This window comes from Chionomys nivalis, chromosome 2, assembly GCF_950005125.1.
Source record: "Chionomys nivalis chromosome 2, mChiNiv1.1, whole genome shotgun sequence".
NCBI lineage: Eukaryota > Metazoa > Chordata > Mammalia > Rodentia > Cricetidae > Chionomys > Chionomys nivalis.
This window is the reverse complement of record NC_080087.1, coordinates 78,882,270-79,020,100: the sequence shown is the minus strand read 5'-3', so window position 1 is coordinate 79,020,100 and position 137,831 is coordinate 78,882,270. Positions and strand designations below refer to the sequence as shown.

At 50.6% G+C, this 137,831-nt stretch overlaps 9 protein-coding genes and 1 pseudogene across 13 annotated transcripts; 4 read left to right on the top strand and 6 right to left on the bottom strand.

Annotated features, from left to right (window-relative positions):
- The first annotated feature begins 2,639 nt into the window (after positions 1-2,639).
- On the top strand, positions 2,640-5,506 carry Tex101 (testis expressed 101). The gene is made up of 5 exons (XM_057763249.1): positions 2,640-2,703; positions 2,859-3,008; positions 3,433-3,618; positions 5,032-5,163; positions 5,271-5,506. Exons 1-5 carry the CDS (start codon positions 2,640-2,642, stop codon positions 5,504-5,506), a joined length of 768 nt encoding a protein of 255 aa, XP_057619232.1.
- Positions 5,507-26,326: 20,820 nt separating this feature from the next.
- Lypd3 (LY6/PLAUR domain containing 3) lies at positions 26,327-30,055 on the bottom strand. The gene is made up of 5 exons (XM_057763340.1): positions 29,971-30,055; positions 29,386-29,517; positions 28,183-28,353; positions 27,672-27,833; positions 26,327-26,820 (listed from the first exon to the last, which is right to left on the bottom strand). Exons 1-5 carry the CDS (start codon positions 30,053-30,055, stop codon positions 26,327-26,329), a joined length of 1,044 nt encoding a protein of 347 aa, XP_057619323.1.
- A 7,222-nt stretch (positions 30,056-37,277) lies between these two features.
- On the bottom strand, positions 37,278-55,398 carry Phldb3 (pleckstrin homology like domain family B member 3). The gene is made up of 16 exons (XM_057762149.1): positions 55,375-55,398; positions 54,674-55,123; positions 53,768-53,950; positions 53,449-53,586; positions 49,386-49,514; positions 48,982-49,140; positions 46,997-47,107; positions 46,765-46,848; positions 45,684-45,803; positions 43,190-43,289; positions 42,943-43,033; positions 42,771-42,858; positions 41,985-42,041; positions 40,265-40,490; positions 39,599-39,684; positions 37,278-37,681 (listed from the first exon to the last, which is right to left on the bottom strand). Exons 2-16 carry the CDS (start codon positions 54,905-54,907, stop codon positions 37,547-37,549), a joined length of 1,941 nt encoding a protein of 646 aa, XP_057618132.1. The 5' UTR covers positions 54,908-55,123; positions 55,375-55,398; the 3' UTR covers positions 37,278-37,546.
- A 2,084-nt stretch (positions 55,399-57,482) lies between these two features.
- On the bottom strand, positions 57,483-72,380 carry Ethe1 (ETHE1 persulfide dioxygenase). Of its 2 annotated transcripts, none has more exons than XM_057762237.1 (7): positions 72,242-72,380; positions 71,687-71,831; positions 71,120-71,268; positions 59,996-60,125; positions 58,568-58,657; positions 58,063-58,179; positions 57,483-57,673 (listed from the first exon to the last, which is right to left on the bottom strand). In XM_057762237.1, exons 1-7 carry the CDS (start codon positions 72,320-72,322, stop codon positions 57,621-57,623), a joined length of 765 nt encoding a protein of 254 aa, XP_057618220.1. In that variant the 5' UTR covers positions 72,323-72,380; the 3' UTR covers positions 57,483-57,620. The 2 variants fall into 2 exon arrangements, with proteins under 2 accessions (XP_057618220.1, XP_057618221.1); XM_057762238.1 differs by having other exon boundaries at positions 71,687-71,880; positions 72,242-72,353.
- Positions 72,381-78,902: 6,522 nt separating this feature from the next.
- Positions 78,903-81,169, top strand: Znf575 (zinc finger protein 575). 3 transcript variants are annotated; one of them, XM_057762362.1, is made up of 4 exons: positions 78,903-79,032; positions 79,282-79,384; positions 79,736-79,881; positions 80,487-81,169. In XM_057762362.1, the coding sequence occupies exons 3-4, from the start codon at positions 79,824-79,826 to the stop codon at positions 81,122-81,124; spliced, it is 696 nt and encodes a 231-aa protein (XP_057618345.1). In that variant the 5' UTR covers positions 78,903-79,032; positions 79,282-79,384; positions 79,736-79,823; the 3' UTR covers positions 81,125-81,169. The 3 variants fall into 3 exon arrangements, with proteins under 3 accessions (XP_057618345.1, XP_057618346.1, XP_057618344.1); XM_057762363.1 differs by having other exon boundaries at positions 78,916-79,102; positions 79,282-79,379; XM_057762361.1 differs by having other exon boundaries at positions 78,916-79,102.
- Positions 81,170-87,255: 6,086 nt separating this feature from the next.
- On the bottom strand, positions 87,256-110,784 carry Xrcc1 (X-ray repair cross complementing 1). 2 transcript variants are annotated; one of them, XM_057761463.1, is made up of 17 exons: positions 110,630-110,784; positions 109,966-110,058; positions 100,367-100,483; positions 95,364-95,522; positions 94,710-94,784; positions 94,503-94,614; positions 94,032-94,141; positions 93,854-93,953; positions 93,433-93,691; positions 93,045-93,161; positions 90,381-90,474; positions 90,119-90,248; positions 89,785-89,839; positions 89,572-89,696; positions 88,141-88,231; positions 87,540-87,615; positions 87,256-87,435 (listed from the first exon to the last, which is right to left on the bottom strand). In XM_057761463.1, exons 1-17 carry the CDS (start codon positions 110,678-110,680, stop codon positions 87,322-87,324), a joined length of 1,878 nt encoding a protein of 625 aa, XP_057617446.1. In that variant the 5' UTR covers positions 110,681-110,784; the 3' UTR covers positions 87,256-87,321. The 2 variants fall into 2 exon arrangements, with proteins under 2 accessions (XP_057617446.1, XP_057617447.1); XM_057761464.1 differs by having other exon boundaries at positions 89,785-89,836.
- Positions 110,785-112,224: 1,440 nt separating this feature from the next.
- On the top strand, positions 112,225-117,869 carry Pinlyp (phospholipase A2 inhibitor and LY6/PLAUR domain containing). The gene is made up of 5 exons (XM_057762858.1): positions 112,225-112,294; positions 113,160-113,276; positions 117,056-117,208; positions 117,381-117,524; positions 117,715-117,869. Exons 1-5 carry the CDS (start codon positions 112,225-112,227, stop codon positions 117,867-117,869), a joined length of 639 nt encoding a protein of 212 aa, XP_057618841.1.
- LOC130870241 (proteasome subunit alpha type-3-like) lies at positions 115,404-116,203 on the bottom strand (annotated as a pseudogene).
- Positions 117,870-120,980: 3,111 nt separating the features above from the next.
- Irgq (immunity related GTPase Q) lies at positions 120,981-128,622 on the bottom strand. The gene is made up of 3 exons (XM_057762204.1): positions 128,363-128,622; positions 127,393-127,924; positions 120,981-126,206 (listed from the first exon to the last, which is right to left on the bottom strand). Exons 2-3 carry the CDS (start codon positions 127,920-127,922, stop codon positions 124,973-124,975), a joined length of 1,764 nt encoding a protein of 587 aa, XP_057618187.1. The 5' UTR covers positions 127,923-127,924; positions 128,363-128,622; the 3' UTR covers positions 120,981-124,972.
- Positions 128,623-131,295: 2,673 nt separating this feature from the next.
- Znf576 (zinc finger protein 576) lies at positions 131,296-131,720 on the top strand. The gene is given in 3 exon segments (XM_057760898.1): positions 131,296-131,475; positions 131,477-131,568; positions 131,570-131,720. Coding segments are annotated over 3 exon segments (423 nt in total).
- Positions 131,721-137,831: the final 6,111 nt, after the last annotated feature.

The following is a 137,831-nucleotide window of genomic DNA, read 5'->3' as shown; positions in this document are numbered from 1 at the left end:
TCCAGCCTCAACAGGGTTCGCACATTACAAGGTAGGGGGGATGTGGATTAGAAAAACTAAGTAGGAGGACCAAAGATATGAAAGAAATACCCCGATGTAGGATAGAACCCGGAGAGCAATCCAGTGAATACTGAATATGCCCACATTTATTTTCCATATGCTTATATACCCCTATCCAAAAAGGGGAGAAGGCAAAAAGACTGTTTTAACATGACACAGAGGACAACCAGAACAATTACTTGTTTCAATACTTGAGACATGAGTTCAGCATTCTGTTGTTTGTACAGGACATGTAGAGCTACACCTTAGACCAAGTATCCTAGGCAATCACTCCATGGGTCAAACCTCCTGTCAAATCCTTGAAGGAGCAGGAATAAACTTGGATTCTCTGACCTTTAGTCAGGGTGGAATGGATCCACCATCAATACCCAAAACAAATAACCATGCCTAGGACAAGATATCTTGTTTGCGGCCACACCTTAAGTCAAACCTCTTGTCAATAACTTTGAAAGAGCAGGAGCAGGCTTAAGTTCTCTGACCTTCAGTCAGGGTGGAGCGGACCCACTTCTGTGGGCCCCCACACATCCTGGGCTAGAAGACTCTGCCAAAAAAAAAAATTGAACAATGTAAATCATGTGCACTTATTAAAAAGTTGCAACAAAAGCCATTGTTTTGTTTTACTTACTTGATAAAAGAAAAGAAAAAGAGGAAGGGAAAGAAGAAGACTTGGGGGTAAAGCCATCATCACATCTAACAGCCCTGAGTTTGATCCCCAGGACCACATGCTGGCAGCTGATAACCTCTGAGCACCAGACGTGTGCCCTGGCACAGACGTGAAAATCCATACACAGAAGATAAATGAAAATATATTTAAAGAACCTAAATCTGTGCATAACTAGTCTGAAGATTCGTCTGTTTCACAGTCCTGATGAGGACAAGTGGATTCGTTCAGTGTTGAGGCAACCCGTGCTGTCACGTGGTTGCCACTCAGGCACACAATCTTTGGAGGCATCTTAAGCGACAGGGAAGAGGGCCATCCTCTACTCAGCCCTCCAGGACTGGATTAGACAATGAAGCCTCCATTGCTGGGTGGAGAGGGAGGAAGGGACACATGGGGGCTAAGGCTCTGGGTGGGTGCCAGGGCAGGGGCAGGGCAAAGAATATGGGAGACCCTTCTGGTAGGTGTTTAGTTCCGTGGGCAAAGGCCAAGTCCTAGCGCAAGTGGAGGAGGGAAACCTGGCCTGGAGCGAACCCCTTCCACATACACTTCAGGCGGCAACAGCCAGGGGGCGCGTGCGTTCCTTCAGAAGCGGCCAAGTAATTGGCTCCTCTGAGGACCAATGAGATGCAGCGATTCACCAGGCTCGTCCAATAAGATCATGCGATGATTCCTCCTCAACCAATGGGGCTTCGAGTATCCTGGCGGGGCTGGCCCCGCCTTTCGTGCCTTCTGGAGCCACACACCAGGAACGCAGCATACTGTACCGGTCGCCATCAAAGCTGGGCGCGTGGAGGACACGCTGAGGTCAGAAAGAATTGTATTGCCTTAGAAAGAAAAGAGAGAGGGAACCCATATTCCGCAAGCCTGAGGAAAAAATCTCCATGAAATGAGGAAGGAAGGGGCCATGGGCCGGTGGGAGCTCTTGCCTGAGGGAGGAGACTGGCGCCCGGAATCCTGGGTCTGATCGAGGAGACTGCTAGGATCTGGTCTGGCTACTGGGTCTGAGGGAGGAGAGCTGGGGGCCTGAACTTCTGGGTCTGAGGGAGGAGGCTAGGGTCTGGTTACAGGGCCTGGGGGAGGAGGGCTCAGGGTCTGGAATTCTGGGTCTGAGGGAGGAACGTTGGGGTCTGGAACGCAGTCAAAAGGGGGAAAGCTGACCCTCAGAATCCTGGGTCTGAGGCTCCTGGGTCTGAGGCTCCTGGGTCTGAGGGAGGACTACAGTCTAGCTACTGATCCTGAGGGAGAAGAGCTGGGTGGAGCCCTGGGTCTGAGGGCAGAGGGCTGAGTTGGAGGGAGGAGGACCAGCCCTCAGCATCTATTCCGAAGGAGGGGAGGCTGGAGTGGGTCCCCTGTATCTGAGGAAGGAGAACTGGGCTCTCTTTTGCTGGGTCTTTTAGGAGTGCCAGGTTCTGGGCTTTGGGTCTGGAGGAGGAGCTGAAGTCTATACTTCTATATCGAGGAGTGGAATTCAGCTAGACTCTTAGTCTGAGGAATAGGCTGGCTGCCCAGAATCATGTGTCTGGTGGAGTTCTGGTGGAGCTGGGTCCTAAGGACTGAGATGCTGAGGCCTTGAGAGATTTCTACTGTGGCTCTGAACCTCAGAGGCTTAAAGGCAGAGGGCTCCCGGGCCCATTCTCCTGTATGTAGACACTGAAGAAAGAAAGTTGCCAAAACCTTATCAACTATCGATGGCTGAGTCTTAGAACTATAGAAAGTAGGCACAATAAACCTGTGACCTTGCTGTTAACTCCCAAGACACTTCAGGGTGGACTTCATGAGCTTGCATACCATAAATCTATCATAAAGTAGACACTTAACAGGAAACTGAGATTTAATCTCTCTCTGGCTGACTGAATTGTCTCTTGTTTCTCCTTCAGTTCCCAGGTCCTGATCAGCTCTTCCCAACCTCAGAGAAGCCATGGCAGCCTGCCGCATCCAGTACTTACTGCTCTTCTTCCTGCTGGGAGCCTCCCACTGGACTTGTATGTGTGTGGGACCTCGGGGAAACAACTGATTCCACAGAGAGTGGATTTATTGTGTGAAGAGATCACCCCACAGAGAGGGCAGTTGGTCATCTTTTTTTTAATTTTTTTTTTTTTTTGCAAAATTAAAGATCATCTTTATCTCATCTTCCTAGTGGTCCAGAACCTTCGCTGCATGGTGAGTAGAATCCAGCATTTAGAGGATGATCCAGGCCGAACCTTTAACTGGACTTCAAAGACTGAGAAGGTTGAGAGTTGCAATTCTGGAGAACTTTGCCAGGAAACTGTGCTGTTGATTAAAGCGGGTAACTAGGGACCGAGCGGTGGGTCTCAATCACTGACTCCTCAGTGCCGGGTAACAGCTGTCCAGTGTAGGTCCCCAGGCTGAAAGCCATCTGACCTTGCCCATCTTTTCAGCTTCCTCCCTTTCTTTCCCCTTCATGCTCTGGGTTCTGTGTCTGACTAATAGCACAACCCTGTGACAGTCTAGATAGAGGCTGGGAGGTTAGCTCAGTAACGTGCCTGTCTTGAATACATAAGGGTCTCAGTTGAATCCCCAGGGCCCACATAAAAATGTCAGGCATGATGGCATGAATTTGCAGTCCCATCACTGGGGAGGCAGACACAGGGGCATCCCTTGGGCTTGAGGGAGAAGGTAGCCGTGTCATTTGCTCTCTCCCTGCTAAGCACTGGGCCCACCATCCACCTTCTCTACTCCCTGTCTCACAGAAGGAACCAAGACTGTTGTTTTGGCCAGTAAGGGCTGCGCCGCTCAAGGAGTAGAGACAGTGACTCTGATCCAGTACACCCCACCCCCTGGCCTGACCGCCCTCTCCTTCAGTAACTACTGCAACAGCACCCTCTGCAACAACAGAAGCAACATATCTCTATTCTGGAAACCACCAGACACCACAGGTACCTGTGCATGTCACTCTTCTCTGTGTTTCTGCTTAGCGTGGGCCTCCGTGGCCCACATGCAGAAGAATCCCTCAGTCTGCACGGTCCTTTTCTGAGTTGAAGTCCTTTGCGGTGCAAGCCTCCTCGGGGCAGAGGGACATCGGTGAAGGCTGCAGTAATGACTGGGAATGTGTTCATTTAGCAGGAAGAGGGCTCCGTTAGTTTCTGAGCAGGCAGTGGCATTCATTTTGGCATTTGTGAGTTCTTCACTGCCGGGTGGCAACAGTGCAGCCCCCAGTTTGCCCTCCAGGCCGACAGTCATCTGCCCATCTTTTCTCCTTCAGGTGCCTCTTTCCCCTTTGTGTGCCTTATGCTGTGTCTTAGACTCTTGGTCACACTTCTAACACTGTAGATGGATCAGCAGGTAAAGCGCTTGCCCTGTAAGCCTGAGGACCTGCATTCAATTTCCTAGAACACACAGAAAACTGCCAGGCATGGCGTCATGAGCTTGTAATCCCGGCTCTCGGAGGTGGAGGAGATGGGGAGGTTCCTTTGGATTTACTGGCCAACCAGGCTGGCCTAATTGGTGGGCACCAGGGCAGTGAGAGACCCTGACCCTGCGGATGACACCTGAAGTTGTCCTCTGACCTCCACACACATGCACCCATGTGTGTACCCACATGCAAATGCTTATGCACGCATACACACACTTAAAAAGTGACTTTTTTCTTAATGTACATGGTACAGGTCATTTAAAAATGCCAGTGGCACACGTCCTCCCTGCCTATGCCTACCATCTGAACAGCAGCCCTGTCCCATATCTGTCTCAAGCCCATGTTCACACACAGCCTTCTTCACAGCTCAGATCTCCGCCCCTTGAAGATGTTTGCTGAAGCATCTTGGGTAGCTGGTGTCCTCGGTTTCCTTGACTATACTTGAGTGCAGCACGAGTTGTAATACCACTGACTACCCACAGACCTTTCTGCTCCACCTGTCCTTTCAGCTCCTTCAGTGTGTAGGCAGGATGTGGAAGTGATGTGGTCTCTGGGGTTTCTTTTAGTGTGTGACTGTGCACGTGTGAGTGTGCATGTGTGAGTGTGTGTGTGTGTGTGTGTGTGACTGTGCGTGTGTAGAAGTCGGAACACAACTTGGAGAGTTGGTTTTCTCCTTCCACCTCTGTGTGGGTGCCGAGGATTGAACCCAGGTCTCCAGGCTTGCACAGTAAGTGCCTATACCTGCTGCACCATCTCGGCAGCCAGTGGCTGAGTTTCTGATGAAAAAAAGTCAACTGGGGGAGACTAGGTGGGGCTCAGTGGTGGATTGGTTAGTGTGGCCTCTACAGGACACAGGGCGGGGCAAAAAAGCAGCTGGGACAAGCTCCTCTGGGTGCTGGACACAGCCTTAACTTACCCTCTCTTTATCCCCATCCAGTAACTCCCAGTATGCCAGGAAACCTCCGCTGCCCAACATGTGTGGCTCTGGGGTCCTGTCCCAGTGCCCCCTCTCTGCCCTGTGCCAACAGTACAACTCAGTGCTATCAAGGAAAACTTGAGCTCTCCGGAGGTAAATGCCCCTCAAGGTTCTGGCACTCAGGGTTCCAAAGGTAAGGGAAGACTGGGCTCCCCATTCCTAAACTGTGTCTCTGTTGCCCCATCCCCTCTGGCTCACAGGAGGAATGGACTCCATCGTGCATGTTAAAGGCTGCACCACTGCAATTGGCTGCAGGCTGATGGCTTCAATGACCTCAGTGGGACCCATGACAGTGAAGGAGACCTGCAGTTACTACTCTTTCCTCCAGCCCAGAAAGGCAGAAGGAAGTAGTAGGGCCTCCTGGATGCTTACCTCACTGTGGGTGCTGGAGCTGCTGTTGCCAACACTGCTGGTGGCCCTGATCCACTTCCCCTAGAGGGCGCTGTCCAGGCGGGGGGCTAGGGTTTGGCTAGGAGGGAGCCTTCTGTCTGCTGACCACCAATTTGAAGAATGGGAGGAGGGAGGTTTGAAGAGCAGAGAAATAGGATGAGTGTGTATTTGACACAAATAATAAACTTTGTGCTTTGCTATTAGGTCGTGTGTGTGGTGAGGGTGATTGGGGAACCAGAGCCCAAGAGCAGCTTTCAGAAGGGAGTTTTCTCCTTCCACCGTGGGAGTCCTGGGATCCATGACCCTGGGCCTTTTCACCTACCCAGATTTGTGATTTACATATGCTTCAAGCCATGCAGTGGGGTTTTGGTGCTGCAGAGGGACCACTAATGTGCTGTCTCTAACACACATTTTCCAGATAAGGAAACAGTTTGGATAAATTTGAATTTCTCACATTCACATAACTGTAGGCAAAAGCCAGGCAATGTGGTACATGGCTGTAGTCCCAGTGCTCAGGGATCAGGCCAACCTGCTCAACAAAACAAGACCCTGTCTCAGAACACAGCTGTTAGATAGATAGATGATAGATATATGGATAGATAGATAGATAGATAGATAGATAGATAGATAGATAGATAGATAGATAGATGATAGATAATTAGACAGACAGACAGATAGATGTCAAGAAATGACTTTGGGCAGAGCCAGGACATAAACACAGGTATTTGATTTTTTTCTTTTACTCTAATATGTTCGTTTTTCTGCAGGATTCCCAGCCCAATCTTTGTTGTTGTTGTTGTTTTTCAAGACGGGGTTTCTCTGTGTAGCCCTGGATGTCCTAAACTTACTCTATAGACCATGCTGGCCTGGAACTCACAGAGATCCTCCTGCCTCTGCTGTAATTAAAGGAATGCTCTGCCACCTCAAGGCCCCGACCCAATCTTAAGGACAGAGCCAGCTGCTGCTTTGGGGTGGCCTGTCTGCTATGGCCATGGGGCATGAGGGAAAAAATGAGACTCTCCAGTCCTCTGGCTCTAAGAAGCCCATCTCCTGATGTCCTGAGTGTCCCCTCCAATCCCCCTGCTCCACCCCCACTCTCTATCTTCCCTTCACCCTGACTCGCAGTGTTCTGTGGACCACAAGAATGGATGAGTGTGGTCCTACAACATAGATGGTATATAGAGGAAAGTAGAGGGAGACATAATATTGGTTTATAATTTTTATCTTACTTTATTATTCAATTTTGGTTTTGTTTTTGAGACCATCTCACTGTGTATCCCTGGGTGGCCTGGAACTCACTGTGTAAACCAACCTGAATTCTATGAGTTAGATTTTAATAGGATATCTTTATAATTCCTTGAGCATTCATTCATGTGTACATTCTCTCCCTATTTCCGTCCAGATCTGTTCCCACCTCCCTGCCCCTTCCCAACTTCATGTCCTGGCTTCTTGTTTAGATAGTGACAGGCTTCCATTTTTGCTGCCTCTATACGCATGTGTAGGGCCAACCCCTGGACCTACCAGGAGCCACGCCCTTAAATAAAATTGGTTCCCTGCCTCCCCTGAAAGCCATCTACTGTCCCTCCTTGGCTAAAGGTTGGCTAAAGCCCTTCCCTGCTCCTTGCTGCAGTGTCGACCAGCTTGGCCCTATGCAGGCAGCCACAGCTGCTGGCCTGTACCCTGACTGCAATGGTCCTTTCGTGTCCAGAAGACAGTTTCTCTCTTGTCCTCCCTGGCCTTTGGGCCTTAGAATCTTTCCACCCTTCTCCCCAACTGTGATCCCTGAGCCTTGAGGGTAGGAATGTGATACAGATGGCCCTTTTGTGACGGAACATGCCACAGACTCTTAGTCTCTGCACTTTGAGCCCCTGTGAGTGTTCTGTATTAATGTTCTGGCTAGTTTTTTGTTTTTTTTAATCAACTTGACACAAGCTAAAGTTGTCTGAGAGGAGGGAACTTCGATTAAGAAAAAATGCCTTCACTAGCTGAGCGGTGGCGGTGTATGCTTTAATCCCAGCACTCGAAAGGCAGAAGCAGGAAGATCTCTGTGAGTTCAAGGCCAGCCTGGTCTACAAGAGCTAGTTTCAGGACAGGCACCAAAGCTATAGAGAAACCCTAATCTCCCAAAAAAAAAAAAAAAAGAAAAAGAAAAAGAAAAAAGAAGAAAAGAAAATGAAAATATCTTCATATGATTGAACTACAGGCAAGCCTGTGGGACATTTACTTAATAATTGACAAGGGAGGGCCCAGGTAGGGTCTTCTCTGAGCTGCTGGTCCTGGGTTCTATAAGAAAGCAAGCTGAGCAAGCCAGTGAGCAGCATCCTCCATGACCTCTACATCAGCCCCTGCCTCCAGGTTCCTGCCCTGCTTGAGTTCCTGTCCTGACTTCCTTCAGTGATGGACAGTGATGTGGAGTGGAAGCCAAATAAACCCTTCTTTCCCCAACCTGCTTTTGATCAAGGGTTTCATCACAGCAGCAGAAACCCTAATGAAGGGCTAACCACAGTCCACTGCACAGAGGAACTGTGCTGGGGGAAAGGCAGCAGTGAGACTGCTCTCTCTTCCAGAAAACCTGAGTTCAGTTTCTAGCACAAACATAGGACAGCTCACAATCCCCTGGAGCTTGTGACCCCAGCTCCAGGGGACCCAACGACTTGTGGCCTTCGAGGACCCTGAGCTCACGCACACTTGCAATGAGAATGAAAGGAGAACGTCTCAAGTGAGACCTAAGAGCTGCGCTCCTTCATGGGTGCAGAGACACCTTCCCACTGCTGGGACCACGGCATGTGTGTGCACCTGAGCCTGGCTGGAGAGATGGCTCCGCCATTAAAAGTGCTGCCTCCTCTTGCAGAGGACCTGAGTTGGTCCCCAGCACCCATATCCAGCAGGTGGCCACCCTTTGTAACTCCGGCTCCAGGAGATCCCTAATGCCCACAGATGCATACACATGAGTAATAAAATAGTGATGTTCAAGTTAAATTTTGAACGTTGGGAATAAAATGTATGTCTAATTTATCCTTACTCCTCCCTGCCTACTTTGTTTGTTTGTTTGTTTGTTTGTTTGTTTGTTTGTTTGTTTGTTTGTTTGTTTGAATCAGGGTGCCATGTAACCTAGGCTGGCCTGGAATTCTGTGAAGCTAAGAGTGACTTTGAACTCCTCATTCTGCGTCCAATTTCCAAGTGCTGGAATAGCAAACAAGCATCGTAAACCCTAGTAACTGGGGCACGGGTCGTTTGTGCATGCTGAGCAAGTAAGTGCCTGCCAACTCAAGCCTCTACTTCCTAGGCAGGCTGAGTTGGCCAGGGAAACTGAGAGTTGGCGCTGAGATCCCATCTTCCACCACAGGGTGGCGCTCCTCTCCTCCCTCAGGTCTGTACAGTTAAAGTCAGCGTGGGAAACCAGCCGTGTGCTATGCATAAGGTGACGCTCAGAAGTGGAGGAGAGTTGTGTGCTTGAGTGAGATGCTGCACGAAGACGCAAGCCTCACTTCTGGATGGCGTGGCTAGAATCTCAGCTCTGCCGCTTCCCAGCCATGTGATCCTTGACCTCGATCGACTTCGTCTGTGTGTTGGAAAATCTGACAGCACATCCCTTGCCTGTATGATGGTGGTTGTCATAGCGTTCAGTTCATCCTAATAATTAGGATATCACCTGAGTGTTAGCTTTCCGTTGCTGTGAGAAAACACCTGGGATGATCAGCTTGTAAAGAAAGGGTTGTGTGACTCCTGGATTCCCAGGTTCATGGTTGGTTTTCCCTGCTGCCCTGGATCTGGGCAACACGAGTGCCCCAGGGTGTGAGCACATGGGAGGTCTGATCTCATGGCATCCAGAAAGTGAAACAGAGAGGAAGAGATGAGAGAGTTCCCTAACCTCCTTAAGGGCGCAGCATCAATGGGGCTTCCTTTCTCTGGGTCCCATCAACCTCCCAAGGGCACCACAGCCTGGGAGCTGAGCTGTTAACACACATCCTTCAGGAGAGACTTTCAAACCAGAGAAACTTGACACGGTAAAAGCTTGAAGTCTTTTCCGAATATATATGAAGACAGGAAATTTCATCTGGTCCACCTACTTGTGAGACCCAAGGGAGAAAGATCACATGACATGTTCAAGAGCAGCCTCAGTAGCTTCATGAGACTCTCAGAAAGAAAGGGGGGGTAGCTCAGAAGCAGAATCCATAGAAAGAATGGGTAGTGAGCCTGAATTCTAGAGTCCCTGCCTAGAATCAGTGAGGGGCTGGGGTCGTGGCCTTCACAGGTCGTATGATCCTGGAAAAACTGCTTAATGTCCCTGTGCCTCAGTAATCAGACACGAGTTCCCTGAGCCTGCTCCTCTCGCCTGCCTCTTCTCCCACGCCATGGGATTCTGTGAGGATTGAATGAGGGTCCAGCACCTAAGAAGGCTTGGGTTTTATGTGCTGGATTCTCTCTCTCTCTCTCTCTCTCTCTCTCTCTCTCTCTCTCTCTCTGTGTGTGTGTGTGTGTGTGTGTGTATGCGCTTATGCATATTAGAAGAGATGGGTGTATGTAGCGTGTACACACAGGTGACTGGTGCATTCATCTGTGAGAACACACAGAAGCCAAAGGAGGATGACAGATGTTTTCTATGGTTCTGCCCCTTATTCCCGAGACAAGGTCTGGTCTCTCTCTGCACCCGGAGCGAGGCTGGTGGCCAGCAAGTCCCAGCCCTCCTCCTGTCTCCACCCCATCATAGCACTGGAGTTACAGGTATGTGGGACTCTGGCCAGCTTTTTTCCTGAGTTCTGGGGATGTAACTCCAGTTCCAGAGAATCCGATCCCCTCTTCTGGCTTCCACAGGCACCAGGCATGTGTGCGTGCGCACACACATACATACAGGCAAAACACACGCACATAAATTTAAAAGCAAATAAATGTTTTTAAAATGAAAATGTAAATGGTGTATAATTGATATAAAGTCAGGCATGCCGGCATTCCCCTGCCAGCCAAGCACCTAGGAGGCTGAGGCAGGTGGATGGCCAGTCTGTATCAAACAAACCAATAATTATGATTTGAAGGTGAAAGCCTTCAGATTTGTGTATTTAACACTTGGCCCCGAGGTGGTGATGCTGTTAGAGCAGACTCTGGGACCTTCAGAACAAGAGGTCTGATTGACAGGTAGGTCACTTGGGAGTGGGCTTCTGTCTTGTGTGTGTATGTGTATATGTGTGACGGTTTGTGCACATTGATGCAGGTACCCTCAGAGACCATTAGAGGGCATCAGATCCCCTGGAGCTGGAGTTACAGATGGTTGTGAGCAGCCCCATATGGGTGCTGGGAACTGAGGTCACAGATTCACAGATAAGAGATCTCTCTAGACCCAAAGGAAGCAAGTTCTTAAAAGTTACAGACTAACCCCACATCCTGTCTGAGCTCTCTGAGTCCTGAATGGCACCATGAGAGACACACCACCCCCTACAAGCTCACAATGTCACCCCATCTATTACATCTTTCTCACCATCGTGAACAATTTCCTCTGAGCGGGGAGCTAAAAACAAATAAATAGATAAATAAAATCTCTGCTTTCCTTAGGTTGCTTCTGTCATGCATTTGTTACAAGGATAGCAAAAGTGGTTTTCAAAAGGGCGAATAGATAAAAAAAAATATAGTTGACTACGTAGAAGACGCTAGATAGGTACAGTGTGAGGGGGGAGATGGTTCTGTTAGTGTTTGCCATACAAACAGAGGATCTGTGTTCAATCCCAGCACCCTCATTAAAGTACACACACAAACATCTCAGCTGTGGTGGCCCATCACACCTCTGTCCTGCTTCTCCTACAGCAGCAAAACCTCTGGACAAATAGGAATCCATCTTCAGGGTCACACAGAACTCGAGTAAACAATAGAAATGAGCCATACTGATGACACAGTTTCTCTCAGGCTACGGAGGTCACGCTGACTGGGCAGTAAGCACATAGCTCTGAGTGGTCAGGGCTCCCAGGCAGAAAGTGACATTGAAATTTTGGACTTAAACAATAAACTGTTAGCTGGCTGGGCCTTGAGATTGGGAGTACGTGCAGAAGTCCATTGCTGAGAAAGTTATGTCTACTAAAGTTGCTTTGTGCTCTGACCTGGAATCAGCAATAAACGCCTGGGAGACTGACCTCGTGCATTCATCTCCAGGGGCAGCCAGTTTGCTCTGAAGTTGTTCTGAAGTCTAACATTAGCTGAGTGTGTAAAAGACTATCTTTGTCCTAGATAAACAGATTAAGGGGAAACCGTCTTCCTGACCATCCACAGCTATATGTGTGCCCAGTAAATGAAATGTTTTCATGCAAGCAGGGGGGAAAATACCCATAGCTGTTTTTAGTGGCACATGAGAAAAAAATTACAGGCAGAGGCAAACAGTCATTTACAGTCGGTGACCTCACAGTCCTTCCAAGTGGGACCCTCCCCATCAGAGAGTTATTCATCTATTAGGTGGGCATGTTAAATACTGGTTGTCACCTACTGTAGACTTCCATGACCTCTGGCAAGCCATGATACCAGAGGTTGACCCATATTCTACACATGTACATGCTCACTAGTGCACATGTGCCTGCATGCAGATTCACACATGATAGATACATACATACACGCAAACATACATGAAAGGTAGATAATAGATAGATAGATAGATAGATAGATAGATAGATAGATAGATAGATAGATAGATAATTACTGATATATAGATAGCTCAATAATAAGTAGATGATAGATACATAGATACACAGATGATAGGACAGATGCTTAGATTGATAGATGATAGGTAGATGACAGATTTTTTTTTTAATCCCTTACATGCACTTCAGTAAGGCCAAACAACATCACAACATATCTGGCCTGCCCACCAGCAAGTATGAACTCCTGAGCTTGCTCCTAGGATAGCCATACCCCACAGGGAAAGACAAGCTCAGGTTCTCTGCTAAACCACCCTCACTTATCTGGTTCCTCCCATACACACCCTGGAGCTGGGGATGTCCTCTAAAGAAGTCCTACATGAGAGCCCTCAGGGGTCCTCTGCTAGTACAGCCCCTGACTCTCCCATCAGTAGTAGAATCTAAGAGTCTGAGTGGGACCATGGGAGATCATCCTGTAGGCTCAGCTCTCCACTTCCCTGTTTCCGAGACCATGTCATTAGCACCCTTCCTTTCTTCCTTCCTTCCTTCCTTCCTTCCTTCCTTCCTTCCTTCCTTTCTTCCTTCCTTCCTTTCTCTCTCCTTTCTTTCTTCTTTCTCTTTTCTTTCTTCTTCCTTCCGTCCTTCCTTCCTTTCTTTCTTTGTTTCTTTCAGAGTGTTTTAGCTGCACCTGTGTCTGTGAATCTCATGTATACCCAGTGCCCTTGGCGGCCAGAAGAGGGCATCAGATACCCTGGAACTAGAGTTACAGACAGTTGTGAGCCACCGTGTGGATGTTGGGAATCAAACCTGAGTTCTCTACAAGAGCAGCCAGCGCTCTCAACCCCTGGAGAGTCATCTCTGGCTTTTGACATGTAACCTCCTTCCACAAAAAGGCTGAGGTAGAAGGGCCGGTGTCAAGACTTGGCCTCAATGGCAAATTGTAAACACTATCATGTGAGGACAAGCCCACACAAGCTCCACTGAAGGATGAGAGAGCTGTGAGGAGCTCAGCCAAGCCTGTCCAGTAACAGAAGCCAAGACCAACCTAAACCAGCTGACAGACAACTCCCAACTTCTGAGCAAGCTCAGCTGGATCCAGAAGTGTGGTCATCTGACTAAAGCCAGCTCAGACAATCCAGTCACTAGTGATTCTGAGTGCTGAAGCAATTGGTTACAAAGCATTACTGTACCTGACACAGAAAGCCTGGGTGACTCTCCAGTCACAAATGCTCCTGAAGCTGTGTTTATATTTGTTTGTGTTTAGATATACAATTTATTTATTTTTGAGACAGGATCTCATGTGACAAGGCTGACCCTGAACTCATTACTTAAGTCCAGGATAACTTTGAACTGTCTTCCAAATGCTAGGATTTCAGGTATGTGTCAACATGCCTAGCTCCTTTTATGTCTTTCCCTATAGGAACAAGGATCAAATGCAAGCCTTTGTGTTAGGAAAGCTAAGCAAGCACTCTACCCCTTAGTTATATCCCCAGCATTTAAAAAAAAAATTATTTTGAACCGGGTGATGGTGGCGCTTGCCTTTAGTCCCAGCATTTGGGAAGCAGAGGCAGGTCACTCTTGATGTTTGAGGTCAGCCTGGTCTACAGAGTGAGTTCCAGAACAGCCACAGAGAAACTTATGCTAAGACAGGATTTCACTGCATTGCCCAGCCTTCCCCACCAGGGAGCAGTGCCTGCCTTGAGCCCAGGTTGCCCGTGTTCACAGTGAACTTCAGACTGGCACCCGTAGACATCATGCCTTCTTTTCCGTATCTTACTATGTTTTGTGGTGCTGGGAACCTTGTGCACACTTGCAAATGCTCTATTGCTGAACCACACCCCCATGTAACCTGGATGCCACCTCAGCTGTTCTTGGATATCTCTCCCACTTACTCCTTTATTTTATTTTAGACAGAGTCTCACTATGTAGTCCTGGATGACCTGGAACTCACAGAAATCCTCCTGCCTCTGTCTGGGATTAAAGATGTGCCCTACTGGGTCCAATTTAATTTATTAGGTTTCTTTTGGGGTGAGGGAGTGTTGGGACAGGGTCTCACTATGGAGCCCTGGCTGTCCTGGATCTCACTCTGTAGACCAGGCTTGCCTCAGATTCACAGAGATCCACCTGCATCTGCCTTCCAAGTGCTGGGGTTAAAGACATCAGCTCCCAGCAGTTGCTTTTGTTCTCTTTTAGATAGATTAGTTTAGAGCTCACTATGTAGCTGAGGATGACTTTGAGCTCCTGACCCATCTGTCTCTATTTCCCATGCTTGGCTGGATATAGTTTCTTGAAAGAAAAAAGTCTTTCTTTCCTCTCTCTCCCGTCCTCCACCCACCTCTCATTACTTAAAGCTGACAAGATTGTTCCATCACTATATTTGGGGTTCCTAACACTTTATATAATGAAGAAACAAGGAAAATGCTAAAACCCCAGGTTGACAGAAAGCAAAGCGACCCCGAGCATAGTGAGCGCTGGGCAGGAGAGGGGCTGAAGCAGAGCAAGGACTGGAGATGTCATGGCTTCCACTCAGAAGGGAAGCCGTTCACAGGGAGGAAGCTGTGCGGGCTGGAAAAGCTGTTCCCACAGAGACTGGCTGTCCCATCTCTACACAAGAAACAGAGGCTGCCGCTGGGCAGGTCGGACAAAGCTGGATGGGAACTGTTGGTTGCAATACTCCTTATGGCCACGAGATAGCGCAGTGAGCCGCTATTGGACCACCCTTCTTAAAGACCCCACAGTAAACCCTGATTGCTCAACAATTATCGACAGTTAAAACTCCCACGGGATTCACATCCTAGGTGGGCCATTTTTTCATTCTGATACTTAGAGCTGGTTTCACAACCTCCCCAGGCCTCTGCCCCTACACGGGCTGTCAGACTGATGAATGGCTGCTTCATACAGAACATGTGGGGTAGGCACAAGGAGGGTTTGTGTCAGGACTAGCTACCTGCTTAGGAAGCTCAGCAGGAAACAAACGCCGAATTCAAACTGAGTCATAAGGACGAGTTGTAAGAGACAGCAGGCAAGAGCAAACGCAATGGGTCAAGAAGCCACAAAGCCTGGTGAGGCACCTAGAACCGGAAAGATGAGAGCATTTTTCCCACCCAGACCTGAAATGCAGCCATTAAAGGACCCGGAAGGTTTACAGAGAGGATTTCAACAAAGGAGAAAGAGTTTAGTAAGGAGCTGGGAAAGTAATGCTGTACTTAGCAGGAAAGGCCATGCCTAGAATCCCCCAGTGAGGAGTTGGGGCTGTGGCTCAGTGGTAGAGCCCCTGCCTAGAATCCCCCAGTGAGGGGCTGGGGTGTGGCTCAGTGGTAGAGCCCCTGCCTAGAATCCCCCAGTGAGAGGCTGGTCCTTCTGTCTATGTGTTGCTTTTATTGGTTAATGAATAAAGAAACTGGCTTGGCCTATAGCAAGGTAGAACTCAGTTAGGCCGGGGAAACTAAACTGAATGCTGGAAGAAAAGAGGTGAAGTCAGAGAGAAGCCATGGAGCCTCCACCAGAGACAGACGCACTGAAACTTTGTTGGTAGGCCACGACCTCATGATGATGCACAGATTAATAGAGATGGGTTAAATTAAGATGTAAGAGTTAGCCAATAAGAAGCTAGAGCTAATGGGCCAAGCAGTGGTTTAGTTAATACAGTTTCTGTGTGATTATTTCGGGTCTGAACTGCCGGGCATCTGGGAAACAAACAAGCCACCTCTTACAACACCTGTACATATATGTGTATATAGTTGGTTTTCCAGACAGGGTTTCTCTGTGTAGCCCTGTCTGTCCTGGAACTCACTCTGTAGGCTAGGCTGGCCTCGAATTCACAGAGATCCACCTGCCTCTGTCTCCCGAGTGCTGGGATTAAAGGCGTGCGCCACCATTGCTGGGCTGCATATTGTTTTTAATTTTTAAATAAATGTTGTGAGTTTAATCAGCCAAGGGATTTGGGCTGAGTTAGCTGGATAACAGTGTGGGGGATTTCTTTGGGACATTTCCACAGAAGTCACAGCTACTTGCCTGTGGCATTGACTAGCTTCCAGAGCAAGATAAGCTAGCTATCAAGGCCCTGTTCAGAAGAAAGTCACCCAGAACAAAAGCACCAAAGAAAGGAAAGGATGCCTTCACTCCTCAGGAATGGCTTGATGAACAGAGCGGGCAGCTAGGCATCTGGATTCGTTGATTGCTTGCTTGGCAGACACTTCCCGAAATGCTCTGTGCCCACCCGACCCTGAGCAGTCCAGCCCCGCCCTCAGAGGACACAAGTTCTGTAGCAGAGATGGGTTCATGCCCCTAGACAGTAACAATTACAGGGGAGTTCCACTGGAGTCACCTGACCCAGGAATACACGTCACAGAAGGTTGTCTGATGACAGAGATATTTGAACTGAGTCTTGAGAGAGAAAAAAAGGAGTGTCAGCAAGCAGAGGGGACTACATGAGCAAAGATCTGGAAACCAGCAGAAGATGGTCAGGATAATGTAAGCACAGGATGAAGGAGGCTAATGACAAATGTGACATGGTGGGCAAGGTAAGGAGGGGCGGGTTCCAGGCAGCCTCCAGGAGCCTTAGCAGGCACTGGGGCTTTAACTCCGACAGCAGTGGGAAGCCCCAAAAGGGTTACAGGCAATGGAAGCCCTGATCAGATTCACAAAGGAGTCCGACTGTATGACAAGCGAAGGGGACGGAGGATATAGTAGGCAAGATAGACTGTGCTGCACTTCTAAGACAAACGGCTCCAGAGTCAGAATCTGGTGCCTTAAAAACACTAATATTTGGACTGGAGAGATGGCCTAGCAGTTAGCCCTGGCTGCTCTTCCAGAGGACCCAAGTTCCATTTTCAGCACCCATATTGGGGGGCTCTCAAACTGCCTGTAACTCCAGCTCCAGGGGATACAACACCCTTTTCTAACTATTGTGGGTCTTACACGCACACACTGACTCACTCACTCACACACCACAATTTAAAAAAATTTTAAAAATCCAACCCAGGAAACTACAAAGAAGAATGCAAAAATTATACAAAGTTTGTCGTTAGGAAAGAACGGCTATTACTGTCTCTTCAGGCAGGCAGATATATAACTAGAATGTAAAGTATTAGGATTGCATGAATGGATACAGGTTTTAAAATAAAAGTGTTAATAAAAATAAAAAAATGTAAAATCTTACGTTTATGATATTTTTGTGGTTGGTTGGTCGGTTGTTTGGTTGTTTGGTTGGTTGGTTGGTTTTTTGAGACAGGGTTTCTCTGTGTAGCTCTAGCTGTCCTCAAACTCACAGAGATCCGCCTGTCTCTGCCTCCCAAGTGCTGGGATGAAAGGCTTGTGCCACCACCGCCCATGAACCCACAGGACTGTTTCTTCTTATGCTAAGGCTGGAGCCCAGGGCCTCAAACCTCACACACACTAGGTAAATAGACTAACCACTCACATGCCTCCCCCCAAGCTCAAGGTCTTTTTTCTACAGTGTCCTCAATCTTGATCCTCACCTTTGGAAGGTTGCTGTTCCAGTCAGCAGGCTTCTGGAGTGGGAAACATTTCACACCGTTCTCTTCTGTAAAGTAAAGGGTAATCAACCTACAATCCAGACCCTCTATCTGCATGTACGCCTACACACCAGAAGAGAGCACTAGATCACATTACAGATGGTAGTGAGTCACCATGTGGTTGCTGGTAATTGAACTCAGGACTTCTGGACGTGCAGCCAGTACTCTTAGCCTCTGAGCCATCTCTCCAACCCTGGCCATCTTCTATAACCAGGCAAGGCTCCTAGTAGTGGGACAGGGACACCAACCCAGCCACAAAACCTTCGACCTACAGTTTGTTTGTCTGCAAGATGTGCGGGGTAACAGCGGTGCAACCGTAGACTGGTCGAACTTGAGGCCCAGCCACGAGAGGGAGCCCATGCCTGACACTGCCTGGAAGGCCAGGACCAGAGAGAGGCTGCACAGCCAGAGCACAGGATAGACGCAAACATGACCGACAAAAAGAAAAACGTTAATGAACTGATTCCCAATGACAGTCTGCTATTCTCATGGATTGGTACCTAGCTAATTGTCATCAGAGGCTTCACCCAGCAACTGAGGGGAGCAGATGCAGAGACCCACAGCCAAACATTAGGCAGAGCCAGGGGAACCCCAAAGAAGAGGGGATGGAAGGATTGTAGAGGGCAGAAGGGTTGAGGACCCCAGGAGAAATCACCTACAGAATAAACAAAGCAGGGCTCATAGGGGCTCACAGAACCTGAAGCGACAATCATGGATCCTGCGTGACTCTGAGCTGGCTCCTCTGCATATGTTACAGTTGTGTAGCCTGGTGCTCTTGAGAGACTCCCAACAGAGGGAATGGGCCGTCTCTGACTCCCTTGACTGTACAGGGGACCTTTTCTACCTACTGGCTCGCCACATCCAGCCATGATATGAGGGCTTGTGCCCAGTCTTACTGCATCTTGTTAGGCCATGTTTGGTAGATATCCTTGGGAGGCCTTTTTTTTAAATTTTTATTTTATTTTAAGGGAAACAGAGAATGAATGGATCTGGGGGAAAGGAGAGGTCAGGAGGGGGACTAGGAGGAAGGAGTGCAGGAGGTAGGGTGTAACGTATAAGAGAAGAATAAAAGCTTAAGAAAAAGTCATTTTTAAATCTTCAAGATTCTTCCAGATAACTGTATGTAAATGTTGATTTTGTTGCTGATATTTTTGCTTGCTTTAATTTTAGTTTTTGTTTATTTTTGGGGGCACTATTGGGACTTTAGCCTAGGGCCTCAGGCATGCTTTCAGGGTGTTCCATTGCTTAGGGCTAGGGTTTGATTCCCAGCAGCCACATGGTAGCTCACAACTATGCATAACTCCAGTTATAGGAAATGTGATGCCTTCCTCTGACTTCCAAGGACACCAGACAAATCTAAAAAATATTTTAAACCTTTAAAAAAAAAACGAAATTTGTAACCACATCTCAGCTTCCCTGCACCATGCAAGTGATTGACAGCCCAGCCCTGAAAGGGCTCCACTCGCATGTGTGTGTGTGTGCATGTGTGTGTACTTATGTGCGCTCACGTGTGCGCGTGTGCTGTGTATGTACACACACATGTACAGGAGTGCAGGAGTGCAAGCGCTGTGGGTGTTGAAGGTTCTGCAGCAAACAGAGAGTCATGATTGGTCACATAACTAAAATAAAATAAACCCTTCATCAAAAGCACACACTGGGAGAGAACCAGCAAGGCCAGTTTAAGCAGAGCCACCTGTTCCTTGTCACACCTACTTTGTCCCCAGTAAGCCCTGCCTGCTGTTAAAATCTGTTCCTCATGCATGGATCTCAAAGCTGAAAGCTTGGGGGAAACACAGGGAAGAGTTATTGTCAGCCTTTCTCCGTGACTAAAGACAACTCTCCCTCCTTCTGCTTCTATCTCTCAAAAAAAAATTATTTTGAGACAAGATTTCACTACATTAGCCGGGCGGTGGTGGCGCTCGCCTTTAATCCCAGCACTCGGGAGGCAGAGGCAGGTGGATCTCTGTGAGTTCGAGGCCAGCCTGGTCTACAAGAGTTAGTTCCAGGACAGGCTCCAAAAGCTACGGAGAAACCCTGTCTCGAAAATCCAAAAAAAAAAAAAAAAAAAAAAAAGATTTCACTACATTGCCTAGACAGGGCTTTGAACTCTTGGCATAATTCAGGCCTCGATCTCAAAACGTCTGGGACTGCATGCATAAGCACTTATGCCTTGTTTACTCAGTAAGTTTCTTTTCTGTTGTGGTGCTGGGAATAAAACCCAAAGTTGTGCTAAGCAGGGGCTCTACCCCTGAGCCACACCCCAGCCCTCACTGGGGGATTCTAGGCAGGTGCTCTACCACTGAGCCACACCCCAGCCCTCACTGGGGGATTCTAGGCAGAGGCTCTATCATTAAACCACACCTTCAGTCTATACTGTAAGCAAGTTTTCTGCCCACTGAGCTACATTCTACCCTGGGAATTTCTGACTCACTAGCTTGACACTCAGATTCTCCTGTGTGCTTCACAGACAAGCAATGTGTGCGTTGCCTGGGAGAGGTGAACAAAGAAAACAGAAGGTAGAAGCTAGAACCCACAGTTGTCACCCATCATTGCACGCTCTGCCCACGCTCCTCCGCCACAGGACTGGCACTGGTGCTCATGCTAGCCCCGGGAAGCGCATGTGATTACACAGAGGCGGCAGTGGGCACACAGAAATGAAGTCACCGCCCAGTCCACCTAGGCAGCAAAAACAGGATGTAAACCACTTGCCCATCTTCCTCCTGATCTAATGCAAGCCTAAAACAGACATGGATTCCAGCATTTATGCAACTCCCACCCCGCCCACAGGGTAGTTTATCCTGTCATTCGGCAAGGCAATTAGGATTACAGTTCACTGACAACTGAATCTATCCTAATGATAGGGCCTACGTGGGTAGGACCTAACAAAAAGTAACCTGCCTATGAGGGCTGAGGAAATGCCCAAAATTGACAAAGGGAATGGTTGAATAGGTGGATCGGTGGTTAAGAGCACATATTACTCTTGCAGAAGATCTGAGTTCAAAACCAGCACCCACATCAGGTGGCTTACAACCACCTATACCTCCAGCTCTAGGGAGCTCTAAGGCACATACACACACAAATAAAAATGGATCTTTTTTTTTTTTTTAACTAACAGCAATGCTAGCCATGATGGCACACACCTTTATTCCCAGCACTCAGGAGGCAGAGGCAGGCAGATCTCAATGAGTTCATGGCCAGCCTGGTCTACATAGCAAGTTCCAGGACAGCCACCAAAGCTACAAGGATTGATGTGTGGATCCCATGCCAGACTCTGTGGAAGTTATAAGACTAACATTTATTGAATACTGGTGCACTTTGAATTGGGTTAGATGATTTCTGAGATCTTATCTTCATACCCATATTATGAGGTATGCACTGGTCTGCAGACAAGGCAACACCGGAAACCAAAAATACCACTTAGCATGCTCCAACTCATTTACCAAGGAAGTGGTGGGGGAGATTGAAACGGGATATTTGAGAGAAAGAAACGAGGCACAGTGAGGGACGCCAGTGTTCCCAGTACTTGGAGGTGGGAGACAGAGGATTGGGAGTTCAAAGTCACGCTGTGGGTTCAAGGCCAACCTGGGCTAAGCAAGACTCTGTCTTTCAAAAAAGTGCGAAGAATGCATATATGTCTCTCAAAACATAGAAATCTGAGCCAGAAGGATCTTAAGTTCAAGATCAACCTGGTATACTTAGCAAGACTTTCTAAAACTAAGTTATTATTAGATATCATTTGTCAGTTCCCTAGTATTATATTTTTTATTCTGAGTAGTCTGAAAATGATTGACACACAGCTCCTTTAGCCCTAAATATACTTCAGTGTTTGTCTCTTAAATGTACATTATGCCTTCATGGAAATGAATACCTGACCATAAATGAATTCAAGTGTGGATTCTTAATGGTTTTTAAAGATTTATTTGTTTACTTAATTTGTATGAATGCTTTGCATGCCTAGTGCATTGGATCAAAAGAGTGCATTGGATCCCCTGCAACTGGAGTTATGGATGGTTGTAAGCCACTGTGTGTGTGCTGGGATCAAACCCTGATCCTCTGCAAGAACAGCCAGCACTCTTAACCACTGAGCCATCTCTCCAGCCCCTCTGTGTTATGGAATAAGTTTTTGTACACTGTGAAGATGCGCCTTTTCCAAGGTGCCTTCTGATTCATTTAATAAAAGAGCTGACTGACCAATAGCTAGGCAGGAAGAGGTTAGGTGAGAGAGCCAAACTAAGAGGGTGCTGAGAAGGGCGGAGTCACAGGAGTGGCCAGGAGACTCGGAGAGAAGTATGACAGACATAAAAGAAAAGGTACCACCACGAGGCAGAGTGTAGATAAGAAGTATGTGCTAATTGAAGACGTAAAAGGTAGTCAGTAATAAGCCTAAGCTATCAGCAGAGCATTTATAATAAGTCTCTGTGTGGTGATTTAGGAACCAGCTGAGGGAACAGAGCTGACCAGCAGTTCCAAAGAGAAACTCTGCCTACAAATGGCACCTCCACTCCTACACCTCTGCTGAGAATTTTTTAACTGAAATTTTTTATGGTATTATCGTGTGTGTGAAGCACTGAGTGCAAGCCCCAGCCATGCCCCTCCCAGCCCCTACCCAGAAACATTTTTCAAGTGTTTCAATCAGACACCCATCCCAGCTTGTCTGCTATTTCCATGTGGTTACAGTCAGGTTCTGCGTGTCTTCTCTACCCAGTTCAACCCACATGCTATCTGCTTGTCCCATGGCTCGCATGTTCTTCACTATTTGGTTCAGGTGGAGTTGGCCATGTTCTCCCTCTTACGTCACTGTTTCCATCTGCAGCGTTTACAAGCACCTGGCGCTGGTCTAAATGGAGACTGTGGGCGTGTCCTGTCCTCTGCTGTGGGCGTATCCTGTGCCTCTGCTGTGGGCGTGTTCTGTCCTCCGCTGTGGGCATCTGTTAGCGGCTTCTGATAGAATCAGTGATTGCGCTGATGAGGGTTGTTCTGTGGTGTTTTGACTGTACTGTATTTCTTTCAGATTTCCTTCTTTGTTAACTTAGTGTCCGTTTGTTTGTTAATTGTGTTGTTCCATTGTTGTTGTTTTGAGTCAGGGTCTCTCTGTGTAGCCCTGACTGTCCTGGAACTCACTCTGCCAACCAGGCTGGCCTTGAACTCACAGAGATCCTCCTGCCTCTGACTCCCAACTGCTGGGATTAAAGGTGTGCACCACTACCACCCAGTTTATTTTCGTTGTAGTTGTTGATCCTCCTGCCTCCACCTCACTGGTTCGTACCACTCCTAGTGCCTTGCTCTCTGTGGCTGGCAGAGACCATGGAGGAGTTTTACTCTCCGTGGCTTGCTCAGCTCTCTTTCTTATACAGTTCATGTCTACCTGCTTAGGGGTGATCCTGCCCACAGTGGGCTGGCTCTTCCTATATCAATCAGCAATCAAGAAATTATCCCATAGACATTCTTACAGACAATCCAACGGAGGCCACACCTCAACTGAAATAGCATCTTCTCAGATCTACCTAGGTTAACACAAACTACGACAACCAACTTATTTATTATTTATTTATTTACATCAGTGTTGACTCGTATTTCCCAATATGGACTCTTATTTCTTTCAATACAAGTCCATGCTTTTTCCATGTGGTTTTGCTTGTGTGTTTGTTTGTTGTTTATTTGGTGGACTACAGTCCTTTACTCTGGGTATTTAATTTGATCTTCCACTTGTCCTAGATTTGGTCACAGGGAGCCTGTCTAAGACATTTCCCTTTGTCCTTCAGCACCCACTGCTCCTCATCTTTCTTTGTGTGTTCTCTAATCTTCTCCGTGTGTGTGTGTGTGTGTGTGTGTGTGTGTGTGCGTGTGCACACCTTCTCTCTCACCTGCCCCCTCAGGCACTGTCCACTTTTGTTATTTAAGACATTCTTGGTAACCATGAGGCCCAACTTCGAACCAGTATATGAGTGTTTGGCCAACGGATCTCCAGATAACCAGTGGACTTTGGGGCAGCACAGACTACTCCAGGGGCCGCACGGCCTGCATGCTCTCCTCTCTCCTCTCTCGTAATAGTGATGATTCTCTTGGCGATTTTACTGTCGTTTTGTCAATCATGCATAGGACAGATGTCATCATTTCTGGAAGCCCCTTTCTTTCTCAACTATCTTCCCCTAAAATTCTTTGGGAGCTGATGCTTCTCAGATTTCTTGTCTGGAGATGCCAGCTGTCACTGCAGACCCTGGGAGCTGTCCTGACCCAGTGCTGACACGATCGCAGGCAGATCACCTCTATTTCTGTAAATACGTTTGGAACAGGGCTGTTAATCTTGGATATGTATTTCTATGCCAAGCACCCTTTAGACAGGATGGACCTGGCTTGATATTTGGCCAAATTAGCACAATGATAAGTGTTGTTTTTGGTTTAAAGATGTTTGGATGTAAACGTTAGGAAAAACATATTTGACATATTTGATTTTGCCAGAGGTTACTGTTGGAAGATGGTTACTGTTGTTTATTAGTATGGAAAAACATGCTTGTGTTTTGATGTATAAATAAAGATGATTGGAGCTATTCAAGGCCAACCATTTGTGTGAAACTCATCTGGTAGTCAGACAGTTCATGTCTTCACCCTGACGCCCCCACTCTGTCTCAAGACCTGAACCCAGGCTGTGCCCAGACCTCAGCAAGATTTATTTATTTTTATGTGCATGAGTGTTTGACCTGCATGTATCTGTGCAGCACATGTGTGCAGTGCCGATGAAGACCAGAAGAGGGCATCAGATCCCCAAGAGCTGGTGTTATTGAAGTCTGTGAGCAGCCATGTGGGCATTGAGAACCCAACTGGGTCCTCTGCAAGAGCAACAGCAAAGGTTGTTTGCCTCTGAGTCATCTCTCCAGACCCCACCTTGCTTTTTGAGACAGGATCAATAATTAGCTTGGACTCTCAGATGGCTGGCTCCTCGTCCCAGGAATTCAGGCCATTCCATCTCTACTCCTTATAGCTGGGATGACAATCATGGGCCAGCAGGCCCAGCTTTTTCTCGTGGGTTCTGAGACCAAATCCTCATGCACGCACACCCAACCTCCCTGACTGGGCCATCTCTGCAAACCCCTACTACCTTACTTTCTAGATCAACTCTTTTTGAAACAAAGACACTAAAGAAGGGTGCAGACCTGAAATCCCAGCATTTTGGAGACCCAGTCCAAGGCTAGTGGAAGATATATGGTAAATCTTTGCCTCAAGTGTTCAAGGCTAGCCTAGCCTGTGAAGTAAGTTCAGGCCAGCCAGGGCTACATAGCAGACCCTATTTCAACAAAATAAAATATGTTGAGCAAATGAATATGTGAATATCTATAAAATCTCTTGGGTCTTACCTTCTCTCCTGGCCATGTTTAACTTTCTTATAATGCATACTTTCTAATTTTGTTTGTAGGAAGGGGAACACACATGGCATGGCACCCAAGTGGGGGCCAAAGAGCAAGCAGTTCTTTTTTTCTACGATGTGGGCTCCAGGAATTGAACTGAAGTCCTCAAGTATGGTGACAGGCACCTGTTACACAAGGATCCATCTCAATAGCTTCTTTTTCCACTTGATTTTTAAGACAGAATTTTATGTAGACCATGCTGGCCCTGATCCTCCTGCCTCTGCCTTCCCAGTGCTGACACTAAAGGCATGTGCTGCCATATCCCAGCTTTCCAACGTTAAGCTCTGTTGAATATATAATGATTTTTTTTGAGACAAGGTGTCGCCGTGTAACCTTGGCTATCCTGAAACTCATTGTGTAAGAATAGGCTGTCTGATGTGGGATTCCCCCTCTGTATGCTGTGATTACCACCGATTAATAAAGAAAGTACTTTGGGCCTATAGCAGGGCAGAACAGAGCTAGGTGGGGAAAACTAAACTGAATGCTGGGAGAAAGAAGGCAGAGTCAGAGAGAAGCCATGGAGCCACCACTGGGGACAGACAGACATGCCGGAACCTTGCTGGTAACCAGAAGCCTCATGGTAAAATATAAAATAATAGAAATGGGTAAATTCAAGATGTAAGAGCTAGTCAATAAGAATCTAGAGCTAATAGGCCAAGCAGTGATTTAATTAATACAGTTTCTGTGTGATTATTTCTGGAGTCTGGGGGTTGGGGGGGGCAGGAAACGAACAAGCAGCCTGTCCCAACAGGCTGTCCTTGGTTCCATTTTGAGAAAAACGGCAACAAAAACCTTGTTCTGAAAGATGAACAAGGTGGAAGGGACTCAGCGCACTGTACAAAGTAACTAAATCTTTATTGGTGCCTTCCTGAGCCAGCCAGAACACATAGAAAGGCAAGAGGCAGGCCCCTGCCCTGGAGTAGTTCACAGTCTCCGAAGGAAGACAGGAAAGAGCCTCAAAGATGCCAGGCAAGCCCAACATTCAGGGAATGAATCCACTGTCCACCGGCCTGGCAATGAAAACTGGGAGAGGAAGCTAGCCAGGGACTCTCCAGGACTCGCTCAGCCAGTAGATTTCTCTGTCCTTTTTCCTGGTCACCATCAGGGTAAACTCAGTCGCTGCATCAAAAAGCTGGGCCATCCCAGCAGTGCATTGATAACTGCAGGCTGCTTCTGGGAGCTGCAAACCAGTGCAGTGAAACTGGAGATGCCGGAGGAAGGGGAGTTGAGCCAGTCCAGTCCAGTGAGAAACGGAGAGTTGGTACCCACGGCCAGGGAAGCAAGGTGAGGTGGACATTTCAAGATGAGATGCTCATAGCAGCGCACCGGCAACCACAGTCAAGAGAAGAGCTGGCAACCCAGACCCCAGAAACACAGGGCCTTCATTAGCCCCACCTTTTGGGGCATTCTTCTCCATATTGCTGCGGTCTTGGTGGCCCGCAGCACCTCCAGTCAAACGGGACTCCTCTTCTCGTGCAGTATCATGTTCTACTTCATGGGGTGGAGTGTGGTTAGCTGGGGCTGAGGTGGGCTTGGTAGTAGAGGTGGTCGTGGTTGGGGCGCCTGTAGAGGTAGTGCTGGAGGAGGTCTGGACTGAAGTGGACGGGGATAAGGTGGTTGGAGGGGGCAGTAGGACTAGGGGTGGGATTCGAGGGGAGAAATAAGTCTTGTTGCGGAGGTCAGAGTTACAGCGGGGCCCTTGGCAACAGGAGCCGCTAAGTGTGAATCCTGGACCCGTCACCCCATCCCGGGTGCAGGACTCATCCTGGACGCAGCCTCGGACAGGTAAGGACACAGTCACATTGGCTGTAAAAGAGAGACACAGAAAGGTCTGTCATTGGACAGATAGGGGTTGGTACTACTTGAGTAAATCTTAGGGGCTTCTGGAACAAGCCAAGAGCAGCGAACCCCAAAATGAGACTTGCGCTCATTAGTTCAAACATCCTAACCCTGGTCCACTTTCTGCAGAGCACTGTGCTCCTGTCGTCTGCTCACGACCGTGTTTCCACTAAACGCCTTGAGAGGAAGAGGGTGAAACCCAAGCTCCAGATTTGTCTTGGAACAAAGATTTCAGCCAAAACACTTCTGTTCTGTGATCAAAATTCAAACATAACCTCACCTTTTCCTCTCTCAGCTCCCTGCTAAATTTTAGTCTTAGAGTCTGAAATACAGCTCCTGAGAAACACCTGGCACCCGAAGGAATTGCAGAACTTCTCCTCCCATAGTGTCAGTACCAGCCCCTCACTGAGGGATTCTAGGCACACCCCCAGCACTGAACTACACCCCTTAATGTTGTGGAACAAGTAGGACCCCTAAGTTTTCAGGGCTCAAACCAGATTTCCCAAGGCACACAGGCAAAAGCTTATAAGCTTAAACACAAGTCTCATTTCATGGTCTCCCATTCGGTATCTGGTATTCTTCTATAGGAATGTATACACGCGCGCGTGTACACATACACACATACAATCATGGGATCTATAGGGTAGTGGACTACATTTCCCATGATGCTGTAGGACAAGGTAAGCACCAAAGTCAAGAGCAGCAGTTCCCAGCGTTTGTTGAGGTGGAGGGTTGGACCCTTTAGGTGAAGCGTCCCCCACTGCAGATGGCTATCACAACTCCTACAAGTCTCAAGCTCCTTCAGAGGGCAGGCTCACCTGCCGTCAAGGTGACGTTGCCATCGAAGCAGCCCTTGTAAACGCGGCCGCTGGCGTTGTAGCAGTTCACAACTGGAGGCATGGTGCCCTGGCACTCCTCGCGACTCTTCCCCAGGCAGCTGTAGCACTCTGCGCCATTGGGCTCATAGGCACTCTCGTTGCCTGCGGCGGTTAGGGTCCAGCGGGGAGGGAGTGAGAACAGAAAAGGAAGGGTCAAGAAGCTGTGATGGCTCAGGCCTGTGCTCCCACCTACTCAGGAAGCTAGGCAGGAAGATAGCAAGTTCTAAGTCAGTTTGGCCAGAAGAGAATCACAGCTCAACTGGCCTGCTCCCCAGGCGTGGCCTGATGTACCTGTGACTCCGCCCCCTTTCTCCTATCCTCAGCCCCAGTATCCACCTAGGGTGCATACATTGTTGATGTCTGAAGTCTTCAACCCGCCACCCCCGCAACCCTGCCTCAGCTTGCAGTAGCCTCAGCTCCCAGCCTTTGTATGACTCTGCCAGCCACCGACCTGCAGGGTTGAGGCCTCGCGAGGTGAGGTTGAGTTTGTCGTTGCATCGGTCCTCGGTGCACTGCTGTAGCTGGATGAAGGCCAGGAGTCCGTGAAGGTCCAATCCACGGTCATTCTTACCCTGGAGTCCGGAACCACAGCCCCGCACCGCCACAGAGAATTGCCCGTGGACTACATAGAAAAAAAGGGGGCGGGGTCAGAGCACACCGGCCTCTGCGGGCAGGGCTTTGAATGAACAATAATCCTGGGTCTGCAGTGGGGGGGGGTGGACCTTAAAGAGAACAGGTCCCTGGGGACAGAGTTACAGGTGGAGTGTGCGTGTGGGAGCAGGTGGGTCAAGAAGAGCTTCGAAGAATACAATCCAAAGAAAACAAGCTCATTGACAAATAGGACATCCTCGAGGGGGAGAGACTAAAACTGGAGTTTCGATGGGTACATCAAAAAGGGGAGAAGCCTCCGAAAGGAGCTTCAGAGGGATCCAATTAAGAGACTGGAAGAAAAAAGAAAAAAAAAAGTCTAGGAGACAAAATGATGGTGCGAGCCTGTGTCCCAGCTACTGGGGAGATTAAGGAATCCCCGTCCAGCTTGTGGTGCATAACAAGACCCTGTCACGAGCAAACAAAACGGAACCTCGTGGTACAAGCCTGTAACCCCAGTGACTCAGGAGGCTGAGGAAGGAGATTCACCTGCCTAAACTTTATTACAGTGTTCAAGGGCCAAACTGAGCTACTTAGGCTCAGTGTAGAGTGCTTATCTAGTATATGTGCTGGGACCCGGTGGATGACCTGGGGGAAAGTGGGATTACTGAGGATTCTGGAAACTTAAGAGTGGAGTTTGACTCGGAACCTCGATAATCTTTGTGTTGGTTGGTGGGTAAGCATTCCTGTAGGGAGTGAGCGGAAAGATGTCTCCGTGAAGGTGTTTGGGATGAGCCCTCGTAGCCTACGGCTCTCCAGTCAGTCCTGAACAGTTTGCAACTATTACCCCCCTACACGCACACACCACCGGCAAGCCCCAACCCCATTCCAGCCCCCTGCCTGTAGACAAGCTTAAGCTCAAAGAAAGAAGGGCGAATCTGTGCTGCGAGGTCTGAGTGAGGGCTGAAATGAAAAGGCGTGGCCGAAATTGGGAAGGTCTGTAAGGAGGCGGAGCCTCACAGGAGGAGTCCGAAGGGATAAGTCAGAGACCACCGGTGGCACTTACTGGTCTCCACCGCCCCCACCGCCTCGGTGCAGACGTCAGCTCCTGGACCACACTTGACGGTCTTCATCTTGTGCGGAGAGCATCCGTCATCCGCCTTCTGCACGCAGCTGTAGCACTCCAGGGCCTTCGCTCCTGAGGGTGTGGACCGAGGGCTCTTTGTTAAAGATTTCTCCCCCACACAGAGAAAGTCTTCCCTGGTGGCCTCTGTCCCGGGGTGAGATGATCCTACCATGCAGCCAGAACAGCAGGAGGAGAAGTCTTCCCACAAGTCTCAGAGAGTGGGACACCGGGGACCCTCTTCCTTCCCACTTCCTGGGTCTGCACTGAGAACTTTCCTCTCCCTCCTGCTTATTCCCAAGGGAGGAGATCCCTGCCGTGGAGTCCCTGTCTCGGGATCAGAAGGGTCCCTCTCTCACAGTTGCTCGGTGTAGAACCTTCCGCACTGCCCTCTGCCCAGGCAGGGTAGGAGAACTCACAGCCTGCCTTTGCTTGGGATCAACTTTTCTTATAGGACTTTCTGGGAAGGGCTGGGGGATTGTTCTTCCTTAGGAACCCCCCACTCTACCCTCCCAGAGGCACACTTACCTTCACACAGCAGTAGCGGCAGCAGCAGCAGCCATCCGGTGGTCCAGACCACTCTCTGTGCATCTCCTCTCCTGGCAGCATCCATGGCTGCGTCCTGCTCTCTCCGCGTCCCCCCTGGGTGTGCCGCCTTCCAACCCGGGCCCTCTTACCTGAGCCTCAGATGAGTAACCTACCCTGGGGCAACCCTGGCCTTGCCCAACCAGGCCAACTCAGCGTCCGCTGTGGGGCGGGCCCGCCTCTAGGTGCGTCACCCACAAGAGAGCGGCCCCTGCCCTGTGCCCTTGCCAGGGACTGGAAAGGGCGGGAGGGAGTAGAGGTTCCCTGACTGTCCCCTGGATAAAGCATGTGTGTGTTTGAAGGCAGAGGGAGTACCAGGGCTCAAAGAGAGATAGGAGCATTCAGGGTGTGCTTGGGTCCTGAGGGCCTTAGCCTGGGGATTGGGGACACTGAGGCAGAACTCCTGTGTATCATCACAGAGCTCCTAGTCGTATGGTAAAGGTATAAATTAATTAAATAATTGGGGAAACTGTTATTTTCAAGTCATTTATGTGCATATGCTTGTCATCACAGCCCTTAGGGAGCCGAGGCAGGAGGATTTCAAGGAGTTTGAGGCATGATGAGTTTCAGGCCTGGTTGGACTACAGAGTGAGATCCTATCTCAAAAAGTCAAAACAAACATCTTGGTTATTATTTACAAGAGATTAAGACTTTGGAGGAATAAAAATAGAGAGCTACAAGCAGGGTTGGATTTAGAAGTATAACTTTCAATATGTTTATGCTGGGAAATAATATAAAGTATCTATCAAGAAATGACTAAGAGGGTATATATAATCGAAATGCATTGTATACATAGATGAAAGTCTCAAAGAATGAATAAAAACAGAAAAAGAATTCTTGAGCACCTATCATGTGTTCTGGGCACTGCAATAAATCCTTTAAATTAAAAAAAAAAAGGAGGGGGTGAGTGGAAAGCTAGGATAGTAGTCTAGGGGTCAGCAGTACAGCACCTGCCTAGAATCCCCCAGTGAGGGGCTGGGACCTGGCTCAGTGGTGCTCAATGGTAGAGCCCCTGCCTAGAATCCCCCAGTGAGGGGCTGGGGGTGTGGCTCTGTGGTAGAGCCCCTGCCTAGAGTCCCCCAGTGAGGGGCTGGGGGTGTGGCTCAGTGGTAGAGCCCCTGCCTAGAATCCCCCAGAGAGGGGATAAGATAGAGCTTTATCCTAGAGCACTCACCCTGTATGTATGAAGCCCTGGGTTGCATCCCCAATATCATCGCTCCCTCTCGAAAAAGATAAAACAAATGGAAAAACCAAGGGTGGTTCCTTCATTCAATGAGAATATTGCCGAGCAATGGAAAGTTTCAACAGGCGGTACATGAAGCTACACATATGGATCTTTAAAACAGTGGTACTAGAAGTCCTAAGCAAGACAACACAGGGCAACTTTGTGCATATGGAGTTCTGAAACGGACTAAACTAACCCACAGTGAGAGGAAAATGGACAGGGGTTCCCTCTGAGAGAGTCTTGTCCTGGAAGAGCCTCTTCCATCTTCATCCAGGGAGAGTGACCTTGGGCGTGGCTGGTGTGTACAGAACTGCTGAGTTGTATATTCAGGCCTTCACGGGAAGTACATTATTCTTCAGTAGAAACATGAGGAAGCTGGGCCTGGTAGCCCAGTCCTACAATCTTGGTCTTTAGGAGTCTAAACAGAATGTGTTAGACCCAAGTCAGCTACACCATCTGCACCCCAACATAGGAACTGAACAATAAATAAATAAATGTAATCAGAATCACAAGGCCCTACACAGGGAGAGCCTTTAGAAAGGTCAATCATAAGAATAAGAACAAGAATGAGCGAGTGAATGAGTGAGAGAAAGGAGAGAGAGAGAGAGAGAGAGAGAGAGAGAGAGAGAGAGAGAGAGAAGAGCAGGTGTAATGGATCATGCCCAGACTCAGGAAGCTGAGACAATAGGATTGTACTGAGTGTGAAGCCAACCTGGGCTCCATAGTGCAACCCTCTCCAGACTCGCCAAAGGGTGCAGGAGACTAAATCAGCTGGGCAGTTTCCAGATGGAAAAAAAGAGAAAGTTTGGATGCTTGCCTGGCATGCACGAAGCCCTGACTTCTATCCCAAGAGTGGCAAAAACGGAGTGTGATAGAGATGGTGGCAGGAGGTTCCGAAGTTGAAGTTCATCCTCAGTTACATAGGGCATTTAAGACCAGCCTGGAGAATATGAGACCATATTGAGGGAAGGAGGAGGAGGAAGAGGAGGAAAAAAGATCCAGCCAGTAACTCCAGTAACTGTCAGGAGTTGTCTGGTTAATGCAGGGGCCAAATTGTTGTACTGGACATAACTAATCTTACAGAACAATCATGTAGGACAAGATCACCTGTGGCTGTGAAAGACCCATGCAGAAGACCACGCCACAAATGCACCCAAACACAGAAACAAACAAAATCATTACACAGACCAGGATGCATCTCAGCCACCCCACATCCTGGTGAACGTGAGCAGTCACTCAAGTTGGTACATTCATGGAAATTACGATTTTAACCCAGATTTGCTCTTCCTGCCTCCTAAAGCAGGTTTATAAAGACCCTAATGATGCCCTTGCTCTGTGACAAGATTCAGGGCAGAACAACACGCCACACCCTGGAACTGTCCCCCAAACCACCACACAGGAGTCCACATCTTTTCAAAGATCTCTCCAGTCAGGAGTGGTGATCAATCCTGGGGTCCCAGAGAGTCAAGGTCTTCGTTGGCTAGATAGCATGTTCTAGGGCAGCCTGAGCCACAGACGCTGAAAAAAAAAAATCCAAAACATTTTTAAAGGAAGAATTAGTAGGGATTACTGATGAATCAAATGGGAGGGAAGCCTAAGGTGTGGTTCAGCTTCATGTGGCTCAGCAGTATAGTGCTTGCCTAGAATCAGTGAGAGGCTAGGGCCTGGCTCAGTGGTAGAGCCCCTGCCTAGAATCCCCCAGTGAGAGGCTGGGGCCTGGCTCAGTGGTAGAGCCCCTGCCTAGAATCCCCCAGTGAGGGGCTGGGGGTGTGGCTCAGTGGTAGAGCCCCTATCTAGAATCCCCCAGTGAGAGGCTGGGGCCTGGCTCAGTGGTAGAGCCCCTGCCTAGAATCCCCCAGTGAGGACCTGGGGTGTGACTCAGTGGTAGAGCCCCTGCCTAGAATCCCCCAGTGAAGGGCTGGGGGTGTGGCTCAGTGGTAGAGCTCTTGTTTCATGAGTCCCTGTGTTCAATCTCCAGCATATAAAAGAAAAGGAGGCAGTGAGGGAGTAGGTTTTTTAGTCCATTTTCTGATCTTTACTGCTCTAAATTCAATTCTCTAACACTAGTACAGTCACAACAGCAATAACAATACTACTACCCCAGAATCGAGCATTTTGTTTAGCGCCAGAATTTATTCCAAACAGCAGCCTGTCCGCTCTTATCAGTCCTCTCCAATAAAGTAAGAAGAGCTCCTGTCCTAGGGCCCATGAACTCTGTGCTTTGCAGTCCTGAAGAACCACCGCAGACCAGGACAAGTCCACAAAGGGAAGATTGAGCTTGCTTCACAGAAGAGGAAACCGGGACAGGGAGAGGCTTGGGAAATGTGAACTCAGAACTCTCTCCAAGGGCCTTCAAAGTCACGTGTCGCCACCAGAGTCCCTTCCGGGATTCTCTTTTAGGTTTATTTGGTTTTATTTGTTTGTTTGCTTTGCAGTGTAGGGGTTGTTTGGTTTTGTTTATTGACAATGCTGGGTATGAAGCTTCACACACACTTGGCAAATGTTCTACCATGAAGTTGCCTCCCTAGCCCTCTTTTCACCTGTTGTGTGTACACATGTGCACACATGATGCTCCCATAGGAAGGGTGCATGCACACACCTGTCTGCAGGTAAACACATCCATACTTGTGGACATCAGAGGAGATGTCCAGGGTCCTGTTCTATCACTCTCCCCCTTATTACTCTGAGATGGGGTCTCTCCCTGAATCTAGAGTGAAGCTGGCAGCCAGCAAGCCCCAGCAATCCTCCTGTCTCTACCACTGAGGTTACAGGTGTGTGTGGGAATTGCCTGGCCTCTGTACCTCAGTATCCCCCAACTGGTTTGTTTGATTGTTATGGTTTTTCAGGACAGTGTTTCTCTGTGTAACTCTGTCCTGGAACTCACTCTGTAGACCAGGCTGCCTCAAACTCAGAGATCCACCTGCCTCTGCCTCCCGAGGGCTGGGATTAAAGGTGTGCGCCACCATTGGCTGGCTGTCCTCCATCTGTTTAATGGTGGTCTTAATGTAGACTTACCTCAGAGGCTGCTGTGGGAGCAACATCAGATGTTTGTGAAAAGTTTCAAGCCATTCTCAACGCTAAGAAAGCCTTAGCTTTTGGTAACTTCAACAGATTGTGATTGGTTATTCACAGTTCCCAAGTCTTTGGCTCCAGCTGTGTGCTGGGACGGTGTAGCACGTGACATGGTGCAGGCCCATAAATCCCAGCACTCAGGAGGCTGAAGCAAGAGGACTGCACATTCAAGGCCAGTCTTGAACAAAATGATGGGCCATCAAGATAGAGAGTACGGGCGCTTGCCACCAAGCCTGACCACCTGGGTTTGGTCCCCACACCATAGGAAAGAACCTTTGACCTCCAAATGTGCACCACGTCACACGTGCCCAGATAAATGCACAAGAACAATAAACAGAATATGCTTTGTAAATAGAGAGAAAATACACCGATCCTTTTATGAGCAGCCTGTTTGGAGGGGTGGAGCATGGTGTTCGTTCCTCAGAGGAGGAAACTGAGACCAGAGCGGAAGTTGCTCATTCAGCTCTGCTGGCCGATGTAGTGGCGAAGTCAGCCCCAGCTGGCGGGGATTGCTGACTGATGGTAGGAAAACAGCGGCTGTGTTCAGAAAGATATCTGCTCCCCAGACCCTGCCCAGCACCCCTGTTCCCAGCAATGACAAGCACCCCAGTCACCTAGGTGGGGTTACCTGTCATCCAGAGAAGACTCTAGAGAGAAAGTGAGTTGACTCTTGTGATGTCATTCAAAACTGGCTCCATCCCAGTCCCACATCTTCGCTGTGCACCCCAAATTAATGCTTTTCCCTCTCTGAGGCTCCAAGGTATCTTTTTAGATTTTTCTTTTTTTAAAATAGGGTCTTACCATATAGCCCTGCTGGCCTATAACTTGCTCCGTAGACCAGGCTGGCCTCAAACTCAGAGACCCACCTGCCTCTGCCTCCCAAGTGCTGGGATTAAAGTTCTGTGTCACCCAGCCCTCTAGCCCAAAGTGTCTCTCTTATCATAAAGAAAATGATGATGCCGTGCAGAAAGAATTGAGTCTGGAACCGGATAGCCTGAAATTTTAATCTTGCTGTGTGGCTCCAGGTAACTCTAGCTCCCTCTCTGGATTTCACCCATTTCCTTTTAGAATAAGTTTGAACACCTCAGGAGAGCTAGAAGCCCCAGCGGGTGACAGACAGTGATACCGCTGTGCTTTAAGCTCAGGAGGCCCCACAGGCCCCAGGAGCGTGGGAGAGTTTCAGGGGAGGAACCCCAACTGGTCAGACCAGAAGAGCTAGCATCTTGGGAAGGAGTGGGACCCAGGGTGGGGAGTCTGCTCTTGCTCAGGCCTGCCTGGATTTGGGCTGCTGACCTGAGCCTGGCCTGGGCCCAGGGAGCAGAAGTTTGTTTGTGTGCTTGCTTGGCTAATTTGCGTGTTTACTGACTGATTTGCGTGACACTTACGCATTTGTTTTCTTGCAATCTTTGTATTTTTGCTGTGCGCTGGAGATGATACCCAGAGCCTCCTGCCTGCTAGGCCCGGTTCCAGTGTGGAGCCTCTCCAGCCCAGCTTCTCACACACTGGTGGACAGTGGGATTTGCCTCACTTGCCTGGGATCTATAGAGGGGTCCCATGGAGACAAAGGTCCCATCAGAACAGTCATGATGCAAGCCTCAGACATGCCTATGGCCTTGTCCAGGATGGGTTTTCTAGTCCTCCAAAACCAGGAAGGCTCCGAAACTCAGAACTTCCCTTGGGATACACTCAGAGGCGTCTGGGAAGGGGTGACCCACATGTAATCTTGTCCATTACACGCCAGTGTTCCCTACACTTGACTTACAAAGCACAGATCTAAAATGTAATTAAGAACTGAGCCTAGCAGGCTGTAGAGATGGCTTAGAGGTTAAGAGCACTGTTTGCTTTTCCAGAGGACCTGGGTTCAGTTCCCAGTACCCACATGGCAGCCCACAACTGTAACTCCAGTTCCAGGGCTTCTGACACCCTTGCCTGGACACACGTGTACGTAAAATAAAAACAAATTCTATATATGTATAAACTGAGCCTAAGGTAGCCAGGCACTCTTCTGAACAGAGACCCAAGGGCTACACTGGTCACAGACTCAGCCTGGGTACCAGCGAGAGTTTCTTCCCAGGGGACACCCTCGATGAGACCCAAAGGATGAAGAGAGACAACCCCCCAAGAGTTCTGATGGTCTTCTTCACAGCTCTCGGTCATCTTCAGCATCACTTTCTCACGAATTGATTCACGTGCTCAGTGCCCAAGACCTTTACTGCACGCCAAGGGCACAGTAGCGATGAGACACCCTAGGAGACAGCTTTGCTGCCAGGAATGACTTGGGGCAGTCAAGGCCAGGATGGGTGAAACTCAGGGTAGTCAGATTGCAATGGGATGGGCAGGTAGGACTATGTGACTCAGCCAAGGCAACCAGGGAGGGCTTCCTGGAGAAGGGAACTGGCCACAAGGTCCAAGATGTGTGTTAGGAATGTGAAATAGGCTAGCTACCCAAACAAATTGAATGAGCAAAGACCCGGAAGTGACAGGGGCCCTCTCTCCACTCTGTCTCATTTTTACAAAATGATATTGATGTCACCAGAACAGTCCTGGCCTGGTCCTCTGGGGACTGCAAAGGGGTTGGCTCAAAAGGAGGTGCCTGAGCAAGCTGGGGAGTTGAGGGTGGGGAGCTTCTAGATGGAGCCATTGAACTAAACTTTACAAAAGGAAGAGGTCAGAGCAGAGACACCCAGAGGAAAATCCAGGAATGAGGACATTCAGAAGTTCCTATGTTTGAATACGTGGAGGCAGATAAACTAGACTACAGTCCCAAATCAACCCCTAAGGCCACATGTCTGCCCACCTCTTCTCCCTGACCTTAAGGGTTGAAAGTCTCCATTGCTAGATAAACCCCTTGGCTCAGGGATACCGTCTAGGGGCAGAGGGGCCCCAGGGCCCCTGTGCTGGAATCCACACCAGCAATCCTGTTTTTCCACCATGTTTAATTCGGTATCAGAGGAGCACCAATAAATAGTTCCTTCCGCCCCCTGTAATCTTCCTCCTGCCCCAAGCAGGGCCTCCAGGGCCTGGCGATGCCACCGCTGGAAGCCACCTGCAGCCTAGATCTCTGCGACTCAGGCCAGCTGAGTTGGGACGGCTGCAAACTTCCCAGGAGAATTTCAAAGGGGCGGAGCCGAAAGCTTCCTGAAGTAGGCGGGCCCAGGAGGCCGGAACGTGCGCGTAGGGGCGGGGCTCGCCGGGACGTCCTTTCTCAGAGGGCGGGGCCGCTCAAGGGGCGTGGTTTTCGTCCGCTGCTGTGACAATGACATCCATCCAAATACGCATGGCTTCCGGGCTGGGGGCCACCATATAGAAAAGGCGTTCGTAGGTCTTGACGCAGAAGGTCAGGCGGGGACTGGGGCTCTGGAATATGCAAGGAGAGAGGGTGATTGGATCAATTTCCACAACTGTCTTCCTAAATGGGGTCTAGAATGTCTCCCCCACCTTTTTGTGAGACAAGGTTTCACTGACTGGCCCGGAACTCTTCCAGTCTGGCCTGGAACTCAGCTATCTGCCTGTCTCTGTCTCCCCAATGCTGGGATTAATGGTGTGTGCCACGATGCCTGACGTTTTTCATTTTGTTTTTGTTCTTACCCCGCCCCTTTCTTTGAAAGTGGGTTTGACTTCCTAGTTCAGGATAGCCTCAAATTTGCAAACCTCCTGAGGGCTGAGATTACACCATACCCAGCTGGAGCCCATTTACTGAGCACCAAATGGGCAATTCTTGAGTAAACCCCATGTCCATTATGATTTTAACCCCAAGGGAAGGGGTTGAAATGTGCCCATTTTTTGAACGAGAAAACTAAGACTTGAGATTTTAAAAAAGAAGAAAGAAAGAAAGAAAGAAAGAAAGAAAGAAAGAAAGAAAGAAAGAAAGAAAGAAAGAAAGAAAGAAAATCAGCTGGGATTCCAATTTAGCCTTTAAAAGCCCATAGTTGGGGGGCTGCAGATCAGCAACTCCAGTTGAGATCGGCAGTTGAGAGCACTGGCTGCTCTTGCAGAGGACTCAAGTTTGATTCCCAGCACCCACATGGTGCACACAGTCATCTGTAACTCCAGTCCCAGAGGATCCGATGACTTCCTCTGGCCTCTATGGGAATGCCCATAAATACATCCAGGCAAAACACTCATACACATAAAATAAAAATAAATCTATAATATATTTTAAAACAAACAGCCGGATGATGGTGGTGCACGCCTTTAATCCCAGCACTCAGGAGCCAGAGGCAGGTGAATCTCTGTGAGTTCAAGGCCAGCCTGGTCTACAGAGTAAATTCCAGGACAGCCAGAGCTGCGTGGAGAAAACCTGTCTCGAAATAGCAAACAAGCAAAAATGGTTGACTTCTTTCCAAAGAGGATTCTAAGCAGAGTTCCAGCTGCCAACATTTCATTTTCTGCCCTGTATTTTGTCTTCCTTATAACCTAGATCTCCAACTTAAGATTCTCCTGCTTCCACTTCCTGCATGCTAGAATTACATACATGTGCTAAACCAGAATTTGATCAATCTCTCCCTCCCTCTCTCTCTTTCTCAATTTCTCTCTCTCCTCAGGGTCTCTGTAACCCTGGCTAGTGGCCTGGAACTCACTATAAATTCCAGGCTAACTTCAAACTCACAGAGATCACCTGCCTCTGTCCTCCTGGTGCTGGGATTATAGCTGTGTACCAACCACCATGCCCAGTGTATATGATGCTAGAACTCAAACTCAGCACTCTGTGCACACGAGGCAAGCGCTGGGGCTGGAACTCGGGGCTCCGTGCATGCTAGGCAAGCGCTGGGGCTGGAACTCGGGGCTCTGTACACACTAGGCAAGCACTGGGGCTGGAACTCGGGGCTCCGTGCACACTAGGCAAGTGCTGGGGCTGGAACTCAGGGCTCCATGCACACTAGGCAAGCACTGGGGCTGGAACTCGGGGCTCCGTGCACACTAGGCAAGCACTGGGGCTGGAACTCGGGGCTCCATGCACGCTAAGCAAGCGCTCTACCATCTGAGCCTAAGAGCAGCCCCAGGCTCAGAACATTTATTTACTCCCCGGTTCTTGACAGTGAGTACAGCAAGATGGCTTTCCCCAGGTGACCTAGAGATAGGTGTTGTAGGAGGAGCGGGCTGTGTCCCCAAAATAACCACACAGAAATTGTATCAATTAAATTACTGCTTGGCCCATAAACTCTAGTCTCTTATTGGCTAACTCTCACATCTTGATTTAACCCATTTTTAATAATCTATATGTCACCATGAGGTCTCTGCAGGAGAGCAGTGTGGCAATGAGCGGAATGTCACCTTGAAGGCACAGCGCAAGTGGTCATAATAGACTTCTTCGATGGCCTGGAAGTAGATGACACCTTTGAGCTTGGTCTCCTCCTTGTCTGGTGGGAAGAGAGGGAAACAGACCAGTTAGAGGCGTGTGTGTGTGTGTGTGTGTGTGTGTGTGTACTGGTGTCATTGGGCCCTAGCCCTGAGACTAGGTAAGGGACATTACAGCAGTGTGACGATCCCACAGCTGGAGGGAGGTGAATGTCCATGCTAGACAGGAGATAGGTCTAGCGACTACATGAGCCTGGACTGAAGTCCTGGGTCCCTGAGAAGAGAAGGCGTGCAAGGAGAGCTTGACCCCCAGGGCTCCTGGTTCTGGGGTCTGGCTGTTCCAGCAGGCGGGGCACTGTCAGCCTGGGCCTGGTCTCCCTGGTGTCTTAGGAAAACTGGAGCCAAAACCGAACTAAAGTTATCTGTGCTATTGAGTAGAAGCGGGGGAGGGAGGGGTCTGGGTCAGGGGTTCTGGTGGCTTAGGGAAGAAGCAGTTAGGACAGAGTGGTTTTAGCCTAAACTCCAGAGTGTATGGAAGGGGCTGGGAGCCTAACCCCTGGGTCCATATGCAGCTGGGAAGTGGGAAGTGGGGACCTGGACTGTACAACCCTCAGCTTGAAGCTGCCTGGCCTTCCAGCTTACCAGCATAGTAAGCCAGCCGGCGAGCCTGCCGATCAAAGCAGAACCAGCGTTTCCTCCAGGTTTTGATGCGGCCACCCATCTTCACCAGGGGCCCGCGACAACAGCCTCCGGACACCCGCAAGTGGGGACAGCTTTCCGGGTTGTGGCCCCAGCGTTCCAGGTGCTGTGGGAGGTCCAGGACCCGGGGACCAGGAGGGCGTGGTGGGGGCGGGGGTGGGGGCGGGGCCTGCAAAGCACAGAGAAGGGGTCGTTTTGACCAGGAGCTAGGAGCAGAAGAGGAACTGCAGCCTAGAAGCTGAGAGAGCCAACTCTTCACAGGGACACTAACATAGACCATAGTGACACCAGGCGCGTGATTCACGTGCGAGGCTGAGGCAGAAGGATTTCCATTAGTTCGAAGGCTATAGATGCCAATAAAAGAGGAAATTTGTGTGTGTGTGTGTGTGCACGTGCGCACGACCTGTCTGTCATTCTAGCATTAGGGAAGTGGAGGCAAAAGGATCAGAAGTTCAAGGTTATCCTTGGCTCCATAGTAAGTTCAAAGCCAGCCAGGGCTACAGAGAGCATCTCAAAAAGCCAAATAAAAAAACAAAGAAAAAGAATTTGCACTCCATAGAAAAGTAGAGGAGGCTGTCCACCTCACCCTCCTATGTGAGTCACCTTCATAGACTGCCTGCCGGAGAGCCACAGTCCCTGAACTGAATAACGTTGGGTACCTCAGCATCCTAGAGCTGGTTCCAGCCCAGCCCTTGACGATCGAATCTGACATGCTTGTCTGTGCGCACAAACACGGTGGGGATACACGTTAGGGAACAATGCACTCAACAGAGGCTGTTTAATAAATGATGTTACTGGTGCTACATTTTTAATGCTGACAGGTTTGTGCAGAACAACCCAGAAGGTTCTATTGCCTTTGCTGCTCCCTGGCTCTCCTGAGTCTGAGGGATGGGCAAGGGGGTCTCTTGTAGCCCACACTAGCCTTGAAATCACCCTGTAGTGGAGGGCAATCTTCAATCAATTTCTGATCTTTCTGCCTCCGCCTCCCAAGTGCTGGGATGACAGGCATGAGCCACCATGACTGGTTTCTATGGTGCTGGGGATGAACCCAGGCCTTAGCGCAGTGCCAGACAAGCAGCCTACCAGCTCCCAGCTCTTTCTATACTGGAAATTTTGAATGGAGTTTTCCAACTGCCGTGCACATTTATTCTCCATCTTTAGAAACTACTGAGATAGCTACCAGCATAGGGGAAGGAAGAAAACAGGAGAAGAAAGTACCCGGGGCACAGCTCAGGGTACAACTTGTAATTGTCACACACAGGACCCCAAAACAAGAAACACACACAAGACAAGTACAAGGGGAAGAGGAGATGGCTCAGCTGATAAAAGTGCTTGCCACCAACCCTGATGGTGTGAGTTCGATCCCTGGGACCCACATAGTAGAAGTTGAGAAGTGATTCCCAAAAGCCCACTGTGGTACATGCTTGCTGGTATAAGTACACACAACTTAAATAATAAACAATTAAAAAAAAAAAAACAAGAGTAAAGAAATGGGAAGACTATGGGTGCTGATGCATGAACAGGAATAGACTGGAACCTTTGGACTTTTCTCCATGGGTCAAGCAGGACCTTTGTTGTTGTGTCAAAGGCAGGAAACAGTGAGGTGCAATAAAAGGTAAGAGCCGAGAGAAAAACAAGACCAAAAAGGACACAGGGGACTGACCACGATGGCAGGAACTGAAGGGCCTGTGGAACCTTCTGGGCTTCTTTTCATGTCTTCCTGTGGATTCATGAGGGAGAACCAATGAGGATGCCAACCCGTAAGACAGAGGGAAACATCTGAGGGAGGAGGCTGGGCCTGGACTCTTATGTCTCAGGGAGGAGGACTGGGCCTGGACTCTTGTGTCTGAGGGAAGAGGGCTGGACCTGGACTCTTGTGTCTCAGGGAGGAGGATTGGGCCTGGACTCTTGTGTCTGAGGGAGGAGGGCTGGACCTGGACTCTTGTGTCTGAGGGAGGAGGGCTGGACCTGGACTCTTGTGTCTCAGGGAGGAGGACTGGGCCTGGACTCTTGTGTCTGAGGGAAGAGGGCTGGACCTGGACTCTTGTGTCTCAGGGAGGAGGATTGGGCCTGGACTCTTGTGTCTGAGGGAGGAGGGCTGGACCTGGACTCTTGTGTCTGAGGGAGGAGGGCTGGACCTGGACTCTTGTGTCTCAGGGAGGAGGATTGGGCCTGGACTCTTGTGTCTGAGGGAGGAGGGCTGGGCCTGGACTCTTGTGTCTCAGGGAGGAGGGTTGGGCCTGGACTCTTGTGTCTCAGGGAGAAGGGCTGGGCCTGGACTCTTGTGTCTCAGGGAGGAGGGCTGGGCCTGGACTCTTGTGTCTGAGGAAGAAGGGCTGGGTCTGGACACCTAGGTCTGATGGAGGAGGGTTGGGTCTGTACTCCCTCAGGCAAAGGAGAAGGCTGGGGTCAGAAAAGGGGCAGCCCCCCCCCCCCCCCCCCGTCTCACCCTGGCCTTGAGCAGCCGTTCCCTCTCTGCCACAGCCTTCTGCAGGAGCCGCTCCATGTGGGCGATGTCTGGGTGAAGTGCCGAATGTCTAGGCAGACGAAGCAGCGATTGGGAGGTTACCTCAGCTGGCCTCCTCCTCTTCCCTCTTCTCCTCTCCCCCCTCACACCTCACCTATTCCCAGGGCCACAGTTGAGCAACTGATATAGAGGGTGTCTCCCAGGAGTCCCCACTGCTTGTGCAAGAGCCGAGGCCTCCAAGGGTCCTGAAGAGGGCACAGGAAGAGGAGGCCAGATGTTTCCTCCCTTCCCGCATCTCTCTAATTCTCCAGCCAACACCCAGGCTGTTTATCCATCCTCTGTTGCAGGAAAGGGCGGGGGGGGGGGGGGGAGGGCAGGAGGGAAACAGAAACAGTCCTCACCTGTACAATGGAGGGACAAAGGTCGGGGGGATCCCCTCTGGCTGGCCCTGTCTCCCCTCCTCCGGGGCAGGCTTCCTGTCCTCTGGAGACCAATAGACCCCTGAAAACACACAAAGGTTGTAAGTGTTTGAAACGGAAGCATGGCCCAAAGGTGCTTAGAATAATGGCTTTGTAGACAGCTGTGCTCCCTGGGCAGAGAGTGGATGGAAAAGGGTCTAAGCTTATCAGTAAATTAACCCATAGTGGATTCCTGATTTGATGTCATCACGTGGAGGCAGTGGAAACCACAAGACTGGGTCGTGTGCACATTGGGGACATGGCTCAGAAAGGGCTTGTCATGTATGCATGAGGACCAGACATCCATCCATGTGGAAAGTCAAGCACTGTCTCTCCAGCGCCGTGACTCAAGCACAGCCATCAGCTCTAAATGAGTTCAGGCCCCGGGCAGCGGAGGAATTGGTGATTCCCACCCCTCCAATAAATAAAGAAATGTGAAGAAAAGGAAAAGGCAGGTGTGGTGACAATATCAAGTTCTGGGGAGGCAGAAACTGGGGGATCCCTGGGTACTGCTGGCCTAGCCTGATCTGTAGGCCTCAGAACCCAGTGAGAGTCCCTGTCTCAAGAAACAAGACTGGAGGCTAGAGAGATGGTCAGAGCACTTACTGTTCATGCAAATGAGCGGTGTGGTTCCCAGCATCCACATCTGGCAGCTCAAATTACCTGTAACTCCAACTTCAGGGGATCAAGCACCCTCTTTTGGCCTCCGTGGGTACTGCACTCATGTGCACATACCCACCCCCACACAGATACATACACACACCTTTTAAAAAATATTTTTAAAGGGGCAAGGGCACCGCAGTGATGGCTCAATGACTAACAATACAAGCTGTTCTTCCAGAGGCCTGGAACTCTCTGTGTAGAGCAGGCTGGATTAAACTCACAGAGATCCACCTGTTTCTGCCTCTAGAGCGCTGGGACTAAAGGTAAAACCCACTGCATCTGGCTAAAAATAAATCTTGAAAATAAAACAAGGAGTGTAGGGACATAGCCCCACCCATTGGGGGCGTGTTCGCCTCGGGCTAATGTTTACGGATAAATCTGCCGGGCGTGAGCCCAGCAGCCCTTTTTTCTTTTGCTCCGCTTTTCCGGTACACCGCGGAAACCTATGGTCCTGTAAGTTTATTTCCTTATTAAAGCTGTATATATCTATATAATCTGTCTACATTCATTTGCGCCACCACAAAGGAGGACAGCCCCTTAGGAACAGCAGCAGAGACTAACCCCTGGCCATCTGCATGATGGGTCTCTCTGAGAAGTAGGTTTCTTGGGGTACCCCCTGAAAGGGTTTATCTTATCCCCACCCACCCTTTTGTTTTGTTTCTTCTTCTTTCAAGACAGGGTTTCTCTGTGTAGCCCTGGCGGTCCTGGAACTCACTCTGTAGACCAGGCTGACCTTGAACTTAGAGATCCCTTTGCCACTGGGCTGGCCCCATCCACTGTTGTGCTCTCTGCTTCCTGGCTGACATGAGGTGAGAGCCCCCCCCTTCTACCATGATGCTCTGCTTCAGCTCACTTCAGGCTCAGCATCCAGGGAGCCAAGTGACTCAGGACCAAATCTACGAACAACGTGTGCTAGAAGCTGTTTTACTCATTCAGTACTGCCACAGAGATGCAAAGTCACGGCCCAAACACACATCCTCAAGAAAAGCAGTGCCGTCTCTGTCTCCACGAGAAGTCAAGAGCACTGCCTACGAAAGCCACCAGCTAACTGTCCCAAATGAAACATCACAGAAAGCCGAGGCCCCAATTTAACTCCCAGTACCAGAAAAAGAAAAAACTTTTCAAAGGACTGGGGATGTTGTTCAGTAGGTAGAATGCTGACCTCACAAAGCCCTGTGATCGATCCCCAGCACCACATATAACTGAGCATGGTGGCACAAGTCCCTAATCCCAGCACTCCCGGGGTGAAGCAAGAGTAGCAGAAGTTCAGGGTCACCCTTGGCTATGCAGTGAGTTTGAGGCCAGCCTGGGCTGCATGAAAACCCGTCTTGAAATGTTTTTAAGCCCGGTGATGGTGGCGTACGCCTTTAATCCCAGCACTCTGGAGGCAGAGGCAGGCGGATCTCTGTGAGTTTGAGGCCAGTCTGATCTACAAAGAGACAGTCAGGGCTATTACACAGAGAAACCCTACCTAGAAAAAATAAATAAAAAACTAAAAATACACACACACACACACACACACACACACACACACACGGAAACCGAGGAGAAGTGCTGGGCCAGGAGGGGTACAAAGAGACGACCTCATCAAAGTACACTGTTTCTCTCTTGGGTTTCAGGCTCTCATCTTGTATAGGAGAAGTGGGTGTTACGCAAAATAACAACAACAACAATAAATACCCTATGATCAAGTTTCCCCATCTCCCCCATCCTTAGGCAGAGAGCATCAACAGAGTCCCCCCCCTCGCCAGTGAACACAGGGAGACAGCAGTACCTGCATGGAGCTGCGGACAGAGAAGAGGCAGGAAGAGGTGGAAGCGGAGGCAGCGGTGGCATGCGCGGTGGGGTCCTGCAGAACCAGCAGCTGACGGTCTGTCTTCTGTGTGAACAGCAGCTGGGAAGGGAGGGGGGAGTGGTTACAAAAAGACAGGGTGTGTGCCCGGGTGTATGTGCACGTGCATGTGTGTGCACGTGCGTGTGTGTGCATGTGTGTGTGTGTGCTTGAGCACACAAGTGTGCGCATGCTGGAGAAACACCTCAGCAGTTAAGAGCACTGACTGAAGCCAACCAGGCGGCGCACACCTTTAATCCCAGCACTGCGGAGGCAGAGGTAGGCAGATCTCTGTGCGTTCAAGGCCAGCCTGGTCTACAAGAGCTAGTTCCAGGACAGCTAGGGCTGTCCCACAAAGACACCCTGCTTCATAAAACAAAACAAAACAAAACAAAACAAAACAAACAAACAACAACAAAAAAGAGCACTTAGTTTCAATTTCCAGCATCCACATGGCAGTTCACAACTGTCTGTGACTCCAGGGCCTGGGGATCCAGTGACCTCTCTGAGCACTGGGCATGCATATGGTGCACAGATATACATGCAGGAAACACACACATAAGACATGGGATTCAGGAAGTACTCCCAGTTCACAGATGATCTGGCCCCAGATTGCAAGCACCAGTCCATTTCTCAAGCAAGAGGGCCAGAAGACAGTCTTCACTACCGGTCTCCCAGCAAGAGCCTGGGCTACAAGCATGGAGTGCCAGTTCTTTGAAGGTGGAGACTGGTCCTGGACTCTGGGTCTGAGGGGAGAGGGCTGGGCCTGGACCCTAGGTCTGAGGGAGAAGGGCTGGGCCTGGACCCTAGGTCTGAGGGGAGAGGGCTGGGCCTGGACCCTGGGTCTGAGGGGGGAGGGCTGGGCCTGGACCCTGGGTCTGAGGTGGGGAGGGCTGGGCCTAGACCCTGGGTCTGAGGTGGGGAGGGACCAGAAGCTCACACAGAAGTTCCTGTGGGTATGAGGTTGGGACCCAAGTTTCCAGATCTGAAGGAGGAGGACCAGCAGGTACAGAAAATCCCTTACCTTGGTGAGCGCTTTATCGGGCTCAGAGAAGTCCCCACTACATGTTCCCTGAAGACAATTGAGCTCAAACAGCCGGTTCCGTTCCTAGGAGAGGCCATCACAGGTCATCACGGTATCTCACCTCACAACATAGGCCACCCCCACATATCTTCTGTGCTGGGAACTACCTGGCTACTGGGAGCTGGGACATGCAGGCAGGTGTGGAGTGGAGCAAGCCTCTAGGGAAACTCACCTGTGTGAGGGCCTGAACAGCCTCCTCCTTCTTCCTGCTCAGCCCCCAGCTCTCAGCAGTCATTTGCTCCCCCAGTGACTTGAGCTGTTCCTCCAAGACCTGGATGCGGCGCTGCAGGGGACCCCCATTCTCGTCACTCAAGTGGCTGCCTGGGTTGGATTCCCAGGCCACCCTCCCATGGTGCCCGGCTTTTACCACACTCCCTCATATACCTCAGGAACTGGAGAGAGAGATGGGACATTAAGTCCCTTGGACCCTCTTTCTTTTTTTGGAAGTGAAGACCCAGAAGACATCTGGGGTTGGTGGTGTGGAATAATCCACAGGCAGACGCCAAGGGAGACACAGAAATGCACGGGGAATGGAGAGAAGGGCTCAGAGGTTGAGAGTATATACCGCTCCTAAAGAGGACCTGGGTTCAAGTCCCAGCACCCACAGCAGGCGGCTACAACTGCCTCTAACTCCAGTTCCAAGTGATCTGACAGTCTCTCCTGGCTCCTGCAGACCCTTGAACACAGATTCTCCATACACACACAAACACAGAGAGAGAGAGAGAGAGAGAGAGAGAGAGAGAGAGAGTTAAAATAAAATAAATAAATAAATCTTAAAGAACAGGAAAAAAGGAGCCATGCCATAATTATAACACCCAAGAATGCTGGGCTGTGGTGGCACATGCCTTTAAACCTAGCACTCAGGAGGCAGAGGCAAGTGAATTTCAGTAAGTTCGAGGCTAGCCTGGTCTACAGAGTGAGTTCCAGGACAATCAAGGCTACCTACACAGAGAAACCCTGTCTCGAAAAACCATTAAGAAAAAAAAACCAAAACAAAACACCAACACCCAAGAGCCTGAGGCAGGAGAATTGCTTCAAATATGAGGCCAGCATGGACTACATAGTGAGACCCTATCTCCAAAACAAACAAACCAGAGGGACAGGGGTGCGGCTCAGCTGGCAGAGAGCTTGCCTGGTAGGCTTGAAGTCTTGGGTACCACCCTCGGCACTGCATAAGCTGGGTGTGGTGGCTCACACCTTCAGGCCCAAGACTCGGGAGGTAGATGCAGGAGGATTGCAAGTGTATGTCATCCTTGGCTACCTAGCTGGTGCCAGGCAGCCGGGGACACACGCAGACAGAAGCAAAGAGAAGGAAAAGAGAGAAGGCAGACAACACTCTTCTGGAAGAGCTGTGGGACGGAGACTTGGGCAGGAACTGTTTACAAATGGGTGGGAAGCTGAGCTGTGTAGTCAAACTTGCCCACTTCTCCACAGGACAAGGCCAAACTTTAAACATAAAGCTGCCAGAATGAATGAGTGGCTGGGGCCAACAAATAAAATAAATAACAATAAATAATAAGAAATAAAGCAACAGCTCAAATGGTGGCTCAGAAGATAAAGGTACTTGCTGCCAAGCCTCATGACCTGAGTTAGATCCCAGGGGGTCGACGGAGCAGAAGGCAAAAATGTTCTCCTGCTCTCTGACTTCCGTGAGTATGGTGACATGCATGCTCTAACACGAATGGATGAATGAATCTAAAAGTGATAACAAATCCCAGCTCTTTCCTTTATGAGTGAAGAGGGAAAAATAATGTGAGCACCTTGGCTTTCACTGTGTTCAGTTACGGTAGGAGAAAAAGGTCCAGGACGTGCCTTAGAGTCTGCTGTAAGGAGCCGTGGCTCAAGAATGGTTATCACCGGGGCTGGAGAGATGGCTCAGAGGTTAAGAGCATTGCCTGCTCTTCCAAAGGTCCTGAGTTCAATTCCCAGCAACCACATGGTGGCTCACAACCATCTGTAATGGGGTCTGGTGCCTTCTCTGGCCTGCAGGCATACACACAGACAGAATATTGTATACATAATAAATAAATAAATATTTAAAAAAAAAAAAAAAGAATGGTTATCACCGTGTCTGAAACACAGTGAATGTTCCAGAACAGTCATGGAAATGGAGGAATGGGAAGGACAGAGGAGGCAGGGCTGCTCCAGGGAACTCACCCTGTGCTGGGCCACGCTGGTCTGAAGTGCCCGGACCTTGGTGTCTGGAGCTCGCACCTCAGGGCTGTCCCGCTCCTCATCCACGCGGCTCTCACGCTCCAGCTGCTGGAACTCCAGGTCCTCATATGAGCGTTGGGCAGCATCTAGCTGCTCTCTGATCTGAGGGTGGGACACAAGGGACTGGAGGTAAGAATTCTAGACCTGAGGAAGAATGAGCTGGTGGACTTGACCCACGTCCCTAGCTTTGAGGGAGAAGATTGGGGTCAGGACCTCTGGGTCTCTGAGGGAGGAGGGCTGGAGCCTGGACTCCTGGGCCTGAGGGAAGAGGCAGGGCCAGGACTCTTGGGTCCAAATGGAAGATAGACATGGAATCTGGTTTCTAAGAAGGTCCAAGGAGCCCTCACCTCCTGCACCCCCTGCAAGAGCCGCTCTCTCTGGTCCTCCGGCTGCACATCAAGCTGTCCTTGGGCCTCCCTAAGCCTCTGGCGAAGACTCTCCACGTGATCACGCTCCTGGCTCAGCTGCCTCTGCTCCTGAAGGAACAAGCAGGCTATGGGCCTGGACTCAAGCAAGGAAGCCAACAACCAGGACCCAGGCCCTGCTGGGGTGTCTGCTACTCAAGCCAGGACTCCCACATCTGCTTTATGGCCCCGCTCCAGAGGAATTACCATGGAAACGGTGCAAGATAACAGGCGACAGCCAGGTGTGGTGGCAAATGCCTGTGTTCCTAGCACTCAATCGGTGGAGGCAGGAGAATGACAAGTTCAAGGCTTGCCTGGGGCATAAAGACAGACACTAGAAAGGGAGGAAGGGAAGGAGAATGATTGAGTCTTACCTACAAAACACCTGTGCTACACTGAGCCACATCCCAGCCCCTCACTAGGGGATTCTAGACAGGGGCTCTACCACTGAGCCACACCCCAGCCCCTCACTGGAGGATTCTAGGCAGGTGCTCTACCACTGAGCCACACCCCAGCCCCTCACTGGGGGATTCTAGGCAGGGGCTCTACCACCGAGCCACACTCCCAGCCCCTCACTGGGGGATTCTAGGCAGGGGCTCTACCACTGAGCCACACCCCAGCCCCTCACTGGGGGATTCTAGGTAGAGACTCTACCAGTGATCTACATCCCTAGTCCAGGAGTTACATCTGATGCAATAATCACTCTACAGTGAGCAGAAACCAAGCACTATTTAAAGCTAATGAGATATAAGGAAACTGTAAGACAGTTTTTGGCACAAGCTCTCGTGGAAAGGTCCAAAAGTTTTGGAGGCAAATCCTGTGTGTGGGTGGATGTGGTTGTGGGAAGAGAAGGGCTGAGCAGGGAGTTACACAGAGAATGTTATACGTGCAATGCATGTTTGGTTCAGTCTGACTGTATCATTGGGGTTCGTGGCACCATGGAAAGACTGGAGCAGATGTCTGTGTTCAGCAGGACTTCCAGCAGTGAAGGTGTGACAGTGAGCCAACCCTGGGGAGTGTGGACGGAGAGAAATAGAGAGGAGATAGGAAAGAGGGATCATGGTGCCTATGGGCTCCAGGGGTGAGGAGCAGGGGCATTCAGTGCAGGGTTAACGGTCTGGTGATAGAAGACCACAATGTGGAGAAGATGGTTTCTCAGGATGGCTCTGGATATGATCAGTAAGAGACATAGACTGAAGGAGGAGGCTGGGCCTGGACCCCTGGGTCTGAGGGAGGAGGGCTGGGCCTGGACCCTGGGTCTGAGGGAGGAGGGCTGGGCCTGGACCCTGGGTCTGAGGGAGGAGGGCTGGGCCTGGACCCTGGGTCTGAGGGAGGAGGGCTGGGCCTGGACCCTGGGTCTGAGGGAGGAGGGCTGGGCCTGGACCCCTGGGTCTGAGGGAGGAGGGCTGGGCCTGGACCCTGGGTCTGAGGGAGGAGGGCTGGGCCCGGACCCTGGGTCTGAGGGAGGAGGGCTGGGCCTGGACCCTGGGTCTGAGGGAGGAGGGCTGGGCCTGGACCCTGGGTCTGAGGGAGGAGGGCTGAGCCTGGACCCTGAGTCTGAGGGAGGAGGGCTGGGCCTGGACCCTGGGTCTGAGGGAGGAGGGCTGGGCCTGGACCCTGAGTCTGAGGGAGGAGGGCTGGGCCTGGACCCTGGGTCTGAGGGAGGAGGGCTGGGCCTGGACCCTGGGTCTGAGGGAGGAGGCTGGGCCTGGACCCCTGGGTCTGAGGGAGGAGGTATGGGCTTGGATCCCTGAGCCTGAGGGAGGAGGGCTGGGCCTGAACCCCTAGGTCTGGGGTAGGAAAGGCTCAGAGCTCAGATATCTGCATCTGAGAAAAAAAATGCCTAGAGCCCAGAATCCTATACCCAGACCCAGACCCCCGGAGAGAAATCAGGGTTCAGGGTGACAGGGTTCTTGCACTGTAAGGCCAGGATGCAGCTCCTGAACACACAGAGTCACAGCTCACAGTGTCAACATGGCTGCAGTGCTGACTTTTTCAGGCTGGAGAGCATTGGCCTGGAGAGTGTCAGCATCTCTAGATAAGGGAGTCTTAAGACCAGGGTGACTCACTGAGGTCCACACACCCAGAGCTGACGTTCCTTAGACTCAGTGGGAAGTCATAAAGCAGGCCCAAATCTCACCACACCTCTACAACCAAGTGACCATGTATTCACAGAGAACAGAGGGGCACCGACTGTCCCCACAGGTACATGGTCAGCCACATCCTGGCTACTGACAGAAGACTCAATTTTTGTTTGGAGTCATAGTGCAGGCCTGTAATCCCAGGCCTCGCATCCTCAACTACAGAAGTTCAGTACCAGACTGGGCTATAGACCCTGGGTGGGGTGGAGATAGAGGAGGAAAAGGAGAAGACAAAACCAGCTGCTCTTGCTATAAGGACAACACATGATTCTGCTGTGTACCTGAAATCCCAGGACTTGGGAAATGGAAGCAGAAAAATCAGGGGTTCAAGGTCATTCTCAGACACACAGTGGGTTCAAGGCCAGCCTAGGCTATCTGAGACATAGTCTCAGATACTATCTTAACAAAACAAAACAATAATGGTGCCAGAGAGAAAGCTCAGCAGTTGCAAAGGACCTGAGCTTGTTTCTAGCACCTGTATTACAGGTACTGACAGCCTATAACTCCAGTTCAGCGGATCCAACGTCCTCTTCTGGCTTCTGAGATCATCTACATGCATGTCACACACACACACACACACACACACACATCTAAAAAAAGATCTTGAAAGGCAGAAGCAGGTGGATCTCTGTGAGTGTGAGGTCAAACTGGTCTACATAACAAGATCCAGGTAGGCCAGGGTTACATAGAAAGACACCAGTTCAAAAACACAGAACTAAACAAAACAGCCATAAAAAATCACCCAGAAGATTTGGTTTCTTAGACAATTAACAAGCAGGTGGACAAATATGAGAAACTTAGCAGGCCTCCTAAACAAAACAAGACACTGAGGGGAGGTGGCACACACCTCAATCCCAGCACTCAGGAAGCAGAGGCAGGTGGATCTCTGTGAGTTCGAGGTCAGACTGGTCTACAGAGTGAGTTTCAGGACAGCCAGGGCTACAAAGAGAAACTCTGTCTCAGAAAAAGGAAGGAAGGAAGGAAGGAAGGAAGGAAGGAAGGAAGGAAGGAAGGAAGGAAGGAAGGAAGAAAAAAAAAAAAAGACTGCAACCACACTGCCCTGGTACACACCTCTAAGCCAAGAGCCAAGCACTCAAGAAACTGAGACAAAAAAATCATGGGTTCAAGGCAAGTCAGGGCTACATAGGGAAACCAAGTCTCAAATAACAATCACACTCACATATAAAGGAAGTTCTCATTTTTCAGTGGCACCTGTATGTACAGGCAATGTGGCTTTTCATTGAGCATTTAAAACTTGGGCCAGTCTAGGAATGTGGCTGAGTGATAGATCACTTTGCCTCTACCTAGAATCTCCCAGTGAGGGGCTGGGGTGTGGCTCAGTGGTAGAGCCCCTGCCTAGAATCCCCCAGTGAGGGGCTGGGGTGTGGCTCAGTGGTAGAGCCCCTGCCTAGAATCCCCCAGTGAGGGGCTGGGGTGTGGCTCAGTGGTAGAGCACCTGCCTAGAATCCCCCAGTGAGGGGCTGGGGTATGGCTCAGCCTAGAATATTTGCACTGTTTAGATTCTTAGCATAGATCCAGGGATCCTGGCACAAGGAAGAATTGGTGGAAATGAAAGAAGGATATTAAATGAATCATTGCTGAAGCTGGGGAGCACAAGACACCAGCCCAGCTGAGTATTCAAAACTTTTGATGGTATGAAATGGTTCCTAGTACGCTGCAGAGACCTCAGTCGTCAGGCATCCAAGTCAGGCCCGGGGAAAGAGATGGGAAACAAGGAACAGGAGCCCAATTTCTCCGTCTGAAGAACAAGGGTCACCATTAGGCCTGATCACGGGATGGTGGAGACTGGAAGGCAGAGCCAGGAAGAAAGGAAAATGATGATGGAAGTCGCTGGTCAAACCAACCTGTTCCCGCAGCTCCTGGCTGCTCTGGTGGGACTCCACCTGCTGGCCCAGCAGCTCCCTCAGTTGCTCTTCCTCCCGCCGAGCAGCCACCCGTTCACCGGCCAGTTCACCCCGGAGCAGGGCCACCTCTACTTCCATCTGCAAAGAAAATAAGCAAGTTTTGGTGCAGGTGCAGCATCTGGGCCGGAGGACCGGCCTGGGAATGGCCCTGTGGAAGAGGTCCAGGGCCTGGAACACCTGATTATCAGAGATCCGACAGCTTAGAGTGGCCTTGCAGGTTCCCCCACTGGTTCATTTTCCAAGGGCTCCCCATGCTCACTTCGATCCTCAGTTCCTTCTTCTGGCGCTGTAACTCCTTCACACGCTGCTCCATCAGAGCCACACGGGTCAGTGCCTCCAGCTGCTGTCCTCGCAGCCGCCGCGCCGCCCCTCGCATCCCTTCCCCGGGAGGGAGACATGGGGAAGGAGTGGCTGAAATCTGCACGGCAGGCGTAGCCTCGGGCTGAAATTAGAGAGGGTGTGATCGGGAGGAGAGACGTACCCCCTTTACAGTCACCAAACAGGTCTGGTCCCCACACCAGTTGCGCCCCTGGGGGTCATGAGCTGCCTAATTCAACTGCTTCCATTTCGGTCTGAATGGAAGAGCATGGGGGAGGGGGGGGCGCTCCAAGTTCAGGACGGGTACAAAGGCTGGCGGCTACTACGCCAAACTGCATGAGCGCTCTCTCTCTCTCTCTCTCTCTCTCTCTCTCTCTCTCTCTCTCTCTCTGTGAATTTCTGTCTGTCTCTCTCTCTTTGCACAAGCGCCAGTGGAGGTCAGAGAGGATCGAACTTGGGTCATCAGTGTTGGCAGCAAGGGCCTTTGCACCCAATGAACTCACCTGCTCCTGAGTCTCAGCCTCTTGGCATCACTTTCTCAGTCCCTGGATCTCTCTCTTTCCCCTGTCTCTCTGACTTTGTCTCTTTCTTCCACCTCGGCATTTCTTCTTTTTGTTTCCCTGTTGCTGGATCTGTGTCTTCCCCGCGTCTCTCTTTTGTGTATTTGTCTCACTCCCTCTGTCTCTGTCTTACCAAGTTTCTCTGTTTCTATCTGGGTCTCTCTGGCTTGTCTGACTCTGGGTGTTTCCGCCGGTCTCTGGGTATCTCTCCTTACTCTGGGTCTCTGTGTCCGGCCCCCTGTTTGGGTGTCTGTCTGTCCGTCCGGGTCCCCGCTGCGACCCCTCACCTCTTCGCGGCAGCTCTCGGTGCTGCTACCTTCTCCCACTTCTTCCTCTTCCTCCGCCTGCCGCTCAGTTCCTTGGCAGCTCGGAAGCTCTGCTGGGATCTCGGGCTCCTCGTGCTCTTGGGACTCCTCGGGGTGCCCCTGAGGCTGCATGGTCCCCTGAGGCTGAAGCTCGGCGGTGCATTCCGGAACCTGAGGCGACGAGGAGCCCTCCTCCGAAGCGCTGGGTGTCCCCATGGCCGCTTTGGATTCCTTTTTGGTGGGCGTGGTCAGGGCTCCGGGGCGTGGTTTTGATACTTTGGGGTGTGGTCTAGAGCTCGGTGAGCGTGCCCAGGGGCGGAACCTAAAGGTTCAGAGACAAACGCTGAACACTCTGAGGGCGTGGCCTGAAGCTTCCTGGGGACCCGCTTGGGACTGGGGCTCGGCTGGAGGGCTCCCGATGGTGACACACACCTAGAGTTGGGAGAATTTTGAGTCCGGGGTCCCAGTTCGCCCGGTGCTGGCGAGTTGCACACTGTGCATTCCCTTTGCCCCAAGTGTCATCCCTGAACCCTCCCACCAACCCTCTCCTCAGTTTCCCGGATTGCCTCCAAGAAACCCCAACCCCTCCTCCGCCCAGGAGGGCCGGCCAGGGCCCTCGTTCCCGAAGTTCAGAAGTCGAGTCCAGATCCCCTTGCAGGACATCAGCGTCCAAGGCTCCTCACCCCAGGATCCAGGCTCGTAGTGACTCCCTCTCCGGATGCTCCTGGGGCCCCAACGCCTCCGTTCCTCCCCAGGAGGAGATCCCCGGCGGTCGCCAGTCTCCTCCCCGGCTCTGCGCTGTGCACTGCGACTTGCGCCGCGAAACAGGTGGCTGGAAGGAGGGAGGAGAGAGGCCGCCCCGTCCCCCTCCCCAGCAGCCCGGAAGTAGAGGGGGGGACAACAGGTCCGACAGCTCACCAGGGAGGAGGGAGCCAACCGTCTGCCCCGCCCGCAGCCCAGGCACCCGGCCATCCCGGCCCCTCCGGCCCCACCCAGCGAGAGCCCAGCGCCCAGACCTCCCACTCAGCCTCCCGTGCCCCCATTCCTGTGCCCCTGGAGGGCCGGGCGTCTTGGCCACCTGTATATAGCAGCTTCCCTAAGGCCAAGACCCAGGAAATCCTCAAAGGAAGATAGGAATGAAGATGGGGCCCTCCCCTATAATAAGCCCTTTGGAAGGGCCCTGACCGGTTTAGGGAGCCGGACAAGGGAAGGGGGGGTATCCCGAGCTGAGTCAGCCATCTGCCCAGAGACAGACTGTGCCCCACAAGCACACAGTTTACTATGGGGGTGGAGAGCAGAGGTTTAAGGTCACAGCCAGACCCTTTCCTTTCCGGGCAGAAACAGGAAAATACCTGGCAAGCACAACCCGATTGTTTGTCAGACGTCAAGAGCTGTGCAAAATATTTGACACACCTTAGCGTCCTCTAACAGTCCGTAGGAAAAGAGACGGACTAGTCTCCATTTTACTGCTGTGGAAAACTGGGGCTGCGGGAAACAAACGCACCAGAATCGACAACCGTCCTAAACGATTTTTAAATTTTATTTATTATCTTTGTGTAGGCAATAGTACAGACACACAAATACCACCTCATATACATTGGAGGTCATAGGACAACTCTGGGAAGCAGTCTCCTTCTACCATGGGAGCTGAGAGCCTCCACACTCTCAGCCATCTCCATGGCCCACAGGTTACTACTCACTTTGTCTCTCAAAAATATGTATTCATAACTATTGGGCAAACTGTCACTCCAAGCCAGGAAGCACCTCAGAGATCATTCCAGATGATAGGGACAATAACAGTGACAGGTGTAGGGAGTTGGTCATGTAGGCAGAGAGCCAGGAGTCACGCGCGTGGATTTATCCATTCATTGAAACATCCCGTTGTTATTATTTCCATTTTACAGTTCAGGAAGCTGCAGGGTGGCCTGGGGCTCCCAGAGGGAGAGACTCACACAAAATTATGTGCTGTGATGCACGGCCATGAGGGTACCTCCCTACATCAGTGTATGTACCTCTCTCTCTCTCTCTCTCTCTCTCTCTCTCTCTCTCTCTCTCTCTCTCTCTCTCTCTCTCTCTCCCTGATCTTCTAGGGCTCCCTAGACTTCCATCCCTGCCCCCATCACCTTGACCACTGCTGTCTCTTCCTCCTTTCACTTTGTGTATGACCGTTTAGTCCACATGTATGTCTGTGTGTGGCCGTTTAGTCCACATGTATGTCTGTGTGTGGCCGTTTAGTCCACATGTATGTCTGTGTGTGGCCGTTTAGTCTACATGTATGTCTGTGTGTGGCCGTTTAGTCTACATGTATGTCTGTGCACCATGTGCACATCCAGTGCCCAGAGAGGCCAGGTCTCCTGGAGCTGGAGTTACAGATGGTTGTGAGCTGCTGAATGGAACCCAGGTCCTCTGCCAGAGCATGCTCTTAGCCACTGAGATCTCTCCAGGCCCCCCCCCCCTTCTTCTTTCTTTTCTTCTCTTCTCTCTCTCTTTTTCTCTCTCTTAGATAGGATCTTACATAGCCCAGGCTGGTCTCCAACTCACCACAATCACTAGGTGGTTGATAACCTTGAACTTCTGACCCTCCTACCTCCAGCTCCCAAGTTCAGGGATTACAGGTCTGCACCACATTGACTGGATTATGCAATGCTGAGGATGGAACACAGAACTTTGTACATGCTAGGCAAGCGTTCTACCAACGGTGCCACATCCCAGTCTACCGCTGGCTTTTGAAGGCATTCATCTGAAAACATAATTCCTCCCCCCAAGAAAACAAGCAGAACCCAGATTCCTGGCAAAAACAAAGTAAAGTTTATTTAAGAAGCTCAAGTAGCAGTGAGATAGGGGTAGCAGAGAAGAGAGGCTCTGGGGTGAAGCCCCTCCCCTCAGCCACCTAGTGCAACGATTATGAGCAGCTGGCTGGGACGAGGAGTCAGGAAGGTGGCATCTGAACCCCACAGCGCATGTTTGCTGGAACAGCAAAGTCTGAAAAGAAACCTCAAATGATTCTGAAGACGCAGGAATGACTCACGTCTCACAGAGACCCAGAAGTGCTCAGGGCTCTTTTGAGGGACTACAGTTCTAATCCTGTCCTTCCCTTCAGACCCCTGTCTCCTCCCTCAGACCCAGGGGTCCAGGTCCAGCCCTCTTCTCTCAGACCCAGGGGTCCAGGTCCAGCCCTCTTCTCTCAAACCCAGGGCTCCAGGCCCAGCCCTCCTCCCTCAGACCCAGAGGTCCAGGCCCAGCCCTCCCCACCTCAGACCCAGGGGTCCAGGCCCAGCCCTCCTCTCAGTTCACGGAGTTCAGGATCCTACCCCCTCAGATCCTCGGATTCACACCCCCAATCACTTTCCTCAGACCCTGGGTAAACTCACCTATCTGCTGCGGCTTGGGCAAGTTCAGGTTGTCCATGACCTTGATAAACTCCTCACAGGTGAGGGTGAGCCGTGGGTTCAGAGTCCGTTCCTCCTCCACAGTAGAAACCGTGAGCCCTGTCGGCCATAGGGGAAGGGAAGAAAAGTAACCAGGGTCCAATACCTTAGGCGGCTCAGAACTACATTTCCCAGGAGGCCATCCAAGCCTGAGACGAACTGGCCCTTTCCTGAATAGTTCTACAACACTGTCCCGCCTCTCTTCAGGCACTATGGGAAATGTAGTTCCCACAGTTCCCCGCACTCTAGGAGGACGTCCCAGGAAAACCTATGCCCTGCAGATGTATCTTATTGTTTTACATCCACACAGCACGCCCAAGCACATAATCTTCTGAGCCACAGGAATTTCTGGGTTCTGTAGCCTCCGTGCCTCATGAGGACAACAGGCAGAGGGTATTCCCCTGTGTTAAGCGACGGAGGCCTGTCATGGCCTCTGGCAAGCCCTCACCGTGGTAATCGTGAGCCGGGTAGATTAGACAGTTTCCTGGAAGCGTGAAGATCTTTTCATGCACAGAGTGGTACAAAGTCCTAGCACAACCTGAGGAAAGAAAACTCGGAAGTCAGAGAGTCACAGGGACAAGAGGAGCCCCCGACCCCCTTCTTTCAGAGAAGGACAGGGAAGATGAAGGGATTATGGCTAAACCCTCTCCCTCATCTCCTGCCTAGAAAGCCCGTGTTTCAGAGACACAGAGAAGGACGGGCATTCTAGGGGGTGGAACACCATATATGAAGAACCGATGACCGGTGAAAAATTCATAGGGATAATTTGTGATTCGGTAAGGTCGCACCCAGAGACTGTGAAGTACCAGGGGTTGTGACACCCTCCCTGGGGAGGTGAAGGAAGAGCTCTGGGCCAGGAAGGTGGACATGGGAACAAGGGGAATAGTGACTCTAGGATTTAGGTACAGAGTGCTGAGTCCTGGGGCTGGACAGAGGCTTCGGGAGCAAGAGTACAAGCATAAGGACTGAGTTCAAATCCCCAGAACCCAAAGCAGGGTGTGGTCCATGCTCCTGTAACTCAGTTCTGTAGGCAGCAGAGGCAGGGAGACCACTGAGACGACCTGGCTGCCAGCCCAGGTCCTCAAGGAGACAAGGTGAAGCATACAGAAAGGGCATCGGACATCTGCCCTGGCCTATGAGCACACCCCCAGCCACACACAAGTGCACATATACCACACACAGATACACAAAAACTTTCTGAGTCCTCGGTGAATAGGTAAAAGGGAGGTTAGGAGTCACATGCCAATCTAACTGCCGCCTAAAGCTAAACCCCAAAAGTTACACTGCCCCTAATAATTAGACAATACACACTAACATACTGGTGTGTGTTTGGGTATGTGTGTGCGCACACAGGTTCTATGCTACCCAAAATGACCTTAGACTTTCTTTTTTTTAATTTTATGTGCATTAGTATTTTGCCATTGGGTTTCCGGTCTCCTTGGAACAGGAGTTACAAACAGTTGTGAGCTAGCTGCCTCATGGGTGCTGGGACTTGAACCCGGGTCTTCTGGAAGAGCACTCAGTGCTTTTAACCACTGGGCCATCTCTCCAGCCCCAAACTTATACTCTCGATCCCTCTGCCTCCACCTCCTGAGTGCTGGGATTTAGAGTACAGTTCAGCTGTTCCCAGCTGATGAAGTATGAGTATTGCATCTACCCACTGAGCTACACAGCCAGCGGTACATTCATGCATTTATTCTTGTGGCTGCATTTTTTTTTTTTTTTTTTTTTGAGACAGGGTCTTTCTACAGAGCCCTGACTGTCCTGGAACTTACTAGGTAGACCAGTTGGCCTCAAACATGCAAAGATCCTATTCTTAACATTCTCACAGCCCCCCACACACTGAGATCCTGGGCTGGAGAAAGGAGTTGGTCACCTTGTTGGAAGTCTGTTCGTCCACACCCTCGGATCAGCAGGGCATCTCCAGTAAAGGCCATGCTCTGGTCATCCAGGACAAAGGTAACACAGCCCGGGGTGTGGCCAGGGCTGGCCCGAGTCTCCAAGGCCTAGCAGGGATGCAATGCAGAGAGACAGTCACCAGCAAGCTTCACGGGTCCCCCCTAAAGCCCCATCCACCTGAGGGAAACAGCCGAACAAAGGACTACAGCAACTATTTGGTTTAAAGTTAATCTGAAGACTGGGCATGGTGGCAAACACATTAAACAGCAGTCCTCGGGAGGTGGGGGCAGGAAGAACTGATGTGGTTCACAGCCAACCTGAGTCATGACAGGACCCTGTCTTGGGGAGGGATCAATTTGAATCAGTCAATCTTTCTTTCTCTCTTTTCTTTTCTTTCTTTCTTTCTTTCTTTCTTTCTTTCTTTCTTTCTTTCTTTCCTTCCTTCCTTCCTTCCTTCCTTCCTTCCTTCCTTCCTTCCTTCTTTCTTTCCCTTCTTCCTTCCCTCTCTTTGACAGGAACTCCTGTATCCAGGGTGGAATCAAGCTTGCTATGAGATCAATGATGACCTTATCTTCCAGACTTCCTGCCTTCATCTCCCAGCTCTGGGCTTGCGGGTTTGCTCCACCAGGCTTAGTTTATATAGTGCTGGGGATGGAATCCTGGGCTTTGTAGGTTTTTTGTTTTGTTTTGTTTTGTTTGCCAAGTGTTTTGGCAGCTGAATGAGACACATCATCAACCCAGACTGAAGCTCTGAAGAACAAAAATACCCCAGAAGGGTTCCCAAGATAGTCAGATAGCCAGAGATGTGCATTTGTAACAGGCTTATACCACAGGGGTCATGCACCCAAAAAAGAGAATTATTATTATCCATCTCAATAAGAAAATAGAAAAATAAACACCAGGCTGGGGATATAGCTCAGCAGGCTATGCACAAACAGGCTGTGGGTTGGGCCTGCAGCACTACCAGAAAACAAAGACTAAATTAGCATTGAGAGTCTCGCTGATGGACAGGGGAAAAGACTCTGTGGGTAAAGGTGCTTACTGCCAAGCCTGAGGACCTGAGTTCTAAGCCCAGGACCACATGATGGTAGGAGAGACCTGGCTCCCTCAAATTATCCTCTGACTTCTATATTTATGCCATGGTACATGCACGCATATGCAAATGAATGTAATCAAAACTGAGTGCTGTTGTTGGAAAGAAACTTAGTGGTATTTCATTTTTTTTTTTTTTTTTTTTTTTTTTTTTTTGGTTTTTCGAGACAGGGTTTCTCTGTGGTTTTGGAGCCTGTCCTGGAACTAGCTCTTGTAGACCAGGCTGGTCTCGAACTCACAGAGATCCGCCTACCTCTGCCTCCCGAGTGCTGGGATTAAAGGCGTGCGCCACCACCGCCCGGCTTTAGTGGTATTTCAAAAATGCTTAATATAATTACAAAAAAAGTTTACTATCCAGTAGGGGCAAAAGACGGGTTATAAAGCAACTTCTACAGTGAGATCCTTGTGCTAGGCTGGGTAGCAGATGCCTATAATCCTAGTACTAGGAAAACTGAGGCAGAAGGATCACGAGTTTGAAACTAGTCTAAGGGAGACCCTGCCTGAAAGGAAAAAGCAGTGCTCTTGGTAAAACAAGTTACCAGCTAAACGTGTGCTCTATCTGTTGCTTTTCTTGGTGGTGTTTTGAGACAAGATCTTCCTAGGTAGCCCAGGCTGGCCTTAAATTCATGGGTCTTCCTGCCTTGGCCTCCCAAGTGTGGGAATTACAGGCATGTGCCACCCTCTTCTCTTCTGTTGGCTGATGGTTTCTAAGGGTCTCAAGCCATCACAGCAGAGGCGTGGTGGCTTGGGTATGTAGCAGGGACTCCTACTACCACGGACCATTAGGCCCTGATTCTTTCTCTTTCTGGCTCCCTGATGCAGACTCCCTGTCATGATGGCCTGCCCCAGCCTGGGTTCACAGTCAACTCTTTGCAGACTGGACCTTGAAAATGCTGAGCAAAGGTCCTTTCTTCTTTTTAAAAACATTTAAAATTGCACTTTATTCACTGTGTGTGCATGTGCACACATGTGTTCTTGTATGTGAGCATGGCTCTCTGTGTGTGCATATATGCCATGGCTTGTAATTGTTGGACAGATGACAATTGGCTGGCGCTGGTTCTTTTTTTTTTTTTTTGGTTTTTCGAGACAGGGTTTCTCTGTGGTTTTGGAGCCTGTCCTGGAACTAGCTCTTGTAGACCAGGCTGGTCTCGAACTCACAGAGATCCGCCTGCCTCTGCCTCCCGAGTGCTGGGATTAAAGGCGTGCGCCACCACCGCCCGGCCTGGCGCTGGTTCTTGAACTCCACCACGTGGGTTCCAGGGCAAACTCTTGTCATCGGAGTGGGCAGCAAGCACCTGCTATCCGCCGAGCCATCTCACTGGCCCACATCTATCTATGTTTACATTGGGAGCTAGAGAAATGGAATCACACCACTCTTGCCTGAGACCAGAGTTCTATTGCGAGCACCCAAGTCAACCACCTGTAATACCACATTACAGGCACGTTGACACTCCAGTTCAAGGAGATCTAACACCCTCTTCTGGTCTCTAAGGGTGCCTGACATGAGTACATCCTAATATGTGAGCGCACATGCACACACACACACACTCATACACATATATACACAAATAAAAATAAGTATTTTCATGATATTTGTCATAGACACTTTGACACAGTGACAGAAAATTAACAGCCAAAGAATTCAACATGGGAGTACACGGTAAGAATTTAACATGGGAGTACACGGTAAGAACTCAACATGGGAGTACACGGTAAGAACACAACATGAGAGTACATGGTAAGAATACAACATGGGAGTACACGGTAAGAATACAACATGGAAGTGCACTGTAATAAAACTTGGAAGAACAAGTCCAGCATGGTGGCTCAGGCCTACAAACCCAGCACTTAGGAGCCAGGGTTCAAGATCACCCTCTACTAAATGGTGGATTAGGGGTCAGCCTAGGCTACATGAACTTTGTCTCAAAATAAGACAAATAACTTCTGAAAATTAAATATCTACAAATGAGAGCCAGCAAGCTGGCTCACTGAATCAAGGGGCTTGCGGCCATGCCTGACGACTGGAGTTTGATCCCTGGGATCCACCAGGTGGAAAGAAAGCTAACTCCTACACGTTGTCCTCTGACCTCCACACAGGAACTGTAGCATGTGCGTGCCGCCCCCACTCGATCTAGACAGCCTGCAGGTGCGCTGCAGGGCTGCGGGTGTCCAGTTAACAACACCCACATGAGTGGCTGTGTCAAAATTAGGCTAGTCTCATAAAAGGCATTTGGAGGCTTTTCTTATTTTTCTCCAGGCACTGGAATGCTTAGAATAGTTCTGGCATGATTGTTTTCCATAAGTATGGAGTGATTCTCTCATGTGATTTACAAGAGCTATTTTCTATACATTCATTTTTCACAACTATTTGTAAGCGGGGAAATGGTGCTGAGAACTGAATACAGAGCCCTGACTTTGCCAGGCAGGGGCTCTACCATGGGCCACACCCCAGCCCTCACTGGGGGATTCTAGGCAGGGGCTCTACCACTGAGCCACGCCCCAGCCCTCACTGGGGGATTCTAGGCAGGGGCTCTACCACTGAGCCACGCCCCAGCCCTCACTGGGGGATTCTAGGCAGGGGCTCTACCACTGAGCCACACCCCAGCCCCTCACTGGGGGACTCTAGGCAGGGGCTCTACCACTGAACCACGCCCCAGCCCCTCACTGGGGGATTCTAGGCAGGGGCTCTACCACTGAGCCACACCCCAGCCCCTCACTGGGGGACTCTAGGCAGGGGCTCTACCACTGAACCACGCCCCAGCCCCTCACTGGGGGATTCTAGGCAGGGGCTCTACCACTGAGCCACACCCCAGCCCCTCACTGGGGGATTCTAGGCAGGGGCTCTACCACTGATCTATATTCTCAGCCCTCTTAACTTATTTGTTCAGTTTTCTTTTTACAGGGTGTCATGCAACCAGAAAGCCTCAAAATTACTCAGTAGGCCAGACAGGCCTTGAATTTGCAACCCTTCTGCCTCAGCATGCAGAACAGCTGGGATTACAGATCTCCCACGTCTTTTAAGATGTTCCCATGGCCACCGTGACAACCAAATGACAATTATTCCTATTGCTTCCCCAGGTTTCCTTGGACCCCGTTCAAATGCACCCTTCCTCCACCCTGTCCCCAGCCGAGCCCTGGCCTGCTTCCTGCGTCTCTTGATGACTCTGTAACTCATCTGTTCTAGAGTTTTATGTACATAGATCAAAATAGTTATAAACAAAACAAAATTGTTGGAAGCTGATGGCCTAGTTCCTAATCTCAATTCTATCAGCTCTTAGGGCCTATCTCATTATTTGCAAAATATACATAAATGTCGTTCCCAGCCTCTTGAAATGCTACAAAGATTAAACTGCTTCATGGATAAACAATTGGTGCTTTACAGTAAAAACAAGAAAAAGGGGCTGGAGAGATGGCTCAGCAGTTCAGAGCAAGTCCTGTCTTCCCAGAGGACGCCGGTTCACTTCCGAGTACCCACAATGTGGCTGACATCCACCTGTAACTCCAGGCATACATATGTCTCAGAATTTTTGTTGCTGTTGTTTTGCTTTTGGAGACGGGGTTTCTCTGTGTAGCCCTGCCTGTCCTGGAACTCACTCTGTAGACTAGACTGGCCTCAAACTCAGAGATCTGCCTGCCTCTGCCTCCTGAGTGCTGGGATTAAAGAGGTACACCACGACCACTCAGCAAAATAAATATGTTTTATAATTTTTAAAGTAATACATAAGACACTGGGCATAGTGCTGTAACCTTATCATCTCAGCACTCCGAAGCAGGTGGATTACAGGCTTAAGGCTCAAGTGGACTGCTGAGTGAGTTCGAGGCCAGACTGAGCAATTTAGTGAGATTCTGTCTCAAAATGAAAAGTAGGGGCTGGAGATGGCTCAGCAGTTAAGAACACTGAATACTCTTGCAGAGGACCCAGGTTCAATTTCCAGAACCACTCATGACAGCTTTCAACCTCACATACATAATTCCTGTTTCAGGGGATTCAACACCCTTTTCTGCCTCCCCGGCAGGCACTCATGTGGAGTACATACATACATGGAAGCAAAACACTCATACACATTTTAAAAATGTCATTTTAAAATATAATGGTAAGGTTGGGCACTTAGCTCCGTGGTAGAGCACTTGCTTACAGTGACTGAGATCCTGGTCAATCCCATCACTGGAACAAAAAGGTTGTGGGTGGTGTTCACCTACAGAAGACAGCACCCACTCTTTGTGAAACTTGCTGACTGATGAAGCTCCCAGAATATCCCAGAAGAGTACTGCCGGCCTAGCAACAGCTGGCCAGAGGCCGTCCTGATCCATCCATCCATCAGCAATGCCTCTTTCTTTCCAGGACGCAAAAAACACAGGATATTATGTACAACCAGACTCTCCCAGGCACCATTGGCCTCGCAGTTCACGCAGCCTGCACTGCCCCCTAGTGGTCAGCCAGCTCCAGGCGCCAGGTCCTCTGGCCACTTCTGCCTTCTCAAGTCCTAAGAGGTGTTGGCGCCCTCTGCGGTTCGTATGCCCTTAAATCTCATTTTTCCACTGTCGCCAAATGGCTCTGTGTCTCCATTAGCTACATTTCCTTTATTTAGTGATAAGATGGCTCAGTGGTTAAGAGCTCTTGCATAGGACCAAAGGTTGGTTCGCAGCAACGAGATGAAGGCTTACACCTGTCCTTAACTCCAATTCCAGAGGATCCCACGCCCTCTTCTGGCCTCCACAGGAATGGGGCATGCACGCCCGTGTACTTACACGCACGCAAAACACACAGAAACATAAAATAAAAATAATAAAATTTAAAAAAATAGGAGGAAGACAAGATGGCTCAGCATATGGCTGCCAAGACCTAAGTTCAGTACCCATTATCTACATTGTGAAAGGAAAAAAAACTGAGTCCCAAGAGTTGGCTGTCCTCAGACATCCATACATGAACCCGGCACATACACACAATAAATAAATCGTGTAAGTTTTAATTAAAAGGACTAATGATAGCAACTAAAGAAAGAAGACTAAAGATGTAGCTCAGAGATACAATGCTTGCCTAGAATCCCCCAGTGAGGGCTGAGGTGTGGCTACTTATTCCTACTTACTCCATCCAGGGGAGTAGGAATAAGCAAACTGTGGGATCCATGTCAGGGGGTGGCTTGGGGGCGGGAACCGAATTGGACTGAACGCCCTGTTTTAAGTCCTCTCATCTGAGAGGACTCTTGGCTAGAACAGCAAGCATGGTCACGCCTGGGAGGCCAGCAAGGCGGAGGTAAAGGCAGGAGGATTACATCAGGGTTCAAGGTCCATCCTGGCAATAACAACAATCCAAAGTCAGCCTGCCCACACTGCGGGAGACCCTGCTAGGAGAAGAAGCCAGGAGGGATGGAGTTTAGCACAGGCGAAGGAAGCTGAGACAAGATCTCTATGAGTTCCAAGCCCACTAGGGTCACATCAGGGGGTGGAACATTCTAAAACCGAAATTTTAGGAGCCATAAGTGAGGCTCTGGAGCTCACAGCCAGACTTCTATCTTGTTTGTGCCAACGGCTTTCACACACCACAAGAGAGGCAGGTCGCCAGAACGCATTCTCTGTGGCCTGTAAAGATTAGATTAACTATAATCATTCACAGAAGTTGGCCAGGCCTGACTATATAACCATGAGAAATAAATAATTTAAATTCAGAAGGCAGAGGCAGAGGAATCTCTGTGAGTTTGAGGTTAGCCTGGACTAAATAGTGAATTCTAGGCTAACCAGAGCTAACCTGCCTCAAACCAATAACACAAACGACAACTGCAGACACAAGAGAAAGGAAGGAAAACAGACTCTGTACTTCTTATCTTTGGTTTGGAGAAAGGGATGCTTTCTGTTGCCCAGGCAAGCCTGGTACTTGCTAGTAGCTCAGGCTGCTCACAAGATTAAGACTTTTCTGGATCTCCTGAGCTAGGATTAGAGCATTGCATCACCGGGCCTGTAATTCCCCAAAAGTTGAATGCCAAGTGAAACTTGGTGATTGTGCAAGTCAGGATGATCCCTGGGCAGAGGGATCGGTGGCCAGGAAGAGCAGAGAGGCCTGTGGGGTTCATGAGGATGCTCTGTGTAAGGATACGGGAGGATGGAACCCAAGAGTAAACATATAAGAACACAAGCAATTTGTACAAGTACAGTGTGTTCACACGTTACCTCATTTTATATAACACCATTTTTTGTTTTGTTTTAGAGCTTGAAACAATCTCATGTCTTTCTTTGAATGTTTTTATTACATTCTATGTACTATTGCTGTGAAGGAATGTGCATGCACCGGGGTCAGAGGACAGTTTGTGGGAGTGGAGCCCCGGGTTGGCCTTGAGTTCATCATCCTGATTGTACCGCCTCCACCTCCCAAGTGCTGGGACCACAGGCTTGTACCACTACTCCCAGCTATAATTCAACTCTTTTTCCCCCCCAAGACAAGGTTTCTCTATATAACAGTCCCAGCTGTCTTGGAGCTCGCTCTATAGATTAGTCTGGCCTCGAACTCACAGAGCTCCATCTGTGTCCATCTCCCGAATGCTGGGATTAAAGGTGTCTACCACCACCACCTGGCTATAATTCAACTTTTAAAGAGGGCAGAAAATGTAAGAGTCAGGAAAAACAGACCCATAAGATCTGTAAAGAATTTATGCCTAGTAAGACCCACACTAACTGGCATTGACACAGCTGTGGGGTCCTGGAACCTTCACACAGCGCAGGCAGCACTGCAACTGGATCCCACAAAAGTCCATCCAAGAACCTTGGCAGTAGCACCCCCTCAATGGTCCCAAAGTGGAATGGCCATCGCCTGACCAGGGGATAAGTAAAATATGGTAGGTGGATCATGTGCCAGACTGCCGTTCAACAATCAAGAGAATGAAGTACCAACGGGGGCCTGGACATGAATGAGCCCTGACAACACGCTGAAAACAGAAGCCAGCCTGAAAGACCACAAGTTTTATGTGATATACAGACAGGAAACTTCAGGCAGACAGAAAGGACAATAAAAGAGAAGAAAAACAATTTACCGGTCAAGCATAATGGCATAAATGCCTGAAGTTGTAGCAACTGGGGGCGGGGCTGGAGGATCAGTTCAAGGCCTGCCTGGTGTGTGGAGTGAGTTCAAGGTCGACTTGGGAAAGTTCCTTCTCTCAAAATAAAAAGACTGGGGTATGGCTCAATGGTAGAACGCTTGCCTAGAATCCCCCAGTGAGGGGCTGGGGTGTGGCTCAGTGGTAGAGCGTCTGCCTAGAATCCCCAGTGAGGGGCTGGGGTGTGGCTCAGTGGTAGAGCCCCTGCCTAGGATCCCCCAGTGAGGGTGGAGGACAGGAGTAGGGTGTTTCCCTAGCAAGAATCAGACCCTAGGTTTTATTCCCTGTACTGGGGGAAATGTTGCCTAAAGGTTGGGTGTTGTGATACAGCCAATCCTAACAACTGAAGGTTGAGGCAGGAGAAATGACAAGTTCAAGGCCAGCCTAGGCTACAGAGCAATATAAAAAAGGAAACTCCAAAGCCACAGAGAAACCCTGTCTCGAAAAAACCAAAAAAAAAAAAAAAAAAAAAAAAAAAAGAAGGAAAGATTTATCCAAGGCTGGGAAGGAGAAGAGGGCGGCTTTGGGTGATACCTTGACAAGAGTCATAAAAACATCCTAAAATGACGTGCAGCTATGAACACAGCCTTCTATGAATGCACTACCAGTGATTGACTTACGGCCTTCCAATGGGTGAATCATATGGCATCTGGATTATATCAATAACATGCAGTAAAGGAAAAATAAACATGGGAGCCAAACACAGCTAAGCCCTTCCATCGTTCACCAAACTCAGAAGGGCCTTTTATCGTTTTGTTTTGTTTTCTTGTTTTGAGAGAGGGTCTCCTATGTACCAGGCTGGCCGTGAATCCTCCCATTTCTGAATATTCAGATTGAAAGTGTGTGCAAGCATGGCAGCTTTTGTGTGTGTGGGGGGGGGTGAGATGCAGGGTCATGTGTAGCCCTGACTAGTTTCAACTTGATACGTAGCTGAGGGTGACCTTGAACTTCAGATTTTCCTCTCTACAGCTCCCAAACACTAGGATTACAGGTGTGTGCTCATTACACCCATTTTAAGGGTTTTGGTTTTTTATTTTTTTTTAATTTTTTTATTTATTTATTTGTTATGTATACAATATTCTGTCTGTGTGTATGTCTGCAGGCCAGAAGAGGGCACCAGACCTCATTACAGATGGTTGTGAGCCATCATGTGGTTGCTGGGAATTGAACTCAGAACCTTTGGAAGAGCAGGCAATGCTCTTAACCACTGAGCCATCTCTCCAGCCCCGGGTTTTGGTTTTTTAAAGATTTTTTTTTTTTTGAAGATTTTTTGTCTTTTTTTTTTTTTTTTTTTTTTTTTTTGAGACAGGGTTTCTCTGTAGCTTTGGTGCCCGTCCCGGAACTAGCTCTTGTAGACCAGGCTGGCCTCGAACTCCCAGAGATCCGCCTGCCTCTGCCTCCCGAGTGCTGAGATTAAAGGCGTGCGCCACCACTGCCCGGCTTTTTTTGAAGATTTATTTATTCATTTATTTATTTATTTATTTATTTATTTATTTATTTATTTATTATGTATACAATATTCTGTCTGTGTGTATGCCCGACGGCCAGAAGAGGGCACCAGACCCCATTACAGATGGTTGTGAGCCACCATGTGGTTGCTGGGAATTGAACTCAGGACCTTTGGAAGAGCAGGCAACGCTCTTAACCTCTGAGCCATCTCTCCAGCTCCCTTTTTGAAGATTTTTAAGATTTATTTTATTCTCACTGTGTAGCCTTGGATGTCCTGGAACTTTTTCAGTAGACCAGGCTGGCCTCGAACTCACAGGGATGATCTACCTGCCTCAGCTTCTGCCTCCCAAGTGCTAGGGTTAAAGGCATGTGCCACTATGACTGGCTTGTTTTTAAGATTTTAAACAGTCATTTATTTATGTGTATCTGTGTGTCTGAGTGTGATTCTGCGCCAGACAAGGACGCCGATTCTGGGAACCCAAGCAGCTCGGGTCGTCTGGAAGAGCAGCAAGTGCTCTTCTCTACAAAGCCTTCTACCCAGCCCCTAAGAGCTCCTCCTGACACAGCCCCCGTCCTAACTTCAACACCCGCCCCACCCCAGAGACACTTGTTACTCTCTAACTGGTACAGCTGTCTTTCATCCGCCTCCAAATACACGGGTGAAATCAAAGTCTCTTAGGCAGTTACACCCTCTCCACACCACACAGGGCCCTCAGTTCTGCCAACTGCCTCCAAATAAAATGTCCCCATTCCACAAGACCATCAACCCAGAGGCCGGGACCTCAAGCTAGCACCAGACATTCTGTCCCCTGGGTCAGCCAAACTACATCTTTGGCAATCCCAATCACCACTGTGCCCTGGGTGGCAAAGCTGGCTGGAAACCAGCTGATTAAGCATGTAGCTGACACACACACACACACAGAGAGAGAGAGAGAGAGAGAGAGAGAGAGAGAGAGAGAGAGAGAGAGAGAGAGAGAGAGAGAGAGAGAGAGAGAGAGGAAGAACCTTCAGGCCTCTACTGGGTGAGGCAATAGGGTTGTGGCTAGGGTGAGGCTTCAAGGCCAGCATTTAAGGAGGAACCCAGGTTGACCCCAAATTTATACCACCATGCCAGTGAGTGCCACCTTAAGTAGTAGTCATGGGTACCTCCCAAGACCCACCCCAGACCTATTGCTGGACAAGAGGATGCTCCTTCCTCAAAGCCAAATCCCAATCAGCTTTTATGGAAATGTCCAGGTCAAAGAACCTGCCCCAAGGCCTCAAGAAACTTCCACACTGTTGACTTAGGGGATTGGCTGGAGGCACGCCTGCCTACACAGCCTCCTGCCCCAGTGCCCCACCTGAGTTTATGGTACACAGACAGCAGAGCTGAAAAGTCGGTGCCTACATCCACTGAGCGCTCTTCCCTTGGACCCAGCAGCCCCTCCCAAGCCTAAGGGATTCAAGCCAACACCTTCTCCCTAAGACCAACTCACAAAGCTTCCGAAGCGGATGGAATCACCTTCCTCAATGTGCACGTCAGCCTGGGCTCCACTGAGGCGGGAGATGACCGACTGGCAACCGGGGAGCAGGGACCGGAGAGCCCCTGAGCCGGTGATGTGATCAGCGTGGCAATGGGTATTCACTAGGAGAGAAGAAGGCAAAGCAAACTGAATGTTGCCGGCCCACAGCATCCAACCCTCAGACTCAAGGAGGCCGACCCTAGTCTTCCTCCCTCAGACCCAGTCTCCCTAATCAGACACTGTGTTCCAAACCTCAGCCCTCCCCCTCACACTCTGAGGTTCAGACCCCAACCCTCCTCCCTCGGACCCAGGGTCCAGGTCCAGTTTTTCTTCCTCAGATCCAGGGGTCCAGGCTTCACTCTCCTCCTTCAGATCCTGGGGTCTAACCCCCCAAAACTCCTCCCTCATCCAGGGGTCCAGACTCCAGGCCTTCCCCCAGACTCCAGGGGTCCAGGCCCCCAACCAGCCTCCCCTGTTTCCCCAGAGCACTTTCTCCGTGGCCCCGCCTCTCTCCCGCCCAAGTTTGGTCCACAGACTAACCGGCGTAGAGCAGCTTCAGCCCCAACTCCTTAACCAGCTGAGCATCCCGTTGAGCCGTCTCCAGAACAGGGTCGATCAGAAGGGCCTCTCGAGACTCCGGGTCACCCAGAAGGTAGGTGTAGGTACAACTCTTGGGCTCAAACATCTGGGAGGGGTGGGGTACCGGAGAGAGTTCCCGGACCTGATTCCCATGCCTGGGGACCCAAGAATCCAGGCCTCCCCTCTATCATCTTCCTAGGATGCAGCAACCCCACCCCTCTTTGCCCAGGGATCAGGAGTCAGCTCCCTCCACCGGAACCAAGGAATTTCATCTTCCAACACGCACCTAATCAAGGACCCCGCCCTCCTCTGGTAATGGACCCAGAACTCGGCCCTAAGCTCAGGGTACCCCTGACCACCCACCTTTAAGGGATCGGGAGCCATTTTTTTTTTTTTTTGCAACAATCAGGCTCGATGGACCCCCCCACCCCCCCAAATCTCCTTTGAAGAACAGAGGAGTCCCACCCAACCCGCCACCCCGGACCCGGGGCCTCTCTGTCATTCGCCCCACCGCACCTGCCGCAGGAGGACCGGGGCCCTGGATGAGCTTTGCTGGCTCAGCCGTCGCACGGCGACCCTGAGAGCCGCGCTCGCCATCGTGCCCGGGCCGGCTCTACACTGAGCCCAGTAGTCTTCCCGTCTGAGCCCCACGCACCGGGGCTGACCCGGGAGGGCGGGGCGGGGCGGGGCCTGTCTTAAAGGAACCGCAGATGACCCGACCCAGGAAAAGCGCCCGCAAAGGGGAGACCCTGAAACAGGCTGAAAAGAGATCAGAGACTCAAGACATCCGGAGATACTGCTGTAGAAACAGGGAGAGAAGTAGAAAGCCTCCAGACACTTAGAGACATGGAACGTTTTCCAGAAAAACACGTGGTCAGCTAGTCATCCTGTGAAAAGAAAAGAAAAAAAAAATCGAAAGTCAGTGTCAGCTGCATTTTGAGGAACTGTTGGATAAGTGTCTGATTACAACTCTGTTTTGTTTGATCGTTTGGTTTGGTTTATTTTTATTTTATTTTACTTTTTTTGTTTGTTTGGTTTTTCATCACATAGCCCTGGCTATCCTAGAACTTGCTCTGTAGACCAGGCTGGCCTTGAACTCAGAAATCTCCCGCCTCTGCCTTCTGAGTGCTGGAATTAAAGGGGTGTTCCACCACCTCGGGCGGAGACAGGGCCTTTCCATATAGTCCAGGCTGACCACAGACTTGTGGCAATCCTGCCTAAACCTTCCAAGAACAACAACAAAAATTAAGATTTTTAAAAATTATTTCTAATTATGCGTGTATCTGTTTGGTGGGGGCGCAGGTGAGAACTTGTGCCAATCCCCTGGAGTTGGGACTACAGGAGGCTGCATACTACCCAATGTCGGGCTAGAAATAGAATTTGGGTCCTCTAAATGCTCTTAACTGAGGAACCATCTCTCCAGCCCCAAAAAAATCTTTTAAATATTTAAAAATTTCTTTTTCAAAAGAATTCCATGTGTACATGGCAGTCAGAGAACAACTTTGTCGGGTTGGTTCCCCCCCTTCTACATGGGTTCCAGGGACCAAACTCAGGCTTCTAGCAATGGTTGCTTAGCAACTGAGTCATCTGAAAGCCCCTCATAAAGGTTATTTAAGCAACTTTAGTCACTTTGTCAGAAATAGTTATTGTTTTCCTTCTTTATTTCTTTCTCCTCCTTTTGTTTTCTCTCTCTCTTGTTATTTTTAGACTGGGCCTTTTGTAGCCTAGACTGGATTTGAAGTGCCATATAAAATCAGAATGACTTTGAACTTCTCTGTGCACACACACACACCACAAACACATCTTCACTTCCCAAATGCTGACATTACAGGTGTGTGACACCACACCTGGCTATACGGGATTTGTTTGTTGTTTTTGACTGTTCTGTTTCTTCCTCTCACAAACATCTCCGTGCACACAGGCGCCTGCTTTGTGTTGTATCTTGCAAGTTCACTGTGAGGGTCATTTGTCTTCTTTGGGAGTTGAAGACTGAGAAGTTACTGATCTCTTATACCAAGGATGCAGAGATAGCTGGGTGTTGTGATGCAGGCCTCTAATCCCAGCATTCTGAGGATGGCTGAGTTAGACCAGCTAGGCCTGCCCAGTCAGGGTTATTACAGCTGCAAAGAAGCACAATGACCAAGAGCAGGTTGGGGAGGAAAGGGCTGATTTGGCTCACACTTCCACATCATAGCCCATCACTGAAGGAAGTCAGGACAAGAACTCAAACAGGGCAGGAAGCTGGAGGCTGGTGCAGAGGTCATGGAGGATGCTGCTCACTGGCTTGCTCCCCACGGCTTGCTCAGTCTACTTTCTTATAAAACCCAAGACCACCAGCCCAGGGAGGCCCCACCCTCCATGGTCTGGGTCCTCTCCCATCAGTCACTAAGAAAATACCCTACAGACTTGTGTATAGCCTGCTCTTACAGAGGCATTTTCTCCATTGAGGTTCCCTCGTCTTCCATGACGGAATTGTGTCAAGTTGACATAGAACTGGCCAGCACATCTACCCACTAAACCCTGTCTCAAAAACAAACTCACAAAGCCAATAAATTGCATTATCTTAGTGCACAGACTATAAAACATTTTGCTCTTGGAATCCTATTGATAATGGAGATACTCCTGGGCTAAGGGTGAAGGGTGTGGCTTAGCCATAGAGCCCTTGTCTACCATACATAAGGCCCTGGTTTCTATCCCCAGCTCAAGAAGAAAAACCAAATCCTCCATTCCAGTGGACCTCAGTCACACTGCAGTTTGTATTCTGAGAGAATCCCGCAGCAACAGTCCATCCTTATCTCCTAACCCTGCAGTTTTCCCCGTGCCAACCCGGCTGGGCAGCTCACAGCAAGACCTGTTAGTATAAACTAAGTATATGACCAGCTCCAAGGTTGAGGGGAAGGTTTTTGTTGTAGATATGAGGGAAAGCACAGCTAGGGGCATCTGGAAGAGTCCAGAGCAGGGAGACAAAGTTGTACCCTGAACATGACCAGCGGACTGGACTTGGTCACGGGGTGGGGATGGGGCTGGGTTGGCGAGAGAGGTATACCAAGAGAGTGTGGGTGAAGGAGATGAAGAACACAGGAAAGCCTGACGAAACAGTAGGGTTATAAGGGAAAGGAGGAGCAAGCAGGCTGAGGGAGGCCCGTGAGCTGGAGGAGTTTGGGGTAAGGGGCGGGGTGAGAGGAACTCTCAGGTTCCGGAGGTGCTGAGCAAGCCTGGAGGCCAGCAGGAGCTTTGCTATGCTAATAGGCACCACAGATGGCCTTTTGTTTCTTTTGGACCTGATACTGTTCTCAGCTTTATACAGCGTACTTTGCTTTGACCCTACACTCCGGGTTTAACAAAATTGTTACATAAAAGCCACATTTTCCTAATCTTCTGTCTCCCTCCCTCTGATTAAGGAACCAGCCCCAGGGATCCCACTGTGTTTTTCTCCCTCAAGCTTTCAGTCAATAAAAGGCAAGTTTGGGCCGGGCGGTGGTGGCGCACGCCTTTAATCCCAGCACTTGGGAGGCAGAGGTAGGCGGATCTCTGTGAGTTCGAGACCAGCCTGGTCTACAAGAGCTAGTTCCAGGACAGGCTCCAAAGCCACAGAGAAACCCTGTCTCGAAAAACCAAAAAAAAAAAAAAAAAAAAAAAAAAAAGGCAAGTTTGGAACTTTGGGACAGCTCAGCAGGTAAAATGTTTGCCTCCAAGCAGGAGAGCCCGAGTCCAATCCTGAGCGCCCCACCCCCCCCCACCCAGCGGAAGAAGGGCCAAGTCTCCCGCCCACCCCCCCACCCAGCGGAAGAAGGGACAAGTCTCCCGTGTGATCTTCCGACCTCCACACTAAAGAACAAATACACCCCACACCCAAAAATTAAAACCACCATTGCTGAAGTCCTTGGCATCTCTGGGGGCTTTCATCACAGAAGAGGCTTTGAGAATCACTCGGAGGCATGGCTATGCTTAGAAATTTGGTTTTTTCGAGACAGGGTTTCTCTGTGGTTTTGGAGCCTGTCCTGGAACTAGCTCTTGTAGACCAGGCTGGTCTCGAACTCGCAGAGATCCGCCTGCCTCTGCCTCCCGAGTGCTGAGATTAAAGGTGTGCGCCACCACCGCCCGGCTATGCTTAGAAATTTGAATGGGACATGAAGAAGGGAGCCAAGGGGCTACTGAGAGGCATTGTGAAAGAACAGAGGGAAGGACCATGGGATATCTAACAATGAAATACAGACATGTCCAGGTGGTGGTGGCACATGCCCTTAATCCCAGCACTTGGGAGGCAGAGGCATGCAGATCTCAGTTTGAGGCCAGCCTGATCTACAAAGCAAGTTCCAGGACAGCCAGGGCTACACAGAGAAACCCTGTCTCAAAACAAAACAAAACAACAGCAAAAAAGAAATAGAGCCATACAGGTACACTTGACTGCAGAAGATTGTGAAAAGCCAGGCATGGTAGCTGATGCCCATAATCTCTGTAAGCGGGACGCAAAGGTGGGATGGTCATGAAATTTTGTTATTGTTTGTTTTTGAGACAAATTCTCTCTGTATATAGTTTTGGATGTCCTGGAACTCATTCTGTAGACCAGGCTGGCCACTAACTCACCAGAGATCCACCTGCCTCTGCCTCCCGAGTGCTGGAATTAAAGACATGGGCCACAATGCCCAGCTTTGTATTGATTCTGAGGTCAGCTTGGTAACCATGTGAGACTCTGTCTCAAAAAGACAAGATCATGAGAGCTGGATAAACAGAGGCAAGCAGAGAGGGAAGTAATATGGAACCAGGGAGGGGGAAGAAGAGGTAGCCCAAGAGGAAGAGGCAGGAAATGCTTCTCAGCCTTCCAGACACTCCTGAAGTCCCTCACTTGCCTAGCCCAAGCTTGAAGAAGCTATGACTCAGAAGAGAGTCACCAGGCCAACTGGAGAGGGACACAGTGCATACAGTCAGGAGGTACTAGGATTGTGGAAGCCCAGGAGAGAGAGGGGCCAGGAAATCAGTCCCCTTAGGCCTAGCTGAAGAGCCCAACCATCCCTACTGCTTTAGCAGGACTTTGGATCCCTGTCCCTGGCCTCCCACACTCTGCTAAATTCTACCTGAGCCACACCCCCAGCCCCTCACTGAGGGAATTCTAGGCAGGGGCTCTACCACTGAGCCATACCCCAACCCCTCACTGGGGGATTCTAGGCTGGGGCTCTATCACTGAGCCACACCCCAGCCTCTCACTGGGGGATTCTAGGCAGGGGTTCTACCACTGAGCCACGCCCCCAGACCCTCACTGGGGGATTCTAGGCAGGGGCTCTACCACTGAGTCGCACTCCCAACCCTCCTTCTACTGTTTAAATACCTGCCCTGCTTTCTCACTGTGTCTGGATTCTTTCCTAAGCCCTTTGACCCTGACTTCTACTTTCCCCTACCATTCCCCTCAGTACAGAAAGCTTCCCGTTGGTTATCTACACAATGCAAACGTGTAAACATTATGTAGAAAGCGCTGTTCTTGCCTCAGACAAACAAGACGGGTAATCTGTCCATCTTAATGTATATTCTAGAAGACGGGTACACAGTGGGACAGTGGGGAAGGGCGGAGATGACAAAGGAGTGGAGGGGAGAGTTTAATATTGTCATGTATTTTTTAAATGATTTATTCATTTTTTATGTGCATTGATATTTTGCCTGCATGTATGTCTGTGTGAGGGTGTCAGATCCCCTGGAGGTAGAGTTACAGGCAGCTATAAACTGACATGTGGGTTCTGGGAATTGAACCCCAGTCCTCTGGAAGAATAGGCAGTGCTCTTAACTGCTGAGTCATTTCTCTGGCCTCTCACATCTTTAATCCTAGCACTATGGAGGCAGAGTCAGGTGGATCTCCCTGAGTTTAAGGCCAGCCTGGTCTACTGAGTAAGTTCCAGGACAGCCAGAGCTACGTAGTGAGGCCCTATCTAAAAAAACAAAAGAAAAGAAAACAAAAGACCACAAAAAAAAAAAAAAAAACCCAAAGACATTGATTGGACACTTTGGATTTGTAAACACTTCCCATTGATAATTCAGTACCATGAGACCTCAAATTCCTAGATGAAGACACTGAGATCCAGAAATGTGAAGTTACTTACTCATGGTCACACAATTAGAAAGTGCCAGAGTCCAGTACAAAGCAGTTACTCCGCCCCAACAAATACCTCCTGTGACTCCCAGGACTGGCCAGACCCTGTGGGTTACACGGTTGAAGGCACAACAGTGAGGAGGACTTTTATGAGCACCTCACAGTCGTGCCAGTGCTGGGCAGGATATGGCCCGTCACTGCCTGGAAGAAGGCCAAGCACTCTGTGTCACCCTTGGCCTGGCACTCCTGGACCACCCAGGTTAGGGAAGGGAGGCAAGCTGCACCAGATGCTGGGCGTGGCTCTAGTCATCCAGTGGTGAAGGATGCCTAAAGTTCTATGCAAATACTTTTGGGTGTCAGCCAGCTCACTGAGCCAAGAGTCCTGCCCCCTGCCCTTTCTGGAAGAAATAGCCAGACTTTCTATAAACACTTGGAGGAGTGGAATCAAATAGACCCGGAGCTTTTGAAACTCCCAGAAGTTGAGCTCAGACTGTCTATGGAATTCTCAATACGAGGCCAGAGAGACAGCTCAATTGGTAAAAGGCAGCTGCAGTCAAGCCCGAAGACCTGAATTCGATCCCTGGGACCCACATGGTGGAAAATAAAACCTGAGTCCCACAAGTTGTCCTCTGACCTCCACACTCAAACACATCCACATACAACGAATAGTAAGTAAATGTAATAAACTTTTGAAAGTAAATAACAGGGACATTAACAAAAAGAAGCAGGGCGTGGCTGTGCCCGTCTGTCTCAGCACTTGGGAGGCAAAGATTTGAGGGTCACCAGTTCAAGGTCATTCTCGGTTATGTAGGGAGTTCGACACTAGCCTGGGCTACTCAAGACCCGTCTCAAAAAAACAAACAAAAAACAACAACAACAAAAAAAAAAAACCACGGAGGGTTGTGTATGCAGTCAGCCACCGTAGGCCTTACACCGTTCCAGCTGTGTACTTTCCTAGGATTCTTTGGCCAATAGCTTCGCGCTTGCTCACGAACTTGCCAGCTGGGTGGTACATCCACCTCCTCCTTCCACTGTGTCTTACCGGCTGCAACCTCTAGCCGGCTGTGACTGCGCATGCGTGCCGACGCCCCCTCCAGCCCCGGATGGGAGGAGGGGATGAAAGTGAGGTTGGGCCCCGCGGCTTGCCGGGCTCCTTCTTTCCCTCTCCCCTTCCCTCGGGCGGCGTCTCCCGGCGCTCACAGGGCGGTGCAGATCCAAGGGTTGAAAGGTAGCACTCAAGGGTTAGCCGAGACGGGAGGGTTCCGGAGCCCCATCCCTGGGGAGAGGCCTCCCTGCAGGTGAGGAGGGCAGGGCAAGGTCCTGGTCCCCTGGAGATAGATTGGGGGTTGGACATCAGGACCCCTCCGCGGACGGTAGACTTAGGTCCGGGTGCCCTGGTTCTTGAGGAGTGCATGCGATGCCAGATGTTTGGGACTCCCTCCAGTGAAAAGTCCATTCTTTTCGTCTTTTTCTCCAGGTCTCCCTATCCTACGAGGTTTCCAGTTCTACACCAGGGATGCGATTTAGCGACCAGAAGGACAGGGTGGACACAGCATCCATGGACTGAGACTAAAGGCAGGGTAAAGCCCCCTTTTCCACTTGAAATCCCTGCCACTGCACTCAGAGGGCCCACCTCTGGGACAGTGTGGCCAAAGGCACGCCCACGGAGCTCAAAGACGCCCCTGGGCTTGGAAGGCACGGCCACTGACTGCTGTGATGCTTTTTATATAGCCCCGCCCCTCCCAGGTTTAGCGGCCCCGCCCACTCCAAAATAGACTCCAATCCCCACCCAGCAAAGAAATGATCTCTTGGTTTGATTTGCATATCTCCTCCCAGGGTGCGCTTAGGCTCCGTCTTCCAGCCCCGCTGCTCGTTTGAATCAAGATCAGACTTAATCAAAACCCAGGTCCTAACTGACTTTCTGATTTTAGGCCCCCACCACTGTCTCTGCGAATTTGGTAATCACCGGCATCACTCCCACCCTCTTAACTGCTACCCCTGGGTTCCTCTGCCAGCAAGATGCTGGGTGGAAATGTGAAATCCGAGGCCACTTGCCAGGACCCGGTGACCAAGGGAGGTGAGAGCAGCCCGAGTTGTACATAGGGATCATTCCCCAGGATTGACAGCTGAGAAGAACCTGTTAGAACCGTTCGGAATTACCCACACACCTGCCCCACGCTCACGCGCAACAGGTTGCAAAGGATCTTACCCTCACCCGCCAATCTGGCTGGACCTTCCATTTGCTGGGGCTCAGGAAACTACAGGAGGTGCATAGGGGATAATGTGGGATTATGGGTAGAACTGGAAATGAATATTTTTACTAGGTTTCAGGACCAGAATTGGCAACTCTTTGAGATAGAACGTGGGGTGAGAGGGCAAACAGATGTGATCCTTAATGGGACACCATTGTGACACTTGCCTGCTCAGACACTTTGAGATGCCCCTCTGGTATTAAGAAATGGCAGAGCCCAGCGTGGTAACAGGTCCCTAATCTCAGCACTCAGGAGGCAGAGACATGGAGATCTCTGAGATTGGGGCCAATTTGGTCTACAGAGAGTTTTCCAGGAGAGCCAGGGCTGCATAGTGAGACCCTGTTTCAGAGAGTGGAGAGGGGAGGCAGAGCCTGGCCTGGGCCCGGGGCATGCCTACTAGTAGAAGCTCACCAGCTCTCACGTCCCCTAGTCCCCCACCAGGACTTGCCCAGCCAGCCCGCCGCATCTGGGAGCGTGCCCTCCCGGCCCCGCCGGCGGCCCCCACCCCAGCGCCCGCACCGCTGTCCGGATTGCCCCAAGGCTTTCTCGTACCCATCCAAGCTGGCCACGCACCGGCTAGCGCACGGTGGCACCCGCCCGCACCCGTGCCCCGACTGCCCCAAGGCCTTCTCCTACCCGTCCAAGCTGGCCGCGCACCGCCTCACACACAGCGGAGCTCGCCCGCACTCCTGCCCGCACTGCCCCAAGGCCTTCGGCCACCGCTCCAAGCTGGCGGCGCATCTTTGGACGCACGCTCCGGCCCGCCCCTACCCATGCCCCGATTGCCCCAAGTCCTTCTGCTACCCCTCCAAACTGGCGGCCCACCGCCACACGCACCACGCCACCGACGCCCGCCCATACCCTTGTCCACACTGCCCCAAAGCGTTCTCGTTTCCCTCCAAACTGGCGGCTCACCGCCTGTGTCACGAACCCCCCACTGCGCCCAGCAGCCAGACCACTGGCCACCATCGATGCTCCAGCTGTGACCAGGCCTTTGGTCAGAGACGCCTCCTATTGGTTCATCAACGCAGCCACCACCAGTCCGAGGGCCAGGGAGAGAGGGAGTGAGCTGTTGGTCCAGCCGCCCATCTGCCTCCGCCACGTGTCAATAAAGACCTGAATTTCTAAGCCCTCTTTTATGTGTGGACTTTCCTCTAACCGGGAGAAAGACAGGGGCTTTATACATGTAGACCAAGCTGGTCTGGAACTCTCCATCCTCTTGTTGTGGCCTTCCAAATCCCAGCTTCCAGTTATGTACACCATCTCTTTTGGGATTGGCTATCCTGGAATCGACTTAGATGGTTGGGAAAAATTCTATTTGTGTGGAAGGGCAGGTGTTATCCGATTGGCACTGGATTCAAACCTCGAGCCTGGAGTTGTGGTGATAGGGGCCCCTCCTGCTCCCCTACACACACACACACACACACACACACTTTGTATGGCAAAGGTAAAAAGCCTGATGGCATCTTGGGTTGGTGAGGCACACCAGCTCTTTGTTTACTGCTGAAAGTAACTCAGTGCCTCTGCCTTGGCCATAAGGCATTTACAGCACACACTTACTTGTGGCAGGGATTTATCCTGTACACTCTAGCCTGTGATAAAGTCATAAAGGAACAGCAGTGTGGTGTGGCCACACTGGAACAGGCCATCACATACCCACCACCAGGGACCAGGAAACAGAGTACAATGTGTGGCTGTAGGAAAGAGGCAGGCACTGTGTTTACAAAGTGCTCTGAGCACAGAGGGGACAGAGGCCAAAACAAAGGACAGACCACCAGCAGCAGCACCCATACTGGGAAGCTCAACACAGGAGTGCCTCTAAATCTCTTGGGAACCTGGGACAAGGTGTGTAACTTTTCTCTGGGAGCTAGTGTTTTCTGCTTGGGGGATATTAGTTTTTTTGACAGCATCTCATGTCTCCAGGCCGTCCTTGGACTTACGTGGTGCTGGGGACTGAACCAGGGCTTCATGAATGCTAGGCAGGCTGACACTTTTCAGTGGGTTGGTTTTGTTTATTTGCCTGCATTTATATATGTGCACCATATGTGTACCTGGTGCCTGTAGAGATGAGAACGTTAGAGACGGTTGTGAGCCACCATGTGGCTCTGGCCCTTTGCACAAACAACAAGTGCTCTTAACCACAACACCATCTGTTAATCCACCATAAATACACCACCCTCCTTTTTTGGCTACCTGTTCCCTGTTTTATTTATTTATTTATTTGGTTTTTCGAGACAGGGTTTCTCCTGTTTTATGTTTTTAAACATATGGTCTATATAATCTTGGAATTCACTCTGTAGAGCAGGCTCCGTCAGTTCCAGAGACCCATTTTCTTCTGCCTCCCAAGTGCTGGGATTAAGTGTGTGCCACCGGGCTGGAGAGATGGCTCAGTGGTTTAGAGCATTGCCTGCTCTTCCAAAGGTCCTGAGTTCAATTCCCAGCAACCACATGGTGGCTCACAACCATCTGTAAAGAGGTCTGGCGCCCTCTTCTGGCCTTCAGGCATACACACAGACAGAATATTGTATACATAATAAATAAATAAATAAATAAATAAATATTTAAAAAAAAAAAAAAAAAAGTGTGTGCCACCAAACCTGGTTGCCTTTTTAGTGTTTTAAGATAAAGGTTATTCTGTAGCCCAGACTGGCTTAAGCTTATGGCAATCCTCCTGCCACAGCCTCCTGAATGGGGACCGCAGGTGTTTGCCAACACTCTTGGCATAACAGGGTTGCTGTAAACTGTGTGTCATGCCAGGACAGGTCATGTGGAGCCTGAAGGATGAGGGAATTGATGTTTCCTACATCTGTGTTCTGTAGATCTAAATTACGCACCTACTGTGTGTTGAGCCCTGCATGGGGCACAATGGTGAAGGCCTGGTCTAGAGATAGTGGACACTAATCAAGTGGCCCAAACCAAAACAAAATGGGGCTGGTGAGATTGGTCAACAAGTAAGAATACTTACCTGCCGACCTGGGACCTACATGCATGCTGTGGCACATGCCCCTGCTCCACTAAATAAATAAAGCCGAGCTAGGAGTGGTGCCACACACCTGTAGTTCCAGCACTCAAGAGGCAGAGGCAGGAGGATTGCAAAAGCTCAAGACCAATCTGGTGTACATAGCAAGTTCTAGGCCAGCCAGGGCTATAGAATGAGGCCCTGCCTACAAATAAAATTTACTAACAGCGCACACACTAGGTCTGTTGGCAAGAACCAGTCTGAGTGGCTTGGCACACTGCTTTCCAGACACTGGGGAGGTGGGAAGGCTGCGGTGGTGTCATCTGTGATCTTAAATGTTCACAGCCCTGTGCTTGTACCGACATATGCCAAGCCCTACCTGTCACCAGGGGTGGCAACATTTTCCTGTAAGGAGCCAGACAATAACAGGAGTTTGTCTTTCTCCATCACGAGGGTCCCAGGGATCCAACTCAGGTTGTCAGGCTTAGCAGCGAGCACCTTTACCTACTGAGCCATCTTCCTGGCCATCTGGGTTTTTTTTGTTGTTTTGTTTAGTTTTTTAAGAGATGAAAGGAGAGGTTTTCTTGGCTAAGGTCCACGGATTACATCATGACGTAGAAAGCATGATGGCTGAAGCAGTGGAACATTCAAGACTGTAGCATGGCCTGTTTATGCCCTCTCAGTAAGCAAGCTGTTTCGGTTTTTGAGATAGTTATTTTGAGCTGGTCTCAGATGCATTATGTAGCTTAAGATAACCTAAAATCTGTTTATTTTATTTTTTGGAGACAGGGTCTGGCCTGGAACTTACTCTGTAGATCAAGCTGGCCTAAAATTCAGAAATCCACCTACCTCTGCTTCCCTAAAGGTGTATACCATCACACTTGGCTCTAAGTCCTATTTTTTTTATACTTAGTTTTACTACTTGATGTGTGTGGGTGTTTTGCCTGCATGTGCATACCTGGCACCTGTGGCAATCAGAAGAAAGCATTGGATCCTCTAGGACTGGAGTTATACGTGGTTGTGAGTCACCATGTGGGCGCTGGAAACTGAACCTGGGTCCTCTGCAAGAGTCAATGCTCTTAACCACTGAGCCATCTCTCCAGCTCTTAAGTTCTATTTTTTTCCAGAGATAGTATCTCACTATGTAGCCCAGACTGGCATCAAGTCTACTAAATGCCCACTAAATGCATACACCACCTAGACCTGGGTTAAGATACAAACCTAGCTGGGTGGTTGGTGGCACACACCTTTAATCCCAGCACAGTGAGCTTCAGGACAGGTTCCAAAGCTACAGAGAAACCCTGTCTCGAAAAAAACAAAATAAAAACAAACAAAATACAAATCTAAAGAGTAAAATCCCAAAATGTTTAGATGAAAAGTATGGAAAGGAGAATTATATTAGAGACCAGAAGCAAAGAAAAAAATATACACATACATATATATGTAGGAAAAAATATATTTTCCCCCAAGACAGTGTTTCTCTGTAGCTTTGGAATCTGTCCTGGAACTAGCTCTTGTAGATTAGGCTGGCCTCAAACTCAAGAGATCCGCCTGCCTCTGCCTCCTGAGTGCTGGAATTAAAGGCGTGCGCCACCACTGCCCGGCAGAAAATATATTTGAAACCAAAAATAAGCACAAATCATGAACGAAGAGACAGATAAGCTTGACCATGAGCAGGTGTAGAGTTAAACCCATGAGGAGACTTGCCCCATGCTCCCTGAGATCAAGGAGGTGAGGAACTAAGATCTGAATGTTCCGGAAGTGGACAGAGGAAGTGAGCAGGCTGTTGTGCCGCAAGAGGCTGGCAGCAGTGCTCACACAGAAGTGAGGCACAGTGATGTCTGTTTTATAAGGCCAGCATTTGTGGGGTGGAAAGGAGGGCCAATTCAAGGTCACCCTCAGCTACTTATGGAGTTTGAGGCCAGCCTTTGGCTATGAGACTGGCTCAAAAACAAAGAAACCAAAGGTGCTGGTCTGGGCCAACTTTACCTTGTACAGATAGGAAAACTGAGGCCGAGAGGACAGTGGCAGAATGGGTGGAAGTGGGTCTCTAGGCAGCCCAATGCCCTACTCCTCCCTGCCCTCCCCAGAGCCTTTGCACCTGCTCTTTAAGGGCTCTCCGGGGGCTCTTGTTCACGTGCCTAGTCCCTGCAGAGGACCGGTACTCCTTTGACAGGTCTTACAACCCTATCTAAACGCACCCCCATCATGTCCCAACGCCTGTCACGCTGCCCTGTTTAAAGTGCCCACACTGCATTTGCCACTGACAATGGGGCACTGCACACCTACTCCCCGGCCTCGCCACTACCAAGCACACAGGCCCCATGACACCAGGGACTAGTGTCTTTCTTCACTGTCTCCCCAGCATCTCACAGATGGGCACATGGCACACAGAATGGCTTACTAAGGACAGTCACTCCATGGTCCTGGGAATGTGTGGATAGGGCACGTGGAAAGGGAGAGTGGAGTAGGATTGAAGATTTGGAATCAGTGGCCTATTTATAGACCAGTGCACAGCTGGGGATACAGTCCAGTGGTGGAGTGGCTGCATGTGCTGAAGGCCTAGACTCAATCCCCAATACTGTTACCAAAATAATAGCTCAGGTGAGGATCCCATCACCAGAAGAGACTTTCTCTGTGTGGCCCTGGATGTCCCGGAACTTGCTTTGTAACCAGGCTGGTCTCGAACTCAGAGATCCTCCTGCTTCTGCCTCCCAAGTGATGGAATTAAAGGCACACACCATCACCAACTGGCTTCTTTTTTTTTTTAAAGTTCACTGAGACAGTCTCATGTCATCCAGGTTGGCCTCAAACTTCCTATGTAGCCAAGGATGACCTTAAACTACTGATCCTCTTGCTTCTATGTCCCAAGCACTGTGACGATGGATGTGTACCACCCCATGTGGCTCATCACAGGGTCTTTGTAAGACAGGGACGCAGGAGGCATGGGCACAGTGATGTAAGGTGGAAAGATGCAACCAGTCCCAGCTACCCTCAAACAGAGGGACTGCGGGCAGCCCCTACACATTGGAAAAGCAGGCAGGCTGGGTCTGGAGCCTCTCCAAAGGCCTGCTCCAGTTACACTGATCTGAGCCCAGACCCCCAGACGTGCTGGAGAACAGGTCTCAAGCTGTTGAGTCTGTAGCACCTGATTGCAGTACCAGGAGTGCAGTTGGAATGGGTGAGCCACTGACCCACTGACCAAGTACACAGAGCCCCAGAACAGGACCAGTGTGACCTGGTCAGGAAACAGTCGAGGGCGGAGAAGATCGATAACCCTTGGCTGGTTAAAGTTAGGAAAGGGCCTGGCACATCCAAGGACCAGGTCTCAACCCTGACTCTGGCCTTTGTCCTGCTTAAAGCCCCTTCTGGCTCCACCCCAGAAAGTCCAAACTCCTCAGCCTGGAGTTCATAGCCCTCCTGGGCAGCCCTATCCAAAAGAACTTAGCCCAGAGTGTTTTGAAATTTGTGACCCTGTGACGGAGGATCTCAAGTTGACCTCCCTGCCTGCCTTTTCTCTCCCTTCCTATTCTTGTTTTTTTTTTTTTGGGGGGGGGGGATGATAAGGTCTCACAATGCACCTTATGTGCTCTAACGCTTAGCAATCCTCCTGCCTCCATCTTCAACAGGGTCATATTCCACTATTCCTTTATATTAAATGGCCACCTGTGTCTGGTGACAACCACAATGGCTGGCACCTGAGGACCCAGCGCCCTTCCCTGTGAGCAGCCTCAGGCTACTCCCACCACCACCACCCCCTTCCCTTGGGTTTGATCCCCTAATGGCTCTGCTCCATTCCCACCTTCACCACGGAGCCTTAAAGGGGCCTCCAGGTTTTGGGTGACTTGATGAGAACAGCATTCCTCCCCCACCCCCGCCCCGTGCCTCCCGAGTTGGATGGAACCACCCTAGCAATGCCACACTGGCACCAGGAAAGGAACCTGGGAAGCCGGCACAAGCAAAGAGCGTCCATGCCTCCAGCTCAAGCCCAGAGGGACACCTGACATGATGGTGCAGAGCAAGCTGGGGGGCAGCGCAGAGTGGCAGAGTTCCAACTCCTGCCTCTTGGCAGCACAGGAGTACAGAGTCATCTGGGAGAGAGCTGTTTCTTAGCAGACCTCTGGTGGAAGGGTCCCACTCACCTCTTCCAGACCCTAGGACAGGGTCATCGGAGAGAAAGAGCGCAAGATGAACCCAGACAGAACCTGAGCTGGCGCCTCCTGAGAAAGGAACAACTATGCCAAAAAAAAAGTCTTTATTAAACTCATGTGTGCACACGTGTACACACACATACAGGTGTGTACACTCAGGCCTGGGGCACCACCCCATAGAGCTGATGGGGAAGTAACTTCTGCTTTTCATTACAACTGTAGATCCACCGGGGCCGGACGAACGCCAGGGAAGGGTTGTCCATCAGGGCCTGGGGGAGAGGGGTCCACACGGGATAGAGTATCACAGGACAGAGGCAACTCGAAAGTGGGCTGGGGTTCCCCATCTCTGCCCCCGCCCCAACCCAGGGCTCACCTCCTCAAAGACGGGGTCCCACTCCTGGGCTGTGATAACGAACTGGACACGCTCGCTCATGTAGTCCTCAAGCTCACTGGTGGGAGAGAGGAGGTTGTGGGGAGGGCTGTGAGCAGCCTGCCCACGCTCAGGAGAGTTGCACTGTCCGCTAAAGCACCGTCTTTCCCTTGTCTCTCTTGCTGAGATGCTGAGATCTGTATTAAAATTATCTTTAATAGCCCCAACTCTGCTTGAGGAGGACACCATGACACAGTGGCCTTCAACACAGACCTAGACGTTCTCCACTACAGTGGGCACTGTCTTATCTCTGCTTTTTCTCTTTTCTTCCTGCTCTTTTTTTCTTTTTTTAAAGCCTGGCATATGCCTCTGCCCCCTGAAGCTGCCGGCCCCTCGCACAGCAGCCCGACAGGTCACACCAGCAATGCCCACGGTGCTAACCCTCTCTCAGAAGGTGTGGACGAAGAACAGCCCTCCAGGGCCATGAGGCACAGTGGACAGGGCTGGCACCTGGCTTCTGCAGCCTATGTCATCATCCTACAACCCACACCCTCTAGTCAAGTTGCCAGCCTGACCGTGGACCCACCACTAACCCACAACTGACCCATTAAAAGCAGTCACATATCGGATGAGCTTCCTCCTCTCGTCCCCAGGGAACTCCCCATAAAGGAAGAAGTGCTTGCCTTGGAAGAAGTCTGTGGGAGGGATGAGAAAAGGAAACATGAGGCCCCAAATCCCAGGCACTGACTAGGACTGTTGAGTACTTGGGAGCAGAGAGGAAGGTGGAGGTGCCCAGTCGAGGATAAGGTGCTCACAGAGTGGGAACCGAGACTAGGAAATTCTCGTCTAGCTCCAAGCAAGCCAGCAGAGGCTCCTGCGTGCCTTTGCCTGGCGCTAAGCAGAAGCTGAGACACACAGCCGCGGTCCTCACAGTCAGGTCACAGCCACCCAGAGGCAGCCACACTTCACTTCAGCTGTTTTTCTGGCTTCTGAGCTGATTTCCTTCCCATCTTCACGTGACTTCCCAGGTCACTGACTCACTGTTTTCATTCTGGGAGTTTGGGGGTTCAGAGTACTTTCCTGCCACCGCCCACAACCCAGGAACTGGCCCTTACAGTGACTCAACCTCCCCTCCCCTTTTCTTCTCTCCTGCCCTCCTACCGCCCTTTCCTCTTCCTTCCTTCCTTCCTTCCTTCCTTCCTTCCTTCCTTCCTTCCTTCCTTCCTTCCTTCCTTCCTTCCTTTCTTGATTTTATTATTATGTATATAGTGTTCTGCATGCCTGTATGCCAGAAGAGGGCACCAGATCTCATTATAGGTACCTGGAAGACACCATGTGGTTGCTGGGAATTGAACTCATTACTCTGGAAGAATAGCTAGTGTTCTTAACCTTTGAGCCATCTCTCCAGTGTCGTTCCCCCCCCCCCCCCGACTCCTTCCTTTTTCAAAGGTCTTAGTAGTCCAGGTTGGCCTCGGCCTCCTGAGTGCTGGGATTCAGGCATATGCCACCATACCCAGCTCTCCTATTCTTGACCCCGGGAGGGTCAGACACCCTTCCACACCCTGCAGTTTTCCCTGTCTTCTGGCTCTATTATCTTCAAAGCTCTCTAGCAGAGTGTGGTAGCACATATGTGATCTAAGAACTTGGGAGGCTGAGGTAGAAGGAGAGCTACAAGTGTGAGACTAACCGGGGCTACCTGAGACTGTCTCAAAAACAAAACAGAAAAGACCACACACACAGACACACAGCATTGGCTTAACATTGCCAGCAATGAGTGTTAAACAATGTGCCCAGCTCTCGGAGGTCATGAGCAGCAGGACAGTTAGGAGAGCCGAGTTTGGTGGCAGGGTGGGGAGTCTTGAGGTCGCTTACACTGGGAGGGTCACCACACAGTAAGGTCACACTGGTGAAAGCAGGAAGCTGTCGGCAGCAGCAGGTGAGAGGGAGCCACTGGAAGGGGAGCACTAAGGCAGGGAGCCAGGGAGCAGGAGGGGTAGGACACAGCAGTGACACACAGAAGTTAGGGGTCCCCAACCTGGCAGCTCTGGAATTGGCAGGTCAGCCTCAGTGTCTGTATTCTCGTCTGTGGAGCCAGCATACGGGTCCTCGCCATTCTCCCCTGGAGCTGGGGGCTGCTTCTGCTCCCTCTGCTTGGCCACCCTGGAAGGTCAAGGGTTGTGAAGGGTGAGCACTCAGGGAGCAGACACCTACACCCAAGGCTAGGCCGCACCTACCCAACCCAGCCTACCTCCTCAGCTCATCCTCCGTGTCCCCGGAATCTTCCGCCCCATTGTCCTGTCCTTCTGCCAGTAGTAACTCAGTCAACAAGCTTGTTCTCTGGAAAGTCTGCTAACAGCCTCAGGATGGCACCCGAGAACACAGCCTCAGCTGCCCTCTCCTTCACCCCGTTCATCTGGATACAACCCTTTTCCCTCACACCCAGAAATCTAGACCCAAGCCCTTCTCCCCCAGACCCAGGAGTTCAGCCCCACCCCTCCTCCCTCAGACCCAGAGGTCCAGGCCCCAGCCCTCCTCCTCCCCACAAATAGGAATACAGACCTCCCCCTCACTCAGACTCTAACCTGACTGTTCCCCCTCAGTGTCACTATTGTCCTGGGGTCCTGGTGAGGGTGCTTTCGTCTCTTTTGGAGCTGGTGGTCTTTTTGGTGAGCTAGGTCCTGCTGCCTGGGTCTTGGCTTTGGCCTGGGGCCGCTGAGGAAGGAGGGCTGGGTGAGTTCAGGGGCAGTGTGAGGCTGTGGACAACCAGGAGGGGCAGAAGCGGGAGGCCCAGGTAGCACAGCCTGGTCAGCTCCCAGACCTCCTGACCAGGTAGGGGCATCAGACCTTATGGGGAAGCTTGGGAGTTTCATCTTCACCGCCCTCACTGGGAGAGTCCCCCTCGTCCTCACTGCTGGAGCCAGGACCTGCCATGAGGTACCTAGGGGAGAAATCGGCCTCAGGCACAGAACTAAGAAAGAACTGGGGGCGGGGAGCAGTAGGAATCCACTGTCCCCGCCCCCTCCCCAGCACCAGAGAGGTCCACAGCATGCCAGGCAGCTCAGCCACCCACAGACTCTTTCCCTCTTGGGGAAGATCTGTCTGTCCCATCTGAGAGAGGAAGAGGAATGGGAGCCTGTCTTCCCTTTGAGACTCAGAGGAGGAGGGTGAGCAGTAGGGAGAACTCAGGTGGAACTCTGACTCTGGGGTTCTTGCACCTGTACACTTAGCCAATACCAGAGAAAAGCGACGTCTGCACTAACCATTCACAGACTTGCTAATTACCTGCTAACAGCATGGTTAGGTCTCACATGGCACCTACACAGTGCTGGTTACAAACCATCTAGAGAGGATTCAGAATGTGAGAGGAGCTGGCCTGGTGGGCCGTCTGCAATCCTACTACTCAGAAGGCTGAAGCAGGAAGATTGCAAGTGCAAGGCTTGCCTGGGCTACAGAGTGAACTCAAGTCCAGCCTAGGTAACTTAGTAAGACCTCCCTCAAAATAAAACCTGAGCCGGGCGGTGGTGGCGCACGCCTTTAATCCCAGCACTTGGGAGGCAGAGGCAGGCGGATCTCTGTGAGTTCGAGACCAGCCTGGTCTACAAGAGCTAGTTCAGGGACAGGCTCCAAAACCACAGAGAAACCCTGTCTCGAAAAACCAAAAAAAAAAAAAAAAAAAAAACCTGAAAGGAAGACTAGGAATACAGCTCAGTGGTAGAGCCCCTACCTAGAATCCCCCAGAGAGGGGCTGGGTGTGGCTCAGTGGTAGAGCCCCTGCCTAGAATCCCCCAGTGAGGGGCTGGGTGTGGCTCAGTGGTAGAGCCCCTGCCTAGAATCCCCCAGTGAGGGGCTGGGGTGTGGCTCAGTGGTAGAGCCCCTGCCTAGAATCCCCCAGTGAGGGGCTGGGGGCGTGGCCCATGGTAGAGCCCCTGCCTAGAATTCCTCCAGTGAGGGGCTGGGGTGTGGCCCAGTGGTAGAGCCCCTGCCTAGAATCCCCCAGTGAGGGGCTGGAGTGTGGCTTAGCAGTTGCTTAGCATGTGGGAATCTTTAGGTTCAGTTCCTAGCAACACACACACACACACACACACACACACACACACACACACAAGTGAGGCTGGAGAAATGGTTCAATGGTTAAAGTTTGTACTGCTCACAGAGGACCCAAGTTTGATTTCCAGCACCCACATCTAGCGGCTCACAACTGCCTCCAACTTTAAGGGATCTGACACCATTGGCCTCTTCAGGTACCTGAACACACACATGCATACCCCCACACAGATATATAGTCATACACATAATTAAATAGTAATACACTTCTTTAAAGTATGTGGAAAGATATGCACTTTTTATGTAAACACTGCGGTTCTGTATAAGCAACTTGTGTATATGCATATTTTTAAAGATTTACTTATTTCTATTTTACATGTATCAGTGTTTTCCTGCATGTATGGCTGAACATCATTATGTGTGCCTGGTGTCCACAATGACTAGAAGAAGTCATTGGATACTCTGAGACTGGAGTTACAGACAGTTGTGGGCACTGGAAATTGAACCCAGGTCCTCTGGAACAGCAGCCAGTGCTCTTAACCACTGAGCCATCTCTCCAGCCCCAACCATCTTCAGAATTTTGATCCTCAGTATTGTGTGTGTGTGTGCATGCATGCATGCGTGTGTGACTGTGTATGTGTGCTGAAACCAGGCCCCACTCTGACACACATGTGGGATAAGAGAGCCCACGAACACCCTCACATTCGTTCAGGGTGATCACTGGAGCGGTGATTGATGCTAAAGCTAGATAACTAGCTCTCAGGGGTGTGTGGATACCAAACGCAATGTGGAGTCCACTGCCTCCTCCAGGTCAGCTGACCCACCACCTTGGTCCTGCTGACACAAGTATGCCAGGTTGAGCCCTACTTCTGAACTCACTCAAGCGACCTGTGACCCAAGTCTCACCTCAGCCCTTGGATCCGACCGCTCTTCTCCAGATCAAAAGTCTCCCTTTCTCCTGCTGTTGGCAGCCCAGTGGTCTTCCACTTCCCACTGCATCCTCGGGGGTGGATATGGCTGCCTATGCCTGCTTTTCTGCAGCCCAGCATGCCCTATGCCTGCCTACTACACATGCTTCTCATCCTGCAAGATTCTCCCTCCCTGTGGCCTTCCTGAGCTCCCCGAGCTGGGTCCTAACAGTTCTGACACTGGAGTGAGAGACGGTTAGTGCAGGGCTCAACATCCAGGTCCTCATTTCAGTGACACCTCTGCCTGGCACCCAGTGGAGGCTTCAAGACCAGTTCTGAACAGCAGCAACCCGCAGTGTCCTTTCCCTTCTATACAATACAGTTGTCACAGAATCTGTGACCCACCATCTGCAGGCCCTACACTTCTCGCTGAAACCAGCTCATGCTGGTTGAGATCATCTGAGCTTACCTAGCTGGCCCCAGGCTCTGCATCGCTCAGCTCTGGGCTGAGAGCAGGTGTATGAGCTGCCTGGTGGGGGGCATAGTGAGGCCTTACCTCCGGGAGGGCAGCCGGCGCCGCATCCGGTAGCAGTCCAGCACCCACTCTTTCCGCACAATACTGCCTCCGAGGCCCAGGACCTGGCTGTACTTGGGAGTGTTGGCAAAGGCACAGCTGGGGGGTGCAATATAGGGATGTCAGACGTGATCTGACCAACAAATGGGACAGGGCGAGAGATATGGGGCTAAGGGAAGGAGGCAGAAAGCAGAGAGAGCCAGGCAGCCTCCAGAGAACTAAGGAGGCAAAGACAGACAGACAGACAGACAGACAGAAGGAAGGAAGCAGGGAGGGAAAGGGGGTAGTATTACAGGGACAGAATGAAAGCGAGAGGGCGCGCAGGGCAGCACAGGGAACGGGTGGGTGGCACAGAGGGACAGAGGCCTACATGAGATGTGTGCTGTCCGGAGTCCAGTCTGGCCGATACTTGGCCCCCAGCTCCAGGGCTTTGTCCCGCAGCTCTGAGCGGAAGGGGTTCTGGAAGCCACTGAGCACCACCACCACACCCTGCAGAATCTTCCCCAGCTCCTGGGGGCCAGCTCGGGCCACCCTGGGCTCAGAGCCTTCTCCCTGGGGCGTCCCTGGGACCGCCTTCTGTGATGGGGCAGAGGCTGGAGCTCCAGCTGGGGAGCGACTAGGAACAGGCACTGTGGAGTCAAAGAAGAGAAGTTCAGTGGTATCCCTGGGGCTGTGCACCCAGCACCAGCTCCCCACTGCCCTTCTTAGATGGCAGGGTCAAGACGCCCAGCCCTTCCCTTTCGACACACAAGCCTGGGTCTCTGCAGAATTAAGGAACCCAGATTGCTTACGTTTGGGTCTCTTGAGGGCAGGTGGCCCCGCTGAAGGTTTGCTGGGAGGCTTCCTGTCTTCTAGGTTCAAGTCCAGTTTCCTCTTCCCTTTGGGAGACTCCTGAGGTTGAGGAGGCAGGGATGGGCTGAGGCTTCCAGCTTCTCTCATTCCCCATACCCCAGTGTCTGAGGACCTCACCTTGGAAGAGCTACCCAAAGCCTTGGAGACCGGAGAGGCCGAGGAGCCTGCGTTTGAGGCCTGCAGTGTAGCTGCTGCATAGCTGGGTCCCGCTGGGTCACTAGCAGAGACTACAGAGGGAGACAGTGAACCGAGGATAAGAAGGCAGGGGCAAGGACACTCTAGCACCTCTCACCAGGTATCCTGTCACTCCCACACCCAGGGGGACCCAGGGTCTAGACCCTCCTCCTCAGACCCAGCAGGCCAGGCTCCAGCCTTCCTCCCTGGACAAGCATTGCCCCAGACCCAGGGATCTAGCCACGCCCCTCAGCATTTAGGCTTCCTTTTGTTAAGATAAGTCAGGTATCATTCAGTCTATGCTGAACTCAAACTTTCTTCCTACCCGAGGAGGACCTCCTGCCTCATCTCCCCTGTGCTGAAGCCAGGGCTCCATGCTAAGTGAGCACTTTGTCAGCTCAACCCCACACGCACCTGAAGACGTCTTGTTGATGCGACTAAAGAAGAGAGCCCCTGGTTTTAGGGAATTGGCACTGTCATCCTCCTCTTTCACACGGAACTGGCCGAGCTTGGTCACTGTCACCTTCTAAGGTCCCGCAAGGTCAGTGCTGTGGGAAAGCTGTTGACGGGCAGGGGTGGAGAGGCGGGGAGAAGGTTCTGGGGATGACAGGTGCTGCTTACCTGGGATGGAGCCTCCACCTCCTCTTTGTCTGGAGGGCTGTGAAACCTCACAAAACTCAGGCCATAGGGTGAGTCCTGGAATGGGAAGTTTCTGGGTAGGACAGAGCTAGGCTCTCATGTCCCTTCACAGAGGGAAGCCCTTGCTAGCTCAGCTGTAGCAGGTGCCCAGGGAGGCGACCATGATGATAACATTAAACCTCACTGCACCCTAACTGTAGACAAGATCAGGGCTCAGTCCTCGACCTGCACTGACTCTTTCACCTTCACTGTAAATGGAAGTCAGGTTGTGGGCAGCGAGTCCACTTCCACGTGCTCTATCTCTGTCTGGAGCCACTTCTGCGATGCAGAACTGCCTAGGGCTCTTGGCTCCTCTGTTGTCTGGATGCAGAACTAGAAGGGAGGCACCTGAGTTCCGGGCCCCAGTGTGATGGTGACAGAGATTAAACACTAATGGGCCTCCATTCACCCTCTAACACTCCCTCCAGAGAACTAAGCTGCTTGTCACTGAAGGACCTCAAACCCATTGCTGGGAACACAGAGATCACAATCCGACAGGGGCAGCAGCTGTCCACTCCTCCCAGCTCTCCAGACTCAAGACGGGCCCCTCAGGCACCCCCTTCCCTGGACCGTTTCTCTGCTTCTGCACTAAGGTACCTTGCTGTATGGCTGGCTGCACACAATTTTAACACGATCCCAGCGCTTCTCTGCTGCGGCCCGGACTAACTTGTCAGGTCCAAAGAAACGAACGCGGTTGGGATTTGAGCCACTTCGACTCTCAGAAGGGGACATGAAAGAGGAGGTCACCAGAAGGACCTAGGTAGGAGACAACATAATGAGTGAGGAACAGAGCTAGATGACAATACAGAGGACCACATGCCCTAAGGAATCCCAGCAGAAGAGTCTCAGTGAGAGGCACAGGATTCAAACGAGTCAGCTCAAAGGCCGGGAGAATTACAGGATGCCAAAATAAGAGACCCAAATCCCAAGATGGAGAGAGCAGCGTCAATTATTAAGTGATGCTTCCCTGCCCACACCACAGGCAGGGGTGGCCCTGTGCAGTCAGCTTGGGTGGCAAAGCATCTGAGGACCAGCTGTGCCTTACTAGGCTCTGCCAAGAGGGGGAGCTAGAGAGGACGCAAGCTGCAGGTGATGGGCGGTCTACTCCAGATCCTTAAGCCATACCAGACGAACACAGTTTGCAGCATCCAACACTAACCCCTCTCTCGGTGACACACCTGCTCTTTAGGATGTGTTTCAGCCCCATGACCCCTCTACACCGTGACAGATGTGTCCATCCTTCCAACCTGCCTTCTATTCCTCACTCCAGGGGTGACAGCTGCCTGCCTTTTTCTCACCAGACCCCAATCTTACAGTAACAGTTGGTAACTACATTCTTATATTAAATTCTGTCCACAAAAATAATGGACATGGTTTCTGGCTCCAGGTCATGGCAGGGCCACCACAGAGGCAAGAATGTGGGTAGCCCCGTCTGAACTACTTCGTGAAACCTTGATTTGAAAAATAAACAAGCCAAGTTGGGCAATGGTGGTATATACCTTTAATCCTAGTACTTAGGAGGCAGAGGCAGGGGGAATCTCTCTGAGTTTGAGGCCAGTCTGGTCTACAGAGTGGGTTCCAGGAGAGCCAAAGCTATCCAGAGCAACCCGGTCCCAAAAAACAAACAAACACAGAGTTCAAGGAAATAAATGCTGATATGGACAGCAGATGAAGGAACAAATGACAATCAAAATTGGCCAACTAGGTCTGGACAAAGAGAGAGCTATGTGCCCAACACAATGGACTAAATCCAGATTGGCCCAAGCAAGCCCACCCTTCTGCCAATGGCTGGACCATGATACAGCTCTGACCAATCACACAGGGGTTCTGGGAAAGACTTTTCTTCCCTTCTTAAAGAGAGGTGAGAGCCAGGTGGTCGTGTGTGTGTGTGTGTGTGTGTGTGTGTGTGTGTGTGTGTGTGTGATGGGGGGTGCAGCCCTGTAATTCTAGTACAAGAGGCTGAGGTAAGAAGTTCACAAGCTCAAGAAGGTCTGAGCGACACAGTGAGAGGGAAGGGGGAGGGTGTGGCTCAGCTGGTGTTTGCCTCAGACAGGCAGCTGGAGTTAAATCACTTGTACAGCATAAAACTGGATGTGGTCCTAAACACTTGTAATCTGAGGTGGAGGCAGGAGGTTCAGAGGGCAAGGTCACCCTTAAACATAGCTGGGTTCAAAGTCAGCGAAGGAGCGGGTTGGGGAGCCAGGAGTGGTGACATACCCCCTAACCCGCACTTGGGGTGTTGGCAGCAGGTGAGTGTGCAAGGCCAGGCTTAATAACATAGTAAGTTTGGGGCAAACCTGGGCTACATAAGACCTTTTCTCAAAAAAATCACAGGGAGGGGCAGAGGATGCAGGGAGGGGAAGAGGGAAGAGGCATAAAGGAGAGGGGAGGCCAATCCAGGGGATGAGAGCCACAGTATTTCTTCCATGCCACCTCCTGTACTAGCTGCTGCCAAAGCTACTGATGCTCGATGGAGTGACGTCACTTCTGACCACTGGGCCAAACCCAAAATGAAAGCTGTCAATCAAGGCCCCTCCACATCACCAACTGTCAGATAGAAGCTGGGTCCGCCTAAAGCTAGCCGTTCTTCTTGAGGAGAAAACCCATTTGCTTCCTGATGCTGTAAGCAATGTTCAGCTGGTTCTTTGGTTGGTTGTTTGTTTTGTTTTGAATTTCATTTCTTTTCTGACATACTGTAAAATTTAAAATTAAAATAATTTACTGAGGTAAAGGAGACTATAACAATATGCTTCTTGGTGCACAGCTCTGATTAGGGAAAGGAAACAAGGAAGACAGATAATCACACAGAGTACTCACTGGCCTCCACTCCACTGTTGCAAAGGGCCAGATTCTGAACTAAACTGCAGGGCTGGATTTCTCACAAAGGGAGGGGGTGAGGAAGGGAAATGCAACTGGCAGTAAGAGCTGCTACCAACACTCAGTGGCGAGGACCCCCAAACCTCTCTTCTATTCACTGGAAAGGGGGACCACTCCGGTTGTCACACTGCCTTTAGGCTTCCAAAGGTAACCTCTACTCTCTGGTCTGGGCCACCTCCAACTCTGATGAATTTCTTCTGTACAATTTCTTCTACTGGGGATGAAGGTTAAGCCTTCACACATGCTAGACAAGTGCTCTCTACCACTGAGCCATGCCCCCAGCAGCTCCCTGGGGGATTCTAGGCAGGAGAGCTACCACTGGGACTGCATCCCTAGTCCAAGGGTTATTTCCAGTCCTGTAATCTATGACTTCCTTCCACTTTCTATTGAACAGGAGAAACCAGGCACCAGGTATATAATGAGACAGACCACAAAGGAATTGTAGGCACAAGCACACAGAAACGGAAAAGTGCCGTCGGGACACTCTTGGCTCCCACTGACGACGTCTAAGCAAGCACTCTACCACAGATCTATATTCTCAGTGCCATCCCCATTTTTCTTTTGTTTTTAATTTTGAAACTTTTGGCCACGTTGCTCAGGCTGTCCTCAAATACTCTACATAGTAGCCCAAGCTGGCCTTGAAGTTGCAAACATCCTCTCTCATCCCCCAGAGTAGTTGGTATTACCACCAAGCCTGTCTCTCTTTGCACAATCTGGATGGAGGAGGAAAAAGCATGCTGACTTTGCAGGAAATGGTGATGCTGCTGTGTGCTCTGGACTTGACCTGGAGGAGGAAGCAACCTTGACTGACTATCCTCATCCCCCTGTTTTCTCCTTTCTCTGCTCTTCCAGCTGTCTCTAGTTCCTACATGGAAATCAAGTATTGTAAGCCTCTGAGCTTTGATTCCGTTGTGACTAGCATTTACCAACCTAAGATTTGAGTACAAGTTCAATTCAAAATTTTGCATTACTGTAGCTTTCTCCAGACCCTGGGAAGACAAAGGCCTGAGCTGGCCACACCACCTTCTAGAGGGGCAACACTGAAGAAACACTCACACACAAAATGGGACAGTTTAACTAAAAAAAAAATACACCATATTCTATTTTTGCTATTATGAAGTAAATTCTGATCTATGTTTTGCAAAGAGAAGCAGTAAATTTTAAGGATTTATTTTACTTGTAATATGTGCATGTGGCTTTACTACAAGTGTGGCAGCCCCTGGAGCTGGGCTACAGATGGCTGTGGGCTGCCTGACACTGGTGCCGAGAACTAACTCAGGTCTTCTGCAGGGAGAGCAGCAGTCTCTCTTAACCACTGACCCGGCTCCACAGCTTTGCAAAGAACTGTTTTGTACTAATACCAAAATCTGTTCACTTACCATATCATTTTGAGAATAAAAAATGGTTTTGGTGCAGGCACCATCATTCTGGAAAATGGATCTTGCAGAGCAGAAAACACAACCTTATTCTCGGCAAGTAGGGCATGACTCAGTGGTAGAGTGTGTGTCTAACATGTGGAGGACCTTGCATTCCCATACACACCAGTGGGCATGAGGCACATGCCTGCAATTCCAGCACTCAGTCAGATGGGGCAGGAGGATCAGGGGTTCAACACCAAGCTCACTACATAGTGAGTACAAAACCAGTCTGGGCTACATGAGACCCTATCTTTAAAAAATGGAGGGGAGTCTCTATTTGTAGCAGGCACAACTCTTGTGGGATATTTTGATCACATTCTGACGCCTCCAAGGCTGCTAATAAAAATCCGCTTTGAATTAGAGGGTGGACCTACCAGCTGACCATAGTTAACCATAGTAATTTTGGAGGATTGAGGACAGATAGAGACAGGAACTAGTAGGGTAGGGCTAAGAGAGGGTCTTGGCTACTTTTGGATGAAGAAACAAGAGAGAGAGAGGTGGTCACTGGTTGCTTCTGCGCTATGTCTCTGATCATTTAGGTTCTTACCTGGATATCTGACTCCCAAGTTTCTACTGTTAAAGAATAATTAGATAAACACATCACACAACTGTCTATGTAGTCTGTGCAGTAAAGACCAAGGCTGGTATAATCTGAACTCTCAAGTCCCAGAACCCCACCGCCCCCCCAATTCCCCCGACACACTAATTTTCACGGAAAGAAAACATCTTGTAGAAACTGGCTTAGACTTAGGACTTGTCAATTCTATCAGGGCAAGTTTAATTTTTACTTTCATTTCACTAGTAAACCAGTAAGCTAATACTCTGAGCTATACTGAATTCCACCAGTCAAAACAGGACCTGTGAGGCTTGGTGGACTGGACCTTACAGTCCCAGCTGAGGGAGGCCGAGACAGGGGAACTGCCGGGGCAAAAGGAGAGACCCATCTCAAATAAGTAAAAAGTTAAAGAATCAATCACAAAGAACCATATTCTGTCTCAAGTAGACAGGCTACCAGTGGTGATAGACATTGTGGAACCCCAGTTCCCAGGCCACCTGTGAGAGACTTGGCAACCTGACAAAAGCAGCTATGCTCAGGCTGCAACTAGATTTTACAACCAGAGAGCCTCTTGCTCCTTTTCAACCTGGCAGCCCGGCCCTTCCCTGACAATCAGCCCCATCCTGTGCTTACTACCTCCTCAGCACCTGGAACCCTCCAGGTTGGCTGGGTGGCTCCCCCACCCTCGAGTAAGCACGGGGGACAGTGATGGAGATATGGGGACATCAGTGTTTCCCAGCTCTGCTTACCTCATAGTCCTGTTCACCAGCTGTGGCCCCTCCAGCCGAGCTGCCCACCAGCACCTCTACAAAGGCTGAGCCGTCGTTCCCAATGTCTATGCTGTGTATCTGCTCCTCCTTCTCCAACTGTAGGGCAGAGAAAGGCCACCCTGAGTTCCACCCTGGCCTGCTTTGGAACAGGGGACAGAAAGAGATGATATCCACCTGGGCTATCATGTGCCCTGGAATGTCACCTACGTGTCAGCAGGAACCAGAACTGAGTAGCGTCATTATGTCTCTGACAGACAGGCTGGGACAGGACAGGGAGCAGAATTCACTGAATGAATGCTCACACCCCACCCACACCGTACACTTGCTTCACCAACACATCTCCATACCCCCACCTCGACCACTGCCTGTCATGTAACTCTCCTCGGTGGCAATAGCCAAAGGTATAGCTGGGTTGTCATACAAAGGACACAAAGAGGTTCCTGGACAAACTGATGCATGCTGGGGCTCCTTGGGTTCTGCTCATCACCAAGCCCTACCCTGGAATCCTAGCTATGTGCCCTTGCTTCCTCTATAAACTGAGGGCTCACCAAGTCAAGGATCTGCCATAGAACTAACTCTTTGGAGGTCACAGCACACAGTAGACACCAGCGGCTGTCAGCCAGGCATTATTTTAATATTGGTGACTCCTGTGACCTTACCTTCACTGGAAAAGCTCTGGAGGATTTGGTGTGGCACTTAGGTCCAGCAGGAGAATCAGTTTTTTTGTTTGTTTTTGGAGGTTCTTCTTGTTGTTTTGTTTTTTTGAGACAGGGTTTCTCTCTGTAGTCCTGCTATCCAGGAACTCCCTCTGTAGACCAGGTTGGCCTTGAACTCAGAGATCCTCTGCCTCCTGGGGTAAAAGGTGTGCACCACCTTTGCCCAGCATATGACTCTTTAAAGTGCAGAAAAGTCAGTCAGGACTGGAGCCATTTTTCTGAGATAGCCTGAAGGCTGCCATCCAGGTCAAAATGAGACTGTCGTTTTCCTTTTTTAAAAGTTTATTTTATCATATGTGTATGAGCAATTTGCCTGGATGTAATCTCTGTACCATGTGCTTTCCTAGTCCCTGCAGACGCCTGGAATGGGTGTCAGATCCTCTGGAACTGGAGTTAGATAGTTGGGAGCTGCCATCTGGGTGCTGGTAATCAAACCCTGGCCCTCTAAAAGAACAAGTGCCAGGCAGTGGCGCACGCCTTTAATCCCAGCACTCGGGAGGGAAATGCGGGAGGGACTCTTTGAGTTCAAGGCCAACCTGGACTACAGAGCAAGTTCCAGGACAGTCAGGGTTGTTACCCAGAAAAACCCTGTCTTAAAAAGCAAAACAAAACAAAACAAACAAAAACAAAACAAAACCAACTTGCTGACCTGTTTCCATTTTCTGAAACATGGTCACTGTAGTCCAAGCTACACAAACCCAAAGCTGAGATAACAAGCACGGGCTACAGCAGCTCCATTTTCACATGCTAATTTTTAGTTTTCTTTCAGTGTGTGTGTTGGGGGTGGGGACACGACAGACAGGGTCTCATTTTGTAGCCCAAGCACACCTTGGACTTGTGGGGATCCCCCTGGCTCTGCCTCCTAGGTGCTGGAATTGCAGGTAGGAGCCTCTCTGCTTGGCCTGTTTCCTTTGACTAGAGTGGTTTTGTCAGGTGCTGGCCTAGAAAAGCCCCAGGCTTTCTACTGAATCTGTTATCTAGGAGCAGGAGCATTACTGGATACTCATTATTCACTGACAGAAAGCTGTTTATGAAGACTCTCACCAAAGGACCTGTGGCTCCGGCCCGAGGGCTGCAGGCACAGAAAGAAAGGTGTATGGGTGTAGGCAGGCAGGATGGGCAACGGAAGTCTCCTGCTGTCCCGTCTGGGCTCTTTTATAGGTCCTAGGATGAAGACTTATGATGGCCCTCAAAGGTGCCTAGTCTTGGGCTTCGGACGTAGTCCAGTTGGTGGAGTGCTTCCCTAGGATGCAGGAACCCTGAGTTCAAGCCCCAGTAACGCATAAACAGACATGGTGGAGCATGTCTGTAATTTCAGTACTCTGCGTGTTGAGTCGCTGAAATGAGAAAACCACATTTGCTCACTCCTACCCGACCTCAGGCGAATACTGAGGTCAGCCTGACCGTCAGGTATGCACAGAGCTCTACGGGAACCAGAACTCCGGCGCCTTCACTCTGCGTGGTGACACTGCTGTGCCATAATCTTATTAAAGTACACGTCCTGTCACGCTTGCTAGCAGCCATCACAGCCCATGTTAACGGATGGCTTTACCTTTACAATGCCCTGCTCACTCAGCTCGGGGCCTCTTAGACATGTGATCACGGGAGTGCGTGCTCCCAGCTGGAACTCTGGCTCAGTGAAAACTTCAAACTCAAAGAGTTCATCCTGCTCTCCTTCCCCCAGGTGAGAACTTCCTGAAGAGGATCAGAAGTTCAAGGTCAGGGCTGCAGAGATGGCTTAATTGCCAGAGCTCCTCAAACCCACAGGAAGTTCGTAACCTCACATAACCCTAGGTCCCCAGGGACCTGATGCCTCTGCAGGCACCTGCACTAAATGCACCTACCCCTCAGACACATACTTAAAGATAAAGCCAATCTTTTTTGACTGCCTATCTACTGCCACCTGACCCTGACCTCCTCTGCCATTCTAATCCAGGCACTGTTTCTGAGAAGTGTCCTCAGTTGAAAAGGGGGAGTAGTGGTGATATCCCTCCCATAGAAAGCTAAGATGCCCCAAAACAAAACCAAGGCCAGCTGGGCCTTCAAGCGCAGCTACTTGGGAGGTGAATCCAGAGTTCGAGGCCTGCCTGGGCCACAGAGTGCGTTCAAGAGCAGACGGGGTAACTTAGCAAGGCCATGTTTCAGAGAGCGGGGCTGGGATGTGGGTCAATGGCGAAGTGTTTGTCTAGCCTGCACAGGGCCCTGGGCCCAATACTCAGCACCACATAAGACAACAAAGCAAAAGTGAGTGCTCACGTCATTAACAGTGGAAACAATGCAAAACCTACTCTTCCACCAGGGCCGCCAGGGCAGGTGCTGCAATCGCCTCCTCTGCACAGGCGAGCAGCCTCGGGCAGGAAGTGGTTGTGCCACAGCTGTGCAGGCAAAGCCCAAGAGAAAGACGGCCAGCTGTCACCCACAGCACTGTTCCTGGGCCCACAGCACTGCACGCAGAGAATGTAGGCCAGCACAGAACCTTCTGGACACTGAGCCCAGCTGACTTCCTGTATGCTCAGCCATTCTTCTCCAGCTACATCACCCGTCTCACATCCAAGAAGGCTGAGGCGTCCGGCTCAGGGCTTTCGCACCGGCCACCCCAGATCCTGAAATACTCTGGCTCAGGGCCTTCGCACCCGCCAGCCCAGAACCGGAAACTCTTCACATCTTGCCACTGCCCATGCCTTCTTTCTGAGCAAGAGTCAGACGTCAGAACTTCAGACCAAACAAAGTGGCACCGTCGCCCCCACTAATTGTCGCTGCCCCTGCCCCCATGCTGGGGATGTTCGGGGGTCTTGCACACACCACACAGAGCTCTACCACTTGGGGCTTATATACTTTTGTTTTTTAAACACTGGGTCTCATGTATTCCATGGAGGCCTCAAGCCTCCTACATAGCCAGCAATGTCCTTGAAGTTTTAATCCTGACTCCCTCTCTTCTGGGTTAATGCAGTGCTAGGGATCAAACTCAGTACACGTCCAAGTAGGCTGCACAAACGGCCCAACCTCGTAGCCTATACTTGCATTGTACTTTTCTAATTTTCCTAGGTAGACATGATGCATGATGCCAATGAGATGGGCACAGAGGGTGGGCAAAGCTGAGACAGCTGGTGCAAAAGCTGCCCTGTGTGCGTAGTTAAAAAGAAAGACGGGGACTGGGGAAAGGCCCGGTGGGGAACGTGCTGGCCTAGCATGCAGGAGGCAGCACAGCAGGATGGGGTAGGACGGCCACAAGCTTCAGGCCAGCCTAAGGTAGAGAGTGAGACCCTGTCTCAAATATCAGGATAGTGGTACACACCCATAATCTCAGCAGTCTGGAGGCAAGAGGATCACAAGTCAAGGCCAACCTGAGCTGCACACAGTGAATGCCTTTCTCAAAAAGTGAAGAGCTGAAGGAATGGCTCAGAAGTAGAGAGCAAGACCCTGTCTCCAAACAAAACAACAAGGGGCTCTGGAAAGACGGCTCAGTGGCTAAGAGCAAAGGCTGCTCTTCCAGAGGGCCCGAGTTGGTGGCTCACAACCAGATAATAGGATCCAATGCCCTCTTCTGCACACATGCAGTTTGTACATGCAGAAAAGGACCCACGTACATCAATAAGTAAATCTTAAGAAATAAAAGAATTAAAAAGTTTTAAATATGGAAAAAACACAGCAAGTGTAGTAGCTCACGACTGAACTCCCAGCACTTGTAATGTGAAGGCTCAGAGTTGGAGGCTATACAACGAGACCCTGTCTCAAACAACAATTACAAAACCAAGCATGATGTGTTCCAGCGTGCCATTGACACTCAGGTGATACTCCAGTATTCCAACTGGACCTGTCCCAGCACCCCCTCCAGGACAGGCGGGGTCGGCAAAGAGACTGAACTCCCTGGCTGGAAGCAGGTGACCAGCTGGGCACAGAGTAGCCACGGCTGACAAAAGAGGTGTGTGGAGCTGACACAAGGCGAGGGCTGAATTCTGTGTGGCAATACCAATGTTGTGTAACAGTGCTCAGAGAACACCCAGGGAAGTAGGAGAGCACACAAGGCTCTACTGTCTTCTCCCTTGTCCCTGCAAAGGAACTAGAGCCAGCACTGGAAGAACTCAGAGTTACCCACGAACTGGCAAGTGCTAAGTGCAATCCGATTTTCCCAGGGGTCTCTGACGTGATGGAATCTAACCACTTGTTTATCCCCTCTCGTTTATTCTCAACAGGAAACAAGGAGCCTGTGAATACCTAAGTTGGATCCTTTCTTCTGCAGAGGCCCTGGTGGCTCCCATCTCAAACAGCCCTTTCCTACTAGCTCTGGTCCTATTTTGCTCACTGGCCTCCTTGGCCTATCTCTCATGTGCCAGATGGATGCAGCCTGCTGACCTGTCTATCCCCTCCCTGTGGATGCACGGCCTCCTCTGCTCAAAGTCCCCAGACTCCAGGCTGCAGAAATGGCTCAGTGAGCAAAGATGCTGGTCTGACAACCCACAGCGCAAGGAAAGAAATGGCTCCTGCAAGGTGTCCTCTGACCTCTACAGATGTACACACGTGCAGAGGTGTGTACACACTCGTGTGCGCATACACACACATATTAAATAAATGTAGTTTTAAAAAGAAAAGTTCACACATTTAATCCCAGCACTCTGGAGGCAGAGGTGAATTCTACGAGTTGGAGGCTAGCCTGGTCTACATAACAAGTATCAGAACACTCTGTAGAGTGACCCTATCTCAAAAATGTGAAAATAAATATTATTTTTTGTTTTGTTGAGCCACCAGTGGTTAGCCAGGCAGTGGTGAAGCAAACCTTTAATCCCAGCACTCGAGAGGCAGACGCAGGCGGATCTCTGTGAGTTCAAGGCCAGCCTGGTCTACAGAGCGAGTTCTAGGACAACCAGGGATACAGAGAAACCCAGTCTCAGGAAAAAAAAAAAAGTTACCATTGGGGCTGGAGATGGCTCAGTGGTTAACAGCATTTACTGCTCTTGCGGAGGATTGGGGTTTGGTTCCCAGCACCCACATAGTTTATAACCATTCCTAACTCTGCTTCCAGGGGATCCAATGCCTTCTTCTTCTTCTTCTTCTTCAGTTTTTTTTTTTTCTTTCTTTCTTTCTTCCAAAGACAGCATTTCTCTGTAGCTTTGGAGCCTGTCCTGGAACTAGCTCATGTAGATCAGGTTGGCCTTGAACTCACAGAGATCCACTCTGCCTCCTGAGTGCTGGGATTAAAGGCCTGTGCCACCAACGCCTGGCCTGACCTTGAATTTCCGACCCTCCCAAGTATTGGGCTGACAGGTGTGCAGCACTATGTCCAATTTATGAGGTAACAGGGTCCAAACTCAGGGCCTGGAGTGTAATAGGCGAGCTCTCCTCCAGCCCTTCACACCAGGCCTTGCAGTACACTGGGCAGGCTCTCCAGTCCAGCGACCACCAAGGCTCCGGGTGTGAACATGTTTGTCACATACTGCCCACTGCTGTACAGACCCAGCACCGCAGTGCTGACTATGGAAAGCTCCTAACACACACTTGTGGAATAAGTGAATGAGTGAACTAATGATGCTACACTCGATCTCAGCTGAAAGCTGAAAAGTGATGAGCCACTCCAAGCATCAATGTCTACACCTCTGTCTCGGGTCCCAGTAGGACTTTTAATTGCCGCCCAAATTTTCTTTTACATTTAATTATGATTTATATGGGTATTTTGCCTGCATGTATGTCTGTGCACCACGTGCCACAGAGGCCAGAAACGACATCTGATCCCCCGGAACTGTACAAAGGTTGTGACACACATGGGTGCTGGGAGTCACACCCAGGTCCTCTGAAGGTGCATCTCTCCAGATGGACACTCATTTCTTTAAAGCACGCGAGCCGTGTGATGTGGAGGTCAGAGGACAACCTGTCAGTCAGTTCTCTTCCCACAAACTGGGGTCCACTGAGCCATCAAGGGAGCCTCTTAGAACTCCCAAAGTCACGCCCCAAAGAAAACACATGCACTTCCCAAGCTGCTTCCACTCTGGATTCTGCCTCAGTCTTTTCCAAACAGTCCTGCGCTTTACCTGACTCCCTAGCTCTCCTTCCTGTCTCTTCTGCCTCCAGTCTTTCAGTTCCCACCAAGCGCTCTTACAGAACTGAACATCATTTCCTGGAGAGGGGAGTGAGGGGGGTGTCACCTGATCGTAAGCAGCCCGAGGAATCACTATCCCATAATGAAACTACCAGTCCCTCCCTTTATATCAACTCCCACATGTTGACAGAAGACTTCTGCAGACATTATGTCATCAGGTTTTACAGCCACCCCAGCCTTGAGTGTCTTTATTCTCAATAGGTACATTTGGAGAGATGAAAAACATTTGCCTGAGGTGGAGTGAGTAAGAGGGAGAGCTAGAATTTGAATCCAGATCCCCAAACTAAATAGTAAGCAACCTGGTTCTCACACAGTTTAAAGGACAGGCTCTCGGTTGCATAATTTTCACCAGGCCTCAGTTTCTTTATCTGTAAAATGGGGATAATGACAGTCTGTAGGTCATGGGGCTTTACGAGGATGGAATGAATCAAGCCATGTGAGGTGGTTAGGCTGCTGACTGGCAAGTTATAATGGTGCATGACATTAGTTCTCATTACCAGTCTCTGGTGAGGGATTTAAGAGATGCTTAAATCTAACACTGGCCAGGAAATGTCACGGATCTATGTTTGTTTGTTTAAACTTCTCTATAATCCTCAAAAGGCTTTGTAAGTCAGAACTGCTAAGCAAAGAGGCCACAAATACACTCAGTGTTAGTGACAGTCTGGTAAGCCTGTGCCCACCAAAGTCCTTTCACCTAGCGTCCCTCGACTCAGAAGGGAGGAATGTGTGTGAGCTGGGCACAACGGCTGTGGTGACGGCTGGGGGCTGTAGCTCAGCAGTGCACACAGAAACAACACAGACCGACAAAACTGTCACAAGCACGACACTCAAGAGTGGGCTGCCTTAGCTGTCATCCATGACACTCAGATAAGACACATGGCCACCACACAAGTGGCAAAGGGCAGGTGCTTAAGAGCATCTAATTCTCTTCTCCAAACAACTTTTTTAAGATTATTTTTATCAGCTAGGCGGCGGGGGTGCACACCTTTAATCACAGCATTCGGAAGGCAGAGGCAGACGGATCTCTGTGAGTTAGAGGCCAGTGTGGTCTACAGAATGAGTTCCAGGACAGTCAGGGCTGTTACACAGAGAAACCCTGTCTTGAAAAATAAAATGAAAAAAAAAAAAAATTTTTGCCATTTTTAATATGTGTAAGGCCAGCAGCATCAGGTCCTCTGGAGCTGGATTTACAGGCTGTCGTGAATCACCAGTGGGTGCCAAGAACTGAACCTGGTCCTCAGGAGAGCAGCTTGTGCTCTCAGCCACCGCGACAGCTCTAGCTCCCCAAATTTTCTGTTCCTTTCAAAAACTTTTTTTTTTTTTTTTTTTTTGGTCATTTGAGACAGGGTTTCTGAACTCACTCTGTAGACCAGGCTGGCCTCGAACTCAAGAGACTGGTCTGCCTCTGTCTCCTGGGTATTAAGATTAAAGATATGAGCCATCACGCCCAGTTTTAGAAACAGACTCTTAGGCCAAACAAACATTACTATGTCTTGATCCCGGTACTTGAGAAGCAGTGGGGAGGGGAGTGTTGGAAGTTTGGGGCCAGCCTATGCCACACAGTGAGCCCATCTTTAAAAAGTCACACATGCTCCACACCCTCCCCAAGGAAACCTGCAGAGCTGTGGTTTGGTTTCAACCAGAACATTATAAAACACACTCAAAGACCAGGTGTGGAGATCTGCTTGGGGGATCGGGACATCACGAGTTTCAGGCTAGGGGAGAAACTGGTGGCCAGAGTTAGACTCAGAGAACCAGAACACGCACAGTAGGAGGAGAAAAACAACTCCCACAATTGTCGTCTGATCTCCACATGCACGATGCCATGGGACTTGTGTGCTCATACACGTGCACACAAAAGAAACGGAAATACAAATTTAAAATAAAAAAGCAGTCAGAAAGAATAAATTTAGTCGGTCAGTGGTGATGCATGCCTTTTATCCCAGCACTCAAGAGGCAGAGAGAGGTGGATCTCTGTGAGTTGGAGTCCAGTCTGGTCTACAGAGCAAAGTGAAAGAAAGCCAGGAGGTTGTGGCTCACACCTTAATCCCAGCACTCAGGAGGCAGAGGCAGACAGATCTCTGAATCTGAGGCCAGCTTGGTCTATTGAGTGAGTTCTAGGACAGCCTGGACTCTTTAGAGAGAGCCTGTATCAAAACCAAAACAAAACCTGAACAGTCAAACCAAAAAGTCAGTCAGCTGGCTTGCTTCATTCACTTACTAATTTCATGGTACTAGGGATAGAGTCAAGGGTCTCACGTGTTCCAGGCAAGCTGAGCTGCATTCCTAATCCTTTTGCTAGTAGTCCCTGTGATACTAACTACTTTTTATTTTTGAGACAGATTCAAAGTTGTCCAGGTTGACCTTGAAACTAGTAATCCTCCTGTCTCGACTTCCCAAGCAACTGGGATCCCAGGCCTGAGCCATCAGCTCCTTCAACTTTGCCCTCAATGTAATGAAACTGATTTCCGTAGACACCCTTCATGGTCCTGCTGACACAAGAAACATAGTAAAGACCGACACTGTCCCAGCTGAGGAAACAGGCCCAGGGGTAGAATCAAGCTACTCAGAAGCACCCACTGACTCCTGGTCATCTCTGGGCTTGGGGCACCGGTGGGATTTCAGCTTCTCCACTTTCCAGGCAACTTAGTTGAGCAAGCACTTTCTCTACCATAGAAGAGAAAACGACTCAACCTACAGCCAGCTGGCTTGGGAATGAGACCTGGGGACGCACAGCCCTGGGAGGAGGAGGTGGGAAAGGGCGGCATCACCTGTAGGACCACAGAGATGGTCTTCTCGCCTGCCTTGGCTGCGCGCCACTTCCGGTAAGTGTCGGCCTTGAGAAGGTTTTCTGCACAATGGGTCTGCAGACAAGAGTAGAAACGTGGAGATTCGTTAAATAAGGCTTATTTGAAAAAATTAAAATAATTTGCCGGGCGGTGGGGGCGCACACCTTTAGCCCCAACACTCGGGAGGCAGAGGCAGGAGGATCTGTGTGTTCGAAGCCAGCCTGGTCTATAGAGCGAGTTCCAGGGCAGCCACGGCTACACAGAGAAACCCTATCTCGAAAAACAAAAACAAAAAAAGAAAAAGAGAAAGAAAAACAAATAATAAAAGTAAAATATTGTCGAAAAGCTAGCCGACTCTCCACACTTAACTTCCTGCCAGTTTCCCCCACTACTGACACACCTTGCCCGAGTTTTCCTCAGTTTCTCCCGCTAGAAGTGGCCCAGAACCCCGTTTTTCCTTACTTCTCCGGGACTTCCACAGTGGCCCCAAACTTGCCCCTGCCTGCCCATCTCCCCCGGATGCACGTCCAGCCTCCAGCCCGCAGCCCCCTCGGAACGCCACCAAGTTCCCCTCCGCACTTGCCAAGTCCTCAGCCTCCCTCAGAAAACCCCCTGTCTTCCCGACGCTCCCACTTCAGCCCCTCACCGAGTCCTGGCTGCTGCAGGACACGACGTGGCGGAGGCTGATCTCCGGCATGTCCACAGCCGTGGACGTGCTACCGACCACAGAACGAAAAAGGGTTCCTTCCAGCAGGGGGGCCCCAGGAGAAGGTTGAGGGGCGAGCGCGCCCTGCACGGGACTCAGTGCGCAAGCGCGCGAGACTCGGGCCTTTCAAACCGCGGCGCGCCGCGGCGCGCGTCAACACTGCGCACGCTCGGATGGACTTCGCCAGAGCGAGGCGCCGGGTCCCCTTAGCAACAAGCTTTTCCTCCGACCCCGCCTCTCTCTGATCCCACCACTCTCAGGCCTCGCTTCTCGATGACGTAGGGACCCGGCTTTCTGGGAGCCTAGCAACAGGAGCGGCCTCAGTGATTGGGTCTTACGTGAAACTTGCTCTGCTCATTGGACCGTGCGGTTACCAACCAAACTGAAGCCTTAGAAACGCCGGGGCTTGCTGAGAGTTTCCCGGAGGCTGCATCCTGCTTGCAATATGATCCCTTCCACCTGTTGATGCGGACACGCTCTGTTCCCCTTCTCGCTCAAAACACAGACAGAAAGACAGACAGACGCGCGCGCACACACATGGGCGAGCGCACCGAGACAGACAGACAAATGATAAGACGGAGATCTCAGACCTTTCTTAGCCCTTGGCCTGAGACCAAGAGAGAGGAAGAAAGATCTTAAATAAAACACAAAACATGTTCCCAGCACACACGCGCGCGCAAATACACACACACACACAGAGAGAGACAGAGAGAGAGAGAGAGAGAGAGAGAGAGAGAGAGAGAGAGAGAGAGAGAGAGAATAGGTTGCAGAGAGCACTCAGACCTATGTTAGCTCTTGATCTTACACCAAAAGCGGGAGAACAATCTTAAATACAAATTATGCACCATCTACACGCGCTCCGGCGCACAGGCTAGCATGCTTGCACAAATGCCTCGCTTTCCAAATGCTCTGTGAGCATTGGTCTCCATCCTCACCCATCTCTGGCCGCTGTTCGGTCCCCTCAAGACCCAGGGGCACATCCCTGGGAAGGGTTGGAGCTGGACACAGCTCTAATACAGAAGAGTGAGTGTGAGGACAGGCTCACCGAAGGGAAAGGAAAAGTTGACAGGGCGTCCGGCCTCCGCAAGACGGGCCTAGACATGCTGGGCGCTCCTAGGTTAGGACCCAACCCACGCTGGGTGCCTCCTTGGGAAAAGAGAAGAGGGGGTGCCAGTCTCCGAAGTTGCCCTGCACCCTCAGGGAATCAAGTGACCCAACTCCAACCTTAGGTTAAAAAAAAAAAAAAAGAGGGAGGAGGAGAAAAACGTGTAAGATGTAAGTGAGCTTCTGGGTCCAGGTGGAAGAAGACACTGGCAATCTAAAGACCTTAGGTGCTGGTGCAGGAAGGGGTTGGGTCGAAGATGTTCAGTTTTCTTATGGGATGCTGGCTCCATGACTCCAACCTGGAGGCTGTGGAGGACTGCCATGGGTTCTGACCTCAGCTATTTCTCACCCCAGGGTGAAGGTGGGACCAGACCCGCCCTTGCCCCGCTTCCTATAAGGGCAGAGGACCTGGGACTGCAGGTTCACACACCATGAGGCGGTCTAGAAGACACAGGACCTTCCTGCTGGCTTGTGCACTGCTCTGCACCCTCATGGGTCTCGGTAAGTGGCAAAGGGACCTGGCCTCCTTCCTGGGGTCTCAGAGGGCACTGGGCAAGGTTCTCAAGAGAGAGAGACCCTAAAAAATCAGATTCATGAAGGATGGACAGGGAGTAAGGAGGAGGAAGCCTGGGTCTGAGAAGGCTTGATGGGCGTTAGGAAGAGACTCAAAACATTGCATCTGAATTCTGGGAAAATCAGATGAGAGCTGGCAATTAGAGAAAATCTTTAAAAAGTAACTAATTAGTAAGGACAGACAGAAGTGTTCTTTCTGTCTGAACTTAGAAGAATTCAGGCCTTCAGCATTCCCAAGCCAGGTTCACTGTCCCTGGAACCCAGATGGCTGGGTTCCTCCTCTGTCAGGAGTGAAGTCATGCCACTGATCCCTCTGTACCTCAGTCTACCGCTTTGACTTAGGACCAGACCTCAGAGTCAGGTACCGCTGCCTGAGTTCCCAGACTTCTGGGTTACCTTCAGGGAAGTGAGTTCCACACCCTGAGAACCAGCTGGACCTGAAAATTTACAAAAGCCCCATAGAAAACTCTGCCACGACCCCTCCCTGCCTCTGAGAGTGCTCAGAGGACCCTGGCGTCCCAAGTCCCCAAGCTTTGTAATTATTAAGTAAAACAGGCTCTGTGGTGGAGTCATTTCCCGCCCTGGAAGCCACTTTGCTGGCATGGCCACCGCTTCCTTGTCAGACTCCAGACAACTGCCTGGACAGTTCTCAGTGCCCCGCCCACGAAAAACCAGGAAGACCCTAGTCCCTCCTCCAAAGTCATCTCTCCTGTGAGCTCCAAAGCCCAAATCATGGTCTGAAGACCATCCCAGCCATGGCCACACACCCTGTTCTTTGCTCTCCTTGCTGCAGGGTGCCCTCTAAGCTGTGAAGTGTGCAAGGGCTCGGGACACACATGCAGCGGGAAAATGAAGACCTGTGATTCCGACAAAGACGCATGCGTGGTTCTCGTGGGCGAGTCCAGCACAAGTAGGAGGGTGTGGCTTAGGCCAAAAGGGTCGGGAGGGATGGATACCTTCATGGTAGAAGATACAACCCCATTTATGGGGGATGGTTACAAGGAGTTGTGGGAGGAAAGAGGTGGGAGAAATGTGGTGTGTTAGAAAACGCTATGGTCGGAGATTCTGAAACTGAGCGTGTCCTGAACAAGGGAATATGGGAGGATGGAGAGATGAGGCAACAGTCAAGAGCACTGGCTGCCCTTGCAGGGGACTTCTGTTCAATTCCCAGCATGGTGGCTCACAATGGTCTATTAACTAAAATTCTAGGGGATCAGACACCCCCTTCTGGCCTCCACTGGCACTGCATACTTGTAGTTACATACAGGATGGCTAAATACTCACACACATAAAATAAAATGGGGGCAAGGGGAGGGGAGCTGCTGAGGGAAAAAATGAGGGGACACGGGAAACTAGCAGGAAGCAAAGAGTCTTTTTTTCTTTTAATGTTTTTACTTGTAATTACGTGCATGGGGGAGGCATTATGCAAGTGAGAGCAGTGCTTGCAGAGGTGGGAGGGGAAGGTCAGATTCCTTGGAGCAAAAGTTCCAGACAGATGTGAGATACTGATGATGTGAGCTGAACTCTGCTGGAAGGGCGGTTGATGCTCTTAACTGGAGGGTGGGACAGAAACCGGGAGAGCTAGGAGGGGAGATGGATGGTGTTAGGGTTCGCGGGGGGGGGGGCGGGGGGGAACAGAACCTGACTGGAAGGGGACTGTAACCTTGAGGATGGAGCCAATACATCCGGAGAAAGTAGAGAAAGTAGAGATGTCTGGAAGGGGTGGGAAGCAGGAAGAGTCCGAGACCAACCAGCTGGGCTATAGAACAAGATCCTGACTTTAAAACAAACAAAAAGAAGGGGAGGAAGTAGGAGGAAGGGAGGGAGAGAGAGGGAGTAGAAGGGGGGAAGGAGGGATGGAGGGAAGGGGAGACAAGAAAGGGGGAGCAGAGAAGGCAAGGAAGAGGACTGGGGAGCGAGAGGAAGGAGTGGGGAGGCTCAGAAGTACAATGGGAAAGGGGGACCCAGCCTCAATCAAAGAGAGCACCCCAGACCTCAGAGAGGAAAAAGAAATAGAGAACATTGGGGTGTGTTCATCCTTGGTGGAACGAGAGCCTTAGTTCCAGGAGGGGTGACTTCCAGCTTGCAGAGGGACTGGAACAAATGAGGGTCATGTCGTTGATCTCTTTTAACATTAAGAAAAGTGTGTGTGTGTGTCGCACACGCGCATGTGTGTTTGTGTATGTGTGTGTGCCTATGTGTGTGTGTATGTATGTGTGTGTGCATATGTGTGTGTGTGTATGTGTATAGGTCAGAGAATAGGTCAGAGATCCACCACGTGGGTCTCAGAGATCGAACTCAGGACGTGAGACATGGTGGCAAACACCTTTACCTATTGAGCTATCATCTTCGAGGGCAGGGAAATACCCCTGCAGCCGCGGTGAGAGAGGAAGGTGGACTTGAAGAGACCAGGAAGGGGTAACCAAAATGTCTGGAGTAAAGAGGGAAGAGCCTCTGGGCCGGAGAGTTCAGGATTGGGGCTATGTCAGCCATTCCCTGTAACAGGCAGGGACTGAGGGATGCTGGGAGAACCTGGCGGCCAGGTCTAGCTTTGCTATATTGAACAGGCCTTCAGCCATTTGTCGCAGGTTTGAAACTTCACAGAAGGTGGGGAAAGTCCACCTCACACAGACACAGGGGTAGCCTCAGGCGGCTCAGGAAGGATTTGTATCCTCAGTGCATGGGTGAAGGAACCCTGTCAGACAAGCAGGGGGGCTACCTACCAGCCTCTGACACCAGGCAGATTGTGAATGTGACCTTTCTGAGCTGCTATAGGGCCAGTGAGACCTCTCAGCAGGTAGAGGGTCTGGTGTGGAGCACTGAATTTGATGCCTCATCCTGCAAGATGGCGGAAAAGAACTGACCGCTGAGAACTCTTAGCACACTCACTGGGGGCACATGTGCAATATATATATATATTGTATGTATCTATAGACAAAATTTAATGAAAATTGGTTAGTGTGTATGTGTGATCCATGGTGCTAGTCATAGGGGACAGTCACAGAAATGAAAACCAGAAGAGATGGTGAAGAGAACACTATAGATTGTCATCATCTGGCTCATCTTCTCCCTTCAAAGATTCCACGGCATAGTTCTCTGTTTCCTTACTTACATTTTTGTTTGTTTGTTTGTTTTTGTTTTTTAAGACAGGGTTTCTCTATGTAACAACCCTAGCTGTCCTAGAACTCACTCTACAGAGTAGGCTGGCCTTGAACTCACAGAGATCCACTGCCTCTGCCTCCCAAGTACTGGGATTAAAGGCATCTGCAGCCACCGCCTGCCCCCCCCCTTACATCTTTTGGAACAATTTCATGTCTTCCTTTAGTTCATTCGCCAACCCAGCTGAGTTCGAGTTCTAACTCCATCATGTACTATTTATTTTTTGCAACTTACTACGTCACAGCAAATCATTTCTTTCCCTTGAAGATCTTCTATTTCTATCTCTGTGGCTTGCCTGGCTTTGCCAATAACCGTGTGAAAGGCCTAATGGTTCAGTCACATAGAGCTGTGTGCTGTGGTACAAGCCATAAGATCCTACCAAGAAGCTCCAGCCCAAAGGTCCAACAGCGCTGTAACGTGTGTGTGTGTGTGTGTGTGTGTGCATAGCCACTCTGCCGGCAAGATGTTTAAGAGGAACATTACAGCCAGTGTTAGATATCAAGTCGGACACTTCTTCTCTTGCTATGTCTGCTAACGAGCAAATGTCTGCCAGCAGACCTGCTGCCACCATTCCAACATATCAATCAACGTGAAGAGGGCATGTTTTGGGGCCTTCTCCACAGGTTTAGAGAACACTAGTTTTCCTACCCCAAAGACAACACCGTCTTTCCATCTACTCCCTACTATTCCCACAGCCTTCGGGGCATTCTCAACTCAGAAAACTCCTCCACTGGGAGAGAATGGAGAGGCTGGTAGGTCACCCGGTGCCAGTGGAGCGCATGGTGCTAACCAGGGGGCCGAGGAGCACTTCCAGGCCTGAAGTCATACACGCACCTTGTAAAAATATACTTATTTGCCGGGCGGTGGTGGCGCACGCCTTTAATCCCAGCACTTGGGAGGCAGAGGCAGGCGGATCTCTGTGAGTTCGAGACCAGCCTGGTCTACAAAAGCTAGTTCCAGGACAGGCTCCAAAACCACAGAGAAACCCTGTCTCGAAAAACCAAAAAAAAAAAAAAAAATACTTATTTTAGATGGGTGTGGTGGCGCAGGCCTTTAATCCCAGGACTCAGGAGACAGAAGCAGGTGGATCTCTATGAGTTCTAGGCCATCCTGGTCTACAGAGCAAGTTCCAGGGAAGCCAAGGTACATAGTGAGGCTCTGCCTCAAAAACATTATTTTATGTGTATGTGTACTGTTTGTATGTGCATGTAAGTGCAGGTACCCAAGGAGGCCAGAAGAGGGCAACAGATCACTGGAACTACAGTGTAGGCTCAGATGTGGAAACTGGGAACCAACCTTGGGTCCTCTAGAACAGCGCAAGTGCTCCTGACTCAGGAGCCATCTCTCCAGCCCTAGTTTGTGTGTGTGTGTGTGTGTGTGAGAGAGAGAGAGAGAGAGAGAGAGAGAGAGAGAGAGAGAGAGAGAGAGAGAGAGAGAGAGAAAGAGAGAGAGTCCCTGTTAGGGAGGTAGGGAATGGTGAGATGAGGAGGGAAGGGGAGGAAGTGGTTTATTCCTATCCCTACTCTGCAGAGGGCCGAAAGTCAGTGAGCACCTTCAAGGCCTGCACGAAGTTTAAAGACTGCTACTCCGGCTTCGTATCTACCACCATGAGTCCCAATGACTACATGGTGTCCAACGCCCACTGCTGTCAGAGCGACGGTTGCAACAGTGTCTCAGTGCCCCGTAAGTGCCACCCCAACAACAGGATGCCTGCCCTGTGACATCTGGCAAGTCCTTGGCTGCTTCATTTCCTGACCCACAAACTCCACCAACCCAACCCGGTGATCCCCAGGTTCCAAGGATGTTGGGGGTAACAATTCTTCCAATCTGCTTTATATTCCGTCATCATTCACAGTTCCTCGTAACAATCGGACGGAGAATGGCCTGATGTGTCCCTCCTGCATTGTGCCCTTCCAAGAGACGTGTCCAGGAACCCAGACAGCTCGTTGCGTGGGCCCAGAAACACACTGCATCTATTTTGCTGGCAATGTGCAGGCTGGTGAGCTGGTGGATAGACTTTGATGGGGGGAGGGGCGTGTGTCAGAAACAGAGGTCCACACTTCCCCCATTACAGGTGATGGGGGGAGTTCCGGAGAACTGGACAAAGAAATGATGGTGCAGGGCGGGGATGTGTGTGTTAGACTCCCGGGTCACGAAGAAGCTGACTCCGTCCTGAAATGTCGTCACAGGTATTATCAACACGAAATTTGCCACGAGAGGCTGTGCCACAGAGAGCGCCTGCCACACCAAGGCTGGAGCCGAGGTGCCTTCGGCCTCCTACCTCTACTTTCTGCGCCGGGCAGACTGCCTGCCCGCGCCCTACCCGCCTGGCAGGGGTGAGTGAAGACTAAGGAGTATGTGTCTCGAGGTCCCCATTTGTCCTCGGCCTGCAGCTCTTCAGGCACCCGTAAATTAAAACTGATGAACAGAGTAAACCTCAGGCCTTGTGACCGGATGCATCTTGGGAGGGTGGGTGTAAACAGTATGGGTCCCAGCGTTCTTCTGACTCTTGCCCCTCCTCCCGCTCCAGTTCAAAGAAGGGAGGGTTTCTATGTGGTAACACAGGCTAAGGTAGTAAGATGGTGAGTTCAGGATGAACTCGGGCTGCATAGCCAGACCCTGTCTCAAAAACAAACAGAAAAAGATCCAGGCGGTGCTGGCGCACACCTTTAATCCCAGCACTGGGGAAGCAGAGGCAGGTAGATCTCTGTGAGTTCGAGGCCAGCCTGGTCTACATAATAAGTTTCAGAACAGCCAGAGAGCCACACAGTAAGACTTGGGGTAGGAGTGGGGGGGGGTCAGGCCAGCCTGGGCTACAGGAGAACCTGATCTTTTAAAAAGAAAAAGGGTGAAAAATATGTGGTCCTTGCTTTTGAAGGGCAACATGCCAATCTCCTAAGTATGTTATCTTTTATAATCATGTTATAATCAGAGCTCCATGAACTTGATTTGTTATTTATTGCTATTATTTGAGACTCTCATTATATAGTGCAGTCCAGCCTCAAACTCCAGGCAAACTCTGCCTCACCCTCTAGAATGCTGGGATCACAGCTGCAAACCCCACCCAGTTGGAATTGATATTGTTCCACTTCACAGGTGGAAACACTGAGGCAGATGGTGGCTGGCACTTGCCTTGAGTCAAACAGCTAGATGGGCGAGAATCCCGATTTGAACCCTGGCCTGTCACACACTCCAAAGGCCGTGGCCACCTCTCTTGACTTGACTCTCCCTCTCTCACCTGTTTTTGTGTCTGCAGTGGGTGGCTATTAATAGTGAGAACCCCAGGGTTGTTTTATGATGAAGAAGGCTATTTTAAAAGCACATCCAGCAGTTGGTGCCACCTTTAAAGGAATGATGGCTCTTCAGACACTATGTCTCAGTAAACACTAATCATTGTGATAGCTGCTACTTAGCGTGGCCATTAGTTGGCAGGTGTCACTGCACCAACTGGAGCAGGCTACATTATGCTACAGTAACAACTTCCTAATCTCAGCTGCCGAAAACAACAAAGGTGTATGAGTCAGCTGTGCTGCAATAACGCCATGTAACAAACCAGCCCCAAACTAAGACTTTAAGACAACACGCCTTCTAAGGTTGTGTAGGTTGGGCTGGGATGGCTCTCCTAGCTGGTTTGATCTAGAACCGGCTCCTCTGTGGACTTTTGTGAATCCTCTGCATCACTGGCTCTCTGGCAGATGTCCTCACGGCATGAGAGTCAAGTGCATATAAGGTGTTTGTTGTTGTTGTTGAGGTTAGCTCTGGTAGCACCCCACTGACTAAGGTGAGTCACAAGGCCAAAGCCAAACACGGGAGGGGTGTATATCTGCTGAATGAGCACCCATTCACAAAAGGCTGGTGCTTCCCTTCGCTCTACAAGTTTAGCATAATCCAAAGCGGGTTTCTGCTCGTTCCAGGCATGGATCAGCCAATTTCTGTGCCAAAGGGAAGTACCTAGAAATGCCTCACCTGTATGATTAAACACTGTGTGACCCAGGAGTGGCTCAACACTCTCAGCTCCATGGATGGAGCTGGTCCCATGGCCACACCTCACCGGAACTAACTCCTTCCCCAGTCAGAAGGCTGACAGCTGGGTAGTTTCAGAAACAGCGGGTGTGCTGGCCTCTGAGAGGTGGCTTCTCGTCTTTCCCGCTTCAGTCTGCACAGTGGCACTGCCACTCTCACCCGTTTTCAGGAGATGAGACTCCGAGGGGGTGTCAATCAGTTTGAAGATCACAGAGCTCAAATGTAACAGAGCTTAGGGTTTTAGCAGGGCTCGGTAGAGTATACCTTTAAACCCAATGCCTGGGAGACTGAGGCAGGATAATGAACTGAAACATAGCCCAGGTTACATACCAAAAGCCTTCATAAATTTTGTGTCTGTAGTAAGGATAGACCTACGGCCTTGACTATGTTAGGAAGGTGCTCTTACCACCGAGCCACGCCCCCAGCCCCTCACTGGGATTCTAGGCAGGGGCTCTACCACCGAGCCACACCCCAGCCCCTCACTGGGGGATTCTAGGCAGGGGCTCTACCACCGAGCCACGCCCCCAGCCCCTCACTGGGGATTCTAGGCAGGGGCTCTACCACTCAGCCATACTCCAGCCTCTCACTGGGGGATTCTAGGCAGGGGCTCTACCACTGAGCCACACATGAGCCCTCACTGGGGGATTGTTAGAAAACGCATTGAGCTTTATCCTCAGCCCCCAGCCTGGGCTTCACAACCTGACAGTGATGGCAGGGAGCCCAAGGACAGCCAGGGAGGAAACCCAGTTCATAAGCACTTTTCAAGCTTCTGATTGCATCATGTTTGCTGTTGTCCCAGTGGCTAGAATCCAGAGTCAGGCTGAGAGCACATCCAAGTGCTTGCCCTCAGAGAGGCTGAACTCGGGAACAGTGGGTCAGACTGGCTCCAGAAGTCAGTTGCTTGGCCATCACAAACTTGGAAGCTCTTAAAAATCACCAATTCACCAGGCAGTGGTGGCGCACGCCTTTAATTCCAACACTGGGAAGGCAGAGGCAGGTGGCTCTCTGTGAATTCAAGGCCAGCTTGGTCTACAGAGTGAGTTCTAGGACAATCAGGGCTACACAAAGAAACCCTGTCTCAAAAAACCAAAAGAATTTAAAAAAAAAAATCATCAAGTTCAAGGCTGGGGAAAAAAAAAAAAGAAAAAAACGCTGGGCGGTGGTGGCGCACGCCTTTAATCCCAGCACTCGGGAGGCAGAGGCAGGCGGATCTCTGTGAGTTCGAGACCAGCCTGGTCTACAAGAGCTAGTTCCAGGACAGGCTCCAAAACCACAGAGAAACCCTGTCTTGAAAAAAAAAAAAAAAAAAAAAAGTTCAAGGCTGGGGGAGATGACTCAGAGATGAAAGCACCTTTCCCACCACACGCATATACACATACTTAAAATTAATAAATCAAACCTTTTACAAACACACACACACACAACAGGATTTCTACTCTTTTATTCGTTTTTCCAAAACACACCACAGGTTGACCAGACTGTTGGATTTGTCCCCTATTCCAATAGACAGCTCCTTCATGCGCCAGAAGTGTAGGGCTCTCCCCTAAGCTAAGGAGGCGTCTCATCTGCTCTCCGACTTTGGGAACCTGCTCTTCTGACAGGGCCAAAGCCAAGGTTCACTGTACCATTGCAATTCCAGCCTGGAGGGCTGACATTTCCCAGAATCCCTGCATTCAGGCTCTTCCAGACCCCAGGAGCCTCATGGGATCACCCTGCTGGCAACCAGTGGCTTGTCCACAAGGAAGAGGAGTCTTTTCTATTGAGACAGGCAGCTCACTCTCAGCTTTACTTACACCCCAAAAAAGCCTAAAATCCTACCCAAAGAGGTAGGCACCATATGTAGTCGCTTACCCCCCTAACACCAGAACTTCAGAGGCTGCTGCACAAGTTTGAAGCCAGGCAGCTATAGAGTAAGACATCATCCTACCTCGGAGGGGGAAGACCTAGTTTATAGAAGGCGGCCATTCCTGCCTGCAACCCAGGATGGGAGAAGGGACAGGATGACACCTGGACTCAAGCGTCTGAGACAGCCTGGACCCTCAAGTAACACAGGCCACAACACAACAGCGCTGACCAGCACACGCAAGGGCTACACATGCTGCTTTCTTCTGATGTGTCCAGCATTGACCTGCTGCCTGGAGGAGAGAAGGAGCAGCAGCAAAGCCCAGAGCAGGGATGCCAGGAGGCACCAAGGTGAGGCACGGTCAGAGCTGGAGACCAGGATTCCAAGGCCATTGCCAGCTACATGCTGAGTTCAAGGCAAGCCTACACTATGTCAAAATACCAAAAAATAAATAAAACAAAAGAGCAGAGTGTTGGCGAGAGCAGGGCACTTCATCGGAATCATAGAAGGCGCCAGGTTGGCTGCCTTACTGTTCTCAGGGAAGTAGGCCCAGGCAATAGAGACTAACATCTATGTTCAAGGTCTTTGAGGAGCAGCAGCAGTACACTGGAGCTGGGTATGTGTTCGAGCGCGCTCACATGCCAGCGGGCATGCTTGGACACACGCATGCATATACACAGCAAATTCTCAGCTACCTGCAGTGGTAGCTAACACTGTTGGCTTACAACCTACAGTCACTGTCTGGATGTGGCTATGGAGGAGTGTCTAGGCTAACTGAGGTGAGACCACATACTGTTTGAGGAAGCATTTAATACACGGTGGTCCTGGGATGAAGTAAAAGGAGAAATCGAACTGAATTCCAGAATTTCTCTCTCTGCTTCCCAAACGGGGCTGCAATATGACCACCTGCTTCGCCCTCCTGCTGACAAGACTCCCATCATAGTGGCCTGTATCCATAGACTCTGAGCTAAATATAATTTCTCTCCTAAGTTGCTTTCCTTGGGTATGTTGTCACACAACAAGAAAGCAACCAATACAGCTTGCTAGATGCCATTTGCTGGTGACTTGCCCGATATCCTCTTACCCCAACTAGGTAGGACCCTCTGCCCCTGGATCTTGCGTATAGACCTCCTGTAATCCTAGAGCCACTTCATATCTGTATTGTCACACACTGTGGCCACTAATCACAAGTGACTAATGCCACTGAGAAAAGGCAATCTCAAATTTTATTTGTATTTGATTCACCAACACATCACAGGTTTGGAAAAACTATGAAGCCAGGAGGTGGTGCAGGCCTGCGATTTCAGTTACTCAGGAGGCTGAGAGAGGAAATTCCCAAATTCAAGGTCAGTCCAGGAAACTGAGTGAGACCTCGTCTCAAAATCAAAGGGGCTCTACCACTAAGCTGAGGATGTAGCTTAGTGGTAGAGCCCCTGCCTAGAGTCCATAGTGAGGAGCTGGGGGCATGGCAGTGTTAGCGCCCCTTTCCAGAACCCCCATCCCCCATGAAGGGCTAGGGACACAGTTCCAGAATAAAGTGTTTGCCTTGAATATGTGAGGCACTGGATTCAAACCCCAGCTTCGGGGGAACCTATGAAACCTAACTGAGGCAACGTGGGTATGTGAATTGGGTTCTCCACCTAGGAATTCAAGTATTTCCAAACAGGTGTGTCATATGAGCTGAGGTGTGCTCAGGTGTAAGGGACATGTAGGCTCTCAGTGAGAAGAATGCCAGGTATCTCAATAAGAGCTTTAAAATGGAGCCAGGTGCTGGGGCTCAGTTCAAGGTCAGTCTAGACTAAATAGTGAGATGGAACACATAGCTCAGATGGGCCTGCGGCTCTCCATTGTCACTGAAGATGGCATTAAACCTCTAGTTCTCCTATCTCCACCAAGTGCTGGGGTTGCATGCATGCGCCTCCATATCAGGTGCCCCCTCGACTCGTGTGGGGGCAAATTGTGTCACTGGTGAGAGTTCAAGGTTAGATGGGGGTGGTACCCGACTACGCAGCCCTCAGAAGCTCTCATGGTTCTAATGCTTTCATTTGGCAGATATACGACACTCATTCAAGTGATGAAAATGACCAAGCCGTTCCTATCCCTGTTACTCTCTCACTAGGTGCTCGCTTCTCCCTAGCTTGTCCCTTTCTGTAACAAGATATTGACCACCTGAATTCCAGGCCACATGCCAATGATCAATAAACTAAAATACTAAAAACACTAGGCACCTACCGTGTGTCAGGCACTGCTCTAGGTGCTAGGGTACACCCAAGAAAAGGACAGACACGGGCAAGAGCCAACAACCAGGTGAATGAAAGAATGAACAAATAAATAAAGCCATTATTGACACAGGAATGATCACATGGCCAGGGTCAGTGTAAGCTACTTGGGGGTGATCAGAAAGCTTCTAAAGGAGCCATTTCAGGGAGATCTGATGGATAAGGACCCAGTCCCAAAAAAAGATGAGTAGGGAATGAGAAGAGGCGCGGGCCAGGTCACGCAGTGCCTTGCTGTGTCAGTGAGCCTCTGGCCTGCATCTCTGAGCCTGGCGGTCCCATCTACCCAGTCCTCCCTTTCTGTTTTTGACACTGAAGAACCATACGGTGGCACTTCCCACCTACACAAAGCTGACAGCACTGTGGTTTCTGCCTCTGCCTCACTCCTGGTACCTTCCCAGAGAAGTCTAGACTGCTGCAGCAGGACCCCCTGCCTTTCCAAAACAGCAAGAGCGAAGCACTCCAAGGCCCAATAGTTAAGGCCGTTATGACAGAAGAAACCAGTGATAGAGTAAAGCGGAACAGGAACACACATGCCAGAGACCCTGGATCACCCAGTACCTCTAAAGTGGGGGTAGTCACATCCTTTCCCAGTATAGCACGGGGAGGCCTTTCTCAAGTGTGGGTTTCTACTCTTCCATAACGAAAAGACCCCATTCCCGGACTCTGTCCATCAGGAGACCACCATGCCTGGACCTCTGGTTCCTTCCCTTCAATTTTGTGCGACAACCTTCTCTACATAAAAGCCTCCGAGATCAAATGGCGGACGAACCTCCATTCTCCATGAGACCAGGGTGTCTCTACAGGGTTTCCCACAACACAGGAATTGACAACCGAAGTCCCACTTCTTAAGCACCAGCATTTAAGACTCTCATGGTTCCTGAAATGAAGGTCCCAAAAACCTGTTCTTTCCGGGGCAACTTACACATTTTGTTTCCCATTGGGACCCAGCCCTTCAAGGGTTCTAACTCCCTATAGTACCAGGCCCACAGCCATAGGTCCACTCACAGGCAGTAATCTAGGCTTACATATCTAGGACCAGGTGCCAGCTGGAGGCCAAGAGGCTCCCATTTCTAGGAGCCCAGGCCCCCAACTCCCTTCACTGCATTAGCGTCTGAAAGGCAAACTAATGGCGCTCAGACCCTACTCCCATTCATAACCCAGGAAATCAGGTGACTGTATGTCGCAGATTTCAACGAGAAGTCAGTCTCCTTCAAGTCCCCGGATCTGAGTACCACCCCTCAATCTCAGAGGCTGTGGGGCCAGAAACCAAGTCACCAGACACCCCAGCCCCTACCACACTCCTCACTGGTTGGGCTCTGGGGGTCCCAGCACCGCCTCAGCATCAGCCAGCATCTCATCCAGGGCCTGCAGCAGTACACCGTGAGCAGCACGGTAACCCAGCCCACCTGTCGCTGCTGCACCACCCGCGGGCCAAAGGAAGGAGAGTGCGCCCAGCGCCGCGCCTCCTGCTGTGCCCTCGCCGGCCCAGGACCCCAATCTGGCCTCCACCTCAGCGCGTGTCACTGGGCCCGGGAAGCGCGTGCGCGCGGCCAGCACTCCAGGAGCCAAGCCAAGGGCGCGCTCACGGCGTGCCACTGCCGTTGGTTCGAGGCCCAGCGAGCGCCGCCACTCAGCCAGCTGTCCCCGGAGAAGCGCCACGTCGCAAGCCCAGCCCAATCCTGGTACTGGAGCGGCCGCCGCCGCCAGGCTGGCCAGCAAGGCTGGCCTCCACGCTCCTGCCCGCAGCGCCGCTGCCTTCCTCCGCGCCGCCTGGGGACTTGAGGGTGGCAGCGCCAGCAGAAGCGCCCCGGACTGAGCCGCAGGCAGTGCACGCTGCAGCCAGGTTCCCAGCCCCGGGAGACCACCTAGGCGCAGAGGGAACACCGGCGGAGGCACTTCCTCCAGCACCTCCCACGGCTCATCTTCCGGGCTCCGAGCAGCTGTGGGCCCTGAGTCCCCAGAGCCAGTGTTTTCTTTTCCTTCGCTGCGTGCATCCCCTGACTTCCCGCCGCTTGCATTCTCGAGCTTCTCAGGTTTTTCTTCTTCCAGAGCCTCGGGTGGATCCTCGCCCTGGCCATCCGTCCGCACACCGACGAGTGGAGCATCTGGGGACACCAACGAGCGGACCTGGACCCAGTTCTCTTCGGTGGGAGCCCCAGGGGTGACGAGGATCAGGGCATCATAGTGGGTCGGGTGAGGGGTGGCGGGAGGGGATGTGGCCGTGGGGCCCAAGGGAACGGTCCAGAGCACCACGTTGGGGCGCTCTGGAGCCGGATAAGGGGTGGGTCCAGTGGGCTCCGAGGCAGGCGCAGCACCTGGGTCGCCAGGATCCAGGCCCAGTAGCATGTCCAGCACAAGTCCTACATTGGTAGCGCCGGCCACCGCCAGGTCCAGTCGCGCGCTACCCAGGCGCTCAAGGCCAGCGCGCACCCACGACAGTGCCGCCTCTAGGCCACCGGTCTCGAAGGCCTCGCGCACAGCTTCCAGCTCTGCTGCGCCCAGCACCTCGAAGCCATCCTGGGCAGGTGGCAGGAGCCTGCGGGGGTGGGGAGGGAGGGAAAAGGTCAAAGGCAGAAGAGCTTTAAAAGCAGGAAAAGCTGGGCGAGCAAGAACCTGGCCATGGTTATATTAAAAAAAAAAAATCTTTCTGAATCCCAGGAACTAAAGCAAAATAAGAAATCAGGTGGGGCAGGACCATAAAGTTAAGGGAGGGTCTTAAGGGTTGCCCAGAGGTCTGAATACCACAGGTAAACTTAAGGTCAGGTTTTCAACAGAACCAAAAACGAGGACTCGGTATCTTCCCTGATAGAAACCTCATGACTAGGGCAGGCTTCTAGGAGGTGGGGCTTAGAGGAAGGCAAGGACGTAGTGGCGAATGCAACGAATGCCTCGTGGCCTAAGATGTCCCTAAAGGCTTTTTTCCTAAGGGTGGATGTTAGGAAGGGCGTGTGAGGGGGAATTCACCTAGGACTGGCAGGGCAGGGAGGCTAGTAAAGGGAAGTGCTCTCGGGCAGAGGCAGCCCCTTCCTAACTCAGAAACTGAGGCAGCTGGCAGCTGGGGTGGAGTGGGTTTAGGAGAGAGTCAGTAGGCAGTGTGCTTCTGAGAGGGAATTGGGGAATGGAGGAGTCGGGCGACCAATCAGAAACAGAGCTCCTTCCTAAAGTGTTTGGTGCTAGGGAAAGGGGGAGGGAGGGACGGGGTCACTTGAGAACCAAGCTGATGAGTACGAGGGTGCTGGAGAGTCTTCGGGTAAAATCTTCGAGGGACCACAAATGTCAGAGTCCAGCATTTTGTCTGTACACAGTATTTGCACATGTCTGGGCCTCTTCTCAATTCTAACGAGAGGGGGCCTGTGATGTCAGAGAGCTTACACAAGCTAAGATCTTTGTGGCAGGCCCTCCAGTTGACCCTTGATGGGTGCATGTTTTAAATAACAAAAAGGGTAAAAACAAAAACAAAAAAAAACCAAACAACAACAAAAAAACGAGCCCTCAGTCCTCATTTATGATGAAACGTCCCTGATATCAAAATCTGTGCTCATGGGTGGTTGGGGGAGTCTAGGCAAAATAAGTAGAGTATGGAAAAATAGACAGCCAATAAAGTCTTGCCTCTAACACTCTACGAACTGGGCTCGAGAACATTAAAGACCACGGTAGCCGACCTGGGTCTAGGCTAAAGACATCAGGCCACCCTACCCAGCCCGAACCGTTCGTTCCCTCACCTCTGCAGCGCCTCCGCCTGGGTCCGCAGCACCACCTGCAGGCGCTCCAGCTCTTCGCAGCGGTCACTGCTGCTGCAATCGGCCGGTAGCACAAAGAGAGGCGCAGCTCCTAACCCAGCACTGTTCAGCATGTCCGCAGTTTGATCCCGAGCCTGAGCTTCATTCTGGGAATCTCCAGGACGGAGATTCCGTACAGCCAGCAGCGGGGTCCCTCGGGCCAGGGCGGCCCGCGCTGCCTCTCCCAGAGCTGGGGTCAAGGGCTCCTCAGTCCCCTCAGATCCTGGTAGAACCAATACCAGCAAGTTGGCCTCCGCCGCCCAGGGTCCTGGAGCTGCGGGTGGGCAGCTCAGCTCGCCTAGGAAGAGGCCTGGGGCCGCAGCTCTCAGAACGGGGACTCCAGAATCCGGCCGTCCTTCAGGAATCTCTACCGTTTCCACATTCTTGCCACATAACGCGGAGATCAGCGCGGACTTTCCCGAGCCCGGAGGCCCCAGGAATAAGGCAGTCACGTCACCCTGCGGCAGAGGCATTGCTGGAAAGCAAGAGGTGGGGAAACACAGGGGTCAGGAACACGGGAGACTTTCTGTTTTGTTTTCGTTTGCTTTTTTTTTTTTAAAGACAGGGTCTCACTGTGTAATCCTGGCTGGCCAGGACTCAGAGATCCTCTTGCCTCTGCCTCCCAGAATGCTGAGATTAATGGCGTTCACCACCACGCCCGGCAACACCCTTTCCTAGCTGCTCTACTGTAGATCCAGACTTCACTCCTCCGGTCTGTCCTCTATTTCCATTCTCTAGTGTGACTGTAGGACCTAGAAACCCAAAGCCAAGGGCCTATTCCCTGGAGAGCTAGGTGTCTGTCCGTTCTCCACACGAACCCATTTCTCTTTCTATTTCAAAAGCTCAGAAATCTGGCTGCAGTCACTCGGGGACCCGAGGATGGCCCTCCCTTTCCCCGTTCCAAATCACCAACCGAGCAAAGTGTAGACACGCCAGGAGAACAGAGGGAGCCCCGCCCCTTAAGACGAGCTGAGGGAGGCTGAAGGGGTCGGAGCGTCCGGATTCAGAGACATTCGGACGCCTTCGGGTGGCTCTATCTTGACGTCATTCCTTCCAAGACCGGGTGTGTCTTGGAACGCCGCCGCGGGGAGACAAGTTCTTGGCAGCACTCAGCACTCGGGACGCTCTTTCTTCCTAGCTAAGGCTGTTTGGGAACTGGAACAATGTAATCCGAGCGCGTGCGCAGAAAGCTTAGTGGGTGGTGCCCTCCCCCCGCCCCCCCCCGACCAGCAACCAAAACGCCTGCGCAGTGAGTATAGGCTTGTACGGCAAAGAGAACAAGACGCTATGCGTCCGAGCAGTAAGCTTCGAGTTGTACGGAACACCTACGAACGTCATCATCACGCTCCCAAGTACAGGGAAGGACCTCTCCACCTGCTAGTCCCAGGATCTGGCTGACTGACTGTGCTAATGCCGAAATACAACCTTGAGCCTGGCTGGGAGACATGGGTGGGAGGCAACAGACCCGGAGATCACTAGAGTCTGTAGACTGGAAAGATTCTACCCCGCTCTCCTCAGGTAGCCGCGCTGTGGCGATCGACTTTCAGGCGCAGTTAAGGGACAGTCCTCTTGCTATGAGGAGGAAAGCTAGAGGGCGCCGCGAGCTTGGGGAAGAAGGCAGTGCGTGGGAGCAGCGCGGTCCAAAAATGAGCTAGAAGCAAGCGAGGGCCGCGGTGGCTTTGGGTGAGACAGGACTCACAGATGTCAGAGAAGGGTGTCTCTTGGGAAGAGGCGGGCTAAAGTGTGAGTGCCACCACTTGTCTGGACCCTCGTGAGAAACTAGGACAACGCTGGTATGAAAGATCAAGGGTTCCATCTTGTCAAGGATTTGTTTTGGTGAAGATCAGAGGTCACAGGGACTTGAAGACCGAAGTGTCAAAAACCTGAGGAGTCTCTCGTATGAGACGGGTGAAGCTTTTCTAGTGAGTGTCATCAGAGTTCAATGACTGTAAAAAAAAAAAAAAAAAATTAACGGGCCCTCTGTGGCCGGTGACACATGCGTAGCCTCACACATTTGTTGTTGTTGTTGTTGTTCTTGACCAGAACATGGGGGACATCACTATGAAGAGACCGCGGAGCGGCAGGCTTCTCCAAGGAGAGGGAGGCAACCTTTTTGAGTACTTTGCTGGATAGAGGGGTGGTGCAGGAGTAACACTAAAGGGACCTCTGTATCTGAAGTGGCTGCAGTGACCCTAGCTAGCTAGCTATGTGCCAGAAATGTCCTCTCATGATCAGATGTACCCTGCTCTGAGGACAGGATATTCGGAGGGATAAGGGGATTCCAGGTGAGGTTGGGGCTGTGACATTGTGACTGGGAATATCCTTACTGTGCATGAGTCCCAAGGTTCTTGGCCCAACTCATCCCTAGACTGGTTTTTGTTTTTTCGAGACAGGCTTTCTTTGTAGCTTTGGAGCTTGTCCTACAACTAGCTAAGTAGACCAGGCTGGCCTTGAACTCACAGAGATCTGCCTGTCCTCTGCTTCCCCGCCCCCAATGTTGGGATTAAAGGCATGTGCCACCATTGCCCAACTAATCCTTAGACTTTCAATGTGACTGGACTTCAGTTTCTTCTTATATCAAAAGGGTGGTGGCATACGTCTTTAATACAGGCAGAGGCAGGTGGATCTCTGTGAGGTCAAGGTCAGCCTGATCTACACAGAGAAACCCTTTCTTGAAAATCTTATATATATAGCCAGATGGTGGTGGCACACCTTTAATCCCAGCACTCGAGAGGCAGAGACAGGCGGATCTCTGTTCATATACATATATGACATGTATATCAGAGACTTGTGCATGCTATGCAGGGGCTCTACCACTGAGGCATACCCTTTGTCCTTTACTGGGGGTAGTCTCTAGGCAGGAAGAGTGTTAAACAGGGTTTATAGGGTTGTTGGTGGTAGCACATGTCTTTAATCCGAGCACTGGGGGGGGGGGGTGTGCAGAGGTAAGTGGATCTCTGAGTTCAAGGCCAGCCTGGTCTACAGAGTGAGTTCCAGGACAGCCAGGGCTACACAGAGAAACCTTATCTTGAAAAAAGTGAAAAAAAAATTTAAAGGGCGGTGTTACAGGATTAGGTTTGTGTGTGGTTTTCAGGAAGAGTTCAAAGAGTTCAGCATGCAGAGGCATCCATGATTGGTTTTTTTTTCTTTTTGTTCTGTTTTTCTGAGACAAAGTCTCAGTAACTTGGCGCAGCGCTACAGTGTCTGCAACTGACTGCTCCTGAGACAGTAACAAGCAGCTCAGACATCTGGGAGCCAAGTGTGTATCCCTGACTGTCCTATAGACCAGGCTAACCTTGAACTCAGAGGGCCACCTGCCTGCCTCTGCTTTCCAAGTGCTGGGGCTAAAGGCGCGTGCACCTGTCAGTGATGGTAAGCCTGACCCGGGAGGGAGGGAGGGACTGGGGCTGAAGTTGGCACAGCAGCTGTCACGCTCATGGCTTGGGTAATATTCATTCTTGTCTGGATCCCATCGTTGCCTTGTCTCTAACTGACGTTCTGTGAAATTGCATCTGCTCTCTAGACAGGCCTAGGGGTGTCAGCTCCCAGGCGTCAGGGCTGCCTGTCACTGTCTCAGGAGCAGTAATTGCCGACATTGTAGCATTACAATGTATGGAGTTGCTAAGATCAAGACCCCAGTTTTTGGATGATGAAACTTGTCCTTGCCTAGGGTATGGAGATTCGCCTCAGGCAGTGTCTTGATCACCGTGCACACCGCTTTGTCGGACAGGCCGACTTCGGGTTCTAAAACTGGCTGCACTCTTTCGTTTCTTTTTCAGTCTGCTCATCCACACACAGCCTAGTCACTGGTGATGGCTGGTGTGGTTCCAAGGCCCAGGACAGGGCATGGAGATTCCTCCTGGCCTTGCCCTTCGCTTTCCCCCATATTCCCCAGGCCACCTAGGAGTTCCACAGTGCACCCACTGCCTCATCACGTTCACCGATGCCAACTTCCCGGAGCGTCACATGACGAAAGAGCACCTGGAAGACTTTATGGTCCATAAGCTGCAGGAAGCCTTCTTCATTCTGCTTCACCTGTGCCTGCTCATGCCCCTCCAGCAAGGCCCTGATCCACCAATGCAGCCACAGTCCTACTGCCAAGCCCTCCCCACGGTGCTCACCCAAGACCCAGTAGACCCAGTCCGCTTCTCAGGCAGCACCACCAGGTCCATGAAACCCACACCACCCCTAGCTCCTTTGCCTGGACTGAGTGTGGCCGGGATATTGCCCAGAAAGCAGGGCGCCATCAACACTACAGCGGGCATGCTTAGGGGAGCTGAGTAGACAGGAGCCCTCTCTGCAGTGATGGGGCTCTACAGCTGGGGGATCCACCCATGCCAGGGTCCGGATCTCCTGGGAGGATTTCATTACCCTGCCAGGAAGGCACAAGTCGAGTGTCACATCTGTGGGCTTTGGAGAACATAGGGTCTTTCCAGAAGCAGAGGCATCGGATAAATAGATGCATTGAGAAAGCAAGGAGGGAAAATTGCTCCTATCTTCCCCATTCCCAGTTAAATAGCTTCAGATTCTATAATCACCTTTAATTTTTCCCAGATGGATGCCAGGGGCTGCAGGAGGAAATTACCCTGGCTTGGTGCCTGGGTGGGGGCAGGGAAGGGAAGTGCTGCTAGCCTGCGATGCTGGGTGAGTTCCAGACCCTGAGGTACGGGGGCTGGGTTGGGGGGCCTACAGTTTTAGGCCCTTTTCTCTTCCATCCCTATGCCAGCTTTCCCCAACTCAGAGGGGCAAGGGTGTTACAAGGTACTACCCACTGCCAGATAATTTACGCCCCATTTTCACTACTTTTGTGTACCATTCTAGTGATGGGCTATTTTTATATGCACAAATGTGGTGCCATGAGTAAACCAACAGAAAGGGTGTCTAAAAACCAAACATCCATGTTAAAATATCTAAAGAGTGAGCCCTGGCTTTTGAGTGGGAACTGCTGGGGAACATATGGAAGTGGGGAGCAGGGGGCACAGGGCAGAGCTGGCCCAGCCCTACAGAAGAACTAGTTTGGAATCAAACAGAGATGCCTTCTGCCATTTGGCCAACACTGAGATTTCCTGTGGAGGCCCTGGTTACGACTTTCCTGAAAGGCCCAGTGAAGAGTTTAACTGTCAATAGGGGCAGAGTAGTGGGTGTCATCCTTGCCCTGGGAATGAGTCCCACTGAGTCTGTATTTGTCCCTGAGGAATGTTTTAAAAGCCCAAAGGTGAGCTGGGCATGGTGGTGCACGCCTGTGAGTTTGAGGCCAGCCCGGTCTACAAAGTTCCAGGACAGAGAAACCCTATTTGGAAAAACAAAAAGGCCACAGGTGAAGTGGATGTGGTAGAAATTATTCCTGTCAATTTTTAATGAGCCAAACAAAAACACACTTTCCAGATTCCCTTGCAGCTAGCTGTGGCACTGTGACCAAGGTCTGACTAAATTTCTGGGTAGAGTTCCCAAGTTTGGGAGAGACTTACCTTTCCTCTCCCTTTCTCCGTGGAATTGGACGTGGTTACCCAGCAATCGTCACCATAAAGTCAAAAGCAACACAGAATAGCAGAGCAACAAGATAGGAGGAGCCTGGGCTGCTGTCATCAAGCATTGTTACGATGTGACAGGAACAGGAATTAAGCTGCCATTATTTTAGGTCCCTGTCCCATACAGGAGAGGTCACAGCAGGAGGCAGGTGTCAGTTCCAGCTCCTTGTCCAATTGCTGGCTTCACCTCAGACCAGTTACTCTGTGTTAGTATTCAGGCATCTGCACTGGCCTGCCCTTGGGGTTCTGACAGGTCCTCAGCTGTAGCCACTAAGAGCACCTCCTCTGTAACACCGATAATGTTCCCTTTTAAAAGGTCCCTGCCCACCTCCTACCTGTCTTTTTCTCTGTCTCATCTGTCCCTGCTTTTCTGCCTGTCTCTCCGCCTTCTCTCTTCTGCTGCTCCTGTCGCCAGAGGCCAGTCTCCCCGCCCCCTTCCCTCTTTTTAGCTTCCCTTTCCCCTAAAACCCCTCCACGTGAATTCTGTCACATGGCATCTTTCTCTCATGCCGTTTTTTTAAAATTATAACACCCTTGAGTCTGGACAGCAGTTCTCACATGGAAAATGTCACCTCCCGCTGGTGTGTGGGATGTGTGACAGGGTTAGCCTGGAGCTCTTTTTCTGGGGTGATGAATGGGAAATGGGTGTAGTCATTTGGCTAACACTTTTTTTTCTTCCAAGATACTAAAGTGTACAGAAGTGAAGCCTTCCCTTTGGCACCTGGTGAAAGCCTTGTTTCTGCCTCAGGTATTCTCTCAACCCCCACACTTGCTTCCTTGACTCCAAACAGATAAAATCTCATCAAGTACAACCCTCAAAGCCCTCAGATGTCAAGGTTACCAAGGCTTGTAATGGCATCGATGGTGGTCTCTGAGTTTGTGTCTACAGCCCAAACCCCATGCATGAGGTACAACCACCTGAATGACAAAAGATGTAAAATGGATTGGTATGTCTCCTGCGGTCTCTGGTCAGCTCAACTGCCACCATACTGGTAAGTTGTGCACTCTACTGTGTTCAGGCAAATTCTCATGCAGCGATATCCCCGACTCCTGGCTGACCCCCTTTCCCACCACCACCCACTTCCAGCCTCTGCTAAAGACACACTGTATTGCTTTATGGAGTCCACTGACACCCTATGTATAGCAACTGAAAACTTGTGAGGATCAAGCAGTCACCTCCCTCTCAGCTGTACAATCACTGTTTGATGTGGGACTCCCCTCTGTATGCTGCAAATATGTTTTATTACCACTGGTTAATAAAGAAGCTGCCTTGGCCTATTGCAGGGCAGAATATAGCTAGGCTGGAAGAGATATAGAGAGTAGGCAGAGTCAGGGGGACACCATGTAGCTGCCCAAGAAGCAAGAGGTAACAAACCACGACCCTCGTGGTAAAATATAAAATAAAAATATGGGTTAAGATGTAAGAGCTAGCTAGAAATACACCTGAGACATCCTCGACCAAACAGTATTGTAATTAATCTAGTTTCTGTGTGATTATTTGGGTCTGGGCGGCTGGGAACAAAAGGACAGTCTCCGGTTACAACTCTTTCCTAACTACGCCCACACCAGGCTGGGTTCTGCCCCAGGACCTTTGCACTTGTTCCCTTTGCATTATTTGTAGCCCTCTCCAAAGGCCTCACTGATACTCAGCTCTCAACCCTTGCCACCTCCTAAGAAGGAAGTCCCAGCCTGCTCAGGGACTTGCCCTGGCTTGCCCCTTACCCTAGTTTCTCTGCAGCACTCCTCAGGGCCTGCAGCCATGCTTTGGAGGGACTTATACTTGAATTCAAGCTCCTAGGGGTAAGAAATACCGTGTCTCCAGCCTTCACTGCCTCACCCGTCAAGACAGTGTGTAGGGTGCGGTTCAGCATGCACTCTTGACTGGGTCATGGCTGACTTAGGGCTTTAGCTGGAGGCCAGCCTTCCAAAGAGCTCAATGATAATAAGGCTTTCAGCAAACTGTCAGGCTTCAGTTCTGAGCTTGAGGCGAGGACAGAATAGGAGAGGGGCAAGAAACTTGCCTGCGGGAGGCAGAGGCAGGCGAATCTCTGTGAGTTCAAGTCCAGCCTGGTCTACAAGAGCTAGTTCCAGGACAGGCTCCAAAACCACAGAGAAACCCTGTCTCGAAAAACCAAAAAAAAAAAAAAAAAAAAAAAAAAAAAAAAAAAAAAGAAACTTGCCTGCTTGGGTGTGATAGCAGAGGGCTAAGGACATGAAGGTGGCCACAACAGCCATGGGGTCTGGAGGGCACCCTACCTCTCCTGCAACATTTTAACACCAGCACCTTTCTGGACTCTGAAGACAACAGCCACCGTGCGGCCATCTTGAGGTGGAAGTACCAACCCAATTGATCAGTCTGCCCGAACTGCACAGGGCTTGACCTGTCTCTGGAGTAGCTGGTATCACAGGCAGGCCTGTTTCTCTAGGCCCTCAATCCTCCTTTCCCCGAGTCTGAGCTTTGAGCACTGTCACCTGCATCCTGTATGTCTAGTCCTTTAGAATGCCCATCTCAGTTCTCAGGTCCTGACCAGCTGCTGACCATAATGGCAGCCACTGTGCTTTCCACTGCAGCCTCATGACAGGAGGGCATGAAGGTATGGATCACACCTGGGAGCATGCTGCCCTTTATCAGTCATCTATGTGCTAGGATCCCGAGACTCGGTGTGACAGTACTGAGTGTTCGAGCCTTTAGAGTAGTGGTTCTCAACCTGTGGGTCAGGACTCTGTGTGTTCAAACGACTCTTTCATGGGTCACCTAAGACCATCAGAAAACACAAATACGGGCTGGAGAGATGGCTCAGAGGTTAAGAGCAGTGGCTGCTCTTCCAAAGGTCCTGAGTTCAATTCCCAAAAATCACATGGCGGCTCACAATCATATATAATGAGATCTGGTGCCCTCTCCTGGCCTGCAGACAAACATGCAGGCAGAACACTATACATAAATAAACACACACACACACACACACACACACACACACACACACACATTATCTTAAAAAAAAAAAGAAAACACAGATATTTACCCTGTGATTCATGACTAACAGAACAATGGTTATGAAGTAACAATAGAAATGTTGGGTGATGACTAACCTCAACCTGACTGCATTGAGAGCCTAGATCTGCAGGATAGCCTCTGCTCCTAACCTCATGAGATGATTGGTTCTGCTCCACTACAGGCCCACAGAGCCAGGTGACCATGGGCTGAAACTGAGCCAATCAGCCCTTGAGAGGCCTCCTCAAACACGGCTAACAAGGGAGCAACAAGCCCATCAGACCTTGATCTTGAATTTCCCAGCCTCCAGAGCTGAAATAAATTTACATTCTTTATTAAGTATACAGCCTCAAGCATATTGCTATGCCAACATAAATGGACCAAGATAATCCTTTCCATGAGCATGGATTTGATGCCAGTTTTCGGATGCTCAGCTATTATCAGTTATGAAAAGGATGGGTTTTAAAAGACAATTTGGGGCCAGGCAGTGGTGACACACACTTTAACCCCAGCACTCGGGAGGCAGAGACAGGTGGATCTCTGTGAGTTCAAGGCCAGCCTGGTCTACAGAGCTAGTTTCAGAACAGGGTCCAAAGTTAGAGAAACACTGGCCTGAAAAACCAAAAGGGACATTTTGGGGGCTAGAGAGAGATAGCTCAGTGGTTAAGAGGAACCACTTCCAGAGGAACAGGGCTCAATTCCCAGCAACCACATGGCAGCTCGCGACTGTCTGTGACACCCTCATACAGATATACATGCAGACAAAACACCAAATGCACATAAAAATTTGAAAAATAAATTACAGAAGACATTTCGGCATGTGAGCTTTCAACAGGGTACCAAAAATGATACAACTCAGCAGACAAAGTGCTTGCCAAGCCTGAGGATCTGTCTGACCTCTGGAGTACAGTGGGAGACTCCTGCAAATTGTCCAGACATGTGCATGGGTGAGTGTGCATGGACAACCAAGGCCAGAAGAGGGCGCCAGATCCCCTGAACTGGAGTTGGGCAGTCAGAAGCCACTCTCATGGCAGACTCTTCAGTGAAGGAGCCAGTTCCTGTCTCTGAAGCCTAATACACTTACAATGCAAAGCTCCTTTGTGGAGGCTGGAGCATCCAGGTGACAAGGGGAACAGAAGGCCTTCTCCATGGGAGGTGACCTCTACATGGCTCTGCCAAACTACTGACCATGAGACTGGGTTTGGCAATCCAGATCTACAATTTTTTGTTTGTTTTTGTTTTTTCGAGACAGGGTTTGTCTGTGTAACAGCCCTTGTTGTCCTGGAACTCCCTCTGTAGACCAGGCTGTCCTCAAACTTATAGAGATCCACCTGCCTCTGCCTCTCAAGTGCTGGGATTAAAGGCCTGTGCCATCACAGCCCAACGAGATCTCCATTTCCAACAAAAGCCAGGATATTACTTACCTCTCACAGAGCTGGTATGGAGAATTTCGGGTGCTCTTGCAAACCAGACCCGAGCTGTGAGGCACTGCTTCTGACTTAGTGGTCAGAATATAAACTGCTCCTTACTGGCTGTGGACTTCCCACACGGGCTCAACCTCTATACCCGTGGTAGCAGTTCTAAGACGTTCCCGAATAGGCTGGAGATGTGGCTCAGTTGGGAGAGTGATTGTCTAACATGAGCTAAGTAAGTCCTAGCTACAGTCCCAGCAATGCATAAAGTTGGACTTGGAGGAGGCTCACACCTGTGATCTTAGCACTCGGAGGCGAGATCAGAAACTCCAGGTGACAACACAGTGCATTCAAGGTCAGTATGAACCATGAGACCAAACCTAAAACAAAAGTCTACAGAAACCAGTCCTGTGGGGACTGGGGTGTAGCTCTGTAGCAGAACACTTGCCC

What these genes read in the sequence shown, in the direction of transcription:
- Tex101 (XM_057763249.1), top strand. Translation starts at nt 2,640, where the DNA reads ATGGCAGCCTGCCGCATCCAGTACTTACTGCTCTTCTTCCTGCTGGGA. An exon ending in TGTGCTGTTGATTAAAGCGG is followed by an intron (nt 3,009 to 3,432) that starts GTAACTAGGGAC and finishes CCTGTCTCACAG; the next exon opens with AAGGAACCAAGACTGTTGTT. An exon ending in GAAACCACCAGACACCACAG is followed by an intron (nt 3,619 to 5,031) that starts GTACCTGTGCAT and finishes ATCCCCATCCAG; the next exon opens with TAACTCCCAGTATGCCAGGA.
- Lypd3 (XM_057763340.1), bottom strand. Translation starts at nt 30,055, where the DNA reads ATGGATGCTGCCAGGAGAGGAGATGCACAGAGAGTGGTCTGGACCACC. An exon ending in GCCGCTACTGCTGTGTGAAG is followed by an intron (nt 29,518 to 29,970) that starts GTAAGTGTGCCT and finishes CCACACCCTCAG; the next exon opens with GAGCGAAGGCCCTGGAGTGC. An exon ending in GCGAGGCCTCAACCCTGCAG is followed by an intron (nt 27,834 to 28,182) that starts GTCGGTGGCTGG and finishes TAACCGCCGCAG; the next exon opens with GCAACGAGAGTGCCTATGAG.
- Phldb3 (XM_057762149.1), bottom strand. Translation starts at nt 54,907, where the DNA reads ATGGGGACACCCAGCGCTTCGGAGGAGGGCTCCTCGTCGCCTCAGGTT. An exon ending in AGAAGGAACTGAGGATCGAA is followed by an intron (nt 53,587 to 53,767) that starts GTGAGCATGGGG and finishes TTTTCTTTGCAG; the next exon opens with ATGGAAGTAGAGGTGGCCCT. An exon ending in GCCAGGAGCTGCGGGAACAG is followed by an intron (nt 49,515 to 53,448) that starts GTTGGTTTGACC and finishes TTGTTCCTTCAG; the next exon opens with GAGCAGAGGCAGCTGAGCCA.
- Ethe1 (XM_057762237.1), bottom strand. Translation starts at nt 72,322, where the DNA reads ATGGCGAGCGCGGCTCTCAGGGTCGCCGTGCGACGGCTGAGCCAGCAA. An exon ending in CCCCGGTCCTCCTGCGGCAG is followed by an intron (nt 71,832 to 72,241) that starts GTGCGGTGGGGC and finishes CACCCCTCCCAG; the next exon opens with ATGTTTGAGCCCAAGAGTTG. An exon ending in CCCGGCTCACGATTACCACG is followed by an intron (nt 58,180 to 58,567) that starts GTGAGGGCTTGC and finishes TATGGCCGACAG; the next exon opens with GGCTCACGGTTTCTACTGTG.
- Znf575 (XM_057762362.1), top strand. Translation starts at nt 79,824, where the DNA reads ATGCTGGGTGGAAATGTGAAATCCGAGGCCACTTGCCAGGACCCGGTG. An exon ending in GGACCCGGTGACCAAGGGAG is followed by an intron (nt 79,882 to 80,486) that starts GTGAGAGCAGCC and finishes CACGTCCCCTAG; the next exon opens with TCCCCCACCAGGACTTGCCC.
- Xrcc1 (XM_057761463.1), bottom strand. Translation starts at nt 110,680, where the DNA reads ATGCCGGAGATCAGCCTCCGCCACGTCGTGTCCTGCAGCAGCCAGGAC. An exon ending in CTTTGGGTAGCTCTTCCAAG is followed by an intron (nt 93,954 to 94,031) that starts GTGAGGTCCTCA and finishes CCTCAACCTCAG; the next exon opens with GAGTCTCCCAAAGGGAAGAG. An exon ending in CTCCCAAGCTTCCCCATAAG is followed by an intron (nt 90,249 to 90,380) that starts GTCTGATGCCCC and finishes CTCCTTCCTCAG; the next exon opens with CGGCCCCAGGCCAAAGCCAA.
- Pinlyp (XM_057762858.1), top strand. Translation starts at nt 112,225, where the DNA reads ATGAGGCGGTCTAGAAGACACAGGACCTTCCTGCTGGCTTGTGCACTG. An exon ending in CGTGGGCGAGTCCAGCACAA is followed by an intron (nt 113,277 to 117,055) that starts GTAGGAGGGTGT and finishes CCTACTCTGCAG; the next exon opens with AGGGCCGAAAGTCAGTGAGC. An exon ending in CAACAGTGTCTCAGTGCCCC is followed by an intron (nt 117,209 to 117,380) that starts GTAAGTGCCACC and finishes CATCATTCACAG; the next exon opens with TTCCTCGTAACAATCGGACG.
- Irgq (XM_057762204.1), bottom strand. Translation starts at nt 127,922, where the DNA reads ATGCCTCTGCCGCAGGGTGACGTGACTGCCTTATTCCTGGGGCCTCCG. An exon ending in CAGGCGGAGGCGCTGCAGAG is followed by an intron (nt 126,207 to 127,392) that starts GTGAGGGAACGA and finishes CCACCCCCGCAG; the next exon opens with GCTCCTGCCACCTGCCCAGG.